The sequence below is a fragment of the Schistocerca americana genome, chromosome 2, assembly GCF_021461395.2.
Source record: "Schistocerca americana isolate TAMUIC-IGC-003095 chromosome 2, iqSchAmer2.1, whole genome shotgun sequence".
Classification (NCBI taxonomy): domain Eukaryota; kingdom Metazoa; phylum Arthropoda; class Insecta; order Orthoptera; family Acrididae; genus Schistocerca; species Schistocerca americana.
This window is the reverse complement of record NC_060120.1, coordinates 505,970,963-506,115,141: the sequence shown is the minus strand read 5'-3', so window position 1 is coordinate 506,115,141 and position 144,179 is coordinate 505,970,963. Positions and strand designations below refer to the sequence as shown.

General features: G+C 42.5%; 1 protein-coding gene across 1 annotated transcript; it reads left to right on the top strand.

Moving 5' to 3' along the window:
* The first annotated feature begins 80,022 nt into the window (after positions 1–80,022).
* On the top strand, positions 80,023–143,512 carry LOC124595087 (juvenile hormone esterase-like). The gene is made up of 10 exons (XM_047133677.1): positions 80,023–80,169; positions 91,524–91,664; positions 105,208–105,367; positions 105,478–105,663; positions 117,584–117,780; positions 117,875–118,046; positions 124,748–124,920; positions 132,970–133,123; positions 134,019–134,154; positions 143,195–143,512. Exons 1-10 carry the CDS (start codon positions 80,023–80,025, stop codon positions 143,361–143,363), a joined length of 1,635 nt encoding a protein of 544 aa, XP_046989633.1. The 3' UTR covers positions 143,364–143,512.
* Positions 143,513–144,179: the final 667 nt, after the last annotated feature.

Sequence of the window (144,179 nt, the reverse complement as noted above, 5' to 3'; positions counted from 1 at the left end):
TTGATTTTAGAAGACTGCATTATATGTGGACATTGTTGTTTTAGTGTTACAAGTGAAATACAATACTTGATTAATTCTAGATTGCATAACTTTCGTAAAATGTACAACTGCACTACGGTACAAGACAGGACATTTGTTTGCTTAATTTGTCATGTAACATACCATCTAAAGCATAACCTATAATTTATGACTTCCTTTAAATGAAATGTGGAGTTGTTAACTTCACCAAGGTTTGGTAGCAATGTGACATTTGAAACTTCCTAGGAGATTAAAATTGTGTGCCCGATCGAGACTCGAATTCGAGACCTTTGCCTTTCGCGGGCAAGAGCTCTACCATCAGAGCTACCCAAGTACGACTCACGACCCGTCCTGGCAGCTTCAATTCTGTCAGTACACCCTCTCCTACCTTCCAAACTTCACAGAAGCTCTTCTGCGAAGCTTGCAGAACTAGCACTCCTGGAAGGAAGGATATTGTGGTGACATGGCTTAGCCACAGCCTGGGGGATGTTTCCAGAATGAGATTTTCACTCTGCAGCGGAGTGTGCGCTGTTATGAAACTTCCTGGCTGATTAAAACTTTGTGCCGGACCGAGACTCGAACTCGGGACGTTTGCCTTTCGCGAGCAAGTGCTCTACCATCTGCGCTACCCAAGCACGACTCACGACCCGTCCTCACAGCTTCAGTTCTGCCATTATCTTGTCCTCTACCTTCCAAACTTCACAGAAGCTCTTCTGCAACGGGCGCTGATAACCTCGTTGTTGTGCGCCCTAAAACACTAATAATCATCATCTTCTGCAAACCCTGCATTCATTCTGAATGTAACATTTTCCCCTTTTAGTGTTAGAGAGTTAACACCCAACTTCACATTTTGAAGATAATGTCTGTGTGAGAAAGTGAGTGATAGTTATAATTTTATTACTTTTTTTAATTATCATCCGGACAGACGTCGACAGAGATAATGCAAAAACCTTCGTTGTAATTTAAGCAGCAATAAACTCTCAAGATTGGTCGGTCTACGATAATAATTGATGTCGTTTCCATATAAATTACCAAATCTAGTCAACTAAAGGGATTTGGAAATTTCAGTCTATAATAGGAAACGGCTTTTGAAAGAATAGTCGATCGATATTTACTTACCATCGACATTATCTTCTTGGATTACGTAATATATTTCGAAGAGAGAAAAGGCAGAGTAATTTCTGTGGAAAAAACTGAAGTATTTTAAGACGAACTGTTTCTATCCCCCATTGATAACAGAACGAGCTAAACACCTAACAGTTTTCAGTGAATTCACTGAGGATGTGTTACAATTTCGCAGTATTATTCAGTAATAATTTGCCTGAAAAGGCGTCCTTTCTCATACGATTCCAGCATTACGAAGAATAGCCACGGTCTATACTTGTAGGGCCTGTCGATATTAATACTTTACAGAGAGACATTATTCCGAGGAGAACACGTAACTCAGCGTTCTGGCTACTCTACGGCAAGCTTTGGACCATTATAAAACGTGAAATATCACGAAAAAGCGAAAGTAGCTTATGGAACGGTAGCAGGAGCCTAACCAGATCGTCAAACTTGTTCACTTCCTCTGAACTAATTCTTTGCCCCCTACAGCGGCAGTAGCAGCAATAGCATTCCATCTCAAGCAACTGTAGCTGCGGCAGTACCTGTACATCACATTGCGCTGTCATGCAACGGTCAGCTCTGGCAGACATATTTGAATTACTCAGGATAGACTTCGTTCGGCCGTAATCTTGATGGACATCAAGTATAAGAAAACAAACCGAGAATTATGTCTTTTGGTGTGCAGAAAATAATAAAATAATGAAATATTGATTCTCTCATTTCTAGGTGTGTCTGAAACAGAAGAACATGAGTGCTGTAGTTCACATTTTGATGCACAACACGCTGCCTATTCTTAGAATCTTGATAATTACCATCCCTTGTCTACACACATGGAAAATCATGCAGCCTATAAAGTGACGTGCAAATACTTCATGGAATTCGTACCACGCCTCTATGCAAAATATATAAGTAATGAAGTATTGCGTGAAACGTGAAAGACTATATCATAAGAATCATTTGCACGGAACCCAACACCAATATACTGACGTGGAATCACTAAAAAGATAAATGATGCTGGGTATTGCATCAGCAGTCAACAACTAACGCAAATGACTTAACGATAACATTACGAGAAGCAGGCGGGCTCACTGAAAGCCAATATTCCGAAGAAAAGATGCAACAGAACTAATTGGAAACAAACGTACAAAGGTCAGAATTAAAAATTCCTCTGTGACAGCACAAGGTCCCATGAAGAGTTAGCAACTCAAAACAGGGGAACTAACTTTGCTTCCTATCTGACAGCTTCAAAGACGTTTAAATCAAAACACCTTGACATATTCGCGCTATTTTACTTCATAGTATTAGTATTGTTATCACCTAATGCAATACATTGTGCTAAGTAAAGTAACATGGGACATGATGTCAGGTCGTACAACATGACACTTGCCGTCATGTCATCCAACATGGCATTTGACATGCCCAGCAATATAACAAAAGACTTCAGAATGATGGAGAACAGCAATCAGTCTTCCTATTCTTTAAGGCTTTAATACAGCAGATATAGATTTCTGCTACTGCCTAGCCATTATCAGTGCTAAAAATACAAGAAGCATACAGTCAGGCGATATTATAAAAAGGTACAACTCGTGGCATAACCTATATCGCTTGTACATTACATTACTTACAAGTGTTTCAGAGTTTTAATACGTGCCGCAGTACGTCAGTCTCATATTGTTCGGTATCCTATCGCGATTAATTCGAGAAGGAAGGTAGGCTTTGCGGAGAACACATCAGTTGCTGTATGGCACCCTCTTCATGAACCACATAATATGTAACATTCATAGTGAAGAGGCTACAAAATTAAGAATACACGAATAACTGGTGAAATAAAATTTGTTTCTCTGGATATCGTCAACATACATACAACCATAACTATTGCCTAGACTGCACGGGTAATTCAGCGTTGTTTAATGGAACAAAACGAACTTTCTAAGAGAGAAATAGATGACACTATTTAACTAGTTCAAATTTAATGGAGACGCTTATTCCCAAAAAGACCGTCTAAGTATGTGGAGATCAATATCTGGAATGCTGGCTGATATATCTATTAATTACGCAGAAAATAGATTTATTTCTGAAAATCCAACATGGCAGACAAAATACTACTTGAATTACGTGGACGGTGCCCTGCCGTTAACAAAGAATAACGAAGATGTCATCAACACTATAGTATCCATTTTTAATAGCTTGCATAAAATGATTAAATTTACATGTGAGATTTACACAAATAGATATATTACGTTTCGAGATCAATCAATTCAATTCGGAATGAAAATGACAGGCACATACTTGTTATGATTCGCAAAGAAACTCGTACCGATGGTATTGTGAATTTAAAGGCAAACCGCCCAATTCAACATGAGAGCGCGTTTTCCAATTTTGCCTTCAATCAGGTATTGAAAATTCCGTTGTAAAAAGACGAACATGATCAGGACTTCCTGTGAGTTAGCATGGGCAGAGATCATTGTTGGCAGCCGATATAAAATAATAACTCAATTCTTTTACCGACTTCCCAATTCAGATGATAAAGTTGCTGAAAGGTTCAAAGAAAACTTGAGTTTGATTTCAAAAACCTACCAGACTCATTCGATAATAGTTGGTGGTGACTTTAATTTACCCTCGATATGTTGGCGAAAATACATGTTCAATTCCGAAGGTAAGCATAAAATATCATCCGAAATTGTGCTCAACGCTTTCTGTGAAAATTGTTCGAGTAGTTAGTACATGAGCTCACCCGAATAGTGAACAGTTGTGAAAACACACTTGACCTCTTAGCAACAAATAATACCGAGTCAATAACGAGCATCAAAACCGATTCAGGGTTTAGTGAACGCATGGTTGTCATAGCGAGACTGGATATTGTAATCCCAAACCCTCGAAAAATAAGCGAAAAATATAATTAATCAAATAAGCAGACAAAAATTTACTTGGCGCCTTCCTGAGAGACAATCTCCACCCATTCCAAATTAATAATATAAGAGTAAACCAGATGTGGCTGAAATTCAAAGAAATAGTATCGGTAGCAACTGAGAGATTTATACCAAATAAATTAACAAACGGCGGAGCTGATCCTCCTTGGTACACAAAACTTGTTAGAACACTGTTGCAGAAACAACGAAACAAACATGCCAAATTTAAATAGACGCCAAATCCCCAAGATTGGCGACATTTTGCAGAAACTCGAAATTTAGCGCGGACTTCAATACGAGATGCTTATAATAGTTCCCACAACGAAACTTTGTCTCGTAACCTGACAGAACATCCAAAGACATTCTGGTCTTATGTGAAGTATATTAGCGGCAAGAAACAATCAATGCCTTCTCTGCGCTTTAGCAAAGGAGATACTTTCGAAGACAGTGTTGCCAAAGCAGAGTTACTAAACACAGCCTTTCGAAATGCCTTCGCAAAAGAAGACGAAGTAAATATTCCAGAATTCGAATCGAGAAAAACTGCCAACACGAGTAACGTAGAAGTAAATATCCTCGGAGTAGTGAAGCAACTTAAATCACTTAATAAAAGTAAGTCTTCTGGCCCAGGCTGTATACCAATTAAGTTCCTTTCGGAGTATGTTGATGCATTAGCTCCAGAATTAACAATCATACTCAACCGTTCGCTCGACGAAAGGTCCATACCCAAAGACTGAAAAGTTGCACAGGTCTCACTAATATTCAAGAAAGGTAGTAGGAGTAATCCACTAAATTACAGGCCTATATCGGTAACGTCGATATGCAGCAGGATTTTGGAACGTATAATGTGTTAGAACATTATAAATTACCTCCAAGAAAACGGTCTATTGACACACAGTCAACATGGATTTAGAAAACATCGTTCCTATGAAACACAACTACCTTTTCATTCACATTAAGAGTTCAGTGCCATTGACAAGGGATTTCAGATCGATTCTGTATTTCTGGATATCCGAAAGGCTTCTGACACTGTACCGTACAAGCGGCTTGTACTGATATTGCGTGCTTATGGAATATCGTTTCAGTTATGTGACTGGATTTGTGATTTCTTGTCAGAGAGGTCACAGTTCGTAGTAATTGACGAAAAGTCATCGAGTAATACAGAAGTGATTTCTGGCGTTCCCCAAGGTAGTGTTATAGGCCCTTTGCTGTTCCTTATCTATATATACTATTTGGAAGACAATCTGAGCAGCCATCTTATGTTGTTTGCAGATGATGCTGTCGTTTATCGACTAATAAAGTCATCAGAAAATCAAAACAAACTGAAAAACGATTTAGAAAAGATATCTGAATGGTGCGAAAAGTGGCAGTTGACCCTAAATAACGAAAAGTGTGGGTTTATGCACATGGGTGCTAAAAGAAGCTCGTTGAACTTCGGTTACACGATAAATCAGTCTAATCTAAGAGCCTTAAATTCAACTAAATTCCTAGGTATTACAATTACGGACAACTGAAATTTGAAGGAACACATAGAAAATGTCGTGGGGAAGGCTAACCAAAAACTGCATTTTTTTGGCACTTCGTAAACGTAAGAGACCTACTAAGAAGACTCCCTACACTATGCCTCTCCGTCCTCTTTTAGAATATTGCTGCGCGGTGTGGGATCCTTACCACATAGGACTGACGGAGTACATGGAAAAAGTTCAAAGAAAGACAGCACGTTTTGTATTATCGCGAAATATGGGTTAGAGTGTCACAGAAATGATACAGGATTTGGTATGGACATCATTAAAAGAAACGCGTTTTTCATTGCGACGGAATCTTCTCACGAAATTCCAATCACCAACTTTCTCGTCCGAATGCGATTGTATTTTGTTGACACCGACCTACATAGGGAGGAACGTGCACCACGATAAAATAAGGGAAATCAGAGCTCGTACGGAAAGACATAGGTGTTCATTCTTTCCACGCGCTATACGAGATTGGAATATTAGAGAATTGTGAAGGTGGTTCGGTGAACCCTCTGCCAGGCACTTAAATGTAATTTGCAGTGCGTCCATGTAGATGTATATGTAGGAAATGGTAATAATAAGACACACTGCCAGAACAAATAACTAGCCACATGACTTTTGTAGACAGCATATACAAGAACATAGATAATAAATATAAAAATAAGATGCCCCCTTACAACAATACGGCTTCTAAAGCAAATGATAGGTTTATTAGATTACTTTATTGTGGAAAAATGGGTACAAGGATTGCAACTGTCTTTAGAAAGTACAATGTGATTGTGTATTTTGGAACGACAAACAGTCTAGGATGTATTCTGCAACATAATTTAGATACAAGGAATCTATTTCATGCTTCTCGAGATCATAGAATTGATCGCCTGGACTGTGGGGCCTGTTACGTTGGCCAAACGGGAAGGAGGCTCAAAATTAGGTTTTGGAAACACGTCTCGCTGAATAAAAGATGCCACGGAGAAATGTAGTATGGCTGCTCATTTACTTACAACAAAACATAAGTTGCCGACTTTGACATCTAATGTGAGGTTACTGCAGAAGTGTGAGAAAGGCAGGTTTCCCGACATCTTAGAGGATCTAGAGATCTTTTTCTATCAAATAATCATTAGCTGCAACCTGATTAATGATCGTCATTATGAAAATAGGCAATTTTGAGAATTATTTTAAAATTATTGTAAGCAAGTAGTGAAGGAGCGACCCTGGGGGTACGAAGTAGATCCTGCTGTCTGGCTATTATGTAGCAGCCTCTGACACAATACTGTACGAGTAGGTGGTTATAATATTGTTCAACCAACGGAACTTTTTCGTGTTACATTGGTTTCATGCATTTACTTTGTTAATAACAGAAATTTAGATTATTGATTTTATTTTATTTACAATTAAAGATATGTTTGAAGTGAGAAAGAGACGAGTGCTCTCTACATCTGATATGGAATGGCAGATCACACCAAATATCTGTGTTATATTTGGAGCCATCTATGAACTATTCATTAAGTAAAAGGGAGTACATACCTCGTCGCGATCATTAAGTAAATAGAAAAATAGTACAAAAGATAAATTATTAAATCAATTCTAATTGTCGCAGCATACATCATATGCCTTCGAACATTTTGTAAAGATATAAAAATAAAAATTGTGAATCTGACGTTACCTATATGTTTTTAGAGAATAACAAAACAATTGTCTCACAATGCGTGAATCTGGCATTTTGTACATATTCTAATATTTATTGCAGTAAGTAAGGCAGGAAATTAAGTAATTTTACCAGTGATTCATTATGTATTATTCCTGTGCTTATCTTAAGTTTTTTAGTAGAGACCATAAATGCTTTACTATTAATGTTACGCATTACGTAGTCCATAAAGCGAGCGCCATACAGCCAACCGATGTGTTTTCTGTAAAGCCTTCTTCATTATACATTAGTCTTGAATGAACAGCCATAGGAGCCGGAACAATAGGGTACTAACGTACTGGGGCATCTATTAAAACTATGAAATACTGGAAAGTAATCTTATGTATAAGTGTTATAGGTTAAGCCACGAGTTGTAACTTTTTGCACTATCACCTGATTATATACTTCTTGCATTCTTTGCACTGATAATGGCCAGGCTCTAGCCGAAATCTAGATTTGCTTTAATAAAGCCTGAAAGAAAAGGAAGACTGATTGCTGTTCTCCATCATTCTGAAGTCATCTGTCATATTGCAGGACATTTCATATGCCATGTTGCATGACATGATTGCAAGTGTCGTGTTATACGACCAGACACCATGTATCATGTTACTTTACTTGACACGATGCATTGCATTACGTGACATGGGTACTAATACTAAAACATAACAAACAGAACCACAAACATCCTGCGGGCTTGTGGCCTTGATGTGATGGTGAGGTTACTGAGGACGCCGAAGACTATACTGGACAGGATCTATCATATCCGCCTGGTATGGACTTAGGAAAGGATCTGTCATATAAGGCAAGTATGATAGATCCTGACTAGTATAGTCTACTGCGTTCTTAGTAGCCTCAACATCAAATCAAGGTCACAAGCACACAGGATGTTTGTGGTCCTGCCTTTTTTCATGTTTCTATTTTTTATTATTTTTATTGTACTGTTTTGTCTTTAAAATTGTTTAATTTTGTATTCTTTTGTTTTAATTTTTGGTTTTATAGTTATATTTTATTCATATAAGTATGACGCTGTATGCACAAACATGTGAAAAATAGGCATAAATACTTTATCAGTGCACAAACCAACAGCAAACATAAAAACGATACGGAGCTAAATATTAACGTATATACATAATAACGTATATAAATAGTTTGCATTGTGTACATAAACTTATGATATGTCCATATTACAAAGATAAATTAACTTAAAGGCTTTTCTTCCAGCAAGCCGAACGATTCGTGCAACAACTGATAAACTGTTGATTAGATCATACGTATTGATTATCTATTGTCTTAAAATTCTAATCATTGTTTATTTTACGTATGATAGAAGAAACTGACGTGTATAATTTTGGCGCGAAATATTGCAACAACCATTCCGAATTATGAGGACGATGGGCTGAAATAAGCTGAACCGCTAAACTATCTATACACCACAAAATACCATCCACTTTCCAATCATGTGCGAAAATTAACGAACTTAAGATTGTAATGTCCTAAAATAAATTTTGTACTAGCGAGCATAGCTGTTTTGAACAAAAAACACAGTAAAACATTAGATATTGCTTAGAAATAAGGTGACATTTTTATAGCAGTTTTCGGGTTAGTTTAATTTTCATGTAGTCATCGGTAAAGTTTTAAATTCTCGATCAGACATATCATTTTTACGGGGATGGACATATATCTGGTTTGGTACATTCACTCTTTTGCCCGTCCAAAGAGTTTTACATCAGTTTAAACCAATGGTGAATAAAATCTTTAACGTATAAACAACGAAATGATAATCTAATTATATGCAAATGCAGAGCTTGAAACACAACGCATTTTTAAGAAACGCAGTTTCATTTGTAACAGAGTGATTTTTTGCACGTAAAACCCGAACGAGGTAAATATTTGCAAACGCTTCTTACAACTACCGTAATAATTTTTTTTTTCATCATGTATATCAATTTAAAACGTCACAGCACATGCGGCTCGCTTGAAACCGAATTTTACGTGCATTTTATGCGCAACTCTAGACCGCTATATCATGGCAAAGGATAAAGCTTTCACAAAACAACAGGGCGACCATTGATTTCATGTATTTGTCTACCGTTTTACAAAATTTGAACTTTTTCGCTCAAGTTTAAAACATAGAAGTGGTGTGCGAGAAAAAAAGGTCATAAAATGTGATTTTTGACGCAAAATCAGAATTCAGATTTTTTAAAACGAGTTTAGAGTTTTATCGTAAGAATTCAATTTTTTATTATGTGATTCACTTTAAATCCTTTCCACGGTTTCAGCTCACGTAAGAACGAAATTTTCCGTGCTACGTTTAGCTCTACTTTAGCTACCGTATCTTGAAAAGGGACACAGATTACTGGATAAAAAATTTCTTTTCGACTTTATCTATTAATGTACTTCCGTACCACATTTAAATCGATTCGTACAAGTTTAAAGCATAGAAGTGGCGCACTTCAAAAAGCTCCCAGAGAAACGTGTTCTTTGCACGAACGGAGCAAAATTTTTTTTCAAACAGTTAAAATGTATCTTAGACCTAGGTTCGATACACTAATGGACCAAACGTGAACCGTCAGTGTCTCTCTAATCAGGTTATTAAGTGTGACTCTTCTTTCCCGCAGAAGCAGAATTAGCGTGACTGTTTTTACGCGTAAAATACGAACGATGCACCTGCAGATGGTACCATTATTCGCGCATTAACTTCAGTCCACTTAAAACCTTTTGCAGAAGGAATTAATCGATTCGCGCAATTTCCCTGGGCGCTAGCTCCGGTTCGTCACGGCCTCCCCTTTAATACTTCCGCGCTGTAACGATAACAGAACGCTTTTCACGCCTTCTTTATTAATTGGAGATATAAATGACGAAACTTAGTTAAGATCAGTGTAGCTGACACCGATTATACAGTCACCACTGCAATAAACAGAAAGAAAACAATGTGCCAACGAAACTCAATTTGCTTTGGAATAGCTGGTGCGTACGTTCGTTCTCATTTCAAAAAATAAATAATTAAATAAATAATTAAGGAACTGATGTTGTATTTACCAACACGAGCAAGCGCTCTCTGGGATTAAGAACAAAACTTCGAAACATTCTACTTTTTATAAAGTGAAAGGGACCATCTCCTCGTGAGGCTGACATCTGTAACGATGACACCACTAATTATAGTTTGACTAAGTATTTAAGTTTTAGAAACGACGTTTTTGACTAGTGTTAACTTGTAGAAGAGACATTGTTAGTGTTCTTATGTTGTGTATACACACAGACACACACACCACAGTACTAAACCATTCGCATATACAAAATTTCTCAAGAGCGTTTACGAAAAGATACAAGGCAAATATTAATTACACTTGTATCACAGTACTGCTTTTTTGAAGAGCTATCCTCTGTCGTTAAACTACAGTATCCCATAAGAAAAATAAAAAATCTAGTTCTTTTAGTATTTCGACTGATATTAAACAGTTATATACTTACATTATTTAAACATAGCAAAACGGAAGCTCAGTCTTCTGGCACTGACGGGACACTTAGGGCCGACCAACAGCGTCACTCGATGCAGTATGCAGCGGCGTGTGATCAGAACAATGTTCTCCCACTCCTTGTCCGCTTTCTTGACCTTGAATCACTTACTTCTCTCACAACTGATCTCAGGGGGCTGGACCCAACCCGTTACAGTTCTCACAAGAAACAAAAATCCCAAAATCCCAAGCGGTATCGGGAGTCGCATGGCAGCCAGATATATTGACAGTTAAGCTGTGGAGGCAGACATTTATTATTTAGACAAATCGTTTTCCTTTTGATCATACAATGCCTCTAACACACCTTCCGTAGATGAAAGATTAGAGAAACATGTCTAACGGCGTACCCTAATCACCATTAAACCTTTCTTTTTTCTGGTCTTTATCCCTTATCTGGGGTCGGCATGTTAATTTTTGGACTTGGCACAATGTTAGTGGCAGTGGGTGGCCGGGCACCCTCCATGTCCCTCCTACCCTCCCTACAGCCTCTGGGGATGGAATTTGTGTACTTCATCTGTCTGCGTTTAATGTGAGAACATTTTCTATATGGTTGCGAATCGCGTAACTGGACTGTGGTACCAGGAGCTCGGTATTTACCTAGTCGGACGTGGTGAAATCATCTAAAAACCAGATTCAGGATAGCTGGTATAACTCAGATCGTCATTAATCCTTGGGGCGGATTCGATCAAGGGCAGGCGCAACTCCACGAATCCCATAAGCGGCTTGTTAAGGTGTGCGGCTATATAGGTGAGTAAACATCACAGAAAAAATATTATGGATACAATTTTCCTTTTGCTCACTTTTTTTCGTCGACAGTCTTCTGACTTGTTTGATGCAGCCCACCACAAATTCCTCTTCTGTGCCAATCTTTTTGTCTCGGAGTAGGAGTTGCACCCTACGTCCTCAATCATTTGGTGGAAGGACTCCTGTCTCTGTCTTCCTCTACACTTCTTACCCTGTACAGCTTCCTCCAGTACAACAGAATCCATCCCCTGATACCTTGACAGATAACCTATCATTCTGTCCCTTCTTCTTGTCTGTAGTTTCCATATATTTCCTTCCTCACAGATTCTGCGGATAGCCTGTTCACTTCTTACCTTATCAGTCCACCAAATTTTCGACATTCTACTGTAGCAACATTTCTTAAATGTTTCGATTCTCTTCTCTTACGATTTTCCCACATCCCATCTCTCACTGCCATACAATTCTGTGCTCCAAAGATGCATTCGCATAAATTTCCTCCCGAGGTTAAGACCTATGTTTGATCTAGAACACTTCTCTTGGCCAGGTTACCTATTTCGCCAGTGCCAGTCTGCTTTTTACGTGTTCCTTGCTCTGTCTGTCACAGGTTATTTTTCTGCCTAGGTAGCAGAATTCCTTAACTGATCCCCAGTTGTAATATTAATTTTCTCTCTGTTCTCATCTCTGCTACTTCTCATTACTTTCGTCTTTCTTCGTCTTCCTTATTCTCAGACCATGATCCGTACACATTAGATTGTTCATTCCATTAGTCACATCTGGTGAATCTCCTTCCCTTTCACTGAGGGTAGCAATGACATCAGCGATTCTTATCATTGATATCCTTTCCCTTTGAATTTTAAACCCACCCTGCAACTTTTCTTTTATTTCCATCTTTGCTTCTTCGATGCGTAAACTAAACGGTAGGGTTGAAAGACTATAGTTCTTACACCCTTTTTAACCCGAGCATTTCCTTCTTGTTCCTTTTTGGTTCTCGTGCATATTGCACATTACCCGCTTTTCCCTATAGCTTGCCCCCATTTTTAACAGAATATCGAATATCTCGCACTGTTTTACACTGTCGAGCCCTTTTTCAAGGTTCGATAAATCCTATGATCGTGTCCTGATTCTTCTTCAGTCTTGCTCTCATTATCAATCGCAACGTCAGAACTGCCCCTCTGGTGCCTTTACCCTCCCTAAAGAAAAAATTATAGCCATCTTACAGAACCTCAGATTTCTTTCCCAGTCCTTTTATTATTATTTTCAGAAACTTGGATCGATGAGCTATTAAGCTGATTGTGATACAATACTTGCTCTTTTAGGCTGTTGATTTCTTCGGAATTGTGTGGATGATGTTTTCTAAGTCTGATGGTATATCACAATTCCCCTACATTCGATACACAAACCTGCAGTCATCTTTTCCGCTTCCTCCAATGATTTTTAAAAATTCTAATGAAATATTACCTTTCCCTTCTGCTTTATTTGATTTTAAGAATTCTGAACTTTAAATTCTGATTCTCAAACTGGATCACACATCTCTCCCACATCGACTGATATTTATTGCAGAATTCGTTTAGTCTTTCTCCTCTCTCGTTTCTACTACCAACTGCATTTCAACCCCCCGTGATTATTAGATTTTCATCTCCCTTCACCTACTGAATTACCCGTCTATTATCATCATATAATTTCTCTATCTCTTCCTGTTCGGCTTGTGACGTCGGCAAGTGTACCTAAACTATCGTTCTAAGTGTTGGGTTGCTGTCAATTCTTACGAGAACGACGCTATCACTGAACTATTAACAGTAACTCAATTTCTGCCCAACCTTCGTATTCATAATGAATGCCGCTCCGGTTATATTTTCTGCAGCTGTTGATATTACCGTATACTCGTCTGCCCAGAAATCCTTGTCTTCTTTCCATTTCACTTCACTGACCCCTGCTATATCTAGACTGAGCCATTGCATTTGCCTTTTCAGATTTTCTAGTTTCCCTACTAAGTTCAAGCTTCTGACATTCTGCCCCCCCCCCCCCCCGACTCACAGAACATTATTCTTTCACGCTTTTTCTCATGGTCATCTTCCTTTCGGCTGTCCCCTCTCGGAGACCCAGATGGGGAACTATTCCGGAATCTTTTGCCAATGGAGAGATGATCATGATCCTATTCCTATTACAGGGAACATGTCCTGTGGATACACGTCATGTGTCTTTAACGAAGTGGTTCCCATTGCCTTCTACATCGTCATGTCGTTGATCATTGCTGATTCTTCCGGGCAGTTTCCTGTTCCAAGGCAAAGAGAGTGCCCTGATCCTCTGTAAGCTCCTCCACCCAATTTGACATGGCCGTCGGCTGAATGAGGCTGATTTCTTATGCTGGAAGTATTCAGTATACCTGTTATTTAAAAGTTTGATAGTATAAATTTTAACAGATTATGAGGATTTAGCAGCGTACAGGTATTGTAAAATGTCCTGTAAAAACAAGACTTTTTGTTTTGAGCTTTCGATTATCAAAATTCGTTTGAGTAAGACTAATGGAAATTGCATATTTATACAGCACGGGTACGTAATCCGTCCAGCATTTTCAGTTAAAAAATCTTGGCTTTGTTGATTGTTACCATCATTTCAGGCATTCGACGTCACTTGCGTCGTTTTGTACCCGTGCATTACTGGTGGTCGTTTAAGTTTATTATGGCACAATGAATTGTAGATTGTTTTCTTACATTGCATTCGTTATTGTTCTTTTTTTACTTTTCATACGTAGAACAAAGGAATAAGAAGTTTCTACATACGTTTTTTGACTGATCACTCACTAAACGGAAGACGTCAGTTATCACAATAATTCTCTCATCTTTTTATTCGTTGTCACTTCCGACGTTATCTCATAATCGAAATGTGACACATCCTGTACATCTGCTCAACTGAATAATACGTCGTTCTTTTGCGTGAGAAACTTTTTCTGCATCCTGATTGACATTATCTGCTACTACTCAACAATTTCCCCATTAACCTTAGTTTTCTTATAACGGAACCCTGCATCTTTTTTCAGTTTATAAGCAGCCGATTCTCCGGAAAACCTCCTCATTCCTTACCTTACCTGCCGATCTTTTCTCCAAAGTTCTTCTGTAGCACCACATTTGAAATGCTCCGATTTTCTTTTTTCGTACGCTGTGTTCCGCTGCCATACTGTGCTGTGCTCCAAAAGAACACAAATTTCTTCCTCAAATGAAGGGCTATGTTTGATACTACATACTACACTTCTCTTGGCCAGACATGCTCTTTTTGCCAGTGTTAGTCTGGTTTTAATGTTGTCCTTGCTCCGTTCGTCATGAGTTATTTTGCCACTTAGGTTTCTCGTTGTTCTTATTACTTTTGTCTTTCTTCGATTTACTCTCAATCCATATTTTGTACTCATCGAACTGTTCATCCCATTCTGGAGATCCTGTAACTCCTCTTCACTTTCACTGAGGATAGCAATGTCATCAACAAATATCCTTTCACCTTGAATTTTAATTCCACTACTGAACCCTTATTTCCGTCATTGCTTCTTCGATGTATGGATTTAACGGTATGGGTGAACGACTAAAACCCTGTCTTACAATTAAATTTCCAATTCGTGCATCTTGCTCTTGTTCTTCCATTCTTATTGTTCCCTCTTGGTTCTTGTACATATTATATATGAATCCATCTTTCCCTACAGTTTACCCCTATTTTTCTCGGAACATCGAACATCTTTTAGAATTTGACATTGTCGAACGCTTTTTCCAGGTCGACTGACCCAATCAACGTCTCTTGATTCTTCGTTAGTCATGCTTCCATTACCAGTTGCGACGACGGATTTTCCTCTCTGTGGCCTTTACCTTTCCTAGAGCCAACTGATCCTCACCTAAGACATCCACAATTTTCTTTCCCATTCCTCTATATTTTTCTTGTCCGTAGCTTGGATGCATCACCTGTTAAACTGACTGTGCGATAATGTTCGGCATTGTGTGGACGGTATTTTTTCCCCGAAAGACAGTTTGTATGTCGACACGTCTTTTGTTGCCATTCTGATGCAGTGTTACACTACCTCTTCTGCCTTATTTGATTTTTATACTCCCAAAGCTATTTTAAATTCTGATTCTTATACTAGATCCCCTATCTCTGTTATATCGACTCGTGTTTCTTCTTCTGTCGCGGCATCGGACCATTCTTCCGCCTCATAGAGGCCTTCAGTATACTCTTTCCACCTATCCGCGCTCTTCTCTGCATTCAACAGTCAAATTCCGGTTGCATTCTTAATGTTACCACCCTTGCTTTTAATTTCACTCAATTTGCTATAGGCTGAGTCCGTCTTTCTGGCAATCATTTATTTTTCGGTTTCTTCATATTTTTCATGCACCCATTTTGATTTTGCTTCCTGCACTTCCTATTTATTTCATTCTTTAGTGTGTTGCATATCTGTATTCCTGAACTTTCCTGAACATTTTTGTACTTCCTTCTTCCATCGATTAGCTGAAGTATTTTTTCCGTTATCCATGGTTTCTTCGCAACTACCTTCTTTGTACCCTTGATTTTCTTTCTAACCTCTGTGATTGCCCTTTTTAAAGATGTCCATTCCTTCTAAACTTAACTGCCTACGGAGATGTTCCATATCGCAGTATCAGTAGCCACAGAGATCTTCCGGTGTATCTCTTCATTCGTTTGTGCTTTCGTATCCCCGTTCTTTGAGCGTTGTTTCTTACTGGCTACTCTCTTAAAATTCAATGCAAAACTAATTTGACACCTTAGATCGAATCTTACGTGCTCAAAAATTTTGCATGTGCTTCAGTACTATCCGATGGGATTGCGAGAAACCTTCTGATGACAACGGAGACACTTTACAGTATATTTCTCCCTGCTACGTCACTAAATAAACTGCGTTTTTGCCTCACAGCCGTGCATAAAAACAGGATTTTTCCGGAGCTCGTATCTCGAGTTCTCTTGGTGATAGAAAGCTATGGTCATGTGTTTTGTATAGTCTTTGGTCGAGGTACCATTTCTATACCCAGTAGACAGATCCTCTTACCCTAAATATCCTACAGTACAGCGGCAAAGTTTGATATTAGACAGTCTCTCCCGCTTAGGCAAACGCATCAAATCGGATGATTCTTTTTACATTATATGTGGTTTATAATGTGCCTTAAGGGATCCCTGGAGGCACCATTTAGTTCATGGACGTTTCTGAGAAAACCCGAAAAGCGTGGTTTTTGTGCACCAAAACAGGGTCACGGATTACAAGACGGCGATATAAAGTAAATGGCTGAAATACTTACTATATAGTTATAAGATCGGGATCTCAAATAATCTTGAAAGTTTCTTGATATCTTTATCCGTTTCCGAGATACAGAGGTTCAAAATAACGCTCTTTGTTCACATAAAATACGCAAGCATTACCCATGTGAGGCGAAAAGGTAGTTTATAAAGTATCAAAGCACGGAAAAATATTTTCTTAAGTATCTCCGTTCTCAACAGAAGCGTTCTCGAAAACCATGTCATAGTAGTGAAACATATGAAAAAATTTTGAGCACGTAAAATCGGGTCTGAAGGGTAAAATTAGTTTTGCGTTATTTCAATTTCACATAAGTAAACTATAAAAATTTTATTAACTCCCTAAGTTCTTTTCATGTGAGTGACATGCTCGGCCATAGTAGGGCAAAGGACACCAGCGGAAAAATGCTTCTATCGGAGCGCAAAAAAGGCTAACGTGCTACTGTTTTAAAAGACACGGACTGTAAACGGGGTACCAGCTGCCTCATTCTATCTGCCTTATCACCTTTAAAAAAATATTCGCTCTTTTTTATTCTGAGAGGGGAGAGAATGGTAGTCGGAAAGAGACAAACCGTGCTAGAAAGAGTGTGAAAGAGACAGTGCGAATGGGAGAGGAATAAATAAAGGTAGTAAGTGGAATTGGGTGACACCCAATAATGATGAGAGACAGAGCCTGTAACACGACAGTGAGGAAGAGAGTGAGACAGTGACAATGGCAAGAGGCAGCAGCAGTGTGAAGGAATGAATGAGGTGATAGCAAATAACGGAGAGCAAGCGGGAGGCGGTGACAGTGAGAGGAGACGGTAGTAGTAGCACAGAGCGAAACAGAGTGGATGTGTATGAGGGACTTACAGTGATGGACTAGTGGGCGTGGGCCGTTTGCAGTGATCGGAGTTTGTGGGAGTGGTAGGTGAGTTGCACGTCAAAAAGAGAGCGAATAAGTTCGCATGCCAAAATTTTTGGGTACATTTTTAAAGGTGCTGAGGAAGGTAGAAGGAAACAGCTGGTGCATCGAATTATAGTCGGAGTGTTAACATCTGAGGTCATCAGCACCCTAGAACTTAGAACTACTTGAACCTAACTAACCTAAGGACCTCACACACATCCATGCCCGATGCAGGATTCGAACCTGCGACCGTAGTGGTCGCCCGGTTCCAGACTGAAGCGCCTAGAACCGCTTGGCCACAACGCCTGGCGATGTTGTTTTACTATACTGCAAACAGTTTTAGTGACTCAGTACACAGCTAAGCGTCAGTTAAGGTATCACTGAAACTGGTTGCAATATAATAAAAAATCAAAACAAGGGGTGCAGGCGTTTCATTCTGTTATGTCAGTCATATACGGCTTGAAGTCTGAACTCAGAAAAAAAAATCTCTCGCCTGAAATCCCCTGCGGGGGACCTATTTGTTGCTTTTGTTTAAACCACCTCTGTCCTATTTAACGTAGAACGTCTGCACTTCTACGTACTAAGTACACAACTGTTTCAAGTGTGGTACTAATGTACACTTTATGGTGTGTTTCAGTGACCAAGAAGCGTTATTTTATTTACAAATTTTAAGATATATATTTTGCAGATTTCGTGGGTCGATCACAGAAGTGTCTACTACTTTTTCTCAAGACTTTGTCACGCATCGGTGGAGGGTCAGTAGGGTAGTTAAAGGATGTGGCACGATTAATTTAAGCGGTGTCGGGATGCCCTTCCCATCACCGCTCCACGATGGGACGTGTAGTGTTACTCATGCGAACGTGAGCGAAAGATTTCTAAATGTTAGTGTGTAACTAAAGCGTGATGTGGCTACTACCCTGGTATTGATGTACTGGGAGTGGGAAATCGCCTCAAACCAAATACGTGCTGGACGACGCACAGACTCTCGTCGTAAATCCACTGAGAGGACTGGATCCGGGTCCGGCGCACCTCCCAGTTCCGCAAGTGGTGATTTAACGAGCACAGCCTGCCGGACAGGTGACGAGTGCTCACTCATATAACTTTCTCGTGAGTTTTTGTAATCACCATTTTCATCAAACAAGGAACATTTTCACGACCGAATGCCTTAACTTCTGACGAAACTTCCGGGATGTATGGGCTTGGTCGAAGGAACATTCCGGTTTCTGACGTTTCGTCCAAAGCTGCGCTGGACATCTTCGGAGCTGCTCCTGATGACGCTGAGTCTTGCCGGCGACTTCCTCCAAAACTCACCGTCACCGGGAGCAGCTCCGAAGATGTCCAGTGCAGCTCTGTACGAAACGTCAGGAACAGAAAATTTTCTTCGAGCCAGGTCATACAGCCTGGAAGACTCATCAGCTACTAACCATTATTTTGTGTGTGTTCTCATTGCACTGTGGGTAGGAAAGCACATGGTGTTTGTCTACGGGCATCAGTTAATGTTTCATGTACTTATTTTAAGTCATGGCACTCTTAAGGTATCATCGCTAGTCATACAAATTTTGCGTGAGCTTTTGTAATCAGATTCCTGTGGGAGAGCAGCGACTACCTTTCACTTGTTGTCCATGTGAAGTTCGCTTGAGCATCGGGAGTGTGAGAGTTCCCCTCCTTTGCTAGACGTACTCCCCAATGTGGACAATACAAGGTCACCGACTCACGAATAAAATAAACAGCTTAGTAAAAAGATAAAAGATGCACATAATTTTACGAATCTGACAAATATTAAAAACATTTATGAGGTAATGCAGTTGCTTTCCAATACTCAAATTCCGAAAGACGCCGTTTTAGCATCACTTAAGGTAATCAGTTTATACACCAACCTACTCATCTCGGAATGTCTTGAAATAATTAGTGAAAATCTCATTAGATCTAGAAAAATATACATTGGGGAAATAGCAGGATTCACTGTCACATAGCTACAACTACTTTCAATTTAATAATAAAAACTATAGTCAGGTGGAAGGAGTTGCTATGGGGAACAGCTTAGTAGGTGCTTTAGCAGATATCCTTCTCAACAACGTAGAGAATAATTTTTTTGATACATTTACAGAAATGGCAGAAAAAACTATATGCTACATAAGATATACTACATATGATATACTACATATGATGTTCTAATATTGTTCATTGGGCCCGAAACTGACATCCAAGCATCCGTTGCTGCCCTTGGCAACATGCATCATAAATGCAGTTTACATTAGCGTCAGAAACGCACGGATCCATAAGTTATTTAGATCTGACGATCAGTGAGCGTAAAGGAAAACCTAACCTCAGTATTTACAGAAAATCAGCAGTTTGCGACGTTATCAATAACGCTGATCCATGTCATCCAGAAAGACGTAAAATGAGTTTTCTTAATGCTATGGCTCACAGGCTTTTAAAGCTTCCCATTGATTCAGCAAAAATAAATAAAGAATGTTCCATATTGAGTAAAACACCCATTGTTAACAATTATAATGAAAATGTGGTAGATACAACTTACAATAGACTGAAAAAGGCACTCCCAAACTAAAATCAAAAGCCGGATACCAAAAAATAATAATACGAGAACCATGTAGGTAAAATTGACTCATAAAGGACAAATACCTTTACTTCGAGCATAGATTTCGAAAATCCAACGTTACATTAGCATTTGCAACATCTAACACATTGAAATCAAGAATACGTCATCAGATTTGTGAGAACAAGGAAGACATCTACACAGCTTTGTAGTATACAAAATGAGGTCTAATGACTAATAAATTTTTATAGGGCTAAGTGGGCGTTCGTTTTCCATTACATTTGGTGAACACATTAATACACAAAATGAAACTGCATTTGGCACACACATGAAATAAACTAAATATGAAATGACAGATATTCGACAGAATATCAAGATGATACATAATGTACAGAAACGAAGGAAGATGGACCTCTTAGAGAGCCTGCAGATACACTACTGGCCATTAAAACTGCTACACCTCGAAGATGACGTGCTACAGACGCGGAAAAAGATGCTTTGATATCCAAATGATTAGCTTTTCAGAGCATTCACACAAGGTTGGCGCCGGTGGCGACACCTACTACGTGCTGACATGAGGAAAGTTTCCAACCGATTTCTCATACACAAACAGCAGTTGACCGGCGTTGCCTGGTGAAACATTGTTGTGATGTCTCCTGTAAGGAGGAGAAATGCGTACCGTTTCCGACTTTGATCAAGGCCGGATGGTAGCCTACCGCGATTGCGCTTTATCGTACCGCGACATTGCTGCTCGCGTTGGTCGAGATCCAATTACTGTTAGCAGAATATGGAATCGGTGGATTCAGGAGGCTAATACGGAACACCGTGCTGGGCCGCAACGGCCTCGTATCACTAGCAGTCGAGGTGACACGCATTTTATCCGCAAGGCTGTAACGGATCTTGCAGCCACGACTCGATCCGTAAGTCAACAGATGGGGACGTATGCAAGACGACAACCATCTGCACGAACAGTTCGACGACGTTTGCAGCAGCATGGACTATCAGCTCGGAGACCATGGCTGCGGATACCCTTGACACTGCATCACAGACAGAAGCGCCTGCGATGGTGTACTCAACGACGAACCTGGGTGCACGAATGGCAAAACGTCATTTTTTCGGCTGAATCCATGTTCTGTTTACAGCATCATGATGGACGCATCCGTGTTTGTCGACATCGTGGTGAACGCACATTGGAAGCGTGTATTCGTCATCGCCATACTGGCGTATCACCCGGCGTGATGGCATGGGGTGCCATTGGTTACACGTCTCAGTCACCTCGTGATCGCATTGACGGCACTTTGAACAGTGGACGTTAAATTTCAGATGTGTTACGACTCGTGACTCTACCCTTCATTCGATCCCTGCAAAACCCTACATTTCAGCAGGATAATTCACGTCCGCATGCTGCAGGTCCTGTAGGACCTATCTGGATGCAGAAAAGGTTGGACTGCTGCCCTGGACAGCACCTTCTCCAGATTTCTCACCAATTGGAAACGTCGGGTCAATGGTGGCCGAGCAACTGCCTCGTCAGAATACGCCAGTCATTACTCTCGATGAACTGTGGTATCGTGTAGAAGCTGCATGGGCAGCTATACCTGTACACGCCATGCAAGCTCTGCTTGACTCAATGCTCGGGCGCATCAAGGCTGTTATTACGGCCAGAGGTGGTTGTTCTGGGTACTGATTTCTCAGGATTTATGCACCAAATTGCGTGAAAATGTAATCAAATATTAGTTCTAGTATAATATATACCCGTATATCATCTGCATTTATTCTTGGTGTAACAATTTAAATGACCAATAGTATATATACTGGGAATAAAAGGTAATCACATAGAAAACTGAATGACCAATTAGTATCTTATCAAAATTTTATTTAGCATTTTTATCGATTCACAATCCGACGCAACTCACTATTTCTCTACATCATAGACTTTTTTATTGTTTCTTCATGCTTTGGTCTTATGCGTTGCACTTACGTGCACTCATTCTTATTGTACCTCAAGTGTCTTCAAATGCTCACCTAGATGTCAAGCTACAATACGTAAGTGCTCTCGTTGATCCGTATTCACATAAATAATATAACTTATTATAACCATATGGTTCCTCAATTTACGGTACACAGAGCCCTTTCATATACATATACGTTTTTCGATAATTGTAAATAGTGAAACATCGTCTTAGGAAAATTTATGAATTACTGTGCTGGTGAACCTCTTTTGTCATTTGTTTTTCAAACAGCTGAGCTAAACTGAACGTACTCAGACATTTCTCTCTGCACCTATTCTGATCATCACTAAACTGAAACACAATATTTTTAGAGCGCAACGGAATCAGACTTTCAATAATCCCTACAAAAGAATGGCCCTGACTAACAATAACCTAGACCTGTCATGAATCACCTCACAAAAATCTTCGTTAATCGAACTACTGCAATACAGCGAGCACCAATACTGCCAGCTAAATAAATGCCTACAGAAGTCACTAACTACTGATAGGTATAGTTAGCAAATGAAAGATTTTGATAGAGAACAAACAATGTATTTACCTTAATAATGTTCAAAAGTTATAATATACACTCCTGGAAATTGAAATAAGAACACCGTGAATTCATTGTCCCAGGAAGGGGTCAGATACATCACATGATCACACTGACAGAACCACAGGCACATAGACACAGGCAACAGAGCATGCACAATGTCGGCACTAGTACAGTGTATATCCACCATTCGCAGCAATGCAGGCTGCTATTCTCCCATGGAGACGATTGTAGAGATGCTGGATGTAGTCCTGTGGAACGGCTTGCCATGCCATTTCCACCTGGAGCCTCAGGTGGACCAGCGTTCGTGCTGGACGTGCAGACCGCGTGAGACGACGCTTCATCCAGTCCCAAACATGCTCAATGGGGGACAGATCCGGAGATCTAGCTGGCCAGGGTAGTTGACTTACACCTTCTAGAGCACGTTGGGTGGCACGGGATACATGCGGACGTGCATTGTCCTGTTGGAACAGCAAGTTCCCTTGCCGGTCTAGGAATGGTAGAACGATGGGTTCGATGACGGTTTGGATGTACCGTGCACTATTCAGTGTCCCCTCGACGATCACCAGTGGAGTACGGCCAGTGTAGGAGATCGCTCCCCACACCATGATGCCGGGTGTTGGCCCTGTGTGCCTCGGTCGTATGCAGTCCTGATTGTGGCGCTCACCTGCACGGCGCCAAACACGCATACGACCATCATTGGCACCAAGGCAGAAGCGACTCTCATCGCTGAAGACGACACGTCTCCATTCGTCCCTCCATTCACGCCTGTCGCGACACCACTGGAGGCGGGCTACACGATGTTGGGGCGTGAGCGGAAGACGGCCTAACGGTGTGCGGGACCGTAGCCCAGCTTCATGGAGACGGTTGTGAATGGTCCTCGCCGATACCCCAGGAGCAACAGTGTCCCTAATTTGCTGGGAAGTGGCGGTGCGGTCCCCTACGGCACTGCGTAGGATCCTACGGTCTTGGCGTGCATCCGTGCGTCGCTGCGGTCCGGTCCCAGGTCGACGGGCACGTGCACCTTCCTCCGACAACTGGCGACAACATCGATGTACTGTGGAGACCTCACGCCCCACGTGTTGAGCAATTCGGCGGTACGTCCACCCGGCCTCCCGCATGCCCACTATACGCCCTCGCTCAAAGTCCGTCAACTGCACATACGGTTCACGTCCACGCTGTTGCGGCACGCTACCAGTGTTAAAGACTGCGATGGAGCTCCGTATGCCACGGCAAACTGGCTGACACTGACGGCGGCGGTGCACAAATGCTGCGCAGCTAGCGCCATTCGACGGCCAACACCGCGGTTCCTGGTGTGTCCGCTGTGCCGTGAGTGTGATCATTGCTTGTACAGCCCTCTCGCAGTGTCCGGAGCAAGTATGGTGGGTCTGACACACCGGTGTCAATGTGTTCTTTTTTCCATTTCCAGGAGTGTATATATCGGTTCTTGACATCCAGTCTTACAAATTTACTCTTTCTGAGGGACACATGTCCAGATCGTCCACTCTCAAAATTCAGCCATCTCTCTCCCCACATCCACCACTGCTGGCCGCTCACCTCCAACTGCACAACGCTACGAGCTGTTCACATCCAACTGCCCAACACTAAAATAGCGAATATTCCAACAATGCCAACCAGCCACAGAGTGCACACAGCACAGCCAGTATTTTCATACAGAGCGCTACGTGACGAGCCAACATAAAAACCTAAACAGCCTACTTACAATAGTACAATGTAGTATAATTGACATAATTCTGCAGTTTTCGTGCAGTGTACAATCATAACAATACACTTATTATAAATAAACTGAAAACCTTCCCTTCATAAGAAAATCGGTTGATGCTTACTTTTAACCACAACGACGTAGACCTCAGTCTACAAAGGCTGCTTCACCACCTTGATGTAAGCATTTCAACATTCTTCATCTCACAAGTCATGTGAACTGTACGATTCTCATTATGTATGGGAGTACATATGTCTGCCACACACAAACGTAACTGTTCTCTTCAAAGTGCCCACCCACAGAGGTTTTGTTCTATGTCTTGGACTGTTTTCTAATCGCCGTTGCTTGTACGTTTGTTGCCGTGCGGTCTTCAGCGCCTTGTCACTGTTTCCATGGCTGCCTCCCTCGGAGGTTCGAGTCCTCCCACAGGCGTGGGTATGTGTGTTGTCCTTAGCGTAAGTTACTCTAAGTTACATTAGTTAGTGTGTAATCCTAGGGACCGATGACCTCAGTACTTTGGTTCCACAGGACCTTACCACAAATCTCCAAATTTCCACAGTATAACTCTGACGTATAAATGATATCCTACGGCGTATTTAGTTTAGATAATACATAGCTGGATTTCAAGATATAACTGCTCTAATGATTATACCTTACACTGTCTTCTTTATATTTTACTCTTTCTCACTAAGACGTCAGACGCCGTACCAGATTGTTCTATACTGTAACTATAAGGGTTACCGCCATAAGTGCCTGTTCCTATATAAATTCATAAGAAAACTATACTCTTGGCTGGGCAGTGCCCTTACGTTTTACTGAAATATTAATGATATTTTTTGTGGTTCTGTTATAACGCTGGAATATAAACATATATATTACGTTACTAGTCATGTACCTGCCACTTTTCTCACTTGTAATTCCTTAAATCCCTGGGTACTTAATCTGTGTATTGCATTATGAAGTCCATAAGTGTCACAGTATCTCTCTGTAAATTATTTTAGCATCACATCTTGATAACCATACTGTCTAGTTGTTATCTAGACATCGAGTGACATCGTTGTCATCGATAAACAAAATTTATATCAGCTGGAAATTGTCTCCCATTATTTCCTTGTTCTAAATTCCACACTGTTATAGCTGCACAAGAACAATTATATATGTGCATTCACTGTTAAATATGTAAGAGTCCATCTTAAATTAGTAACGCAGACCGTGGTTTAATGCACGTTCCTTCCGAAATCCATTTCTGTAATATACCAAGGTAATATTACTTTTATGCTTCGTTTTGTGTATCGATGTTACATTACAAGTAAACAATTACGTAATACGGCACTGTAATCGGAAATTTCAACACGATATCTACTGTAATACGAAAAGTATAATGCATGACATTACAAGTTGTAAAGTAGGCATTCAGCCACAAACCTATTAAATAAAATATATTCTCATACTGTTATCAACACTGTGTTCCACTTACGTCGTTCATTTAGCCTCTATCAAATCTCTAATGTCAACAGCCTTATTAGAAATAATTTTCCGGCCTTAAAAACTGACGAAATATTTTTAGCTTGTGTATTTTCCATTTTATATAAGTGGCATTGTACTGTTTTCCATTTCAAAAGATTCAGTTTGCATTCTATTATATACTGTTGAATGCACATTTTCAAGCACCTAGAAAATATTTATTATTGTTTGTGAGACTGCTGTCATTTGGTGGTACTCCTCTGCATTACACTTTTAGGCTGACAGGTTATCCTGCAGTAGGTAACCGACAGCCAACCAAGACACATGCATCACTTCTTAATGTACCACACTTGTATGTCTCTTCTTTGATGTGAAGACACAGTTATATTTTTCTTAATTTTGCAATCTCTTTTTATTATGAGGTAGTGTTATCTTAGGCATGTACTGGAATTTGAATATTTACTGTAATAACTTATACAACAGTAATTTTGTTTTATTCGTAACTGTAATCTATTGGTACATCGAAAAGAAGTTACGTAAATTCGTTACTTTACGATTACAGCTACTGCAGTGTAAATATTTTTTTTAATTTTTGCGATCTTTCAGATCTGAAGATGGCAGCTTGGTCCTGTTGAAACTAATAATCCAGTGTACAAAAAATGGTTCAAATGGCTCTGAGCACTATGGGACTTAACATCTGAGGTCATGAGTCCCCTAGAACTTAGAACTACTTAAACCTAACCAACTTAAGGACATCACACACATCCATGCCCGAGGCAGGATTCGAACCTGCGACCGTAGCGGCCGCGCGGTTCCAGACTGAAGCGCCTAGAACCGCTCGGCCATGAGGGCCGGCAATCCAGTGTACAAACACGCGGTCAAGACAATTAAAAAAAATTTGAAGTTGGAATGAAATTTTCTCTCTTTAACGGAGTGTGCGCTGATTTGAAATTTTCTCTCTATAACGGAGTGTGCGCTGATTTGAAACTTCCTAGCACATTAAAACAGTGTGCCGAACCGAGATTCGAATTCGGAACGTTTGCCTTTCAGAGGCAAGCTTTCTACCGACTGAGCTACCCAAGCGCGACTCACGACCTGCCCTCACAACTTCAATTCTGCCAGCACCTCGTCTCCTATTGTTCCAAACTTCGCAGAAGCTCCGCTGCGAACCTTGCAGAACTAGCACTCCTAGAAGAGAGGATATAGCAAATGTTCCGAGTTCGAGTCTCGGTCCTGTACAAAGTTTTAGTCTGCCAGGAAATTTCATATCAGAAGCTTTCTTTACATTTTATTACAAGATGCATCCCTACAGCCACATTATCATTCGTAAAGTTCGGATAACTATCATCTAACCCTTAAATCTTAATTCTTCACTCCAGAGAGTACTGTTCAGCACATTGTTCTCAATAAGCTCTGCGGCATCACTGACGTATTTGATTAGTCACAGGCGCTCTGGTTAGTTCAACCTGTGCTTCCACTTTTCCACTTCTATTTCACAACCAACAGGCGCTCTTTCAGCTCCAACCCGTGCTACCTCTACTACTATATGCACTTTCTCCTTGTCACATTTTTTCCTTCCAGGTTTGTTAAGTTCTCTCATTATGACCCCTGGATCTTTCGTCCATTATCCATTACACTGGTTACGACAGTTACCTAAGTTTAGAGCGTTTGCCTCCTAGCTTAGAGGCTTGAATGAGGTTAGGGGGACAGTGAGCGGGATAGCGATAACATCATGGCTAATGACCCATCTCACATCCGCTAGCTATCTCAACGCCACGCTTTTCTATTTTGATCCGATGAAAAGACAAAAAATCTTATCATGAGACACTGATGCAACTGTGAAACACCCTTTGAGTTACCGGTTTATCCGATAAGACATATCCTACTTAACTAGAGGAAAGGGTACGGATAGGAGAGGAAGGAGATCGCCGCAGACACAGAAAGAAAGAGAAAAAGCTCCCCAACATTTCAGGCACTCGGTGGACCTCAATCCACATATCTACTAGCGTAGATCACTGGAAGATTCTTAATTTGTCTTACGTACATTACAAGACTTCTGTTAATAAATAACGCAAATCCTTGTCTCCGTACTCTCCCAGAATCATAGGTGCGTTGTGTCTTAGCTGAGCGCAATCCCTACACTGTCTGACGTAATGCTTTATTTGTGTGCACGTCTAGCATACCACGTCACTTTACTCAGCACAAGGAGCCACCTGGCCTGAAACCATGTGATAGATCTTCTAGGATCGTCCATCAGACTTTTTCCTGGAACTACAACCGCTTCTATTCCAAATATGACCGTGTATGACAAGGAAAGGAGAAAGATGGTAGCCACGCACTTTTCTGAGATTTATGCAGCACACACGCTCAATACTTACAAAACGTGTACCAGATTATTATGTGTAACAAAACCAATAGTTTCAAAGAGGTTAAGTTACAAATGCTGTATAGAGTTTATGTGAACGGTAAAGTACATCTTCGCTTGAGCGACGGAATTAATTTAAAGGTCGAAACATAAAGTAAAAGTACGTACAATAAATTCCAATATGACATTCTCATGAATGGCTAAGATCGCAAACAAATATTATATACGAACAATGAAAGATATATAGATGTGAATTATCTAATAATATTTCATGTGTATTACATTGCAAACAGATAAGGTATTTATAGAGCGAACAGAGCCATCACTGAACCAGGTATTAGATGACTAACACTGAGTAACCTGTAACAAAACATGTTTGTTTTTCTTTTTGTCGCTAAAGCGATGAAATTGAGTGTCAGCAACGAATATAAAGTTGCATTCTATCATATAAAAGGTATTATCATATTTCTTGTACTGATTAACCAGTTATAATGCAGGAGGTAAGTTCTAATGTTAGTACACTGAACAGAATCAACTTTCGACATCGGTATTGTATGGTCTACACTTCATTCTGAACAAAAGCAAAATAATATGTGCTTTTCGATACAGTCATAAAACGGAATATGAACGTGGAATCTAAAGTGGCATTCTGCGTTATGAATATTAAAGTATATTTTTTACTGATAGGACATTTATGGATTTCTAAGAAATCCGAAACCTATAGTGGTTTAATCTAGATAAACGTTTTAAGCCATACTTGTTGCTAATTGTTGTTTAAATTGTAATGACTACAGAGGGTAATAATTTTTTGAATCATTCATGCAAACCATGCGGTTATTTTGCAGAATCATTCTGATTCAATTCTGCAGATCCAAGCGGCCCGCCAGAGACGGTGTCGCCAAATGTGTTCTTCGTTCGGTTTCCTAAAACCGAATCAGAATTGGTAGTGAGGATCGAACGCGAGCGAAAGACTGGGTAGTCTAGTGCCCTATCATCTGCGATGTAAAACGACTGACAGAAGGTGTATCTGTCGGACCATTTGGATTTGCGCACGCGGCGACCTGATTGGCCACCAGAAACGGTGCCACGTACCGAAATTCTTTCTCAACAATTATTTCTCATAGCACTCTACTCTGCAACAGCCTTACCGACTTTTCAGACTATTTCTGACCTCCCTGTATATACTTCATGTCGTGGTTTCCGTGGTTCCCTATATTTTTCGTTGCAACTGTGTTTCTTTTATAGCTTTCCATCTGCAACCATAGAGATGATAATGTAGAAACTATTTAAAAAGAAAATTTATTCCAAGGGAAGTAGTGGCAAGCATTATTGTATTGAACGTGGAAGATTTTGTGTGTCTATGTGTGTGTGTGGGGCGGGGGGAGGGGGGGGGGGGGGGGCGTGCGTGTGTTGCGTGTGTGCGCGCACGCTGCTGTATATGCCTGGGAGTAAAAGTATGTAAGAGGTAGTGTGTTATGATTTTTCTTTGTGTGTGTGTGTGTGTGTGTGTGTGTGTGTGTGTGTGTATGTGCGCGTAAAATATTGAAGGTGAATGTTTCCCGCGTAGGTCATATTGTGAGATATATCTGGGAGGAAACTGATTTTTCGGAATTATAACTTAAAGCCTCTCCTTTAATGTGCTACATGAATTGGATGACTTTTGATCACGCTTTCGTCTTTATCTCACCAAGTCCGAAGCGAAATCGCATTCTCTGAAAATTAATTCGAACAGTTAGTTCATGAACCAACGCGAATAGTAAACGGTTGTGAAAAGACACTTGACATCTCAGCAACAAATAATCCTGAGTTAATAACGAGCATCAAAACCGATTCAGGGATTAGTGAACACAGGGCTGTGGTAGCGAGACTGAATATTGTAATTCCCAAACCCTCGAAAAATAAGTGGAAAATATACCTATTAAAAAAAACAGATAAAGGTTAATTTGACGCCTTCCTGAGAGACAATCTGCACTCATTCCAAATTAATAGTATAAGTGTAGACCAGATGTGGCTTACATTCAAAGAAATAGTATCGGCAGCAATTGAAAGATTTATGCCAAATAAATTGACAAACGACGAAGCTGATCCTCCTTGGCAAACAAAACGGGTTAGAACACTGTTGCAGAAACAACGAAACAAACATGCCAAATTTAAACAAACCCAAAATTCCCAACATTGTCGACCTTTTACAAATGGTCGAAATTTAGCGCGGACTTCAAAGCGAGATGCTTATAACAGTTCCCACAACGAAATTTTGTCTCGAAACCTGGCAGAAAATCCAAAGAGATTCTGGTCGTATGTGAACTATATTAATGGCAAGAAACAATTAATGCCTTCTCTGCGCGATAGCAATCGAGATACTATTGAAGACAGCACTGCCAAAGCAGAGTTACTAAACACAGCCTTCCGAAGTGCCTTCACAACAGAAGACGAAGTAAATATTCCAGAATTCGAATCGAGAACAGCTGCCAACATGAGTAACGTAGGAGTAATTGTCCTCGGAGTAGTGAAGCAATTTATTACTAAATAAAAGCAAGTATTCTGGTCCAGACTGTATACCAGTTAGCTTCCTTTCGGAGTATACTGATGCATTAGCTCCATACTTAACAATCATATACAACCGTTCGCTCGACGAAAGATCCGTACCCAAAGACTGGAAAGTTGCACAGGTCACACAAATATTCAAGAAAGGTAGTAGGAGTAATCCACTAAATCACAGGCCCATATCGTTAACGTCGATATGCAGCAGGACTTTGGAACACATATTGTGTTCGAACATTATGAATTACCTCGAAGAAAACGGTCTATTGACACACAGTCTACATGGGTTTAGAAAATATCATTCCTGTGAAAAAGAACTAGCTCTTTATTCACATTAAGTGTTGAGTGCTATTGACAAGAGATTTCAGATCGATTCCGTGTTTCTGGATTTCCGGAAGGCTTTTGACACTGTAAAACACAAGTTGCTCTTAGTGAAATTGCATGTTTATGCAATATCGTCTCAGTTCTGCGATTGTGTTTTTGATTTCCTGTCAGAGAGGTCACAGTTCGTAGTAATTGACGGAAAGTCATCGAGTAAAACAGAAGTGATTTCTGGCATTCCCCAAGGTAGTGTTATAGGCCCTTTGCTGTTTCTTATCAATATAAACGATTTTGGAGACAATCTGAGCAGCCGTCTTATATTGTTTGCAGATGACGCTGTCGTCTATCGACTAATGAAGTCATCAGAAGATCAAAACAAGGTGCAAAACAATTTAGAAGAGACATCTGAATGGTGCAAAAAGTGGCAGTTGACCCTAAATAACGAAAAGTGTGAGGTCTTCCTCATGAGTGCTAAAAGGAACTCGCTAAACTTCGGTTACACGATCAATCAGTGTAACCTAAAAGTTGTAAATTCAACTAAATACCTAGATATTACAATTACGAACAATTTAAATTGGAAGGAACACATAGAAAATGTTGTGCGGATGGCTAACCAAAGACTCTGGTTTATTGGTAGGGCACTTAGAAAATGTAACAGATCGCTCGTCCGTCCTCTTTCAGAAGACTGCTGCACGGTGTGAGACCCTTACCAGTTAGGAGTGACGGAGTACATCGAAAAAGTTGAAGGAAGGGCAGCACGTTTTTTATTATCGCGAAATATAGTGGAGAGTGTCACAGAAATGATAGAGGATTTGGGCTGGACATAATTAAAAGTAAGGCGTTTTCCGTTGCGACGGAATCTTCTCACGAAATTCCAATCACCAACTTTCTCCTCCGAATGCGAAAATATTTTGTTGGCACCGACCTACGTAGGGAGGAAAGATCACCACGATAAAATAAGGAAAATCAGAGCTCGTACGGAAAGATATAGGTGTTCACTCTTTCTGCGCTCTATACGAGATTGGAATAATAGAAAATTGTGAATGTGGTACGATGAACCCTTTGCCAGACACTTAAATGTGATTTGCAGAGTATCCATGTAGATGTAGATGTAGATGTAATTATTTAGGTGTTTTTACGTATTAATTTCATATACAAACTCGTAGCTCTTCTTTGCGTCTTTTCCATCTCCTTTATTAATCTAATCTGGTAAGAGTCCATAATTGATGAACGACATTCATGAATTAGTGGTACGAACGTTTTTCTTTCATAGATCTCTTCCAATGAATCTCAGTTTGGCATCTATTTTTTGTGCAGCTGATTTCTCATGGTCTCTAGTTTTACGATTGTCTGAGAGCAAACTCTTGGACATTTACGTACTTCACGCCTGCCAAAGGCTTAATCGCATAGCAAAGTACTTTCCCTCCTACGTACATGCAGTACAGTAATAGTTGTTTGAGATGAGAGAAAATTGACAGTCCTTGCATCAAGCAACGATGGCGTGTACTTCTTGGTGCAATACAGTATCTTTCCGATACACAAGAGCTTGGTCGACGAGCCGCTTCATGGAGATCATGAGTTTATCTATAATATCATCTATACATTCTGTGAGTAATAACTGTCTTCAAGAGCAACTCGTTGCCACGTACTTGGTACTTTCATATCTGATGATTAATCCCAATGTTGTAATACTAACAGTGATAAATTCCCTCAATTTGTGTATGCAGTAACTGTATTGGGCCTAAGGCTATTCTCTTTTGTTTTCAGGTCTTCTGGAAGGAGCGTAACGAACAGACACATCCCAAACAGCCTCCATTCGTTGCATGTTGTGGAGAACAGTATCTTAACAAGCGAACTGAAATCTTGTGTACATTACGACATACTGATGTCGTAACATATTCCATTCTTCCTGTTGATGAATACTAGGCATAATCAATGAATGTCGAGTATAGTTTCCTCCAACTTACAGCCCGGAAGTGAAAGTGTTACCTGAGTCTCTCCCAGAGTGGCCGATGGGAGATATTTCTCCGCTAACCGAGTTGGAATACACAGCCGGAAACGTTTCTTTTATCAGTAACGACGGGTGTTTGTTCTAGATTAAATCACATCCACCTGCGTGGAGCAGATGTTCTACAGCTTACTTAGGTTGCGAAAGCTCTGTGAGAAAACAGATTGACTTTTCTGTGCGCTAACCTTGTTAAAGAGATGACAGTGTGCTGTCATTATCACGTCACAGCCTGTTTGGAAGCCAGAGAGCGAGGAAGCCTAATGTCGTCGTTCACAGTTCCTGATGGAGAACACTATGTTTGTCGTAGAAATATTGTGCAGAAGAACGGGACCGCCAAAATGGACCATATTAGCTCACATCTTTTCACTAAGAAGTATTTTAGTCAATGATGTAACCGGGAAAATTTCGTTCTCCTCATTACCCACCAAGATGCAGCTTATGCGAAAAAATCTCAGCTGCCTGATGATTCAGAGTTATTAGCTGCCTTGACATCTCTAGCAAGTACTTTTGAGGGCCTTGCGCGAAGCACTGGATATTTATTTATAGTACATATGGGTACGGTGAAGGCCGAATGTGAGTATGGAGGTTAACAGATGCGAGACGATTAGAGTGCGGTCCTATGTATTTATCATTATTTTCACGTAACTTTTGCCAAGTTTTCGGTCGTACTCGACCTCTCCATATCGAAGCGTACTGGCTTGTTAGATCTATCACATCAACAGCAAAATGTTCCCATGCCCAGTTTTACATCTACCACATCCTCCAAACATAGCCGATGGGTGAAATTGATCCCAGACTTACACGAAAAGTTTTAATTAGTTTTTCTATATTTTATACTGAAGTCAGTGGCAGGGCTTAACCATATATTCGTAAATGACTCGCTCACAACTCATTTAAGGCATTTTTTCCTCTGTTATCGTATACTATCACTCATGCCAGTTTTCACTATTCATTACGGTTTGTAGATTGAAAACGAGTTCTTAGAACTCCTCCTAATACACCATCGCTAAGGTCAGCAACACAAACTCAGAACTGGAGAGCTAAGCTCTTACGTGAAAGTGCGTAGAATTATAGGTCTTCATATGGACTTCACGGTACAATTATTTATGAACTAGTTGGAGTACACGGTTTCGCTCAGGGAATTGATATGAGATTGTGTGGTAGTTGGAGAAAAAGCAAAAATCTAAAATTATAAGAGGCAAAGAAATTTTATTAAAATCACGTTCTAACTATTTACAATATTCGTTAAAGTATAAGAGGTAAAAAATTATTGGAAACATATTCTGACTGTTTACATTACTTGTTTATAAACATCACTTTCCATTTTATTACCCGGGATATATATGTAAAAAATTTTCAAATTTCCTACACGACAGAAATCTGCGTATATTTGACCGTGAGAGAAGCAGGAGTCTTTGAGGTTGATGCCCCAGTATTTTAAAGTTTGTCCTAGCGCTTTGTTAACTGTAAAACTGTAGGCTAATTTGATGGGAAATTGAAATATTTTAAATAGGGATGCTAGTGCAGTAGAGATCAGTGGTATTCTGGGGGTAAATAGTGTATTTCCTCTGTACTTTCGAGTCCTGAGTTCGGCTTTGATGATGTTATTCGATAGCTGTTTGGCGATTATCCTTGTTCCATTACATCCTTTTCGTGAGTTGAGAATTCTGAGAAGTACGGTAGGAGATCCAATTTTAAGTTTTAAGACAGTATAATGGCATACGTGGTACTTGCAAAGAGTTTAGAAATTCTGTAGGGAAGTTCGCATTTCTTCAAAGTTTATAATCGTGTCGATCGATTTGTGTATTGTCTCTACAACATTAATTTTCTTTTGAATATTGAAGTTGATATCATCGACAATGTTATCTTTAGATGCCAAAATTATGCTTTCAAACAGCCAGTCCGGATTGGTATTGTTGTGAACAGTGTTCGGATAAATTTTGTCGATGAGTTCGTTTCTAGCAGTGACTATGTAACAGAAACCACTGTTGAGTTTAATGAGACCGGTCGTCTGGTATTTAGTATACGTGTTTGTAAAAGTTGTTGAGCAAAGTGTGCTATGGTTTCGTCTTTCGAAAGTTCAGCTCTCATATTTTCTGTTAGTCGCAGTATTTTGATGTGTGGCCAGAGATGTGTCTTTCTTTAAGCATTCACTGATCTCGTCTGCTGGTGTTGACTTGGGGATAAATGGAAGTGTTTGTCAAAAACCTCCTGAGAATATGAGTACAGCTGCGACCATCACTTCAGAGTTTCCTCGCAAGTCTTGCAACGTTCTATCCATGGCTGCGAGTGGTTTTTTTATGTGCCATTGTACATTCGTTCAAGAACATAATTTACCTGGTTTTAGAAGCTCAGCACGTCCAGATGTTCTTGACATTTGCCTACTGGGAATTGTTCTTCGGCTATATTCAGGGCGTTGTAGGGCGTAATGGGCAGTTCGTCGTCCTTCCATGTGTGTGACTGCAATGTCGAATGATACCAGTGCAAAAGCGATGTGTTGTTTAGTTCGTATTTCAGCCAGCAATAGCTTTACTAAAAACGATTTCCCTGTGCCGCTTGGAGCGTCCAAGTAAGAAATTCCGTCAGTGGTGTTGTCGATCCGGTCCACGACAATGTTGTAAATTTCTTTTCGACTCTCATTATGTAGTGGTTTGTTCTGAAGAATGTACTGAAGTAGTTCATTGATGTCGTAGCTTTTTTCGTTTGTAATTTCGTAGTTTAGAACACTGATAGCATTGATTCGTGATGCTTGAATCCAAGATAAAACTAAGGTCTGGTAGTTTATTGATAAACATTTACCATCTAAGCGAATGAGTGTTTCTTTGAAAATCTCGAAGTTAAATTCAGTGGTCTCTTGAGGATGAACTTGTCCGATTTGGTACAGTATGTCATCACTCATACTCTTTTTCAAGGAGTCCCATAGCTGTTTTAGATTCGATTGGTTACATGTTATTAGAATTATGGCTTTCGACACTGTACCACACAAGCAGCTCGTAGTAAAATTGCGTGCTTATGGAATATCGTCTCAATTATGTGACTGGATTCGTGATTTTCTGTCTGAGAGGTTCGTAGTAATTGACGGAAAATCATCGAGCAAAACAGAAGTGACTTCTGGCGTTCCCTAAGGCAGTGTTATAGGCCCCTTGTTGTTCCTTATCGGTATAAACGATTTGGGAGACAATCTGAGCAGCCGTCTTCGGTTGTTTGCAGATGACGCTGTCACTTATCGACAAATAAAGTCATCAGAAGAGCAAAACAAACTGCAAAACGATTTAGAAAAGATATGGGAATGGTGCGAAAACTGGCAGTTGACCCTAAATAACGAAAAGTCTGAGGACTTCCACATTAGTGCTTAAAGGAACACGTTGTACTTCGGTTACACGATAAATCAGTCTAATCTAAAAGCCGTAAATTCAACTAAATACCTACGTATTACAATAAGAACAACTTAAATTGGAAGGAACATACAGAGAATGTCGTGAGGAAGGCTAACGAAAGACTGTTTTTTATTCGCAGGACACTTAGAAAATGTAACAGACCTTCAAGAAGACTGCGTACACTATGCTTGTCCGTCTTCTTTCAGAATACTGCTGCGCGGGTGGGATCCTTACCAGATGGGACTGACGGGACTGACGGAGTACATTGAAAAAGTTCATAGAAAGGCAGCACGTTTTGTATTATCGCGAAATATGGGAGAGAGTGTCACAGAAATGATACAGGATTTGGGCTGATTAAAAGAAAGGCGTTTTGCGTTGCGACGGAACGGTCTTACGAAATTCCAATAATCAACTTTCTCCTCCGAATGCAAAAATATTTCCTTGACACCGACCCACATAGGAGAAGCGATCACCACGATAAAATAAGGGAAATTAGAGCTCGTACGGAAAGATATAGGTGTTCATTATTTCCGCGCGCTATATGAGATTGGAATAATAGGGAATTGTGATCATGGTTGGATGAACCCTCTGCCAGGCACTTAAATGTGATTTGCAGAGTATCCATGTGGATGCAAATGTGGATGTAGAAGTCTTTTCTTCGTTCAACTGAGGCTGTGGGTAAGGCTTGTTGTAGTGTTAATTTCCAGTGGTTGTCCTTTTCAGTATTCCTAAGCGTCGACATGCTTCTCTGTACGTGTGACATAGGTGATCATCAACAGTCCTGAGAGCTGCGAAGCTTGTTGTTTCCCGTATTTCGTGTAGCAACATCAGAAGATGAAACATTCGGGCGTTGTTCCGAGGTACGGTGTAGATTCGGACTTGTGCTCCAGTTTTCATGGTCCCTGAATGATCTTCTACTGTAATTCCTATTTTCGTGCTTGAAAGATTTTTCTTGCTGTCCATTCTCCAAATGAACCGCTAGATGTTCCACAGTTAGTTAGCGCTCGTGTGTGGGAAAACCGAAAATCTGCCACGCTGCTTCGTTATTGTTGATGCATCTTCCCATTTAGCACACAACGACGTCGGTGTTTCTGTTATGTTGTTCCCTGTCTTTTGCTACTTGAAATGTCACTGCTTTTATTCACAAATTTGCAACATATTTCGTGGATTTCACTGAATAGCAGTATTCATTTTTTTATGTGTTTACGTGAAATAAATCTATTTCCACTTCGTCGCTGCCTCGTATTCGTATTTTTGCTGTGGAGCCGTCGTTTTTGGGTGATCGTTTCTGTGTTTGGGATAGCCATCGACTTCAGTTTGTGTATCGTCCAAATATGGGGTTGCGTACTTTTTTGTAGATTTTCCATCACACATACAAGGCGAACTGGGGTTTAATGCAACGAATGGTCTTTGAATCATTTTTTCATTGGTATTTCGAAGATTTTCGGATGTTCTTGCGGATCGGGAAATTCAGCTTGGATGATTTTGTCCATGGGATGGATTCTGACTTGTAGCCATATGAGATTCCATGAGTGAGACAGTCCTTGTTTTTTCCATTCGATTGTGACCATCCAGCGCATAACGGTTCCGAAATGTGGTGTTTTGTGATGATTTTAATAATTCTCGTTTGCTTTTGTCGAAAAACTGGGGCTATTATGTCATGTCGATGCATGGTGGCTTGTCGGTATCTAAGTTATTCTTTGATTTCTGGCCACAAGAGTTACATGTGAATTTTATGAAGAGGTCATGTCGTCCGTACTTTCTTGTGTCGGTCTTCGCAGCGTAAGTGTATTCGTGCATGCATCTCGGACTTCCTTTGTATGATGAGGGTAGGATTACCACTGTTCGAATGTCATCAATGTTTCCGTCATTTATGACTGCATCTCGAAGGTGGATGTATACTTCCGTGCGTACTTTCCACAGTGTTCCAGAATACCCCACAACATCGGAGAGTGTTCTGAAATGTTCCACAATGATATGGGGTGTTTCAGAATATTCCGGAATCTTTACCAATATTACAGACTATTCCCGAACATTACAGAACATTGAGGATCATTGAGGAAAATTTTGGAATGTTTTGAGGTACTATCGAATACTGTCGAATATTCTGGAATGTTCTCGAATATTCTCGAACGTTCTGGAATGTTCTAGAAATTTCTAGAGGGCGAAACTTCCCAGTCTTTATGTCTTCAAAAGCATGATCTTCAGGTAAAAACTGGACCCTTTTTCAAAGGTAGAGGATAGGAGGCTTCCACATCATATAACTGCCTTGATCGGACCGGGACTCGTTTGTGAGTTTTAGGGGCACACGCACTGCACACTTACTTTTATAACAGATATTAATTATCATATACGTTGCATTTCCAAAGGCAGTTCGACAACTACTCAATTTTGCACATAATGTGTAGTCATTAATTTCGTCTGAGCTCAAATAACGTGATACTGCATTTGAAATGAAGCAGCGTAAAAGTGACTTTTTATTTTTGCCTACACGTTCAGGGACAAAAAACGGAAACTGCAAAAACACAACACACTACCATGACTAATGCGGTGTAGAAACCAAACTGGCATATGAAACAACTTTCAGTCATTTCGGTTTCGTTTTCAAGGGAATCTTATACCATTCCTTCGGCTAACTAAGACCAAATTCAGGTAACGATGACGGAGATGGATAGCGATCACACATCTTTCTTTCCAAAGTAGATCACAAAGTTGCAACACTACTGAGATCTGGTGACTGTGCTGGTGACCAGGTAGGCGACAGTTCATCGTCGTGATAAAAAATCCGGACGATGCAATTTGTGCGAACGGGGCCCTGTCGTCTTGGAACACAGCATCACTATTGGGAAACAAACATTGTACCATGGGATGGACATTATACCATTGAAATACCTCTGAAATAAAACACCTGCCCATATGGCTTTCATTCATTCGCCTATGGCTTCGGCAGCGCGTTTTCTTGTCACGGACATCTGCATCACTGATGGTGGTTTGGGATTTTCAGTTCTCCCTGTAGTTCCCAGCTTATCTCACACCTCTCGGTCTTAGTTTTAAGAGGGTTCGCGAGTGCCACATTCAGATCTGCATTGACTTTTTCAGCTGCTGTCCTATTTTCCTTCACAGTCCTTTTCAATGACCATCTGTCGCGATCATTCAGTTCAGACTTACGTCCGCGTTGGGATTTAGCGGAAGTTTTTCTGTTTTCCCTGTATGCGCTATAAATCTTCCGATACGGTGCCTATTGAAACACCAAACACATTGGCTACTTTGGTTACGGGAAAACATACAATACGAGCACCAACAATTTGTCCACGTTCGAACTCACTGAGCTCCGACACAATGCTCTCGCAACTGTACAAAACGCTGTACTGACCACGACTGATACTTACAACTTGAGAGCGTACATTGAGCGTTTGCCGTTCGTGATCAAATACAACAGCGCAAATTGCAGGCTTGGCTACCATTCGAATTTCCATTGAAGTATACACGTCTCGCGGATTGCCATATTTTTGTTCAGTCCCTGTAAAATTCACAAAATTTACTTACTGTCTCCTTTAATTTTAATTGTACGACAGTGAGTTTACGTACATCAAAAAAAAGTTTTGCATCACCTCAGTTCTCAGAACTCCTGAAGACAGACGTTGACTATGGATATTGTATCACAGACACAGTCCCCTTCACTGTTCAGAGATGTTACTAAACCCGCCCAGAGATGTAAACAACCATACATGAGCAGCAACTATTAGACGCAGGGGGTACGACACCTGATCAGTTCCAGTCACTCCAACAGAAAATATGTGCACGGCTCCTGTTGTCTCTGGTTCAACCATGCCAGGACGGTCAATACCGAGGTTCAATCACGTCCGCATTGTTACTTTGTGCCAGGAAGGGCTCTAAAAAGGGAAATGTCCAGGCGTCCGTGAGTGAACCAATGCGATGTTGCTCGGACGTGGAGGAGATACAGACAGAGACAGGAACTGTCGATGACATGATTCGCTCAGTGCCTCGTCAGGCCGCCCAAGGGCTACTATTGCAGTGGATGATCAATACCTACGGATTATGGCGTCGTATTACGACTCAAACTGTGCGCAATAGATGCGTGATGCGCAACTTCGTTCCCGACGTCCACGGCGAATACATCTTTGCAACCACGGCGATATCCATCTTTGCAACCACGACAACATGCAGCGCGGTACAGATGGGCCCAACAACATGACGAATGGACCGCTCAGCATTGGCATGACGTTCTCTTCACAGATGAGTGTCACATATGCCTTCAACCAGACAGTCGTCGGAGACGTGTTTGGAAGCAACTCGGTCAGGCTGAACGCCTTAAATACACTCTCCAGTACGCGCAGCAAGGTGGAGGTTACTTGCTGTTGGGGTAGCACTATGTGGGGCCGACGTACACCTCTGGTGGTCATGGAAGGCGCCATAACGGCTGTACGATACGTAAATGACATGCTTCGACCGATTGTGCAATCATATCTACAGCATATTGGCGAGGCGTTCGTCTTCATGAGTGACAATTCGCGCCCTCATCGTGCACATCTTGTGAATGACTTCCTTCAGTATGACGACATCGCTCGACTAGAGAGGCCAGAATGTTCTCCAGACATGAACCCTATCCAACATTCCTGGGATGGATTGAAAAGGGCTGTTTATGGGTGACGTGACCCACCAACGACTCTGAGGGATCTTCGCAGAATCGCCGTTTCGGAGAGGAACAATCAGGACCAATATTGCCTTGATGAACTTGTGGATAGTATGCCACGACAAATACAGGCATGTATCAATGCAAGACGACGTGCTACAGGGTATTAGAGGTACCGGTGTGTACAGGAATCTGGATCACCACCTCTGAAGGTCTTGCTGTATGGTGGTATAACATGCAATGTGTGATTTTCATAAGCAAAAAAAAAAAAAAAAAAAAAAAAAAACGTTTGTTGATCTCTATTCCATTTTTCTGTGCGGGTTATGGAACTCTCGGAACCGAGGTGATGAAAAACTTTTTTTGATACGTGTAAAAAACACCTTGATAGCCTGAAGACCTCGTCTCATGCAGCTAGTGAGCACCGTCCCTCGTTGTGATCAATGGGTGGCCGTTTCTTACGTGCCTACTCTATGTTCAGAATCAATGCACAAACCCTCATTGATTCCGTACCTGTCCGACGCCCCGACGAATTACTAGCAGATATACCTGGGGTGACTTTTCTTTCAAAATAGGGTTCTTCCACATATTTTTCGGATATCATACAATGAAGCAGTAGTAAACATAGTAGCGATAAATGTATTCAGCGTATATCGTTTTTTTTTCAGCAGCAAACTTTCAAAGATATGTAAACCTGCCCACAGAACCAGTTCTGTCCCGTAAAAATTCTGTTGATTATGTAAGTGAACCAAGTAAAAAAAAAAGTGTTTGAATTCCTAAGGGACCAAACTGGTAAGGTCATCGGTCCCTAGACTTAAACTAATTTATGCTAAGAACAACACACAAGCCCATTACCGAGGGACGACTAGAATCTTCGGCGGGAGAGGTGGTGCAACAAGTAGAACCAGACAGTTACAAGTTATGGGGCAAGGGACATAACTCACCAAATTAATACAGGAGGACCTGCAAAGGATCTCGCGCAGATTCAATGTTTTGTTTTAAGTATGTCTCAATTTTGTGCGACACTCTGTGCGAAGGACATCTATACAACAGCACTTGGCTTTGATTGGCAAATTCACCACAGCTGCAAAATACTAAAAAGCTACAATCTTTTACTATGGAGAATTTTTGCATATGCACAGAAATAAAACAGTGTAAAACTTGACTGAGAAGAAAGAGTGTATCCATCAAGTGGATACGTACTGCGATAAAACCTGAAAAATAATAGATTGAAAATCAAAGTCGTCGTCTGTAAGTCAGATGTTACTATTGGAAAGCAATTGTTGCTCGCTAATTGTGTTACATAGTATGGTGTCGGAAGTTAACTATCGGGTGAAATGCTGATTACTTACAACAATCGATCACGCTCGTTTCGAAGTCAATGTCCCTGTAACTTCGAAAAGCATACTTGATACCAATAGAACAGTGGTGAATTACATGAAAAACGAATGACCCCAGTGTTCGTTCACCACAAAGAAAAGTCCAGTCTGAAATTACTTCACGCTCTGCTACTGAATAGGACACGAATAACTTCGGTGATAAAAAGAATATACGACCGAAATCGAATAAAACATTTAATGACGCAACGATTTCAACAGCAAATGCCAAACCATATTTGAAGCTCAATCAAAATGCTCTGCAAGATGTTGCTATCAAACTGGTTTGTGATTTTGGTTGTACACAGGATCACACTGGCGTACGAGAAGAATCATGAAGAATTTCTTCGTAACCAGCATTCCCGGCTTTTTTGTAGAGCTCGTGAAGTAAAGCACCAAAAAAACTGTGCCACTTCAGCAGCGAAGATGCCCGAGTGTAAATGTGAAAGCTCGTGGACCAGTCGCAGTCAACACCTTGTTGGGAATTTATACATTTACCATCGACGGTTATGGGAGGGATGTTGTTGGACACCAGAACCATCTTTACGTATGACTGATGAGAATTACCAGACTGTTACTCAACTGCTGCAAATTCTACCACTGCCACTGCTACTGCGGCCACACCTCCTCACTAGCACCCAATAAAAACCCAACTTTATGCCTAAAAGGTGACATAGTGCATACAACAACCTAAAGACAAGCTTGTAGCCCGACCAATAAATAAGGATAGTGTCGTCAACAACATGCAGGTGGGGAACACGCATCGCAGGGCTCTGGAGAAGATCAAACTTATCAGAGTCTAACCAGATGTCAAGTATGGCACAAGCCTCAGTATAATGCCACCGCAGATGAAGCGGGTAGTTGCCTCACCGGACAGGCTCCATTTCCCCTGCTTCAACTTGTATATAATTGTGCAACTAATACCCCAGATGTTGTGGTGACATGCGCCTGACTCAGAAGGCAAGTTTACCAGTGGATGCCAGTGCTGCATTATAGTTATCAGGACCTCTTCCAACTCCATCTATCTCACCTCACTTGCATGGTGAGGCCTAGCGCAGTCCAGATGAGATTAAGCCATCATCAGTTCTTGAATAAATCAGAGCCGTTGAGTTACAAATGTACATGAGGCGTTCAGTAAGTAATGCAACAATTTTCTTCTGAAATCAGGTACGTTTTATTCGGGATTCCAAAGCAACATATTATTCCTCACTCTTTTGGCTACAAAACCATATTTTCCAACAAAATACCCGTTATATATGATGGCCTTCAGCTACCTTACTGGGAGGGCTTCTACGCCCACAAGTTTCTACTGGTCGACGTCGGAGTCAACGTCTTGCTCCATCAGTAACCTGCTTATCATCGACATACTCGTACTATTCCTTGTGGAGTGCATCCTTCATGGACCCAAACAGACGGGAGGAGCGAGATAAGGAGCGAGATCCGGGCTGTAGGTTGGATGAGGAAGCTCTACCTGACCTTGCTCCGATGATGACAGACGCCTTGCCCTACGACTCACCGTGTTTTCTCTCTGCCAAGTCTCCGTAAACATTCAGGATGCATCTATGAATATCTTCGATGCTCTGTTTTTTAGCCAAAGGAACCTCAATGACAGCTCTCTCATTGGAACACACCTCCGTTGTAGACGACATTGTGAAGGCTACGTACAGTGTCGCTACCGATCGGAGCTTCTTGAGGCTATAGGAGCTGCAGCGAGAATATTCCACAACAAATACCAAACTTTTTCAAGCGAAATTGGGCAAGAAAAAATGTGTTGCATTAATTATTGAACGCTCTTAGTAATACGAACATCTCACTTGATTATTCTGAACATTGTACACGCTCAAAACAACAATGCACCTAACTTCTCGCTTACTGACAGTCCTTCAAAGTGTTATGATTTGGTAACTTATACTATCCCACAATTCTAGACTTTGATGTTCTCAGTTCAAGCGACAAAATAAAATATAATTATTTCAGTATCTCCATCTATGCTGACAGTGGAGGGGCACACAGCGCAATGTCATTTTGTTCTATAAAGCATTAAAAGCATCCTCAGGATCTACTTTCTTTATGTTGGTTATTCATCTAACATAAATGATAGATTTCGGAATACACAGCCTATGAAGAGTCATCAGCGGTATGTGAAAAACCGATAATATCTATATCGATTGAAAGAAATATGTCCGAGAATATGTAGCCGATAACCACCTGTGTTAATGTTAGTATAAAGCGCCACGTTTGTGTCTAAGGTACGGTATATGAAGGGAGATGGGAAGCCCACGAAAAACAAGAAGACCCTCACGCTTGTGTGGTGGCGTTCGCCTCAGAGGTAAGCTGATTCGAGTTCTGGTTGTGCAAAGTTTTCACTGCCAGTATTTGGCCTGCAAGAGGTGGATAGGTGGTGCTGTAAAGATCCAGATCACAGATCTTCACGCCAGTGCCCTGCATTAATTTCCTACCCTCACCGCAGGGCATCATGAAGTGAGGTCATGACACTGCTGATCCGTTCGCCAGATGGGGACATTAAGCTTGGCAGTTCCCTTCGTGTTGTTCGAGGGGAATAGGCTTTCTGCCGGTACCGGGATTCGTGCACTCCCTTCATTTCATCCACAACAGCACAAAACCAGTACCACACTATAAAGGCAGTCAGAACAGGTCGGAGGAAGGCAACGGCAAACCACCTCCACTGGGACCATGCCTAGGACGGCGATGCTAGATTCTTGTGTATGCCCCCTCACGGTCATTTCCTCAATGTGCCACTACTTACTTTTTATTCCTACTATAGTCAAAATTACGTGTTGCCAATATTTCTCTGACAACACAAACAAAGTAGAAACGTATCCTGTAATGTACAGTCGTGCTCAAAAGTATCCGAACGACCTGAATTGCATTTCGCCTGATTCGAATGCAGACCACATAACGCAGCTGTCTAGCAGGTCCTCTAATCGCTCCTTGGTACAAACGTTTGACTGATGAAAATGGTTCAAACAAGTCACCACTAGAAAACACTGCTCCGTATCGCAATAACAATGTAATGTAATACCAAAAAAATATCACTGAACACCTTATCACCGATAAGACTGTCCTTCAGGCTAGTAAACTCACATTCATTACAATAAATGACATACCTGAAATGTTACCACTCTCATTATTACGTCAGATAAGTACTTCACGTAGTAAGTTCGTCGTATTCCTGATTTCCTCTTCAAAGTAACATACCGTAATTATTATTTAACACAAAATGACATTAAAAATTTAAGTTATTCAATAGCTGCTAGTTGAGAATATGGATGAACTTCAGATGACACGACGAACCGTCTCGTTCTGCATATGGATTCAAACCCAGATCATGCAGACTAAGCAAAGACTTCTGACTGACGGAAACTAACAGTCATTCCTGACTAAGCATACAGAGAGTAATATACCTCGATTTTAGACAGTATCAGATAGCAAATATCAACTTTAAATTACGTGACGTAAACATTTTTAACGGACGCGAATTCCTACCCAGCATCTATTGCCCTTGTTGACGAACTACGAGAAATGTTAAATATTGCTTCTTCACAAGTAACTTACTTGAAATGCCGTGAGGTAAGGCTTTGTGTTGGACAGGTATTCGAACCCAGACCCTAATTGGATTTTTATCGAAGCACAATCAACTGTGACATATAGGATTTTCTCGGCAGTAGCTAGATGTTTTAACTGAAATGACGAGACGAAAAAATAATTTTTTCCTTCCGAGGACTAAAATCTGGCACCTATCGCTGTTATATTCTAGAGAAAACGAACATTTAATATGGGTTTCTTGCACCAGCAGCGACATGTGACCACGTTTGAACTAGAAATAATATGACGAAGAGTTCTGTGCTGACTGGGAATCGAACCCCTCACACATCGTTGTTGACTGCACACAAAGAGACGTCAGCTACCAAATTTTTCTCCACCAACAGCTCGGAATAAAATCCTTGATCTTACAGCGATCTTGGAAACAGGATTCGAACCTATTCACGCGCAGTATGTGGAGATGCTGAGGAATCCGCAGTTTTGAACAAACAACAAATTGTAGTCGAGCTGTATTGTCACGAAGGGATCAAATTCCGCGTTAAGGGCGGTCTGAGTTGCATTCCCAGTCCAGAACCAATTTTATCGACATACAGAAGCTCAAATAAAAGATGGAATAAGTGTCCTGTGACCCTACGTAGCGTTTGTTTCGTCACTAGAAATAAATAACTAGTATAAGAAATGTTACTGCTGATAGAGTTTCTACGTGTCGCGACTCCTCACTTTATTGTGGATCAACTTGACGTCGACCTGGTAGAGAAGGAATATCACGTTTAACGTGAATTTCAGATCACAATGCCATTATACCTTCTTCACTTGGCGTAGACAGAAGAGAACAGAATGTGTCTCTCCTTATCAAAAACCATCAGCAGAAGTTGGAATCGAACCCTGACCACAAGTATACCAAGCAATCATGAATCCAACAGACCACCAAACCCTCTTCTCTGTCATTCAATTTTCGACAGCTAGCGTCCCGCACTGTAGCTAAGACGTCGCTTGTTCCGGTACTTCACTGCCACATTTTCTAAAACGCAATTCTGCTGTCTGCTGAAGTTATCTATCTAATGCAACTTTGAACATAATTCCCTTCACTTCTCAACCCAAAATAGTCGCATGTGGAAAAAGGGCTAACTTCTGCGACGTTTTGTTCTTTTCAGGTTCAATAGATGGACAGGCAGCAGATGCATCTCGAAACTTTTGTATTATGTATGGGGAGAGCGCATCGTGCAAAAATACGCCAGGAAAGTATTTTCTACATTAGCTGTCGTGTGGCAGTGGTATTTTATTCTTCATCAAGCCTAGTTCGACAGCGTTAAGTCAGAACAAGATTTCTACATGCATGTAATCAATAAACTGCATGTGCATTGTCAGACTGTTATAGATAACATCAGTGAATTCGCATATATCGTTGATGATTAATTTATCTCTCATGTTAACTATTGTTTTAACAACACTAAAAGAAACCTTACGAAAATTGTGCACTGTATTATAAGAAATGAAATAAAACTACCCACGATAATCTTGCGACGAAAGTCTGTTTCAATAAAACTGAGTATCTGTACACAAGCGTGCCTCTATCGGCACGAATTAGTAAAATACTACTCACTTAGATTTCGATTGGGTCTGTGTTTGATTAGTATGCTGTGTCATACTCAAGTGGTATGCAAATGTGGCATAAATAAAGTTACGTATTCCCAGAAACCCAAAATTTGCTTGTCAGCAATGGAGAGAGACGTTACCTGTTGTGCAGCATTGTAAGTTTTTCACCATTGCACTACGAGCGGAATGCATTTTCTTGCGATTTCGTTATCGATGTTTGATCTGACTGCTTATAGCTCTTTCACAGAAGGGATAAAAAACGTTACAGTCAGCAAGACTGGAACAGTAAACAAGAACAGACGCTTTTTCACAGGTCGGCACGTTACCACAAAGCTAGGGAATAGACATGTGTCTGAAACTCGTCTTACTATGTCAATAGTGACTAGATCTCGTAAACCTCTGTTTAAAGGACGAGATTAGTTGCGGTTTACACGTGCAACGACTTTCCTGGGCTGAATACAGTAAATTTACAACAGAGCAGTGTTTTCTAGTGGTGACTTGTTTGAACCATTTCCAATAGTCAAACGACCGTACCGAGGAGCTATTAGAGGATCTGCTAGACAGCTGCGTTATGTGGTCTGCATTCGAATCAGGCGAAATGCAATTCAGGTCGTTCGAATAGTTTTGAGCAAGACTGTACCAACTACTTTCCCGTATCAGGTTTCGTACCGTATGTGTTGGAAGGGAAACGTTTTCAAATAGCTTTACGAAAAGTGTCAGTGTTACGTGGCAGAGTACCAGCGATCATGAAATGCATTGAATCGATGTTTATCAGACTGATTTGGATAACACATCTGGTAATGACACTTGTATTTCGAGATACGTTGTATGAATAAGTACACTTATGGTTCTAAATTATGGATAATTGCTGAATGTGGTGCCAGACAACGTGGCAGTACACAAGACTGGCGCTAATACACTCCTGGAAATTGAAATAAGAACACCGTGAATTCATTGTCCCAGGAAGGGGAAACTTTATTGACACATTCCTGGGGTCAGATACATCACATGATCACACTGACAGAACCACAGGCACATAGACACAGGCAACAGAGCATGCACAATGTCGGCACTAGTACAGTGTATATCCACCTTTCACAGCAATGCAGTCTGCTATTCTCCCATGGAGACGATCGTAGAGATGCTGGATGTAGTCCTGTGGAACGGCTTGCCATGCCATTTCCACCTGGCGCCTCAATTGGACCAGCGTTCGTGCTGGACGTGCAGACCGCGTGAGACGACGCTTCATCCAGTCCCAAACATGCTCAATGGGGGACAGATCCGGAGATTTTGCTGGCCAGGGTAGTTGGCTTACATCTTCTAGAGCACGTTGGGTGGCACGGGATACATGCGGACGTGCGTTGTCCTGGTGGAACAGCAAGTTCCCTTGCCGGTCTAGGAATGGTAGAACGATGGGTTCGATTACGGTTTGGATGTACCGTGCACTATTCAGTGTCCCCTCGACGATCACCAGTGGTGTGCGGCCAGTGTAGGAGATCGCTCTCCACACCATGATGCCGGGTGTTGGCCCTGTGTGCCTCGGTCGTATGCAGTCCTGATTGTGGCGCTCACCCGCACGGCGCCAAACACGCATACGACCATCATTGGCACCAAGGCAGGAGCGACTCTCATCGCTGAAGACGACACGTCTCCATTCGTCCCTCCATTAACGCCTGTCGCGACACCACTGGAGGCGGGCTGCACGATGTTGGGGCGTGAGCGGAAGACGGCCTAACGGTGTGCGGGACCGTAGCCCAGCTTCATGGAGACGGTTGCGAATGGTCCTCGCCGATACCCTAGGAGCAACAGTGTCCCTAATTTGCTGGGAAGTGGCTGTGCGGTCCCCTACGGCACTGCGTAGGATCCTACGATCTTGGCGTGCATCCATGCGTCGCTGCGGTCCGGTCCCAGGTCGACGGGCACGTGCACCTTCCGCCGACCACTGGCGACAACATCGATGTACTGTGGAGACCTTACGCCCCACGTGTTGAGCAATTCGGCGGTACGTCCACCCGGCCTCCCGCATGCCCACTATACGCCCTCGCTCAAAGTCCGTCAACTGCACATACGGTTCACGTCCACGCTGTCGCGGCATGCTACCAGTGTAAAAGACTGCGATGGAGCTCCGTATGCCAGGGCAAACTGGCTGACACTGACGGCGGCGGTGCACAAATGCTGCGCAGCTAGCGCCATTCGACGGCCAACACCGCGGTTCCTGGTGTGTCCGCTGTGCCGTGCGTGTGATCATTGCTTGTACAGCCCTCTCGCAGTGTCCGGAGCAAGTATGGTGGGTCTGACACACCGGTGTCAATGTGTTCTTTTTTCCATTTACAGGAGTGTAGCATAGCCACATAGGCAACACACACGACACAGATCAGTAAGTCCACGGTATTGGTGATAAGTTGAAAAAACGGTCCCGAAACACATGTGCTACGAAATGCCTATGTGTCCTGCGCATGTATTCCGACACCAGTGTGCGATATGATCAACATGCACACGTACGCAGGCCGCACAACAGGTTAGCATTCTCTGGATCAAGTGGTCGAGCAGCCGCTGGGGTATAGCCTCCCATTCTTGCTCCAGTGCCTGTCGGAGCTCCTGAAGTGTCGTTGGGGTTCGAAGACGCGCAGCGATACATCGACCAAAAGCATCCCAGACGTGCTCGATGGGGCTTTGGTCTGGGAAACAGGCAGGCCACTCCATTCGCCTGATATCTTCTGTTTCAAGGTACTTCTCCACCATGGCAGCTTGGTGGGGCCGTGGGTTATCATCCATTATTAGGAATGTGGGACACACTGCACCCCTGAAACGGCGGACATACTGATGTAAAATGACGTCCCGATACACCTGACTTGTTACTGTTCCTCTGTCAAAGGCATGCAGGGGTGTACGAGCACCAATCATAGCCCCACCCCACACCACCACACTACGACCTCCATAACGGACCCTTACAAGGACATCAAGGGATTCGTATCTGGTTCCTGGTTCGAGCCAGATGAAAACCCGGCGAGAATTACCGTTCAGACCATACCTGGACACGTCTGGGAACATAACCTGGGAACACAGTTCCAATGACCATGTACTGTGTTCTTGACACAAGGTTTTACGGGCTCTCCTGTGACCAGGGGTCAGTGGAATGCACTTTGCAGGTCTCCGGGCGACCAGCCTCCAGTCGATCTAGTATTCTACCCCTCATAACATCATCAATAAGTGTTCTTCGAGCCATTTTCAACACACAGTCACCATTAGCACGTCTGAAAACGTCTGCACACTTACTCGCTACACCGTACTCTGACATGCACCAACACACCTCTGCGTACGTTTACTGCTGCCAGCGCCACCGTGCAACCACCGCAGCTCAAATGCACCGCATGGTCATACCCCGAGGTGATCTAAACCCGCAAAACGACCACCAGAACGTTTTTTCGCCATGTATCAGTATTATCCTTAATTTATGAGCATGAGTGTAGTAATAATAACGTGCAGCCTTACGAAGTAAACGATCTTTCGTATAATAATTCTCATCATTTCTTACCATCAATTTAGCGGTGCTTCCAGCAATTTACTTGCCTATACGTGAAAGACTGCTGTGAACAGCAGTGAACCTTATCAGTGAACGCACTTGTGCAATGTTCAAAGGTTTTCAAGTTATCTACTAGGGAAACGTTCTTTTAAGTACGTGTATGAAGTGCACTAATTTCTTCAGGAAATAATGTATCAATATTGCTCATACTATCTTGCTTTCATGGCTTCTGGTTTTATTTTCTCTCGACTTGAGAACTCATTGAACTAGTATTTTACGAATATAGTTTCGTTACAAAAAAGGGCACCGAAAAGAAATAATGCATTATGTGACAACAGTATACACGGTGTTTCAGCAACTGTTGATCATTATCGATGTAGATGCAGATAAAGATGCACGACATTCGGCAAGTTCGGCTCACCTTGTTACGGCTGTTTTAGAAACATAACAAAAGCCTATCTTTACTGATGTGGGCAAACTACACGAAGATCTGTGCCCTGTTGGGATGGCTAAATTTTTCATAACCAACGAAATATCATTTTAATGTTTGGCTAAATGTGTAATAATTATTGTAATTATTCACCTATTGTTAATCCCTTTTACTTATTTGACGTTTTTGTTGGAATGGAATGTAAGATATCAATTTGTTTTATTATCTGGTATCAGAGGTTCCAGGAGAAATATCGCATTTTTTAATTTCAAATAATGACAGTATTTGGAATAAGTAAAGTCGTTAGGATAAGGGTAGTTGCGGGAATATAGAGAAAGCGCCTTTAAAAATTAAATAATAATCATGAATTTATGAGACGTCCTTGTATGTCCATGTCCATACACATAATTTGGAATAAAATTCTTGACAGAGCATTACGATTTGTTGTGTAAAAGATATTCGATGCAAAAATGTAATCTTCCTGTACTTTTTGTTATTCATTTTCTGTAAGAAATACAAAAATGTTAGTTGATTTAGTTAGCCCTGAAAAGGCTACATAAAGTTGTCCATGAATAAAGAAGGGATTTAGTAAGCAAAATCCAGCTCTTTGAAGACTTTGTCCGTGCGACTTGTGTATAGTGATCGCAAGTGCAAATGTAATAGGCGTCTGATCTCTTGTCAACTGAGAACTTGCTTGGGACAGAAGATGTTAAGTTTATCCGTGGTATTGCATCAGCGGAGAATTAATTGGAAACTGGGGCCAATGAGAGACTTTCGCGCTTTTACAATTGCAAGAAATGACAGTATTTGAAGTAAGGGTAGTCGCTGGGATAAGGGTAATTGGCAACAATGACAAATATGTTTGTCGTTTTGGGAAAAGAAGTTCGTTTGGAAAACTCAACCTGTACGACGGGCTGAGCTAATGGATTACCACAGCGGTCACAGTTATTATTTGTGACAATTCTATACCCAGATTATCCGGTTTATAGGTAATTACTGCAAAGAAAATGGTATTTATAACAATAAAATATGAAAAGGGAGTCTCTCATTCGTGATCAGTAAGTAAGCTTCATAATATATAGGTACGAAACTGGGTATCCATGGTGCCCTTTTGCCTATGATGGTTAAAAGTCTCTTTAATATTAAAATTTTCCATAAATAAGTTTTACCGCAAAATAGGTATGCAATGTGTCAGAATCCGGCTAAAAACCCTTCCTAACGATACCTGATTCATCCCTCTACGGTTAGAGAGTAACGAGTGAAAGCAGTTTGTCTGTGTTCGGAATGGGTCATGTAATGACAGAAGGGTGCGAACGTGGCGTTAATTAATCGAGAATTAATGATTTCACGGAAGTTAAATGTTAGAAGTATTTTAGAGCAGTATGGAATATGGTGGAAACTCGAGGACTTTGAGAGAAAAAGAGAAGTACTCAACTGGGACGGAGGACGCAGGTAAGCGTATGGAAGCGGGAGGACCATAGGACTTTCTGAAAGCTATTGCTCCTAAAAACCCTAAATTTTCGAGAAGGGCTGTGACTACAAATTCAGCGGAGAAGAGGAGATGCAAGAGGGAAAAATTTGGAATAAAGAAGAACAACAAGGAATAAGATTTTCGAGATAGATAATTTGTGAAGAATCAGCAGAAAAAACAACGGGAGGCCAAAACAAACAACACGTCGAGAAGTAGAGAACCTGAGGGGAGAACCTGAGATAATCTCATCAAGAAGACGCCATTATGTTGTGTTTTCACTGTGACAGGGCACTCAACAATTATCAGTTTGGTTTAGATTGAGGAGAGATTGTGAATGACGCAAATACTAAGAACTGTGTTGCGGAAAGTGAATGTTCTCAATTATTTCGTGTAGTAAAAGACAGTTGTATTAATACATTTGTCAAAATTAATTTATTTCGTGTGATGACCAAAGCATGCAGTTATGTGACAGTAAAAGTTATTAAAGAGACGAGACAATAGTGAAATGTATCATCATGCGGTCATCTGTTGTTCGTTACATGTAAAACCAATCGTATTACCCAACATAATTCAATTTTCCATCCTACTGTAAGGTAATTACAATTTTTAACAGTGAGAGTTCCACACCCATACGATACACCGGAGCGACAGAGGGAATGTATTAGGCATTATTTAAAATTATTTTTCATTCACCAAGATAGCGACTGTTCTGTTCCTGCAAATCGTTAAACATCTACAACACGGTGACACCGGAGCTCATCTGCAACAGTGGCTGCACCTTGTGAGACAATAAAGCCTTCAAGTGATGTATTTAGGTCACCTAACATTGTTTTTGCATCAGGTAAGTACAAAAGCAGTATCTCGGTGTAGGCATTGATGAAACTCAAAGAAAAGTAGAATCAAACGAGTGAACCAATGGGTACGTTTTTGTTTCCTGAAAGATAAAAATTCTCTATAAGTTAAAAGTTCTTATTGCATTACTCAAATTGAGTGTGGAAACATTACTACGTAAATGCAACATACGGCACTGAACATCTACAACGTCATGTAACCTTGTAATTACAGATTGATAGTTTCTCTATATATATTCACATGCAATACATGACGTTCACATATACTCCGTGACAACAGTACCATAGCATCTGACAGAAGTTTCGTAGTAGATCATTTACATTAATGTCTCCTCTTTGAGCTTTAAAAATTTGTACAGAAGTGGTTTTATGAATTTCAGTAAGTCGCGTTTATTTGTACATTGATGACTTTTCTAGTACAACTGTGTACATTCATACACAAACAATATTTTGTCTGACAGCGCTTATTACATAGTGTGCAGATTAATCCGCATACATAAATATTTGGCTTTTATTTACACTATAGTACCTTCATATCATAGAAGTCTTAATAAATACAGTTGCTCGTAACGACATTTCCACGAGAATCTGCAGAAACATTCTATCATTTAGTTATCAGTTGTATATACACTGAGGTGACAATGATCATGGGTTAGCGATATGCACATACATGGATGGCGGTACTATGAAGCACACAAAGTTTAAAAGGACAGTACATTTGTGGAGCTGTCATTTGTACGCATGCCATTCATATAAAAATGTTTCCGACATTATTATGGCCGGACGAGGAAACTTCAAAGACTTTGAAAGCGATCTGGTCGATGGAGCTAGACGCCTGGGATATTCCATTTCGGAAATTATTTGGGCGGTAACAATATTTCGAGATCCACAGTGTCAAGAATGCGTCGAGAATTCAGGCATTACCTCTGACAACGGAAACGCAGCTGGCGACTGCTTCCATTTAACGACCGAGTGTAGCGCCGTTTACGTACAGTAGTCAGTACTGACAGAGAAGCAACACTGCTTGAAATAACCGCAGAAATCAATGTAAGACGTACGACGACCGTATCTTTTAGGACAGTGCGTCAAAATCTGTCGTTAACGGGGCGTGGAAACAGACGACCGAAGCGATTGCCTTTGTCAACAACACGAAATCGCCTGCAGTGCCTCTCCTTGACTCGTGACCATACCGCTTGGGCCCTAGATGACTGCAATTCTGCGGTCTGGAAAACCGTGGCCTGGACAGATGTGTCCCGATTTCAGTCGGTAAGAGCTGACGGTAGGGTTCGAATGTTGCGCAGAACCCACGAAGCCGTGGACCACAGTTGCCAACAAGGCACTTGACTATCTGGTGGTGGCTCCATAACGGTATGGGCTGTCTATGCATGGAATGGACTGGGTCCTCTGGTCCAGCTGAACCTATCATTGATATGGTTACGTTCGGGTACTTGGATACCACTTGCCATTCACGGACTTCATGTTCGCAAATAACGATGGAATTCTTATGAGTGACATTCCGTCATGTCACTGGACCACAATTGCTAGCGACAAGTTGTAAGAACATTCTGGACAACTGGAGCGAATGATTTACCCACCCAGATTACCGACATGTCCCCTCGAACATTGTAAATTTGTTAATTCGTGGTAAGACCTTATGGGACCAAACTGCTTAGGTCACCGGTCCCTAAGCTTACACACTACTTAATCTAACTACAACTAACTTACGCTGTGGACAAAACACACGCCCATGCTCGAGGGAGGACTTGAACCTCCGCCGGGGGAGCCGCGCGGACTGTGACAAGACGACCCTGACCGCACGGCTACCCCGCGCGGCCCTCGAACATTATGGGGCATAATAATGAGGTCAGTTCGTGCACGAAGAACTGCATAGGCAGCACCAACGCAACGCAATTATGGACGACTGTACAAGCAGCATGGCTCTCTATTTTTGCAGGCGATATCCATCGACTTGTTGAGTCCATACCACGTTGTGGTGCTGCACGACGCCGGGCAAAAGGAGGACCGACACGATATTAGTAGGTATCCCATGACTTTTGTAGTATTAACAGAGGCATGGACCTCCTTGGCTTCCAACCATCAAGGAAGTAAATAAGCAGCCACCAGCCACAGTGCGCGAGAAATACGACCAAGAAGCCATCTCTGCGGCACGATAGTATTTTGATAAGCATTTCTCCTCTCGTGGTCTGCCTGTTTCGCTTTCTATCCAATGGCAGCCGTAACAGTTTCATCCAACAGATCCACTTCCTCAGCATAAGAGCTGGATAACTCCATTTTATAAGTGAATGCAACAATGGTCTATCAAATTTTCCTCTAACCGCGATCGCCGGCCGTGGTGGCCGTGCGGTTCTAGGCGCTCCAATCCGGAGCTGCGCTGCTGTTACGGTCGCAGGTTCGAATCCTGCCTCGGGCATGGGTGTGTGTGATGTCCTTAGGTTAGTTAGGTTTAAGTAGTTCTAAGTTTTAGGGGACTGATGACCACAGCAGTTGAGTCCCATAGTGCTCAGAGCCATTTCAACCATTTTCTAACCGCGATCACAATAAGATCTTGAAAGATATTCCTTTAGAGGGGTCGAAACGTCGACCGTGTAGAAGAAACTGGTCATACCGCGATCTAATATCTAGAATATTTTAACTTCAATGACAACAGCCACGAAAGGCTGCCGAAATAAACAATTTAGGAATTAATTGCTAGTGTCCTTCGACGCTGATGAATCTTGGTGTCACATTCTTTTTGCGATTATAATGGGAAGATAAAAGATAATTACTGTATCTAACTGACATTGAGGTTCAATGGGAAAATAGAAGATAATAAATGAAACTAATTGACAGTGAGTGACGATCGCGAGACACTATGCAGTCACCTTATCTAGAATGCGTTATCTTCTCAAGTCATTACATCATCATGTGAGTAATTACGCTGAATAGTATGACAGAATAATGTGATCATTTAGAGCTCTATGAGACACACATCACTTTGGAGTGATCTTCGATCACAGACTGCCGAGAGCTACATCTCTGGACTAATAACTCACTGCCTATCACAATTAATTCTACGACACAATTATGTTCACGTTTTCAAGGTGATAATAGAAACCATTATAGATAGTCGACGTGAGAAGACAACCTTACATCACTTTAAAGGTTCACAACGAAAACTTAAAACAACACAAAAAAGATTATAAAGAAGCAGGACCATTTTGCTCTGTCCAGCAAAAATGTGCTGAAAAAATAAGTTAACTAAAGAAACGGCGTCACAAAACCACCAGAAGCTGTCGTAGCGGGTATTAATTTATGAACAGCTAGTTCCAGTCAAGGGATCATCTTCATGTCACGGATACGGTTACATCAGATTAAAGGGACATCGCTGGTTCTGGAATGCACTGGTATCGCAAATTAAAGCAACACACCACTGTTTCCCCTTCCAGTGACTAATTCTCGATATAATCATACAAACTGTCAAGCAGATGTCCGTACAATCGTGTGCTGCACGGTAGATGGCATTCCGGTCAATGGACAACCATGCCAATGATGACGTCAGGGCACCCATGAAACGGATAGTATTTGTTGGGTAGTCCCACATCCACAATCGCTGTTTACACAGTCACAGACGGTGCAGTATGGCACAGACAAAACGCCTGCCGGACTCTGCAGTGGGGAGGCATAAGAATAATGGGAGAAGTACAGTCGCAAACTGATGAGGCTCGATGGATTAACGTGAATCGTTCTGTTGTTTCTCAAATGTGGCAACAGTTTATAGAGGCCGAAACTGTATCCAATGGCCGGCCGCGGTGGTCTAGCGGTTCTAGGCGCTCAGTCCGGAACCGCGCGACTGCCACGGTCGCAGGTTCGAATCCTGCTTCGGGCATGGATGTGTGTGATGTCCTTAGGTTAGTTAGGTTTAAGTAGTTCTAAGTTCTAGGGGACTGATGACTACAGATGTTAAGTCCCATAGTGCTCAGAGCCATTTGAACCATTTTTTGTATCCAATGACCAGGGTTGGGTCGATTACGTGTGACATCAGAGAGAGAAACCGTTATTTAGCTGTAAGGGTACAACGGTACCACCTTAGTACCGCACGGCAACTGGCATCTGCCCTCGCCGCATCCACTGGACGTGTTGTATCGAGGCAAACGCTGTACAAAATGCTTCGGCAGAGTAGCCTTTACTGTCGGACACTTGCTGTGTGTGTACCTCTGACGCATCTTCACAGAAGGGAAAGTCTAGAGCGGAATCATCATCGTGTCACCTGGATGGTCGAACTGTAATCTAACGTTCTTCTCGCAGATGAGCTCCGATTTGGTCTGGAGAGTGATTCTCGAGGGATTCGTCTTTGAAGCGATTGCGGAACCTAAACGTTGTGGAAAGAGACCAACATCGAGGAGTATCCTAAAGTTGTGCAAAAGGTTTATGCTGACCACTCGAACAGCTCACCATAAAATTGTACGCGTGATCGGTAAGGTTTAACTGCTTTCAGGTATTGTGACGAGTTTTTGAGACTTCATGTGCTGTTGTTGCAAGGTGCTATGGGCCAAGACTTTGTGTTTGTGGACAATAGTGCTCGACCTCATACAGCATGGGAGGTTGATGTTTTTAATAAACGGAAGATACTGCACCATTGCGTAGACTGCTCGCTCTCCCGATCTGAATCCCGTAGAGCATCCCTGGCATGCACTGTGGCGACGGGTTTCATCACGTCAGCGTCCACCAGCAACCACTCTCCAAAAATTAACTTTTCAAACTGGGATTCACAGTCATGTGAAATTTTTTTAAAACCATCATGTTTACGCCAGTGACTGTTAAACCTTTTATTTACACTGTTGCAATTTCGGTCTTAGGCCCTTATCAAGAGCAGATGTTTTGGCTTTAAGCCATGTCAACTTTATACAGGCTGACACATTCATGTGTCGTTGTGATTGGCTGTTGTATACATTCGTAACGCCGCTAAGTAATGCGAGCACACATGTCCATATATCGTAAAACAGCACAGTCTGTACGTACACATGTTCGTTCCACCATCACTAGTAACTTTCAAAGTTAGCACTTGCTGATGGCCTAAGGCCTAAATTGCAATAGTGGAAATAAAATGTTTGTCACTGGCGTAAACATGATGTCTTTCAAGAAAACACTCTCCAAAACTTGCGAGCATCTCTGCAGAATGGACGTTACTGCCTCAACATGAGACTGATGACATCATTCGCTGCATGTCCCATTGTTGTGAGGCCTGTGTTGCTGCCATAGATGGCGAATCCCTATGGTGAGCACATTAATGAGTTGTCGATATGTTTGTGCTAATTCGTTAAGTTGGAAGAAACGAAGAACATTTTTGTCTACCCTTACGCACTTGTATTTCTATATGTTCTGTATACTTTACATTGTTTCTACTTTACTACCTTGCAAGTATTCTGTTTATTGCTTCAGTTTTGAACACCACTGTACATATTTATTGACCTCATGGATTCGTTTGTTAACCTCATGTAACCATATCCGTGACTGGAATATAGCGTGGTTTCGTGGAACTATTCTTCAAATACACTGAACCTGCAGCACTGTCTACAGACAATTTTTACGGCAGGTTTTTCCGCGACGGACACTGAAATTCTGCCTCATTTGCTCACGTACAGAGGAAACACTTATTGAGCGGCAACTCTTTTATCAGGCATATCATCAGAACAAAAACTGCCGCTGTATGTTTGCTATCACTTGACAGAATGTGATGAAATGATTGATTACCATGACAAGAGAAAAAAGGTCTCATTGGCGGTGCCTTCGTATCTCAAGGAGCAACAGTCTCGCAATTGATATGAGGTTATAGCAACACTTAGTGTGTTCCCTGGAGTACTTAGGGAGTGAAAAACTGCACATTCTCGTGTAGTATGTGGTTCTTGAGTGGAAAGAAAGGAATGTTGCACAAAATATAAACATAGCACAGTTTCTATTTTTATACACTGCTGCACTACTGGACAGCACTTCCATCTCTTGAGCTCTAAACGAGGTCAGATTTCTTCCCAGACGTGTGCACGAGAAGAAAAGCGACCGCCAAAAATTACTGCTAAAGAGGATTCTGGTTTTGCCATCACAACATCGCAAGCCAGTCAATACTGACGCTACACTGAGTTTAATTACACTACTGGTCATTAATATTGCTACACCACGAAGATGACGTGCTACACACGCGAAATTTGACCGACAGGAATAAGATGCTGTGATATGTAAATGATTAGCTTTTCAGAGCATTCACACAGGGTTGGCGCCGGTTGTGACACCTATAATGTGCTGACACGAGGAAAGATTCCAACCGATTTCTGATACACAAACAGCAGTTGACCGGCGTTGTCTGGTGAAACGTTGTTGTGATGCCTCGTGTAAGGAGGAGAAATGCGTACCATCACGTTTCCGACTTTCATAAAGGTCGGATTGTAGCCTATCGCGATTGCGGTTTATCCTATCGCGACATTGCAGTCGAGATCCAATGACTGCTGGGAGAATATGGAATCGGTGGGTTCAGGAGGGTAATACGGAACGCCGTGACGGATCCCAACGGGCTCGTATCACTAGCAGTCGAGATGACAGGCATCGCATGGCTGTAACGGATCGTGCAGCCACGTCTCGATCCCCGAGTCAACAGATGGGGACGTATGCAAGACAACAACCATCTGCACGAACAGTTCGACGACGTTTGCAGCAGCATGGACTATAAGCTCGGAGACCTTAGCTGCGGTTATCCTTGACGCTGCATCACAGACAGGAGCGCCTGAGATGGTGTACTCAACGACGAACGTGGGTGCACGAATGGCAAAACTTCATTTTTTCGGATGAATCCAGGTTCTGTTTACAACATCATGATGGTCGCATCCGTGTTTGGTGACATCGCGGTGAACGCACCTTGGAAGCTTGTATTCGTCATCGCCACACTGGCGTATCAGCCGGCGTGATGGTATAGGGTGCCATTGGTTACACGTCTAGGTCACCTCTTGTTCGCATTGACGGCACTCTGAACAGTGGACTTAACATTTCAGATGTGTTACGACCCGTGGCTCTGCACTTCATTCGATCCCCGCGAAATCATACATTTCAGCAGGATAATGCACGACCGCATGTTGCAGGTCCTGTACGGGCCTTTCTGGATACAGAAAATGTTCGACTGCTGCCCTGGCCAGCACATTCTCCAGATCTGTCACCAGTTGAAAACGTCTGGTCAATGGCGACCGAGCAACTGGCACGTCACAATACGACAGCTACTACACTTGATGAACTGTGGTATCGTGTTGAAGCTGCATGGGCTGCTGTACCTGTACACGCCATCCAAGCTCTGTTTGACTCAATGCCCAGGCGTATCAAGGCCGTTCTTACAGCCAGAGATGGTTGTTCTGGGTACTGATTTCTCAGGATCTAGGAACCCAAACTGCATGAGAAAGTAATCACATATCAGTTCTAGTATAATAAATTTGTCCAATGAATACCCGTTTATCATCTGCATTTCTTCTTGGTGTAACAGTTTTAATGGCCGGTAGTGTACTTCGTCGTTAGCTGAATCATTAGAGATATTACTAGCTTTTTTCTTCGATCATTTGTCTGACTGGTTTGATGCCGCCCATCACGAATTCCTCTCCTGTGCCAACCTCTTCATTTCAGAGTAGCACTTGCAACCCACGTCCTCAATAATTTCTCAGTAGTTTTCAACCTCTACAGCTCCCTCTAGTAGCATGGAAGTTACTCTGTGATGTCTTAACAGATGTCATACCATCTTCTTCCTTCTTCTTGTCAGTGTTTTCCATATATGCCTTTCCTCGCCGATTCTGCGGAGAACCATCTCATGCTTTATATTATGAGCCTACCTAATATTCAACATTCTTCTGTAACAGCACGTCTCAGATGCTTCGACTCTGTTTCGGTTTGCCCATAGTCCATGTTTTGTTGTCATGCAATTCCGTGCTCCAAACATACATTCTCGGAAATTTCTTTCTCAAATTGAGGCCTATGTTTGATACTTGTAGACTTCTCTTAGCCAGGAATGCTCCATTCGTCAGTGTTATGGTTGTAATATCGCCATCTTTGTATATATACATCCATGTGATGAAACTTAAAAGTGTGCGAGTGGTGCTTTACATTATGTGCATACATACTCACAAAAAGTGCATTTTACAGTTTCCTCTGCTGCAAGATGATAAACATCCTGCACTGGAAACTAATGGCGCGGATTCGTCATTGGCACCACCACCCGAAGGAAGTTTCTTCAAGTGGGGAAACAAAACTCGAAATGTAACGTAAAACGTGAACTAGCTGTCTGAAGATCAACCTATTGGTTCGAAACCGGCAACGGCGCTATTTAAATAAATAAATAGCCTTGTAAAAAGAGGCTGGTTGCTGTAATCGTCTTTGTAAGAGTCAGCCTATATTTTGTACAGAGCCACGGGCTCAAAACGTCAATAACAAACGGGAATGTCATTTCCTTTTCAGCTGTTGGCGCAAAGTCGTTGGAGCGCGCTCCAAATTTCCGTTGCGGTGCTCCCGACACCTTTGTGGCCATTTACGAAGTTCAAGAGATGTGGCCAGCGGCGTTCACACATAAGGATGCCTTGTTGATGGCTCCGTAGAAGCACTGTTTATTCACAGCCCATAGACTAGATTCTCCGACCGTCCACATTCATACCAGATCAGCATAATATTTCAAGCGATTGTCAGAGCGCAAACAACATTTTCAGTTCTATATAAACACAATAACCGTCAATATAAGCTTGTTTCAGCTACTAACTAATTTTGCATTCCATAGCCTAGTGCCAAAGCGCAGACAACATCTTCAATTTCGTGTAAACACAGTAACCGTCAGTGTTTCACCTACTGATTAATTTTACGTTATGTAGTTCACGTGCATATCACACCAGATACAACCTTCATCCAGTGCAGTATATTTGGTGGGGCTTTAACACATGCCACTGATAGCATCAAATATTACGTTCCTCTTCTCACAACTTTGAATTCCCCTAATAAGGATGTAAATAAACTGATTTCGGAAAACTGCGGAAAACATTTCGAAATTCCTAAAAAAAGCACGAAGCGAATAACTTAAATACAGTACCGCTGCGGAAAGCTACGTTATGATTTGTTGGGCTTGCATCATTTTTCCTCGGTGAATTGCCCTTTGCAGACGAGGACACAACTCGGTTCAGCGAGAACGAAAATCGACGTCCGATACTGTAAAGTTGTCGAGGGTGCATTCTTGAAACGGATATTGGCAAATTTAAGGTTGACTGTGCTCAGTGATACACTTATTGCTTAACAGTCGTCCTTACAATGTTCACACACATTGAACAAAATTACTAACGAAAGAACAACTTTACAGAAAGTTAGGATACATGTAGTTAGTGTTATGGTGTCAATGTGATAGTGATGTGTCCAACTGAAGCGTCGTATCATAGAGAGCTGTGAGAATTTGACTACGTGGAAATGGTGATACGTGAGTTGGTCAGCCGAGTGTCTAACGCCCGACAAATGGTTAAAATGGCTCCAAGCACTATGGGACTTAATATCTGAGGTCATCAGTCCCCTAGAACTTAGAACAACTTAAACTTAACTAACCTAAGGACATCACACAAATCCATGCCCGAGGCAGGATTCGAACCTGCGACCGTTGCGGTTGCGTGGATCCAGACTGAAGCGCCTAGAACCACTCGGCCACACCGGTCGCCTAATGCCCGACAGCAAGCAACGTTTCCCATAGGTATGTCAAAGTATACATTAGACACGACCAACGGAGGACATTTCTCTTCTCAGGTGATTCCCTTATTAACTTCCAGATCTGTCACGATTTCGTGAGAAACAGGAGCATGAAATCATCTATCACATCGCCGAGAAAGAAATACGTTCGTGAAAGTGTCTTTGTCTGAGGTTGTAAATCTTCAGAAGGATGCACATATCTCTTTGTCTTTCTACCACGAACTCTGGCTGCATTGGTCTCATACCGGATGTGCAGGTGTTAATTCTAGAGGCGACAGCCTTCAAACACTTAGGGTTCACGACATGAACGAAAATCAATCTCATGCAGTACAAAACGTGATGAATAACGACCAAGTAACCCAGAGAGCGCGTTTAGGGTTGTTTTTGCATTCCTTCGTCCCAGTTTCTAGTGAAATCACAGAACAAACTGTTATCAGCGTCATAAAGTCATATATATATATATATATATATATATATATATATATATATATATATATATATATATTGTGCGTAATCACACTGTGAAGTGTCGTGGTTGTTCTCTGAGAAACTGTGTCCCATTTGACTTTTCAAATTCCTACGTACAAAGTTTGGACTTAAAATTATAGGACTAGTGTCTTCTTTTTTAGCTTATGTCACAAAAGTAACTATGTTTCATTTTATTAAGTATCGTTTTATGTGGTGTGTCCTTCATTTACTTCCAAAACTATCACACAGAAACCATTAGGTTCCACAGGACAATATTTCATCGCAAAGAAAGTCCTCAGAGCTAAAATATTTAAGTAACATAACTTTCCTACGGGAATTTAACCGGATCTAGTCAACAAACAGAAACGATACATCTGAGAACAATTCCTACATAACGGACAGATAGCGACAACTCCTTATACACTCCTGGAAATGGAAAAAAGAACACATTGACACCGGTGTGTCAGACCCACCATACTTGCTCCGGACACTGCGAGAGGGCTGTACAAGCAATGATCACACGCACGGCACAGCGGACACACCAGGAACCGCGGTGTTGGCCGTCGAATGGCGCTAGCTGCGCAGCATTTGTGCACCGCCGCCGTCAGTGTCAGCCAGTTTGCCGTGGCATACGGAGCTCCATCGCAGTCTTTAACACTGGTAGCATGCCGCGACAGCGTAGACGTGAACCGTATGTGCAGTTGACGGACTTTGAGCGAGGGCGTATAGTGGGCATGCGGGAGGCCGGGTGGACGTACCGCCGAATTGCTCAACACGTGGGGCGTGAGGTCTCCACAGTACATCGATGTTGTCGCCAGTGGTCGGCGGAAGGTGCACGTGCCCGTCGACCTGGGACCGGACCGCAGCGACGCACGGATGCACGCCAAGACCGTAGGATCCTACGCAGTGCCGTAGGGGACCGCACCGCCACTTCCCAGCTAATTAGGGACACTGTTGCTCCTGGGGTATCGGCGAGGACCATTCGCAACCGTCTCCATGAAGCTGGGCTACGGTCCCGCACACCGTTAGGCCGTCTTCCGCTCACGCCCCAACATCGTACAGCCCGCCTCCAGTGGTGTCGCGACAGGCGTGAATGGAGGGACGAATGGAGACGTGTCGTCTTCAGCGATGAGAGTCGCTTCTGCCTTGGTGCCAATGATGGTCGTATGCGTGTTTGGCGCCGTGCAGGTGAGCGCCACAATCAGGACTGCATACGACCGAGGCACACAGGGCCAACACCCGGCATCATGGTGTGGGGAGCGATCTCCTACACTGGCCGTACACCACTGGTGATCGTCGAGGGGACATTGAATAGTGCACGGTACATCCAAACCGTCATCGAACCCATCGTTCTACCATTCCTAGACCGGCAAGGGAACTTGCTGTTCCAACAGGACAATGCACGTCCGCATGTATCCCGTGCCACCCAACGTGCTCTAGAAGGTGTAAGTCAACTACCCTGGCCAGCAAGATCTCCGGATCTGTCCCCCATTGAGCATGTTTGGGACTGGATGAAGCGTCGTCTCACGCGGTCTGCACGTCCAGCACGAACGCTGGTCCAACTGAGGCGCCAGGTGGAAATGGCATGGCAAGCCGTTCCACAAGACTACATCCAGCATCTCTACGATCGTCTCCATGGGAGAATAGCAGCCTGCATTGCTGCGAAAGGTGGATATACACTGTACTAGTGCCGACATTGTGCATGCTCTGTTGCCTGTGTCTATGTGCCTGTGGTTCTGTCAGTGTGATCATGTGATGTATCTGACCCCAGGAATGTGTCAATAAAGTTTCCCCTTCCTGGGACAATGAATTCACGGTGTTCTTATTTCAATTTCCAGGAGTGTAGATACAAAGCGCCAGTGATCTTACTGGAAGAAGAATTTCCAGGGAACTGGCGGCAACGGCTGTTCCCTGCAGACACAGAGCACCAGTGTGCTTACTAGAAATACCAAGATAACAAATGAATCAATAACGTTGACTCACTGGAAGAAATACAGGCACATCTCATCCACCTTTTTTCAGAAATCTACCAAATGGCGGATTTTTCTATGAAACAAATCTCCTGGAACTGAAAATCTGGAGTAATAAAGATAATTTTCGTTATTAGCGAATGCGTCATGAGAAATGGAGCATAAGCTTGGACTGAATGGGCATGGGAAAGTAAATTTATTATGTGCTTTTTGAAGGAAACATTTAAATATTCGCCTTTAGAAACACAGGAAAAACACGTAGAAGGCTTGTGTATAGCCGGACGGTGATCCGATAGTGACTCATGCCCTTTATTGTTTTATCCAGTGTGAAATCTCACTTTGAATGCAAGACAGTTCACATATGTGATGTTAAAGCTTCGCTCGAATGACTAATAAAACAGAACAAAATATAAAGTCGTCAGTACTGTCAATACTTTGCAACTGAGACTGCTAACGCTAGTCACACCCATCTCGTCCCAGATTAACAGTGTCGAAGGCCTTGGTGTAAAATATTATATTCGTAGCTATGTAGTCTAGTGGAGAAGAGAAATGGTGATGTATAGTTTCTCGACGCCGGATTAGGGACCTATATCGTCGTTTACAGCTGAAACATCTTCAGGCTATCTAATTGAGTGAAACAGTCAGAAGTCAAATTTGTAACAGCCAGAAACATTTAAATGACTGCTAATGTAAATGCTGTAGAAAGAACAGTTTTACTGACACACATGAATGGGAAGTTCCTAATAAATGAATCTTTCCTTAATCCAATATGAAATCTATTTAATGAACCTTAATATCCCAGAATTGTTCAAAGCGAAGTGCAGAGACTGCTTATACCTGTTCTGCAGTATAGATGACGTCGTCGTCATCAACGACTCCAAGAAAAGCAAATCAAAATAACCGCGAAAGTGTCCTCACGTGTTCTAGCGTGGCCACCAAAAGCGATTCACGAAACTGCAGTACCAGAGTTCGATCCTTATGCTTGCGTAACCAAAGAAAGTCAATTCCATTTAGTGTTTTTCAATGGTCTCTCCAAAGATGCCTATAAACCTACTTGTTCTCTGCGGACTCAGACACACACACACACACACACACACACACACACACACACACACACACACACACACACACACGAGAGCGCACGTGCGCTCGCTCTCTCAAGAAGATTCCTCTGTGTCTCTTACTTTCTACAAAAACGAAAAACCGGGAGGAAGATTGAGATGGATGTGGAGTTTTTACATTGCTTTACAAAATAAGATCGAGACTTTTTCTGCGGTAGACGGCGTTCACAAATTGTGGTTCGCTCTTGTGCACCTACCTGGTGTAACTATGGAAGTTAGCAGCCACATTAATACACCGCTGTCAAGTGAGATTGTAGTACCAGTTAAGATAGTATGTGAGGAAATTTTAGCTATTGTACAATACCAGTATGTGATTAAATATGCAGGTGAGTTGGGTTATCCGTAGTGCGAAAATTAGAATACTGGTGGATATGTCTGACAGTAAAAATGGCTGTAGATAGGACCGGTACGAGAACAAAAGCGAATTACAATTTGGCGCCTCCTGGCCTCCCTCTTTTTTCCTCGCTTACTTTAATCCGTGCCGGTTTCCACCATTCGTCCTGCTTCTCACTCTACACAAATCTAGCATATGGGTGCCCGTAGCACCCCTCTGATTTTGGCGCCCCAAGCAGCCGGTATTAATTGTGAAACTTCAAATACAGAAATATCACAGCTGTGGTGCCTCTGGCGCCGCTCTCCGCTCGGCGCCGCAAAAGGCGGCTTGAGTTGCTTGGGTCTTAAACGAGCGCTGGTTCTCACTCGGCTGGGTACAAAATTCGAGTCTGGGTGAAACATACAATATGGCTCAAAAGTAATTTGTAGTTTAACTAGTAAGTTGGTAGGTACGTTTGTCTGTATGCGGAATCAAATCAAACCTGTTGTTCAGACAGAAGACTGCTTGACTTCGCCGCAGTTACGTGTACCGATTGCTGAGTGTATATAAGCATCGATTTTAGCCGCAAACAGTGTTTCTAACGCGTTAATAAGTATTTTGTAGAAAGGGAAAATTGGAAATACCCTAACTACATAAAGCAAACCTAATTTTAAAAATTTTATTTATTTACTGCAATGCCTAAAACTGAAGAATATTCAGTAGATTTCAGACAAGCTGTCTTAACAACACTGATTCAACCCCAAACTCAGTCCTCCATTGGAACCTCACAACAGCTTGTGAGTATCTGCGCTCCGCTTCAGAAAAAGAGGGGGACGACAGAGAACAATGCGCGAAGTGGTAGGCCAACCCCAAAAGAAGGTAGGATCATTCAAAGGCAATCGATGGCTGATCCCGAAAATTCCGCCCGGGCAATAAGTGATGGATCATGTTTCGACAGTTAAATGTCGCTTAGCAGCTACAGATATGTACAGCAGGCGACTTTCTCGAATACCTATGGTAAATGCGAAATATTGGAACAGGACACAACAGTTTGCTAAGGAGGATATGTCACGAACCATTAAAGAATGGGCAAAAATTCGATGGAGTAAAGAAATAAAGATTATATTCTTCTCCTCAGGCGGTTTACAGAACGTTCGAAGGCCGAAAAACAAGAGGAACGATGAAATACAAAGTAGCTATCATGAAGCACAGAGGAGGATGTACCATTGTGTGGGGCCATTTCTCAAGAACTGGTGCAGGTCCTATCACCGAAATTCATGGCACAATGGACAGTATGAAGTGTGGTGACATTTTAACGGACCATGTGATACCTAACGGAACTGGATTCAGCATGATAACCATCCGAAGCAGACTTCTGGCAATTTGGAGACAGCTCTGAAGCAGTACAAAATAATGCTATTCGAGTGGCCCAGCCAAAGTCCAGACTTAAAACCTATAAAACAACTCTGGACCGAGCCGGGCACATTCTACAAAGAATTGTGTGAACTATGGAAGAAGATTGCTCATGCGCTATTGGCCAAACTCGTGGATTCCACGCCATCCAAGTGTGCTGCAGTTAATACACTCAAAGGGCTATGCAACCAAGTGCTAACCCAAGAACATTATGGGTCAAGATTTCATAACTGTTTACCTTCAGTCTAGTTTTAACAAAATGATTTTGAACCTACGTAATTTGTTCATTTGTATTTTATTATTGGTGCAAAGTTTAAGAAAGCGTAAAAAAAAAAACGCGCTGCCACTCCTCTGCCCAGGTCTGCCGCTGGGCGTACCATTATTGACTAACAAGCTTCTGTTGCTATGTCAGGGGAAGCCGCAACAGTAACCACCGTTCTGGCAGTCCATGATGCTGCAGTGTCGTCGCAGTGTCCGCGTTGATACTTGTCTTCCTCCGAACACGTCCATTTCCCCAATCAAGGTAAACGGGTTGGATAAAAATGTGGAAACACCGCGAGAGATGCAAGTTTGAAGATAAATGCCGATGCTAATCAAACTTGCAGATTGTGGTACTATATTTGACCACGAAAAGCACCTGTACAATATGAAATGATAGTTAAACCGACACCCTAGCCGAAAACAGGCGTTGATATACATCATTGTGGACATGTTGAAAATGTGTGCCCTGTTCGGGACTCGAACCCGGGATATCCTCCTTACATTGTAGACGCTCCATCCATCTGACCCACCGAGGGCACGTTCCCCCTGAGATCCACATTCTCAACATGTCCACAGCACTACATCCGTAGTGCGCCTAACAGATGTTTGCCCATCACACTCATTACTCGTGGCAGATTAATCTACCAAGTCCCGTACGAGTTGGAGCATAGCATGTGCGTTCGCACAAGAAGGTCAATGGCCTGGTAGCCATATTTTAAATGTATATGAGCAGCCCGTTGTGGCCGAGCATTTCTAGGCGCTTCAGTCTGGAACCGCGCGACCGCTACGGGCGCAGGTTCGAATCCTGCCTCGGGCGTCGATGTGTGAGATGTCCTTATGTTAGCCGGCCGCGGTGGCCGAGCGGTTCTAGGTCTACAGTCCGGAACCGCGCTGCTGCTACGATCGCAGGTTCGAATCCTGCCTCGGGCATGGATGTGTGTGATGGGGTTAGTTAGGTTTAAGTAGTTGTAAGTTCTAGGGGACTCATGACCTCATATGTTAAGTCCCATAGTGCTCCGAGCCATTTGTCCTTAGGCTAGTTAGGTTTAAGTAGTTCTAAGTTCTAGCGGACTGATGACCTCAGATATTAAGTCCCATAGAGCTCAGAGCCATTTGAACCATTTAACTGTATATGTAGTAGCTGCTTCGGAAACAACAGATACCATTGATGACCGTCCAGCTTCTCTACAATGCAATGATAATTAAATCGACACCCTAGCTGCAAACAGGCGTTGATATACATCATTGGGGACATGTTGAGTGTGATAGGCAAGGATCGATTAGGCGCACTACGAATGTAGCGGTGTGGACATGTTGGGAATGTGGGTCACACCGGGAACGAAAAGGGATAAGTCCCTGCAGGCACACTATCCTTTGTACCCTCGGTGGCTCAGATGGATAGAGCGTCTTCCATGTATGCAGGAGATCCCGGGTTCGAGGTCTGGTCGGGGCACACATTTTCAACATGTCCCCAATGATGTATATCAACGCCTGTTGGCAGCTAGGGTGTCGATTTAATTGTCATATCATTCTACGGAAACTGCCGGTCATCAACAGACACTACGTCCATGTATACCACCTGTACAATGTCCCTATTACGGTGCAAGTGCCAGTCGTGGTCAGAGCGCTGATCTTTATAGTCGTGAGTACAGGATGTCGAATGTGGGCAAATTGTTGCTGTTTGTATGGAAGGTGCTTCCGTAAACAAGGGAGCCAAAGTGTGTCGCGCTTTAACAGGCACCGCATACAGGGAAAGCGGAGAAACATGTTCCACTGAGACCCTACCAGGACGAAAGTTTGTGTTGATTGATCGTGATAGACGTTTATAGAAGAGAATTGCGACGAAAAATAAGAGGACGGCAGCTGCAAGAGTATCTGCAGAACTAAATATCGCACTCGCAAACCCATACAGGATCAAAAATGTATGACATTGTGACCAATGCTGCGAGCTGTATGAATTGTTATATTATTCTGAAATGCCAAGATAGGTTTGTAAATTATTTTGTAGATTACCGGTGTCATCATCGGATCTTGTAACTATTAACAGGTATTAATAATCTCTACAAACTTGCAAATCACGTCGGGATGTTGCGTCATTTTACTATTGAAGGTAGCAAGGACAATCAGCAAATCAAACATAATACACCACAAATATAAAACATACATCATATTGTGCTGATATGCTAGCGGACTCGTTCACTTATGTCTTACGTTTGGGTATTTTAAGTTTGACATGGTGATGTTCCTTGCTACCTTTCATTTTTAAACGACGCAACATCATCACTATGCGACTAGCACGTTAATGTGTTACAACACCCGATGATGACAGCACAGATCTGTAGAAATCCGAAATCAATTAAAAGATTTACAAACGTCTTGGTGAACCTGATATTTCAGAATCGTATAAAAGAACCTCTAAAGCAGCTCTATAAGCAGAGAGTTGCAGGGTGCGTTGGAATTGTAAAACATTTGCCAGTGGTGAAATTGCCCGTAACAGGAAAACGTGGTGCCGAAGCCGTAAATCCTGGACCATGAAGCAATGGAGCAAAGTCATTTGCTCGGACGAGCCTTACTGCACACTGTTAGCAACATGTGGACGAATTTACGTCCGAAAAGTAAAATATGGCAGGGATTCAATGATGATGTGGGCAGCCATGTCGTGATTTTCCATGCGCCCCATGATACCCCACAAGGTCCCATTACTGCCGAGGATTATGTTATCGTTTTGACTGAAGACTTCCATCCAATGGTAGAATGGTTGTTCCCGTGTCATTACGCTGTGTTCCAAGCCGAGGCGACCCCTGTGCGCACAGCTCGCATCGCCCAGTGCTGGTTTTTTGTGCGCGAGGATGAACTGTCGCCTTTCCCCTGGCCACCAGTTCTCAGTATTATTGGGCCTTTGGAGAGAAGGCTGCGTGATCGCTATACAGCTCCATCATAGTTAACTTGCCACCTCCATCATAGTTACCTGAACTTGCTACAATTGTACAGGAAGAATGGTACAAGACAAGCATTTATACATACCGAGGCGACTGAAAGTTGTTTTGAATGCCAAAGGATTTGCTACACAGTATTAGGTAACGTCTTCCATATTGTCGCAGAAGAAGCTCAGTAGCACAGTCACCATGGTGTAGTGGTTATGATATTGGACTTTTGTACGGATAGTCATGAATTCAAAACTGTAAATTTTTACTTTCTACACTCCTGGAAATTCAAATAAGAACACCGTGAATTCATTGTCCCAGGAAGGGGAAACTTTATTGACACATTCCTGGGGTCAGATACATCATATGATCACACTGACAGAACCACAGGCACATAGACACAGGCAACAGAGCATGCACAATGTCGGCACTAGTACAGTGTATATCCACCTTTCGCAGCAATGCAGGCTGCTATTCTCCCATGGAGACGATCGTAGAGATGCTGGATGTAGTCCTGTGGAACGGCTTGCCATGCCATTTCCACCTGGCGCCTCAGTTGGACCAGCGTTCGTGCTGGACGTGCAGACCGCGTGAGACGACGCTTCATCCAGTCCCAAACATGCTCAATGGGGGACAGATCCGGAGATCTTGCTAGCCAGGGTAGTTGACGTACACCTTCTAGAGCACGTTGGGTGGCACGGGATACATGCGGACGTGCATTGTCCTGTTGGAGCAGCAAGTTCCCTTGCCGGTCTAGGAATGGTAGAACGATGGGTTCGATGACGGTTTGGATGTACCGTGCACTATTCAGTGTCCCCTCGACGATCACCAGTGGTGTACGGCCAGTGTAGGAGATCGCTCCCCACACCATGATGCCGGGTGTTGGCCCTGTGTGCCTCGGTCGTATGCAGTCCTGATTGTGGCGCTCACCTGCACGGCGCCAAACATGCATACGACCATCGTAGGCACCAAGGCAGAAGCGACTCTCATCGCTGAAGACGACACGTCTCCATTCGTCCCTCCATTCACGCCTGTCGCGACACCACTGGAGGGGGGCTGCACGATGTTGGGGTGTGAGCAGAAGACGGCCTAACGGTGTGCGGGACCGTAGCCCAGCTTCATGGAGACGGTTGCGAATGGTCCTCGCCGATACCCCAGGAGCAACAGTGTCCCTAATTTGCTGGGAAGTGGCGGTGCGGTCCCCTACGGCACTGCGTAGGATCCTACGGTCTTGGCGTGCATCCGTGCGTCGCTGCGGTCCGGTCCCAGGTCGACGGGCACGTGCACCTTCCGCCGACCACTGGCGACAACATCGATGTACTGTGGAGACCTCACGCCCCACGTGTTGAGCAATTCGGCGGTACGTCCACCCGGCCTCCCGCATGCCCACTATACGCCCTCGCTCAAAGTCCGTCAACTGCACATACGGTTCACGTCCACGCTGCCGCGGCATGCTACCAGTGTTAAAGACTGCGATGGAGCTCCGTATGCCACGGCAAACTGGCTGACACTGACGGCGGCGGTGCACAAATGCTGCGCAGCTAGCGCCATTCGACGGCCAACACCGCGGTTCCTGGCGTGTCCGCTGTGCCGTGCGTGTGATCATTGCTTGTACAGCCCTCTCGCAGTGTCCGGAGCAAGTATGGTGGGTCTGACACACCGGTGTCAATGTGTTCCTTTTTCCATTTCCAGGAGTGTATATTCGGTTCGAGTACATTCTAGAAGTGTCCATAAATGTCAAGAATCATTGTACTAGAATGTTCTGTAACTGTATATACACTGTATCTGTTCTAGCCGGAGGCACTTCGCTCCGCGCTCTTGTATGTGTAAGTGCTGAATAAACCTGCGTTAATTGAAGTTAGTGTTTGTCATGCAACTAATTACACCTTCTTATTCTTGACATTATTCTGGTGGAGACGCTGTGATGGCGCACATTATCGACAACACAGTGGCTCCCAACAGGCCACGACAGTGCCGAAGTTTACGTGGCGAGAACGCCGAGTTCGAGCCATATTTAACAGATTGCAATCTATCGGAGAGAGAAGAAGAAGAGGACGTTACGATGACAGCAACTGTGTGCCAGCACATGAGACATCCTTCTGGGTTCTCTGGTGACGATGGCCAAAATCCAAACACGTGGCTGAAGGTATATGAGTGTACAGGCAAATTTAACAAATGGGATGACACAGTGCGTTTGGCTAACGTACCTCTCTAATTGGAGGGCACTGCCAAGCAATGGTATGAGAACAACGAGGACAAGTTTACAAGCTGGGAAGTACTCCAGGCGGAACTGCGTAAGTATTTCGGCAACACACAACGACAGAAGTGCAATGCGGAAGAGAAATTAAAGTGCAGAGCACAGCGTCCAGGAGAAACTACAGCATCCTACACGCAAGACGTGTTGGAGCTATTTAAAATAGTGGATCCTAGAACGAAGGAGAAAGATAAGGTTGCACATCTCATGAAGGGTGTTGCTGAGGACATGTATCAAGCCCTACTCCTGAAGGAGGTTTCGGCAGCAGACGACTTTATAAAATGATGACATTATATCGAGACAATGCATCAAAAAAGAATTTCACGCAAGAAGTTTGAACGGCTTCTAAACGTCGTATCGATGTCTGGGATGGAGGAAGAAACTGGTTTCACAAGTGTTCATCGTCAGATACTGAGAGAGGAAGTACAGGAGTCACTTGGATCGCACGGCGAGCAAAATACCGAGATGCTTCGAGGTCATAAGGAAGGAAGCGAACTGACATTGAACCCAATCTCTCGTCTTTCATTTCTCTTTAAAACGGTGAAAAAGTAGAGACCGAGATGGAGTTACGTTCCTACAATGCCGCATGAGGAAACTGGTTGGGCACCGCGGAAGACTGACGTCTACACGACCGAGGATAACCAACCAGTATGTTCCCACTGCGGACGACCGGGACATGTGGTGCGCTATTGTCGAGAAAGGCGGCGGATATTTGATGCCGCCCGCGGCAGAAGACAGCAGACCGATCTTAGCCGACGACAACTTGGAGACGACGAGGATGAACAAGAAGATGTGGGTGCAGGAAGACGTAGGTCACAATCGCCGCAAGCTAGCCGCTCTAGAGGACGCTCCCCAACACGCCGATCAAGGTCTCCATCGCCTTTTAGAAGCTCCAGCCGATCACCTACCCTCCGCAACCTGGAAAACTAAAGGGTGCGACCTTCCTTGTAGGTGAGGCCGCCGAAGAGAAAAATCCTCCGCCATCGATCACTACAAAAATGATAGGAAACTACGTCGATATCCTCATGGATAGGCGACCAGCCCAAGCTCTTGTGGACTCTGGAGCATCATATTCTGTCATTTCGGAGAAGTACCGTCGCCAGTTGCAGAAAACCGTATTCGTCGACAGCAAAACATCCCTGCAGAAGGTAGCCAATGGCAAGTATGTAAAACCCACAGGAAGATGTATCATTCGTATGGATATAAGTGGCCACACACAGCCCTTAGAATTCATCGTCTTACAAGAGTGTAATCATGTAGTCATTCTCGGATTGGACTTTTTGAAAGCTTCTCAGGCAATTGTAGGTTGTGGTCTGTCGAAGATTATGCTAGACGAGATGAGATACTGCGGACAGGAAGACGCACATCCGAGTGTGTGGAGACTATGTGTGCTGGATGAAGTGATCATTACTGCAGTCAGCGCTAGAAAGGTATCTGTCATGTGTCATGCCATGCATCAACTCATGGAACCTGTAGTGGAATGTAAGAGAAGCATACCACTGAAGAATAACTTGGTCATCCCAGCCTCTGTCGTCTCGTTTAAGAACGGATTCGGTGAATTGTGGATAGTTAACGTCGCCGAGAACCGCAGATCCTTCCAAGATGCACGTGTGTAGCAAACGCTGAGTCGTTAACTGCAGAACATCTGAGCGTCATAGAAACCTCCCATGCCGTCTGTGGGCGAAATTAGCGGTACCACTACGAGACAATATCATCTAGCACGACTATCACCAGATTTTACTATGGAACAAAAGAAGAAGATACTTACCATTCTTAAAGAGTTCTCTGAATGTCTCAATCCACAGGTGAAGAGCAAATGAGACAAATCGATGGTGAAGTACCGGATGAGCACTGGAGACCATCAACCAATAACCCAGAGAGCATACCGTGTGTCAGCAACGGAACATCGAATAATTCAAGACGAGGTAGAAAATACGATGAAGAATGAAATTATTCAGCCTTCGCAGACTCCATGGTCGTCATCAGTGGTTCTCGTTAGGAAGAAGGATGCCAGTCGGCGCTTTTGTGTTGATTACAGGTAACTTAATAAGATAACTAAGAAGGACGTTTACCCTCTTCCACTAATTGACGATAAACTAGATTGTCTGAAGGGGGCTACGTTTTTCTCAACCATGGACATGTACTCGGTATACTGGCAAATCGACGTAGATGAGGCTGATGGTGAGAAAACTGTATTCATCACTCCTGAGGGCCTGTTTGAGTTTAAGGTAATGCCGTTTGGTTTGTGTAATGCACCCGCAACTTCTGAATGGATGATGGACAATCTTCTAAGCCACCTGAAGTTAACGATGTGTCTTTGTTATTTAGATCACATTATAGTGTTCTCAGAGACATTTGATGAACATTTAAAAATACTGAGGGAAGTGTCTCCAACAAGGTGAACTAAAACTTTATACAAGAAGGTGTCGCTTTGGAGAAACAGAAATCAAAGTACTTTGACACCGTGTGTCAAACGAAGGTGTGCGGCCAGACCCAGACAAGGTGAGAGTTATAACGGAGTTTCCTATATTTAAAAGTATTAGAGATGTGAGAAGCTTCCTCGGATTATGTTCTTATTACCGTTGTTTTATCAAAGACTTTTGTATCAAAGCCAGACCACTCAAACAGTCGTTAAAAGCTGATGCTAAATTTATCTGGGTTGGTGCTCAACGAGATTCTTTCGATGTGCTGCGAAAAGCTCTGACGACTGATCCTGTACTTGGTATGTATGATGAGAGAGCTCCTACAGAACTACGCACGGATGCCAGTGGGTATGGGATCGGTGCTGTTCTGGTGTAAATGTCGGATGGAAAAAAGAAGGTTATTGCCTATGCTTCTAGGAAACTCACAAAAGCCGAGAGAAACTACTCATCTACAGAAAAAGAATGTCTTGCTGTGATCTGGGCCATGTGCAAATTTCGACAGTATCTCTATGGAAGGCCAGTCACAGTTGTTACAGACCATCATTCACTTTGCTGGTTGAGAGGTCTTAAGGATCCAACACGACGACTCGCCAGGCGGGCACTACGTCTTCAAGAGCATTACATTACCATACTGTATAGAAGTGGGAGAAAACACCAAGATGCCGACTGTCTCTCAAGAAACCCTGTTCAAGACCATCAAGACTTTGATGAAGGTAGTGACTGTCTAGCTGCACTCCAAGATTTCTCTGCTGATCAGAAGGAGGACGCCAAGATATCTTAAATTATGCTTGCCTTAAATCGGTCAGAGGATGTGAAAGGACAAATTAAGGTAGTTAATGGATTACTTTGCAAGAGAAACTTTGATCCGCTTGGAAAGAGGTGGCTAACAGTGATTCCATAACACATGCGCTTAGATGTTCTAAATAAATTCCATGACAGACCTGAGGCTGGACACATAGGATTTATTGACATACGATAGGCTCCGCAAGAGATTTTTCTTGCCAGGTATACTTAGGAGTGTCCGTCACTATGTGTCGCACTGTAGAGAGTGCCAGAGAAGAAAGGCGGTTCCTCAGAAACCACCTGGCCGACTCATAGCAATTTCATCAGCCGAAACGCCTTTCCAGCGTGTTCGAATTGACCTCGTCGGACAATTTCCAACGTCCGCTAGTGGAAATACATGGATTATTATTTGCACTGATTATCTGACACGCTATGCCATTACAGAAGCTTTGAAAACAGCCGAAGCAGCCGAGGCAGCCAAATTCATCGTGTAAGACATTGTATTAAAAGGCGGTGCCCGAAGGTCGTTTATTAGGAATCGAAGGAAAGTTTTTCAATCGAATCTTGTGACAGAGATAAACCGTCGGTGCAACATTACTCATCACATTACGACTGCCCACCATCCACAAACAACCGGGCTTACTGAACGCCTTAGCAAAACCTTGACCGACAAGCTATTAAAGTTCGTCAATGTTGAGCAGAGCAACTGGGTTGAGGTGCTACCTTTCGTGACGTTTGCCTGCAACACCGCCAAACAAAACAACGCAAGATTTACGCCATTTTTCCTGGTGCATGAGCATGAGGCGACTGCGACGATGGACACTGTGTTTTCGATAAATCCTGACGACGAGGACGACGACTACATCGGCCAGGTTTTAACCAGAGCTGAGGAAGTTCGGCTGTTAGCTCGGCTCCGCACCCTGCAGGTTGAAGAAAACGATCGCTGAAGGTAAGACGCGAGCCACCACCCTGATGTGTACCAGCCTGGTGGACCTGTCTGGATCTTCACTGCTGTTCGGAAGGTTGGTCTCTCTGAGAAGCTCCTCAGGCGCCACTGTGGACCGTATAAGGTTGTAAGACAGTTTTCTGACGTTACTTATGAAACTGAAGGTTTCGACCCCGACATAAAACGACGAAAGATCAGAGATACGGTCCACGTCCTTCGAGTGAAGCCCTATAAGGATCCTGCATCCATGTGTAAATTCGAAGCTCTAGCGACAGGCAACAACCGGAAAGGTGACGATGAGCGTAGCGGATAAGGAAGTTCTCAGAAGTTCTCAGAAGACCACTGCCAGGGCGGACTGGAAGGACGCAACAATGAGACGCTGTTCTCTTAAGGAGGGAGCAAAGTCGCAGAAGGATCTTCGCAGAGTAGTCACCATGGTGTAGTGGTTATGATACTTGACTGTGGCGTGGATGGTCGTGAGTTCTCAACCCATCTGCAATGTAAAATTTTACTTTCTACATTTGCTTCGAGTATATTCTAGAAGTATCCACAAATGTCAAGAATCATTGTATTGGAATCTTCTGTAACTGTATATATACTGTATGTGTTCTAGCCGGAGGGAGTTCGCTCGGCGCTCTTGTATATGCAAGTGCTGAATAGACCTGCGTTAACTAAAGTTCGTCATTCATCTAATTACACCTTCTTCTAAGTGACAACCCCTGTATGCGCCCTGGCTCTACGATACTGTCCTTTCTGGCACTAGTCACATAGGGCGACTGAGATATTGCGTAGCGTTGAATGTAGCCCTCCTACATCCCTCGATTCTGGATGGATTCTCGAAAGGCCATGATCCGGCAGCTGTCTAATTCCGAAAAGTGGAATTCTTCAGTTTACATAACACGATCTTCCCACAAGCAAAAGATGTTCAGTAGCGATTGCTGAGTGAGACGCTCATTATCTAATTCTTTCCTTATCTTCTGTGTGTAGACAGAAGCACTTTTATCTAGTTTGTAGTGTTTTACTGAAGTGCTTATCATTGGGCTGTCCCATTTAGCACAATTTATGCCATACTAATGTTTGTGTGTTTTACAAGTTTAAGGGCCAGTAGTTCTACCATAGTACTGACAACGTTAATGAGCGTAGACTTTTATTTAGTAAAATCCACTGTCTTAATTCATCAGATACGGAAAGTGGATTACTGTCACAAGAAGATCAACAGCGGCGGATACACTAAAGCTGAAACGGATGACTAAACTGAGAGTCAGCTAGTGACGTGCATGCCATGCACTTTCCGCGCCAGCGGTAACCTTCGAGGAATTGACACCTCACTGATAACGGAGCGGTGTCCCGCTATCTCACCCACACTGGGCGCGGCAGGCTGACCACCGGGTCAGACCGCCGAGAGACATGGCACGAGTAGGAGGCGCGGTGACGGTGACCATCCCGCAGGGCACGCTCAGGGGCCGCAAGGCCAAGACGCCCTCTGGCCGGCCCTACAGCGCATTCCAGGCCATCCCGTACGCGCTGCCGCCTGTCGGCCCTCTCAGGTTCAAGGTGAGCTCTCTTAAGAAATAGATTTACTACTATCGAGTAGTTTGGTAAAGCTATAGTAATCTGTTAATGCACTGATCTTTTGAGTCATCTCTCCCCTGGTTTCAAGTGACTCGCCACTATTTGTTTTCCCGTTCCAAACACTTCATCTCAGTTATTACTGAAATACATTCAAATTTTTGTTTTATAAAATATTTGGCCTCTACAGCTCACTCTAGTATGCAGCAAGTACTCCATCTACAACATTCTCCTCCGTTATCAAACTGACGATTCATTGATGCTACAGCATGTGTCCTATCACCTTACTCGAGTTGTGACATAAATCTATTTCCTTATCAGCTCGATTCAGTTCCTATTCATTAGTTGTCCGCTCTTCCAACTTGCGCCACCACCGTAGCTGAGAGAGCAGGGCGTTTTCATACCCTGCAAAGGAACCCGTTTTCGATTCTCGGTATTGGCAGTGAATTTTCCTTGCTAGAAAGATTGTCACTTTGTACCCTCAACTTCGTTAGGTCAGTCTAGGAACTAATTGACCGATTAGTAGCGGTGTCAACGTCAAGAAACCCGACAGCGACAGGAGAGCGGTGAGCTGTCTACAGGCCCCTTCCAATGGCGTCGGGACGATGCGTCGGGGCCGCCACCCCGTCTACGGCGAGGACGGGAACTTTACCTTACCTTCCCATTTAACATGCAACACACTTCTGTAGCACCACGTATTAAAAGCTGTAATTTATTTACTGTGTGGCAGTTTATCAACAGCGTTTCACTTCTGTAAAAGCTAACCACCAAATTATTGCTTAGAAATTTTCCAACATTTATGTTTGCTGTTATCAAATTTGCCTTTTTCTGGATCATTTTCTCACTTTTGACAATGTTTATTTTATATCCTTTCTACTTCCGCTGTCTTCAGTTATTTTTCTGTTCATACATCAGAACTCATATACTACTTACAGTGTCGAATTTCCTAATCTAAATCCCTCAACATCTGAATTTGATTCACGTACGTTCTATTAGCCTTGTTTTACTTTTATTGATGTTCATCTCGCTACATCTTTTCAAGACACTACCCATTCCGATCAACTGATATTCCAGGTTCTATCATTCTCTGACAGAGTTACATAGCCGTCAGCAAACTTCAGACTTTTCATTTCTTACCCTTCACCTTTAACTCCCTCTTCAAATTTGTCGTTGCTTTCCTAGGCTACTTGTTCACTACACGGACTCAATAACATCGGGGATAGGCTGCAGCCCCATATCACTCCTCTACGAACGAATGCTTGCCATTCATTTCTTTCCACTCTCTTAACTGCAGTCTGGATTCTCTACAAGCTATAGATAACCTTTCGCTTCTCGTATTTTATCCTTCCTGCCTTCAGAATTCTCAACAGTATGTTTTAGTCAACGTTGCCTAAAACAATCTCTAAATCTTCATACACTGTAAACAAGGGTTTCCTTCCATCACTCAGTGTTCCCTGATCAGTCATATTGTATAAAATTTGACTTCGCCAATGTTAAGCTCAGCACTAAGAACGATGTCTAACGCAAAGACGACTAGGTGTATTGGCAACAGAGGGCTTATTTCCCACGAATTGCGTACAAGATAAATCTCTATTCCTTCTCACTGTTTTTCTCGCCTCTCGTTTACATTTACCGACATGATAGCAAATCGATAACCTTCCGCTCTTTGTCCAGAACGACAATGAGAACACACTTTATGATGCTTGGAAAGCGAACAGCCGAAGTCTTTCCTCCTCCCAATACTTCATCATCTTCTTAATCCTACTGCTAATCCTATTTCTTCAGATAATTTTGATAACTGGCTCGAAAGAAGATGTAGATATTCGATATATAGTGAACCAGAAAGAGACAAGGTAAACGAAAAAAAAATGAAAGTTGTTAGACGGCTATGAAACAAAGCATTTGCGGCAGTAATTCGCCGATAACAGTATAGGACACGTCCTGTTCCAGAAGACAGTTTAGAGGTTCAAAATCGTGATACAGGCTATTGACGCAGGTGGACTAAGAAGAAAGGAGAGTACAGGAAAATCTAAGCCGCAGTGATCAACTAAAGTTTGGTGCTAAAGTGTTGGATTCAAGGCATTTGAGATGTGGTACCACAGACAAATGTTGAAAATTAGGTGGACTGATAAACCGAGGAATGAGGAGGTTCTGCGCAGAAAGGAATATGTAAAATATGTGGAAAACACTGACAAGGAGAATGGACACGATGACAGGATACATGTTAAGACGTCATGGAACAACTTCCATGGTATTAGAGGAAACTGTAAAGGATAAAATCTGTAGAGGAAGACAGAGATTCGAATACATGCAGCAAATAATTGGGGACGTAGGTTGCAAGTGCTACTGTGAGATGAAGAGGTTGGCGCAGGTGAGGAATACATGGGGCGGGGGCGGTTCAAACCAGTAAGAAAAGTGACGGCTCAGAAAAAAAAACCGTTGGGAAAGAATTCAATAAATAAATTTATTACGCTAAATATATGATATAAATTTTTCAAATAACAATGCCTTTCTCAGCAACAGAATGTACTAGTAATATTTTAGTCTCAGATTAGTTCTGTATTGGAATTTACATTGAAGTTCATCATCCAGAGACCTCTTATGTTTCCAGAATCAAGGTTAGGACTCACATCCTTGGATTTTTCGTTCACACTCTCCGAGATAAGACATATAAACATGCTTCACACCCTCAACTTTCCATTAACGAGTGCATGTATTACTTTATTAAAGATTCACAGAGACCTTCCTACAAACGCGGGAAAACTGAGGTTCCAAATCCAATCCAACAATTATCCGTAAGGTTTCGATAGATTTTTTTTCTCCTTCAAGCTCTCGAGAGTTCTACGCAGAAAGTCCTTCAGATGAATCTTCGTGTTGTATGAAATTGAAAATGGAAAACAGTTACAGTCCGATATGCGATTGGCAAACAGGAGATGTGGACTGTTCCGGGTGGATAACGATTGGGGAGGATAACGACCATTTTACGGAAGGAAGGAAAGTACTGATCCAGGGTCCCATAGACGAGGGCATCGACGGCGTCAGCAGACACGGATTTTCATTACAAACAATAACCTCTATATGGCCCACAAAGTTAATGATCGCAATTTAAGGAACTCATTTGCTTCATTAAAAAATACTCAGAAAACGCAAACCCACAGTGAACAAGTATGGGACATGCCATCAGCTGTATCCTTTGAAAAGGAACTAGCCGGGCTATGAACTGAAACATTTCAGAAAAACTATCGAAAAAAATCTGAGTGGACAGATAGGAATTGGAATTTCTCTTCACCTGAAAGCGAGCCTGTCGTTTCCTTCGAATTGGTAGACTGACAGTTTGTAGCGGGCCATAGAGTACGATAGTACGGCCCAGGTTGTAGATCGCAGTTTGTATCTGAATTAGGTCGAGCGTCGAGTAGAGTTTCTATCTGTTTTCAATGTTCGTAAAAAATGTTTGAAACCTATGTTTGTTCCAGTATTCCCAGGTAAAGATTGTGGGAAACAACACTATATTTAATTTTAGATACGTGGACCATATACATTCAAAAACACTGTTTTAAAGCACTACCACTTCTATTAAAAATTGGTTTATTATTATGTAAACACGAGCAACCGGAGCTACACATATTCACTAGAAGAAGATAAGTTCGATATTTGTGTTAGGTGTACAGGATGGTGTCTTTGTTGTAAGCCCAAAGGGTGGAAAGTAAACTTATACCCTGTGTTACGCTCTTTATTCTCCAGTTCTTTCTTTATCTCAATCTTTGTACCTTATTTCTTAATCGGTAACACAACATATCATTTTTTTAAATTTTTTCTTTTCTGATTTTGCTGTGAAATGCATTTTTCTTCTTTAAATTTCCTTAACCCACCATGAAAACGAGTCTCACATCCTCTCAATTCGTTTAACACTCATCTCGCGAAATCGCCTCACGTATGGCCAGGGGACTCAGACAGTTTTTCTTTCCGTGTGAGGTGTATGGAGGGGAAAAATTGCTTCTTTCCGTCTACCCACCAAGGTCAACTTTTAAATATCTTTCCAACCAAGTACAAAAGTTCATTACATTTGAAGTCAATATCAGAGAAAGACAAGAGGAAGTAAATGAAAAACAAGTCGGGAGAAATGATACTGTTCTGATAGATGCAAGTCGAAACAAGTAAATGGTACCCTTAGAATCATTGAGCTGCTTTGAGAAAGCCAGCCACGACAAATCTGTTGAATCCAGTATGCGAAGTAAGGGATGAAATAACCTCAGATATCAAGCAGAATCTGATAGTTCAAAGTCAAAACAAGGTTGGAGCAAACAGGTGTGAAAGTTACCGAACCGCTAATTTAATATCATCGTTCATAAAAATGACAAATTATTCACAGAATAATCGAGAAATTGGTAGAAGCCGACGTTTGGGAAGATCCGGTCTGGGTTCTGATGAAATGCAGGAACACTTGAAGTAAATACGTTGAAGGAAGACAAATCTACGATTGTAGCAATTGTAGGTTTAGGACACGCTTTTGACGATGTTAGCTGTGATAATTTCTGAAACTCTGCAGGTAGCAAGGGGAAACTACAGTGAGTGAAAACTTATCTACAACATTGTACAGAGACCAGACACTGACTACAAGTACAGAAGGTCGTGAAAGAGAATCAGGGAACCTACAGGGTTGTACCCTCTCCCTCATGTTATTAATTTATATATTCAGCAAGTAGAAACTTAGGAAGGTGGTTAGACTTAGGGGAGAAGAAAGAAATGCTTTGCACTTTGATGATGGCACTGCAATTCAGTCAGATACGGCAAGGTACTGAGAAAACTGTTCAGTGGAATGGATAATGATTTGAAATGAGATTGTAAAACGAGCATCAACGCAAGTAAAACAAGGTAATGGAATTTAGTCTAATTAAACCGGATGATGCCGAAGGAATTAGGTAGGAAATGAGACAGTAAAAGAAGTCGATAGATTTGGCCGTAAGGACAGCAAAATAACGGAAGACCGTCGAAGTTGAGAGGATATCAAATGCAGACTGACTGTAGCAAGAAATGTGTTTCTGAAAAAGGAGAATGTGTTAACATTGAACACAAATGTAAGAATCTGGTAGTCTTTTCTGAAGGTATTTGTATGAAGTGCGGCTTTGTACGGAACTCATGAAAAGAATCCAAATTTTTGAAATGTGGTGCAACAGCATAATCTCGAAAAATAGATGGACATCTGCTTGGGGCTATCAATAAGTAACAAAATACTTTTTTTTCTCCAACAGTGTCAGTTGAAAAAATGTGAAATTTTTTTGTGACATCGTAAAATGTGGTGCAACAGCATAATGTTGAAAAATAGATGGACATCTACTAAGGGCTTTCAATAAGTAAAACAATACTTTTTTTTCTCCACCAGTGTTAGTTGAAAAAACGTGAAATTTTTTATGTGACGTCGCAGAATATTATTGCTTCACTCATTGTATTTTGATGGAGGTCCGACAGGTGGTGATGCTACACGCTGCCTTCTTCTGGTGTTACGTTAAATCAGTAAGTGTCTCGAAACAGCATATCCAGACACTCTGGGATGATGATGGCATTGAAACAGAGGATGACACACGTAAAGCTGAAATGCTAAACACCTTTTTCCAAAGCTCTTCCACAGAGGAAGACCGCACTGCAGTTCCTTCTCTAAATCCTCGCACAAACGAAAAATGGCTGACATCGAAATAAGTGTCCAAGGAATAGAAAAGCAACTGGAATCACTCAGCAGAGGAAAGTCCACTGGAACTGACGGGATACCAATTCGATTCTACACAGAGTACGCGAAAGAACTTGCCCCCCTTCTAACAGCCGTGTACCGCAAGTCTCTAGAGGAACGGAAGGTTCCAAATGATTGGAAAAGAGCACAGGTAGTCCCAGTCATCCAGAAGGGTCGTCGAGAAGATGTGCAAAACTACAGACCTATATCTCTGACGTCGATCTGTTGTAGAATTTTAGAACATGTTTTTTGCTGACGTATCATGTCGTTTCTGGAAACCCAGAATCTACTCTGTAGGAATCAGCATGGATTCCGGAAACAGCGATCGTGTGAGACCCAACTAACTTTATTTGTTCATGAGACCCAGAAAATTTTAGATACAGGCTCCCAGGTAGATGCTACTTTCCTTGACTTCCGGAAGGCGTTCCGCACTGTCGCCTGATAAAGAGCCTATCGAATATCAGACGAGCTGTGTGGCTGGATTGAAGAGTTTTTAGCAAACAGAATACAGCATGTTCTCAATGGAGAGACGCCTACAGACGTTAAAGTGCCACAGGGGAGTGTTTTGGGACAATTGCTTTTCACAATATATATAAATGACATAGTAGATAGTGCCGGAAGTTTCGTGCGGCTTTTCGCGGATGATGCTGCAGTATACAGTGAAGTTGCAGCATTAGAAAATTGTAGCGAAATGCAGGAAGACCTGCAGCGGATAGGCACTTGGTGCAGGGAGTGGCAACTGACCCTTAACATAGACAAATGTAATGTATTGCAAATACATAGAAAGAAGGATCCTTTATTGTACGATTATATGATAGCGGAACAAACAGTGGTAGCAGTTACTTCTGTAAAATATCTGGGAGTGTGCGTGCGGAACGATTTGAAGTGGAATGATCATATAAAATTAATTGTTGGTAAGTCGGGTACCAGGTTGAGATTCATTGGGAGAGTCCTTAGAAAATGTAGTCCATCAACAAAGGAGGTGGCTTACAAAACACTCGTTCGACCTATACTTGAGTATTGCTCATCAGTGTGGGATCCGTACCAGATCGGGTTGACGGAGGAGATAGAGAAGATCCAAAGAAAAGCGGCGCGTTTCGTCACAGGGTTATTTGGTAACCGTGATAGCGTTACGGAGATGCTTAACAAACTTAGGTGGCAGACTCTGCAAGAGAGGCGCTCTGCATCGCGGTGTAGCTTGCTGTCCAGGTTTCGAGAGGGTGCGTTTCTGGATGAGGTATCGAATATATTGCTTCCCCCTACTTATACCTCCCGAGGAGACCACGAATGTAAAATTAGAGAGATTCGAGCACGCACGGAGTCTTTCCGACAGTCTTTCTTCCCGCGAACCATACGTGACTGGAAAGGGAAGTAATGAGAGTGGCACGTAAAGTGCCCTCCGCCACACACCGTTGGGTGGCTTGCGGAGTATAAATGTAGATGTAGGTGTAGATGCCTTCAAAATGGCGTAACGGAGGTGCGATCCAAGCAATCACTGAGTTTCTTTTTGCGGAAAACCAGATCATCACAGATATTGATAGGCGCTAGGAGAATGCCTGCGGAGACCTGCCAGCGAACAACAGCACGGTGTCTTGTTCGTCGAGGTGTCTGTCATCATCAAACTAAGATCGCGCAAGCCTGTCTGTAGCGTGCCATTCGGCCGCACACAACTGGAACTTGCGCACTCTCTCGTTCTAGGCGATGGACGGAACACCTTGCTACACAGCTGGACGTCCCTATTGGCAGCGTTGACGCCGTAGTCCACCAGTTACGGTACTCAGTAGTTGCGTTCCGGCTGGGCTCCTCGCCGCCATAAAGTGCAACAAAGAACCATCTGAGCAGAATTTCTTCCACGTCTCGAGGCTTAAGGTGACATACTTTTATCGAACTTAGTCGAAGGCGATGAAACATGGGTTCATCACTTCGAGTCGGAAACAAAACGGCAATACTTGGAGTGGCGACACATCAGCTCTCCTCCGAAGAAAAGTTCAACGCCGCAGGCCATGGCGACAGCCGTCTGGAACTCTGAAGGGGTTATTCTGTTTGATGTCGGCCCTCATGATGCAACGAAAAAAAATCGGAAATGTACCGTGATACCCTTAGGAAACTGGAGAATATATTTCAGCGTGTCGTCATAAAAATGCAAACGAAGTTCTCCTTCTTCATGACAATGGAAGGCCTCACACAAGTCAACGCACCCGAGAGATGCTCACGGATCTTCATTGGACTGTTCTTTCTAATCCTACCTACAACCTGTATATGTCAGATGTCAGCTGCCGACTTCCTTCTCTGTGGTACATCCAAGGAAAGCAATTCCTGGATGTCTGGGAGGTTATTGATGCAGCAAGACGCTGGCTCCGACGTCGTCCAGTAGAGTGATACCATGCAATGACACCATGGCTCTCCGACTAGAACTGCATAAGGCCATCGCGTTGAACGGAGGCTATGATGGAAAATAGGGTTTTGTAAAAAACGTTCAAGTTTGTGTGAATTCCTAAGGGACAAAACTGCTGAGGTCATCGCTCACAAGACTTTCACAACACTTTAACTTATGCTACGAACAACACACACATCCACGCCCAAGGGAGGATTTGAACCTCCGACGGGAGGGGTCGCGCAAACCGTACATGGCTCCTCAAACCACGCGGCTTCACCACTCGGCATGGTTTTGTTACTAGAAGATTGGGGAATAATATGGCGCACTGGAATCCAGATCAGAATCAACTAGATTTCCGGAAAAGTTGTATTACGTTACTTATCGAACGCTCCTCGTAGAACAAGTAATGAGGAGGTACTACACCAGTTTGGGGAAAAATTATATTTACGGCACAGGAGGCATCCTGAACCATAAGGAATTTTCAGTTAGATAATGGCGGGATGTGTTTGATGGGGTGAGCGGGGAGGGTAGGGGGGGAATTGCGGAGGGAGTCAAACTCTTGAACACAGTAAGCAGGTTCAGTTCGATATTGGTTACAGTTAATATGCACATGATAAACCAGTCTTCAAAAAGAAGGCAACGAAACATTCGCAAATGTCATTACAATCTCTTCGTGGAGTTAACTTCAGTTTCCTGACTGAGCCTGGATGTTACTGAGGTTCTTCGGAGGCATACCTTGTAGGTTTCACTGTTTTTCGATTTAGTTCGCAGATCTGTTATTATCTTAAAAAGTATTTTTCGTACACCACCAGTAGTGAATAGTTGTTCTCTCAGCAAATAATCAGAAAGACAAAAGTGATGTTGTTATGCCATAACATGGTTGGAGAACATCACTGTTATTACTTCAACCGGTTCTTAGAAGGATATTGTTCGTTTTGCTAACGCTGAGAAAGGAAAAAAATTACCGAATTCAAATACTAGCTTGTTAAAGCAATTATTCTAGTTTTCTGTCATGAACGCTTCTTTAACTTCAGGATATCCGCTCCATTAGCTGAATGGTCAGCGCGTTGAAATTCCAAGCACGGGGACCCGGGTTCAATTCCCGGCTGGGGTGGGAGATTTTCTCCCCTCAGGGACTGGCTGTTGTGCTGTCCTCATCACCATATCATCCCCATTGTCGACGCGCCAAGTCGCCCAATGTGCCGTCGCACTCAGTAACACCAGCACTTGGCGGCCGAACTTCCCGTCTGGGAACTCCCGGCCACTGGCGCCATACGATCATTTCCATTTCCTACCTGCTAGATATTCTACGTGTAATTCCGTTTCAGCATTCGTTATCTAGGAACAAGCAATATTTCTCATCTCTTGATTGAATTTTTCTAATTTAACTAAAAATTACGTGTAGCAAGTCGTTCGGCATTGTTCAGGGAAGTGAACAGTCTCTCAGCGTAATGATAGAAGTGCACTTTGGAGCACAACACAGGCACAAGTGACCACAAAGGACGTCTCTTCAGGCAGGTTTCAGCAGAATATAATTACTTGCCTACCAAATGTAATTAAATTCTCCTCGCTACTTACTTTATAGAGATAATGCCGTCTCGTGCTATGAACCTGTCATGTATTCTCGCTTTATCTTATCGGTTCACATGTCGGATAACACAGAAGTGTACGATGTGTTTTTATCGTTTCCTCGTGACTGTAAATAGACGTCCTTCTACCTGACGCTTGCAATTTTGGTAATCGTTTCATTTTTTAAAAGTCTATATTTTAGGTAACAGGAAATTTGTGGTCAGATCCTATGGGATCAAGCTGCTGAGGTCATCGGTTCCTAAGCTTACACACTGCTTAAGCTAACTTAAACTGACTTACGTTAAGGACAACACACACACCCATGCCCGAGGGAGTACTCGAACCTCCGACGGGGGCAGCCACGCGAAACGTGGCAAGGCGCCTTTAGACCGCGCGGCTACCCCGCGCCTTTGTATTTTACTGTGGTTGCCTAGCGCCAAGTAAAGGCAGCCAATAAGTGATAAAACTCTTTCTCCGCGATTTTGTGACGGTTAAATAATAAGAAAGTGCTCATAGTACTTAAGTTATCAAACGCTCAAAGAGTTCAGACATCGAAAAATACTACTAAGAAGGTACAATGTAAAATTTCGGATACAACACGCAGACGACAAGGTTGCCGCTACACTCATTGGGTCGGTCTTCCGCCACTGAGATTCTTTCCATAATGCCCAAGCTCTCTATGACTGGTTCTGCCAGACACACGCCAAGTCCAGTATGTTGATGCACTAATAAATAACAAATAAACAAGTTAAATAAGATAAGAAAATGATTGCAACCTTAATACGAAATTGTGTTGTCAACACAGTGCCTAAACTAAGTTGAATACTAGCTGTAGTATTTCCTGACTGACATGATGGATTTGAATAAAATTATTAAACACGTGTACAATGTAGTGACAAAAGTCATGAGGTACTTCCTAATATCGTGTCGGACCTCCTTTTGCCTGGTTTGGAGCTGCAACCACATGGCGTGGACTCAGGAAGCCGTTGGAAGTCCCCCAGCGATATGTTGAGCTATACTGCCTCGAAAGCCGTCCATATTTGCAAAAGTGTTTCCGGTACAGATTCTGTTCACAAACTGACCTCTCGATGGGATCTGCCCAAAATGTTCAGCAATACGAGCAAAACAACTGCACGGGTTACCACAGTCCAACTTCAATTCACGACTTCAGCCTGTTTCCCCCTTCTCAAATCGTCAGTATTGCCGAGGCTCTGTAGTATTGGGATGGCACCCCAGATTTGCACATAAATGGGCAATTGGCCGACACCTGGCAAGCGAATTTCGGTATTAAAACATCTTCCCTGTACGAGAATATATGTAAAGCATGTCCAAACTAACATTGCATCGTAATTCGGAATTACAAAGGCACTGCAGTGTGGTATTTATCCACTGACACAGGGAAAGCGACTTTCAAGTAAAATGTCTCCCCTGTACGGGATTATAAGAGTACATATCGTAGACGCTCGGGTAATGACGTATGAAGGTTTTGATCTGACCGTGAGTCATCCACGGGTAGCCAAATGGTAGGGCGACGGCTCGCGATAAGCAGCAAATCTGGGATTCGAGTCCCGGTCCGGCACAAATTTTCATAGACGTCAATCCATTATACAGCAGGTGATCGTCCATTTCGAAACCGACAATAGATTTCATGTACTTGTTTTCATTTTTCAGTCTCCCGAACCACCAGAGAAATGGAGTGGGATACGAAATGCAACAGTTGATCCAAACGTGGCGCCTCAGATTAACGTATTTTTGGATAACCAGTACCAAGGAGACGAGGACTGCCTGTACCTCAATGTGTACACACCTAAGGTAAGTTCCAATGATTTTTGTTATTCACTGAAGTTTCTCATACTTTTCACTGCAATCTTAAATTCGAAATTCTGTGTTTGCGAGTCATCACTAGCTACAACAGTTCCCATATGACATGTCAGTCGTGATGTAAATATTGGCTTTCAGTTGATTTCGACAAAATTAATGTAGTGTAATATACTGAGATGTATCAGATGGTCAGTAACTCGTTTCTTTATTAGCATAAAGGTAGACATTAATTTTCCACCCGTGAAATAAGTCTGAAAAGGTTACGCAACAAAATCTCCTGTCCAATAAAACACTGTTTGGTCATCTTGACACGTCATACTACTTTGTAAAAATGTTGTAGTGTTCTGTAATAGGATGACCGGAGCAGGTGACATAGCTGGGTTGTAGGGCGTGGCTGGGTAGAAGAAGGTGGCTGTTTTTAGGAATCTTCCTCTTTATTGTTGGTTCTTCCAATATGTTTTCCGGTAGCTCAGCCCCACCACTCGTGTCGTGGTGGAGACGCGCTGATGCACGCAGCCCAAGGAACGCGACGCTGGGCTCAGTCAGTGGCTATACAGGCGGTAGGAGGTTAGCAACATGAGGCCTGGCCCATCTCGCCCCCTGCAGACATAGTGGCTCATGACGGCGCTGGGAGTCGCCGGTGCAGCAGCGGACAACGCCTTCCACCGGCCGGTCCTCAGGGACAGCGTCACTGATGACGACGACTTAACAGAGACCGAACGCACAATCGGTCGAACCGATGCCGACACCCACCTCTGATGCCCTTAAATAGTGCAGACGGCTGCTGAATCCGCGGTTACGTGACGCCGTGTTTATTAGAATGTTCTCAATGAGTTGGTTGACGCAACCGCGCCACATGCGGCCCGCGCTTGCGTAATTCTGCTAATGCTCCATTCTGGCTGTTGATGGCTGCCACACATGTACACACATACCGACGCTCGTTGCAAAAGTATGTCACCTGCGCCGGCTAGCCTTCGTCCGCTGTCTGCCGTGAGGCTGGCGCATCACGCACTGAGACACACTAAATCACAATTTCGCACCATACTTCCTAAAAATAATCCCTTGTGCTCTACAGTTCTTATAGGCCACAGTCCACGTCTCCAGAACCGCATTCTTCTGCTTTTGAACACGTCAGGAGTTACTAATTTCCTCGCAATAGTTTGTGCAGTGAGTTAAAGGTATGTTCGAAAGGGATCACATCTGTACGACGCACTAGCCACGGTATTGGAGAAATACCCACCTCTTTCAGCATGACATGCGGCAACTGAGTTCTGTGAGGCTGTCCATATGGATGAAAAATTTAGACAACGGTGGTCGCAATACAGTCCAAAAGGAAGCGGTCACGCTAAATGACTTTGCAGGTTCACGATATCCTCGGTCAGTGCTAGAATCATCTGGGTTGGGGGGAAGGGGAGGAAAGCGTCAGCCGTGTAAAAAATAATGGCACAGTGAAGTGTCGTTTCCGACTGCACATTGTGTGGGAATCACCGTCCCATGAAAAGTGGTCGTTCCATTGACGTCCTTTATGTCACCTCCTGAGGCCTCTTCGTGTCTTTTGGGAGCGACAGTGCGTCTGAAACATTTTTCTCGCCCACCGATAAGAAACAGCGTGTCTTCTACACTGGAATCGCTACTCTCATCTCTATCGCGTAAACGTCAGCAGGAGGGGTGAAATATGGATAAGAGGGAGTACGACGAAATTCCCGTCGTGTGACACATCACCAGTGCCGTTGGTCAGAATCGTGCCGACATTTGGTGCAATGTGACATTATTAGTCCATCTGTAGTTCACATGAATCTCCGAGCTCTGTCCTTATTTTCGCATGTGTCGACACGCCGCTGTTTGAAGCGTCATTGTGCCAGAGGGTGACGCATTTCGTTTTTGCACCATTACAGAGGAAGCACATTGGAGCCAAATTTCAGGCATCTGCGTCGGAATGCAAGACAATTCGAAAAGACATCCATTTAATTGTGTGGTGCAGCATATGCAGGTTGTTCGGAAGTTCCTGTTACAAACTTCTAGGAGCTATATAATGAAGGGAGTACATAATATTTTGACTACGAACCCATGTCCTGCAACGTAGAAGTTATAGGCGCCGAAGACTAAATGTAAACGGTTTCTATGAAGACTTTACAAACTTTCCAGAATGGTGGAGACGAATAAATATATCAATTTGAGGTGAGGTTCCGTGGTTCGGAACTGAATGAGTAGAAAGCTACAAGTGCAGTAGATGCACCGGTACCGTTGTTGCTAAGAATGTACGATAAGCAACTGTCAGACGTGGTAGTATGGTCGAAAACAAAAAAAAAGTCTATTAAACGTGGGCTCTAGACTGCATATCTGAGGGGCTATGAGAATTTCTCATCTTCGCTGGTGTGGAACACATCTCCTCCGCTGAAGAAGATATGCGTTATAGAGCTCACGTCTACTACACACTTTTTTTCTTCATCTGAAAGCTGTGTACCCTGCATTTTTAACAACAACAGTACCGGTACATCTATTCGACTGTCAGAGATATCACACCGGTTTTTGCTTATAACTTTCGACTCTTTCGTTCCCGAAAAGTGGAACTTTATCTCACATTGATACATTTATCTTCCTCCATCATCCTTGAAAGCTAAATCACCCTGTATATACATATATTTACGGGCGCAGGCGCCTGTAACTAATGCTCTGTAGAGTCGTTTGTTGACGCGTCCGGTCATATAATATCACGTAATTACTTCCCTCTATTAGTCCTAGAAGTTTAGAACGGGAATTTTCCAACACCCTGTATTGCACAAGTGTTGTTGATACTGTGGCGACGATTCTGCACTGAAAATAATACCTCCAGATCCATTTCAGACGACGACTTCTGCAATGTCGGAGCCGTCATCGGTAGGTTGGTCTCGTGGTGTTGCAGTTCCTGAGTGTGCACGACCAGAAACCCCTCGACATTGACGTGTTAACGGTGTAGTATCTTTTGGTTAATACGACGCACTACACAGTGGCACTCGTGAATCAGTTTCTGTTCACTGAGCGACGTGACACAGTTATTCACACCAAAACACAGTCCTTATGGTGTTCGAATCTGATATCGTGCAAACGCGTTGATGCTGAATGGCCGGTACAGCACCTAAGTAGGAGTGCGTCCTTAGCCGAGGGGTGGAAGCTCAGGCTTGCAGGCGGCAGAGGACGAGTAGTGCATCCTCTTCTCTGGAGTGCGGGATGTACTTTCCGATGAGCGCTGAGTGAAATAGTTCGTGATGGGGCCACCGAAGGGACCAGTATGTTGGCAATAACGTGCTGAACCCGGCAGCTCAGGAGTTCCCTTGGCCTAGGGGCGAGCTGCACTTCTTACCCCCCCCCCCCCCCCCCAATGCCAACGGAGCCAGTCCGGGGCAAGAGACGGGTTCCCAATCTTTTTCGCTTGTCTAATTTCAACATGGCTGACGAAGAGACAAGCGATTCGTGTGCGGCTAGAAGGCCATCTAAGCTTTCTGCTCCCTCCCCACAAGGGGGCCTGGGGCAGACTGAGGAGAGTGTCACTGAGAGACATGCCAGGATAACATAGTACCTGGACTCCAATTTAAGAAATTTTAAGGTAAGCCAGCCTGCGAAATGAACTCACCCCTTGGGCTATTGGTCGCGCAAAGCTCGAGGGACGAGTTGAGGAGACTGAGAAAGAAAACGAAAGGCTGCGCAAGCAGCCAATCAAACCATGGGCAGGTGTGGCCACTCAAGCGGCACCCAATCCTCAGACGACCAAAGAAATGATAGTTAAGGTATCGCAAAGACCGGGCACGGCTTTCTTGAGACCCTTGCCCTGTCAAGATACGAAAACGGTTCAGGAAATATTTACGTCAACGATACACCCTGCTAAGGAGAAAATAAGGTTCAACAAAGTCAAAGAAACAAAAAATGTGATATAGTAGTCGTTGAAACACAATAAAATAAAAACGAAATACTAAATAACCAAAAACTTTGTAGAGCTGTTAAATGCAAAGCACTGAAAAAGAAGAATCCCCTCGTTATAATGTATGACATTCCACTCACATTGGATCAAAATGAGTTATGTGAAACTATAAGGTCGCAGAATTTTGACGATATGAGCACTGAAGATCTTAAGAATGCATTCCAGTTGAGCTTCAAAACCGGACCTAGAGAGCAAGACGTTGTACACCACGCTACTGAAGTTTCAGGGAAAATGTGGAGAAAGCTTACGGCTATGTGCAAAATATACATTGATTTCCATGCCATAAATTACGGGACTATTTGGTGATGCCTCATTGCCACATTTGTGGAGACCTGGATTACATACATAAGTACTGTGATCGGAATCCGGTTTGGTCCAGGCGTGCAGCGGAAGACGATATGAAGAAGAACTGCACCAAACCTGGAATCTGTATTCCCTGTACGAAGAGAGGCAAAAAGACATGTAACGCCACTGAGAGGAACTGCCGCACGTACAGGATGTCGGAGCAGAGGTTAATATCTAGAACTGATTATGGCTGAGGCCACAGCAGCACACAGGATGCCAAACAGAAAACCCCAGTGCGAAAGGAGAAGGGATGCGGAAAGGGCCCAAGGTTCAGGCAGTTCTTGAGAATGGTCGCAGAAGTCCGAGCACGAAGGGTGTAAATGGTGGACACTTGCATTCAGACCCTTGTGACCGAGAGGACGCTCCCTCTCCCGACCGCCAGGGCTGCAGATTGTCAGAAGATCGGGCAAGGCAAGACGGGAGTCCTGTTGTGGCGGGCCGACTGGTGTTTGTGCTGGAGAATACAGCAGAAGAACAACCGGTACAGATTAGTGCTGTTAATAACACGAATGTCGACGCAACACCAAGTCAACTTAGGAGATTGGAAGCAGATCAGTAGATAGTCAGAATCACCCTAATATTGAATACTCTATGCAGTTATCCCGCCTGTAGTAGCCGGCTGTGCTGATCACAGAACTAAGACACGTGGTGCGTATAGGACACAAGTACGGCGGTTATATGGATGTGACTAGGTGGTTGTTTAGGTTAGAGCGTCTCAGAAAACTACAGAAAGGGAGTGAGTACGGAAGGGCGTAGAACAAACAGAGGAAAGTAAAGAAATGGTTCTAATGGCTCTGAGCACTATGGGACTTAACATCTGTGGTCATCAGTCCTCTAGAACTTAGAACCACTTAAACCTAACTAACTTAAGGACATCACACACATCCATGCCCGAGGCAGGATTCGAACCTGCGACCGTAGCAATCCCGCGGTTCCGGACTGAGCTCCTAGAACCGCTAGACCACCGCGTCCGGCAGGAGAGTTCTACGGCCATTTCTTATAAAATATTTAAATTATCTAGTAGGTATAGTCGGAAGCTTCTTCAGGCTGCAGAAGGCCTATAACATTGTTTCTAGAAAACCTGCAACACCAGAAGACCGTAATGCGGCAACTCCTGCAGAGGATGGATGACTGACTCACGCACTAATAGTTGACACTGGAATTAATGTAACATGTTACTCACAAATAGCAAAGAGGTCCATTACTGAGCGAATAGACTGTTAGCTACAATTCATTGGAAATAGTAACAACCGAAAAGTACCTAGTAATAACAGTTCGTGTCGATTTAACGTGGACTGTTCACATATAAATAGTTGTAGGAAAAGAAGACAGTCTGTGATTCATTGAAAATTTCTTAACAACATTTAATGTCGATTTTGTACTCCACTGGTCCTAAGAACTGGTTAGAGGATGTCACCAGCATTGTTGATATTCTCTCATCTTCATACAATATAGGCTTTCACAGCTGGCGTCTTCTTCAGTTAAAGCTCCCGGGCTGAGAGGTTGTAGTCAATGTATAAAACTGGTTTCTGACGGTGGATGTCGACTTTGCGCCAACAGAATGGGAATCGATTATTTTAAATAGAGAATAGTGACGCCATCCAGAGATAGTCGCAGAGTCGGCATCACGTGACATTTGGTGGTGCCCTCTACGCGATTTATAAATGCGAGAGCCCCTCAAGCCTCGAAAGACGATTCCCCCAGATGGAGATGAAAAGTCCGGAAGCAGTTTTATACATCGATCACGGCCTCTCAGGACGGAAGTTTTAACTGCAGAGGATTGTCTCGCCATTTTCTACTCGTGCTGGGTGTGCGAGAGTTATGGTGACCGTGCTTGCCAACCGAGTAGTGAGAAATTTGTGCTCAGATTTTTGGCCTTCTTGAATAGAATATCATCCCGAGTTACGGGATGGGCAACAAAAGGACCGCAGACGTTAGTCGAGAAGGCTGTAGTCGATCCTTTCTTCAGTTGCTTTGTACAGTGACGATGCCTTTCTACCGGTGGATATCACGCCGTAAAGCGGCCATCACTGGCGCCAAGGCTTTATCAATAAACAGCGTTACTTTTCAATGTTTAATCTTGAGTACTGAACTTGCATGTGCTGACTGCTATTCGCTGTACTCGTCTTTGTCTGTGTTGTATTGCTGAACAATGCTAGTGGCATCATAACGAGAACGATACCTGATGAAATGGGTCACAAAATCTGGAAAGGTGTAAGTATGTGACAGTATTTTAACTGACTTGAACAAATTAATTAGAAAGGCAACTTTATAAACTAAATAACCGACACTATTGAACTCTTTCTTGTGTAATGTAGTGCTAAAATGCGTGACACCATAGCACGTGACTTGCACTTCTGACATACAATATAACAGTAAAAAATTGTACATAAATTAACCTAACGAATTCTGAAACAATAGATTACTCCCCTTTTAATTAACGAACGCAGTCTGACTGAATAAATTTCCAACAAATGAGTACTACACCCGTGAATGTCAGTTTGCACTGTGAGAAACGTCACTTTGCACTGTGAAAAATAAAACTGTCTGAATTTGAAATGAAATCCGAACTGAAATTCAATCAGCCTGATATGGTAATTAATTCTGAAAAGCAACAGCTAACAATAAACGATCTTACTACTTCGACTGCGCTATAGCTGGCCCGAACAAATTTTAATGGCTTACCTGTGTCAGCGGTAACTTAATGCACCTCGTAGTGAGGAACATAAAATGTGAAACGCCGCAGCGGGTGAGCTAAACGGGAAAGAAGAAGCCTTGCGAAGCGAAATGCAGGGACGTGTAATTACTCTAAACAGATAATGCTTCAGTTTTAAGGGACTGTGTTCTACTTTTTGTGATGCAGCGATAAATATAATCAAAATATGTGAAAATTCTGAGTTAGCTACATAAATGAAAGTTATTTAAGGTTTAATAAGGTGTATCAATACAGTGATTTATACAAAAATTATCCTTTATAAAAAAGTTTCTTTGCCATGAAATTTACTGCAAATGATAAAGGAGTGGTAAAACTAACTTTAGAAGCCATGTGAACTGTTAACTCTACTTAATCTCTTCTGAACAATAAACTAACTAACCTGAACCAATAAATAAAAATTCCATGGAAAAACTTCACATTTACATCTACATGATTACACTGCGATTCAGACTAAGAGCAGCCGACCAGTTGCAAAGGATAAAGTAATCTTTACCTAGGTTTCAATAGATATAAATCTATCTTCTTCAGAAGATGGCCTGGGGACAATGAACATCGTAATATATATTAAGGTATGAAACATCAGTCAAGAATGAAGTTTAACATATATTTACAGTATATTTACAAGCTAACCTGTAATAACTGCCCCTCTTATTATATTGGTCAAACCGGCAGAGCTGTGAAAACACGATATAAAGAACATCTTTTAGGTAAAAAAGGAACGAATATTCGCAACTCTACCTTTGCTGAACACCTCTTGATAACCGGCCATACGCCTAAACAGTTAGAAGACACGGTTATCCTACATAGACAGGTCAAAGGACGGAGACTAGATCTGTGGGAAGAGCTATTTATTTTTAAACATCTAGAGCTCAAAGACGGCAATATACTGAATGATCAGTTAAACCTTGCCTGTAAACAATTTTTCGAAGGCTTTAAACCCGTACTGTTTAATATATAACATTAATGCTAGTAACCTCAGTAGTCTATTTCCTCAGGAAGCTATAATGCACTTTCAATCTTTCAGTTTACTACCGTTTATATAATGTGTTCTTCTCACGATGTATGGCTGCCACTACAGCGGCCCTCATGTAATTTTCTCTTATTCTATATTACGTAGTAACTGGATTGTAGACCAGGTCTCGTAATTTTCTTAAAAGCCATTACTGATTGTTCTGGATGTTTTGACTTATATACGTTATATGGGCTTCACTAATATGGTAATATAACTTTTATATTTTGGCTATATAGACCACTGCATGTAACTCACGGCGGAAGCGCCACCTGTCTTTTTGATGTATGTATCTACGTTATTGTTCCTATACCTCCCACAATGTCATAACGGGAGTTAAATGCTTGCCATTTTATTTATTATCACTCTATTTAAGAACGCATTTAATATTGATGTTTCAAATGTTACTTCAGTACTCCTATCGGCACATAGTTCGCGACATGAGCGCCACCTGCCCTGGCCGCTGTGCTACTACGCTGGCCGATTTTACTCAGTCGCTTAGGCGCTCTGCAACTTCTATGTACCTACTTTATTTTTCTGACAAACCCTGTTTTCAGGGCTATATTTTACATGATTAATGTAACTATGCAGGTGTTTGCCTAAACGATAAGGACATTTCACTTCATGTTGTTATAATACTGCCGTCTTCTGAAGAAGATAGATTTATATCTATTGAAACCTAGGTAAAGATTACTTTATCCTTTGCAACTGGTCGGCTGCTCTTAGTCTGATTTACGTGGAACCGTTGCTGTAGCGCAGCTATGTTTAAAGTACACTGCGATTCACAATTATTTACCTATCAGAGGGTTCACTGAATGAACTTCAAGCTATTTCTTTACCGTTCAACTCTCTAACAGAGAGCTATGATTTCTCTTATGTTACTATGCCTGATCGTTCCTCCATATTTAGGTGGGCGCCAACGAAATATTATCACAATCTGAGGAGAAAGTGGGTGATTGATATTTCATAAGAAGCTGCTGCCCAAACGGAAGACGCCTTTGGTGTAATGATAGTCACCCAACATCTGTGGCACTCTGTCCCCTATTTCGGTAAAGTACAAAATGAGCTACCATTATTTGAACTTTTTCCTGTCTTATGAGGATCCCAAAACTTACAGCAATACTGCAGAAGAGGACGTACAAGACTAGCGTAGGCAATCTCTTTAGCAGACCTGTTGTATTTTCTTAGTGTTCTGGCAATAAATCGCGGCCTCTGCTTTGCTTTACCCACAACTTTACGTATGTGATCGTTCCAGCTTAAGTTACTTGTAGTTGTAATCCCTAAGAATTTTGTTGAATTTATGGCCTTTAGATTCATGCGATTTATGGTGTAACAGAAAATTAGCGGATTCGTTTTGGTACTCATGTGGATGACTTCACACTTTTCATTATTTAGAGCGAATTGCCACTTTTCGCACCACACCGATATCTTGTCTAAATCGTTTTGAAATCCGTTTTGATCATCTGATACTTTATAAGACGTTAAATGACAGCATCATCTGCAAACACTCTAAGAATGCTACTCGGATTATCCCCTAAACTGTTTATGTAGATTACGAACAGCAGAGGTCCTATAACACTTAGTTGTGGAAGGCCAGGTATTATTTCTCTCTTACTCAATGACTCAATTACTACGAATTGTGGCCTTTTTGACAGCAAATCACGAATCTAGTCGCATAACTGATAGTCCAAAGGCACACAATTTGATTAAAAGTCACTTGCGAGGTACGGTGTCAAAAACCTTCTACAATTTTAAAGATACGGAATCACTTTGATATACCCTATTGATAGCACTCATTACCGCGTGAAAATAAACAGGTAGTTGAGTTTCACAAGATCAGTATTTTCTGAATACGTTTGTGCTGCTCGTCAATAAATCGTTTTCTTCGAGGTAACTCAATATTCGAACACAGTGTAAGTTCCAAAAGTCTACTGCATGCCGGCGTTAGCGATATGTTTACGGATCTCTGAACGAGCGATCGGTTGTATTTGACTGCTACATATGGTGTTGTAGCATCAGCACACTCTGCAAGGGACCTGGTTGGTGTACAGTCAGAACCGGTGGCCTTCCCTTTATTAAGTGATTTAAGCTACATTACTACGCTGAGGATATCTATTTCTGAGTTACTCATGTTTGCAGTTGTTTTTGATTCGGATTCTGGAAAATTTACTTCGTCTTCTTTGGTGAAGTAATTTCGGAAAATCGTATTTAGCAACTGCACATTAGCGGGCACTGTCATCAGTAATATCTTCAGTATTGTCGTGCGGTGAAGGTATTGATTGTGTCTTTACGTTGGGGTACTTTACAAACTACCGGAGTCTCTTTGAGTTTTCTGCTAGATTTCGGGACAGAGTTTTATTGTGGAAAGTATTAAACGCATCTCGCACTGAATTTCGCGCTACATATCGAGCTTTTGTATAATTGCACCAAACTTGAGGGATTTACATCCTTCTAAATTTGGCGTCCTTTTTTCGTTGCCTCTGTAACAGTGTTCTCACCTGTTTTGCGTACGATGTGGGATCAATACCATCTCTTATTGATTTATTTGGTATTTGTCTCTTAATAGCAGTCGATACTAATTCTTTGAATTTAAACCGCATCTGGTCTACGCTTACATATTCATATTGGAAGGAGTGGCGACTATCTCTTAGGAAGACCTCAATCGAATTTTTATCTGACTTCTTTAATAACTGTGTTTTGCGTTTACCATTGGTAGGTTTGGATGTTAATGTGTTCAGTCTCGCTACAACAACCTTGTAGTCGGTATTCCGTCATAATTATCCCTATTTGCTCACAATTATTTGTTGCTAAGAGACCAACTGTGTTTTCGCAACCATTTACACTTCAAGTGGACTCCTGAACTAAATGTTCTAAATAATTTTCTGAGAAAGCAATCAGAACAATTTCTAACGACGTTTTATTCCTACCTCCGGTTTTAAAGACGTATTTTCGCCAGCATTTTGAGGGTAGATTGAAGTCACCATCAACTGTACCTATATGAGTGGAGTACTTATTCTAAATGATCCAAGTTTTCTTTAAATGTTCAGTAACTATATCATCTGAGTCGGTAGAAGGAACAAATTAGTAATTGATTTCGCTTATCAAGTATAACCTTTACCCTTACTAACTCACAGGAAGTATCTACTTCGATTTCACTACAAGACAGATTACTTTCGAAAGCAACAAACACTCCATCACCAACACTATTATGTCCATCCTTTCTGAACACGGCTAGATGTTTTGCCAAAATTTCGGCTGGACAAATTTTCGGCTTTAGCCTGATGTCAGTGCCTATAAAAATTTGAACTTCAGTTTTTTTGTTTTGTTTTTGACCGTTGGCTCTTTTTGAACGTAGCTGCTATTGTTTATAACTACAGCTCCGATTTTGGTGGTGTTGAGCCACAGCCATGCAGTATGTTTTGATCGAATAAACCGCCATTTTACTGTGTATTACTGTATTTACCTTCTGTACTGTCTAGATTTCGGCTTTTATACCATTATAAAGAACAATGCTAAAAGTTCTTAGACCGCTAACATATGACATCTGTTACGGCAGTCCAGAGGATGTAAACGAGACTAACACATGCCTTTAAGATGTATCTGACAGTTACATCATAAAGGCATGTGTTAGTCTTGTTTACCTCCTTTGGACTTCTTTGGACTTCATCTAAGAACTTTTGGTATTGTACTTGACAGTTGTATAAGAGCCAAAACCTAAATATTACAGAAGATAAATTCAGTAATACAAAGTCAAATGGCGGTTCATTCATTAAAAATTATTTCTTTGTCTACTTTCCTCTGTCTGTTCTGCACCCTTCTGTTTTCACGCCCTTTCTGTAGTTTCCTGAGATGCTCTAACCTAAACAACCGCCTAGTCAGATCCATACAACCGCCGTTACCCGAGTAGCTGCTTCCTGCTTATAGTGGACTCCTGGCCTGTTTATTGGAACCCGGAAACGCACGAGCTTTTGGCGCAAATCGAGGAATTTGCTGTCTACACGGTCTGAGCCTCTGATTGAGACTCTCCAGTCGACTGTGTACCAAAGGACCACGGTTGGTTCTAGCTACGACGACACTGCACATGGCGAGCTCCACCTTCATCTCGCAGGCAAGAGTGGCAGTCTAGACGCAAGAAAACAATGTGAATCTTTTCCAATCTAAAGCGACGCATGTCGTTTGTTCCGACATGAGGCACCACCTGCAGTTGGCTGCAGCGACACACATCGTTTCTTCCCACATGAACAGCCACCTGCACTTGGCTGCACCCTATGCTCTTTACGGATTTCGTAAGCACTCTTACCACATCTGGAATGACTCCCCATGGTATATACACAGAGTGATCACTGGATTCATTCCCCAACTTGGCAACCACGTCGTTAATACCTCATTACATTGGATCTCCCTATTACCAGTAGATCCACCCTCTATGAATGCCCAGACCTTTCAGGCCGAGAGGCCTCCTCTGGAACAGGGCAAGCGATCTGATCTGGCTAACGGTCAGCCATACATAGTACACAAAACCTGTTTCGCAGACGAGTCGGAGTGGCCTTCCCTCTTTTTACTACCTGCCTCTCCCTAGAGCGACCACCCACTCGCCCACTGGAATGGGGTCAACCTCAGTGCTGGCAGTAAGCAGGGAAGTCGCATCTGTGGACTGATCAGGGGGATACGTGAGAATTGCTGGACATTTCCCAGATCTCCACGCCCCCCCCCCCCCTCTGCCTCCCCAGTGGAGCCCACTGGCAGTAAGCTCAAGCTGTGTGACGAAGTCAGCTGCCTGGAGCTGTGCGCAGGGGGTCACCACCTCAGTTTTCATCTGAACACAGCGGTCACTGTACACTACACAGTTATTAGAATGGTGGACTGTGCCTTGTAAGCACACAAACAAGTAAGAAATCGAGGAAGTAAACTAGTATACACACAGACAATTGAAAATAATTCACTCATGTTTGAAGATCGTAAATGCAATTCGCAAACAAACGGTGTACTCACTATATCTGCAACAGCAATGGCAGGCGGGCTCTCTCATCGACGGTGTAACCTTCTATTATTCAAACACATCATACCTATGCGCAACCAAGCAGTGCAACAACAACATTACCTCAGATCTTTGCTTGTCAAATTAATCTTTACCGAAACATATTCTATAATTCGTTATCCTATGTATCTTTATCTCTTTTCTCTGCAGCTAACTCAGACCGCTCAGTAGCACAGACAACAACATGACTTACAAAAGTAATTAGCTCTAACAATCAATCCAAAAATATGTTCAAATGTGTGCGAAATCTTATGGGACTTAACTGCTAAGGTCATCAGTCCCTAAGCTTACACACTACTTAACCTTAATTACCCTAAGGACAAACTCATACAGCCACGCGTGAGGGAGGACTCGAACCTCCGCCGGGACCAGCCGCTCAATCCCTGACTGCAGCGCCCTAAACTGCTCGGCTAATCCCGCTCGGCGCCACACTTTCTTCAATTGCGATATTTCGTGTTTTTTGTCTTTCAGCTTCCGACAACAGTCAATGCCAAACTGTATCCAGTCATGGTGTGGATTCATGGAGGTGCGTTTACGATGGGCTCTGGAAACTCGGAATTTTATGGACCTGAACACCTGCTGGAACACGATGTTGTGCTGGTGACAATCAATTACCGCTTGGGTGTGCTAGGTGAGGCAACTGCATTCTTCTATGTAGACGCTATGTGGTTTAGTACAACTGTTCTACTAGCCACTGACACTGTGCTCATAACACTATGTTATCACCTGTTTGTCTTGCAGGTTTCTTATCAACTGGAGATGAGGTAATCCCTGGGAACGCTGGTCTCAAAGATCAAGTGATGGCCCTCAAATGGGTCAAGAATAACATCGCCAACTTTGGAGGAGACCCACAGAATGTCACAATATTTGGGGAGAGCGCTGGCGCGATTTCCTGCCATTTGCTACAAATCTCTCCTGTAGCTAAGGGTTCGTCGTTATAACTTTCTACTTTCCTAGCTGAAATGGTCATTTCTTCATGGGTCAGCCCTTGAAAATTTCCTTAATATGCATTTCGTCATGATACGACGTGGGGCGAAGTCTTAGGCGCTTATCACTGTTCCTGGTTGTGCGTTGGTAAGATACTGGACTGCTTCTACGTCGTATGGTGGTTCGAATCCCTGTACGGCCAACCAGGTTAAGCTTTTCTACGATTTTCATTAATGGCTTAGGACAAACGTTGGGATGGTTCGTTTGATAAGATACTGCGATTTACCATCCCTTCCTTTCTTATAACCATCTCAAGCCTCGTCTGCATTGTTGACGGACGGTCCTTTTTTCAGACGCGTAGGTATCAGACTCATCGTGCTACAAACTATGTGTTGCTCGCGAGCTAAATTTTACTACTTATTGCATCACTGATTAGTCAACAAATGATCTACCGACAAATGAACATAAATTCTTGCCCAAGCTACTCTTGTAAAACGGTCTTATAAGGACTGACAATCTCTTGGCTCAAATGGTTCAAGTGGCTCTAAGCACTATGGGACTATCAGTCCCCTAGACTTAGAATTACTTAGACCTAACTAACCTAAGGACATCACACACATCCATGCCCGAGGCAGGATTCGAACCTGCGACGGTAGCAGCTGCGCGGTTCCGGACTGAAGCGCCTAGAACCGCTCGGCGACAGCGGCCGGCTGACAATCTCTCTTTGAGCCGAAAGACAAGGTCAAAAGAGTGACCACTTCAACCAGTTCCCAGCGGGACTCATCAGCAGAAGCAGAGTTCTCAAGATGTGGAACAGTTGCCGCCGAAATATTGAATGGAGTTGATTTTACGATCCGGCAGCAAACCCGAAGAGGTTTTCAAGACCTATTACGCCGGGAATGCCTGTGATGTCAACTAGTGATACAATCGCAGCAACACTAAATGAGCTAAGTGTATGTTGGTCTGACCAAAGGACATGAAAAAGTACGTTCTTGAAAGTCAAGGTACCACATCTAATTGGCACATATCTTCCAGAGGATTCTCCATCTAGACAAAATACGATAACAAAACCACACGTCACACGAAAACCAGAATGCGTCAGGTTTCCACAGTAAACCGTTCATTCGTTTTAACTAGTCCGTCTCTTCCGACAAAACCATCTCCAGTTGGTAGCTCCAAGGTCTAATGTGAGACTCTGCCGACCAATCACTTGCGCATTATACATGCTGCAACACCGATCGATGTGGCGTAGTGGTTAACACACTGGACTCGCATTCTGGAGGCCAGTGATTCAGATCAACATTCGACCATCAAGATTTAGATTTTCCATAGTTTCCCTAAATACGAAGGCTGCCTCGTGATGGCTGGATGTTGTGTGCTGTCCTTAGGTTAGTTAGGTTTAAGTAGTTTTGAGCTCTAGGGGACTGATGACCATAGATGTTAAGTCCCATAGTGCTCAGAGCCATTTTGAACCCTAAATACGAGTCCAGGCAAAGTCTGTAATGGTTCCATGTAAGGGACGCGGCTTATTTCCATCTCCTTTCGTTACTAGCCTGAGCTGGTGCTCAGTCTCTAATGACCTCGTTATTGACGGAACGTTAGGTCTAAGCTGCCTTTATTTGTTTCTAAGCCGCACACACCACTACAAAAATTTAAAAAGAAGCACTAAGCTCCATGTAAACTTTCCATACCAACATAGCATCTTTCGTATTTAGTCTGTATCAGTAACATCCGACTTCAGAACATGTAAAAGTTTCAGTTACCGCCTAGATCCAAGAGGGTCTACAGCTATCCTCTTACATCTGGGATCACAGACCGATCGACACTCGTATCTCATGACCACCAAGTATCTCGCAAATTGTTTTTCACTCCATACCTAAAAAGTGATTGACTTTAAAGTCAAACGCTGTGTTCTTGATTTGTTACCCCTTTTTCCAGCAAAGAACAAATGCTGTCTACTTGCAGGATTTTTGGAACTCTTATGTCCCACTTACGCATAATCGGTAGAAAGCTTCTGACCAGTATGTGAGCTTACGTCGACACCAGTAGCTTTCCCAATAGTCTGTCACAGGGTAAAGGTCTCTTTTGTGATGACAACATTATAGTCATTGAATGAAATAAAACTCCCTGCTGATGGTGATGAATCCCTCAAGGAGGTTCACTGTTGTTACCGCGACCAGAACGGTCACGGGGTGGCCGTGAACGAAACCGCGGCGGGACCGAACAGGAGCGCCCCGCGAACAAACAAGATGGACGAACTGGAAAGGATGGACGCGCACAACGACAGACAACTGAGCAAGACACCAAGAACAACAACACGCAAGAAGCAACGGGGTCACAAGCGAAAACCTCATGAAATCAACAATGACCACTAGTACACAGAAATAAGCAAAGTAGACACGGTGTCTGTTAGCGAGATGTCGAGAGACTCACGCGAATATCAGACTTCCTCGCTGAGTTTTTTTTTAAATTTTGTTTTCTTTATTGAATTTCGATTCCCCCCGAAGGGGGCGGGCTGGCAGCAGCTTAGTATGCCGCTCTTCTGCCTACAGTCTTTGTTTTAAAAAGGAGAAGATAACATATAATAAAAAAAATCAGGCGATAAAATCGAAGACTTAATGGGTAACATGGCGAAAAAAATCGTGGAACTTAAAAAATAGAACAAAGGGATGATGATGCTCATAAAAATACATACGAATCAGACAGGTAAAATAATAAGTAGACAATTAAAAATACACAGTGACAGTCTGGTTTCTGTTTGCAAAGGACATAAAATTCACACCCAGCATGGTTTCTGTTCGCAACACGGGAAAAGATGAAACAACCCTGAACAGTCACTGGAACACTGCGCTAAAATTAGTGATGTACATCAAAAATAGCTGATGGAACAAGATCTAAATTGAAGTTACATTTACCAAGTGAGAATAAATTCCAAAACAGCGCTTTCTAGCAAGGAATAAAATTGAACCGTAAATATTTGCTGGTGAGATTAGAGTGATTACCATACAACTTCACTGAGAAGAAAGTAAGTTTGGATGTGACTGTAGAATATTTTATTACGTACAATGAACGGTTATTTAGGCAAAGCAGAATAAGAATGCGGTAAAAATTGTAGCGCAAAGAAATAGCAAACAGCTCTGTTAACCCATATCGCGCCACACTTCGGCAGTATAACTTCATTTTTCTCTCCTGTAATCTTTACGCCGAAGCACTGAAGTGAGTAATACTAACATCTCATCTCTTTCTGAGATCAAAATACTACTCGTTAAATAAAGACGGTGACACAGTTTTTTAGTCAGACAAGTGGGGAGGTGAGGTACTCGAAATGAAAACCAAACATGATCGTTACAGTCCTATTGTCAGCGGACAGTTTTTATATAGTGTGCCCAGTGAATGGTTCTGAGAAACGGTTGAACAGTATATTATTAGCTTTTTACATTCTGAACTATCTTCATGGTATGAATATATAAACAAAACAGTATTGCACAGCAGTGATACCGAGCGAGATGGCACAGTGGTTAGCACGCTGGACTCGCATTCGGGAGGACGACGGTTCAATCCCGCGTCCGGCCATTCCGATTTAGGTTTTCCGTGATTTCCCTAAATCGCTCCAGGCAAATGCCGGGATGGTTCCTTTGAAAGGGCATGGCCGACTTCCTTCCCCATCCTTCCCTCACCCCATGAGACCGATGACCTCGCAGTTTGGTTTCTTCCCCCAAACATCCCAACCCAACAGCAGTGATAAATCGAACGAGTTCGTACAATTTTTTTTTAATTGGCAGCCCTTTTGTTCAGGGAGCGTAGAAGCAATGATCCCCCAAGGTGGTCATCCTTATCTATGTTAAACTGCTCCAAACCAATTCCGGGATGTATCCTACAACATTGCCAAACTAGGCCTGTAAGTGTGTTAAACCTTGCATGTATGAATTATGTTTTTGAGATGAAGTGATGACACTTAGCGGAAAATACAGGAACTGAGTAGGTGCTTAATAAAGTTGCAAAAGCTATAAATTCTAACTTGATTTTCAGGAAAAGGTGTCAGATACGTAACGGTAGCTTTAGTTTCTGACTATGTAACAAACAAAACAACGAAAGCAAGAGATATTCTCGTTCAACGCACTATACGAGTTTATACGTCTTGTGGAGCGTCAGATGGTCCGAGAGCTACGAGGGTTCTCCAGAAAGTAAGTTCTTATCGGTCGAAAAATGTAAACCACAGTGCAAACCAGAAACGTTTTATTTACAACAGTTAGGTACACCTTCCACCTACTTCTCTTCATAGCCGCCGCTGCAACTTCGAGTGTTCTCATAGTGTTGTATCAACTATCCAATATCCTCATCGTAGAAAGAAGCCGCCTGTGCTTTTGGCCAGTTATCTGCACTGGTCTGCAGCTCGTTGTCTGTGGAAAAGTTTTGTCTCCATAGCCAGCGGTTCTTGTGAGCAGAGATGAGACTTAGGGGGAGCCAATTACGGACTGTATTGTGGGTGATCAAACACTTCTCATCGGAAACGCTGCAGGAGCATCTTCATTGCCCCTGCAGTGTGCGGCCGAGAATTGGCATGAAGAAGGAACTGCTCGACAGTTGTGTCATGTCGATTTGCATGAAACAGGCGAAACCTGTAACCAGGCCCTCATACTTGGCGGCAGACGCTATTCCCTACCCATCTTTACGTGGTCACTGTCCACTCAGAACTGAAAAGAGTGAAGCGACATGATCGACGAGCACACTAGAGACACTGCCCAACACATCTGTGCAAAGAGTTATCGGATTTTCCCAGTGGTTTCCATTTCGCGACTGATAGGAACTTTCTTTCTGGACGACCCTGGTATTATGGTAGTATCATTCGCTTTCCCGAAACTTAGCCATGTTTGTAGACCGAACCTGTGTTTCTCGTCGAATGGGCGACTGCTCACATGCTGAAAACGTTGGACTGCGTTGTCATTGGCAAAACTAACTGCTTACACAATTTTTGTGGTCGCTGTACATACCAACTCCAGTTAAATTACATTTTACTAAGTCTGAATAAGAACCATGTAGGATACGGATACTCTTCATTGGCACCATCACGAACACGTATTTGCTTATGTTACGTATAACATATTCACCAATCTCTGAGTACTCGATGTTACCCACGTACACATTCATTTCAGTTCTATTAATCAATATTCTCCTTCCCCTCCCTTCTCTGTCCATCTCCTACTCGCCCTTCCCTCTGCCCAAGTCCCCCATCCCCCCAAATCCCTGTCCATCCCTTCACGCCCCTCTGTCCATCTGCTACTCCCCCCCTCCATCTCCTTCTTATCCCTAACTATGTCCATATCCTCTTCTCCCGTCTCCCTGTACATCTTCTTCTCTTCCGTTTATCTTTCCTTCTCGCCCTGTGCCGTACTATGATATAATTTCGTAAGTATATTCAGCGGCGTATGTGGGTACTGCCTGCTAAATATCTTCCGAATAGATTTAGTATCAAAGAAATAATAAACTCAAACGTCATGCACGATGCGATAGTTTTTTCTCGCATATCGCAAGGAAACCCTTGAGTGTGAAGTCGTAAAAGGCCAATGATGTTCATGGCATTAACGCCCCACGTAATACCGGCTGCAGACATAATACCGGTTGCTAACGGCACGGGGAGAGAGACTGGAAGTATCCAATGGTGAGCGCAAAATGAGGCTACCGACAGTACTACAGTGCTAGTGGTGTTGATAAAAACCAGACTAATGGCAACGATAAACAAAGCAAACATTGCATTATATCTACAACAACAGTTACCGAAGTTGCCATTTCGTCAGAAAGGAACGCAAGGAATTTCGCAGAGTGAGAAAGAATTGGCAAGTGAAATATTAGCTTTTTTGCATGAAGAGTTATTGTAATTGTGGTGTCGTATAAGCTCGACTGTGCAGACAATTTACGTTGCGAGGGCAAAGATGACAACGAGCGAAAGTGATACTGACACTGGTGGCTAGCCATGTAGTTCATTACTCTTGCCGGGCATGGGGCCTTAAATCCCGTCTGCAGTGAATTCGGTTTCGAATAAATCCGCAGCAAGATAACCGTGTAGTGCATCAGAAAACTAGGGATACTGAAGAGAGAACAAGGCCCACATGTTACAAAAACTTGTGTTTGTGCGTTTCAAAGATGAGCGACAGTTTACAGAATGTACATGAAAATGGCCTACAAGTTACGCATATCAAATTGCGCGGCATAAATTACAGTGGTTTCGAGAGAAGCAGTGGATGACTGCATAACTTCAAGCAGTGCTCTGGAATTCGAAGACGTAAGCTAACGAAATTTCAACAAATCGTCAAGTTGACGATGCACAGCAAACTGCGGAATCAGCACGAAAATGTGTGGGGGAGATAAACGAACCGTTCAGTAAGGAATTATTTTCGACTCCGATCGGTGGGTATATGAAAACGAAATGTATGTGAAACTAAACATGGAATCCTGGAAATTAGAGGTACCAAGAGAGTTGTATCAAGAAGCCAATCGTATGCAATTATGCTGACCTTTAATCTCAGAATGGTAAGTCGGCTAGAAAGTTATTTCTTGCGCAATGAGAAGCTAGCGATGCTCTATTCCCTACGATTCATTCTTGCATGTGTGATCTTGCGAGGGCTATAGCGAATATTCACGCCACAGAAAGCGTGCGGTCCGCAGCTCGTGGTCGTGCGGTAGCGTTCTCGCTTCCCGCGCACGGGTTCCCGGGTTCGATTACCGGCGGGGTCAGGGATTTTCTCTGCCTCGTGATGACTGGGTGTTGTGTGATGTCCTTAGGTTAGTAAGGTTTAAGTAGTTCTAAGTCCTAGGGGACTGATGACCATAGATGTTGAGTCCCATAGTGCTCAGAGCCATTTGAACCACTTGAAAGCGTGCGAAAATGGGCGTAAGAGAATTACAACTGTGGTGTGAGCACTGCTTTTGCGCAGTAGCTGGTCAAAATAGCTTGACTTTGCTTGATATCTGGTCTGCGTGTAAAATACATACCTCTTCAGATTATCCCTTCTGAAAAGACCATGACATTGCAGTCCATACCATCTGGAACCACTGGTCAAACTCTGATGTTGGTTTTTCTGTGCTTATAAAACTTATTATGGCACTATTTGCAGCTAGTCAGTTTCACGATAAGCCAATGGCCGAGTTTGTGGAGTGCAATACATACGCCAAATAGACGGTTGATTTCTGCAACTCTCGGACGCTCCTGATGCACATAGTGAGTTATTAGCAGTCAATATCTGTCCTGTCATAATTGCTAACACAGCACTTTCAAATGAGCCTTTATACAATCTGAACATGCGACCTCGCTCTGAAGGAGGTTCCTTGTTTATGTAACGTTATATCTCCTACACTACGTCCCATTCGGTGGTATAATTTTGCACACAAATTCAGTGCTATATGCGAATACAGTCTCCATTGACGATAAATGTGTGTGTGCACGTGCAAGGGGGGGGGGGGGGGTCTGTCAGCCAGAAGAAGTTTTGTAGAAGTCTGAGATTGTTAGTAAAATTTGTTCAAGTCAGTTAAGTGCTCTAGTTCTCAAGCACGGGATGAATAAACTCTGGGTATGCGCGCGGCATGGCATGCATTTCTTTTCACGCCGATACTAACCTCCTTGACAGTTATTGTGTTGTCACTCGCACAGCGATGCTTCCCATACAGTAAGTGACGTGTGTACCAACTTCAGTTGAAACTGGTCTAGTGGTTTCTTAGGTAATGTGGAACATACGTACTCATAATTTTTATAATATGTTTAAATAACTTTATTCGTTATTCAATATTAATTAAATATAGCCTATACAGTGTCCATATCTAAGCTGAAATTACCGGTGAAAACCCCATAAAATCCATCCTGTGATTCTGGAGATTAGCGTGTTCATACAGACGCACAGACTGAAAAAGTTTTAGTAAAACATCAAATCACGGTATCTTTTCTCTGATCCAGTTTTGACGAACTGAAGCCTATATGGTACACAAAGATACTCTCGGTTACTAGCTAAGACCTCATGAACATTCGTCTTGTAGCTTTGGAGATTAGTGTGATCATAGATAGACAGGTACGACTGTTTTACAGATTTGTTGTTAGTATTGATATAGATCTGGCAGACAGTATGAAGATACAACGTGAAAAGCTTGTAGAGGTATTGCAGGATACGTTGTACTGAGAAATATCTGTTAAGAAAAAACATTTGATACAGTGTTCCCTTTCCAATTTAATTAGCACTGAAGTAAGCCAATCACTTCATTGCGCGTACAAATCCAAGCGTCCTGTGAGAGAAAGGGACACCACAGGTGTTATTCATTTGGTTTCTTAATTTAAAGTTATCACTTCTGAAAAAGGCACATGTTAACTGGTAATGAACATTGAACAAGTTGTAACTCGCGAGATCGCAGATGTCTGTGCGTTACCCCGTTTTACTGGGTGCAACTGCTTAAATTGGCGCGCACGATGACCCGATTGGGTAATTCCAACGCTAAGCAGCTCTGAAATGTCGGAACGTATCGAATTCTTTCCTTAAAAATTATTTCTGAGGACAACCTCCCTGAAACACCCTTACAAGCTCTTCAGACTCTTTCTGTCTAAAGTGTATATTACTGAGGTCGGTCTCGAAAAGGTGGAAGGTAAGGAGATAACTTCCCTTCATGGACGAAGTCATAAAAGACGGTACACAAGGACCTGGAGCGAAATTAGTCACATACGTTTCAACGAACCACTCTGGTATTTGTGTTCAGTGATTTACAGGATCATAGAAGACCTAACTCTGGATTGCTCAGCGGGGACTAAACTTCCGTCCTCCCGGAATGCGAATCTGGAGTCTTACCATGGTTCTGCGTCTCTTGATGTCAGTCCAGCTATGTACCTAGGAAAGAATGTTGACACCAGCATGTGTTTCACTCTCTAGTTCCACTTTTAAACATGTAGAGAAATATTCTTCGGAGCCCCCACGACAATACGTCACGTATGTATGGTAGTGCAGGTTTGATACGACGTTTATAAGTTTTAAATTTTTCTACTTACGGAAAGAGTCTGACGTCAACTGGCGCGTTTCACATGTGTTACGATAATCATAGGACTCCAAAAGCCCATTTCCCAGACATTGGATCACCATATCTGTTCTCGACAGTGAAGAAAGCAATCTCATGTGACTACCAATTCCAACGAAAGGAGGTCTGTATCAATATCCTAATGCAATTAGTTGCAATTTCCCGTTGTATTAATTAAATATCGTAGAAATTTTAAATAAAACATTTAACTTCTAAAATTATCTATACCAATTCATACAATTCCCCCAAACACTTGCTTCAATTGTAAACAAAGTCAAAGCTAACAGCCACGCATCAATAGTTGGATTCATACATGCTGCGTTTTGTACATACAGGAAGGACCTTCAATCTAATTAATACCCCTTATATATCACAGAAACGATAAATTAAATGCCGTCTTCTTTTAATTCTCCGTACACGAATTTGATTTCAAAACAAGAACTTTCATGGAACTTAATAGAGTTTCACGTTATTTCCAAGCAGCTAAAATCTAAAAACATTTCACCTAATAAAGACCTAAGTATTCATTTTTATCTGAAATGACATTGGAATCATTCAAGAAATTTTATGAACTGTCTGACCGTTGTCTATACTTCCTGTACCACTGCGGCAAGTAGTAATGAGTAATTGTCGTAAAGTTAGTCTATGGTGTCCACACTCCATAAACAAGTTGTTGTCAATCTGACTGTCTTCTAAACGACTAAAAACCGTAACGAAGTGAACTCGAAGCAATATTATTCCAATAATTTTGAGTCTTGTATGAAACGAAGACACTGCCAGATGAAACAGGGCCATCTTGTAGCAAGCTTGATGATACGCGTCGAGTCATTCTTAATGTGCGCATAGTCGGAAAACGGCACTTCCGCACATGTTCCGCGACTCAGAAGTAGAGGTCGATTGTGTCCCGCTTGGAGCTGCAGGGTTGGAGGTTCAGGCGACCTCGTATAAAGCTCGTAGAGTTTTTTACGTCTAAGAACTCTCCCGTGATTACAGTAGTACTTTCTCTCAAGACCCGCCATGCCAGGTATCCAAACTTTCAATCTGCTAGATTGTTTTCTTTTGTGTTCAAAGTGGCTGACAGAACATATCTTGGAGAATGAATGTTCATTCTGTAACGAGATGTGTCCGAAACGACCTGACAGACTAAAACTACACTCCTGGAAATTGAAATAAGAACACCGTGAATTCATTGTCCCAGGAAGGGGAAACTTTATTGACACATTCCTGGGGTCAGATACATCACATGATCACACTGACAGAACCACAGGCACATAGACACAGGCAACAGAGCATGCACAATGTCGGCACTAGTACAGTGTATATCCGCCTTTCACAGCAATGCAGGCTGCTATTCTCCCATGGAGACGATCGTAGAGATGCTGGATGTAGTCCTGTGGAACGGCTTGCCATGCCATTTCCACCTGGCGCCTCAGTTGGACCAGCGTTCGTGCTGGACGTGTAGACCGCGTGAGACGACGCTTCATCCAGTCCCAAACATGCTCAATGGGGGACAGATCCGGAGATCTTGCTGGCCAGGGTAGTTGACTTACACCTTCTAGAGCACGTTGGGTGGCACGGGATACATGCGGACGTGCATTGTCCTGTTGGAACAGCAAGTTCCCTTGCCGGTCTAGGAATGGTAGAACGATGGGTTCGATGACGGTTTGGATGTACCGTGCACTATTCAGTGTCCCCTCGACGATCACCAGTGGTGTACGGCCAGTGTAGGAGATCGCTCCCCACACCATGATGCCGGGTGTTGGCCCTGTGTGCCTCGGTCGTATGCAGTCCTGATTGTAGCGCTCACCTGCACGGCGCCAAACACGCATACGACCATCATTGGCACCAAGGCAGAAGCGACTCTCATCGCTGAAGACGACACGTCTCCATTCGTCCCTCCATTCACGCCTGTCGCGACACCACTGGAGGCGGGCTGCACGATGTTGGGGCGTGAGTGGAAGACGGCCTAACGGTGTGCGGGACCGTAGCCCAGCTTCATGGAGACGGTTGCGAATGGTCCTCGCCGATACCCCAGGAGCAACAGTGTCCCTAATTTGCTGGGAAGTGGCGGTGCGGTCCCCTACGGCACTGCGTAGGATCCTACGGTCTTGGCGTGCATCCGTGCGTCGCTGCGGTCCGGTCCCAGGTCGACGGGCACGTGCACCTTCCGCCGACCACTGGCGACAACATCGACGTACTGTGGAGACCTCACGCCCCACGTGTTGAGCAATTCGGCGGTACGTCCACACGGCCTCCCGCATGCCCACTATACGCCCTCGCTCAAAGTCCGTCAACTGCACATACGGTTCACGTCCACGCTGTCGCGGCATGCTACCAGTGTTAAAGACTGCGATGGAGCTACGTATGCCACGGCAAACTGGCTGACACTGACGGCGGCGGTGCACAAATGCTGCGCAGCAAGCGCCATTCGACGGCCAACACCGCGGTTCCTGGTGTGTCCGCTGTGCCGTGCGTGTGATCATTGCTTGTACAGCCCTCTCGCAGTGTCCGGAGCAAGTATGGTGGGTCTGACACACCGGTGTCAATGTGTTCTTTTTTCCATTTCCAGGAGTGTATGTGCCTGACTAGAACTCGAACCAGAAACGCTTGTCTTTCGCCGGCAAACACCCTACTAACTTAGCCGTGTGCGGTACTATATGTCAAGTAAACTATATGTTTGCAAGCGATGCGAAATGAACAACCTCAATAATCTCTAGCAGATGATCAACTGATCCTAATATTACTTTCACGAGAATGTCTCGCGGACTTTAAACATACTTCAATGAATAGTTGTTCAGTAGCGTAATCTTTTGTTTATTTTTTTTGTTTTTATTTTTTATTTTTTATTTTATTTTATTTTATTTTATTTTTGCAGGTCTATTCCACAAGGTTATCTGCCAAAGCGGCGTGGCGTCTTTGGAGCTGGTGTCGGCTCCTATTAAGGACAGGACGTTTCGCCTGGCGCAGTCCCTCGGCTTCACGGGAGACAGTTCAGAGGAACTACTGGCCTTCATGAGAGACCAGCCAGCGCAGAAGCTCGTCGAGAACGTACTAAACGGCCTGACCAAAGAGGTGGGGTAAATGTGTCCAAAATTCCTGAGGTGTTTCTACGAATGAAACAATACTTTTGTACTCCGCACTACTGTGGACTGTCTCTGTCGATTAGGAAAAGCAGAGAATGCAGTCGCTGATACCTTTTCCGCCAACCATAGAACCGGACAGCGTGAAGGACGCTATCATCACACAAGATCCCATGGAAATCCTGAAGAGCGGCAAGTTCAACAAAGTGCCTACCATCATAGGTGTCTGCTCTCGCGAAGGAATAGTGTTCATTCGAGGTAGGTACACACGAAACAGCCGAGAGAACTACTGAATATATAGACTATAACTTAGTATCTGAAAAATGACCTGTTCTAACGATAAATGACTGAAGATTTATCTTTATAATATTCGAAAATGTAGCATTGCATTTGTTTATAAATAGTCATTGGTATTCGTCTCTTCTTATTGATACTGTTGACAGACGCAGTTTTCTCTCTCACGTCTACTATTCATTACATGTCTTAAAAAAGAAGGGAAAATCTACTTTCACTGTATGATTGTTGAAATATTTTTCTCCCTCGCCATAACACTCTAATGCAGTCTACGTTTCTCAAGTATTTGGGAAAACGAAGAAACTCATAATCAAACCTGTTCATAACACTGTGCAAGAATAAAGAATAGCATTGCACTGCAATTATAGTATTTTCCGAAAATTATTTTCAGTACCATATGGATCCAAACATGATCTCTTACACGTCTGTCTAGTACAACAAACCTGTCGCTGCTAGATTAATTATAGCTATTACACGAAAAGTGAGACGATATTTTTAGTTTATAAGTGCAAAAAGAAGATGACTGAATTTATCTTCATTATCACACGGATCTAAACATGATCCCTTAGACGTCAATCTAGTAAAACAAATCTGTCACCCGCTTGATTAACTATTGTTATTACACGAAAAGTGGGAAGATATTTTTAGTTGATGAGAGCGAAAAGATGACTGAAAACGAATTGAACAGCCACTAGCAGAGCTGCAGCTGTGGGAGGAATTAATCGAAAATTTTTATCAGGCAAGTTTACATAGTTTGTCGAAAGCCTGCAACAGTGAAGGCCAGCAAGCGAATGGAAAAAGGTGCAGGGCACTACAATCACTAACATGGATCTGAGAACAGGTGCTGTTTGCCGTCAATATGTTGTACACCACTGTTCATTATATTTAACAGCACGAGGAACAACAAATACAGAAATTTTACTTATTTCGCAGACACAGTATGCCAGGAGGAATATGTTTAAATCCATAGCTGATCTGATGATATACAGGACGCAAAACTTATTACACATTGGTGCTATCTCTGGCAGCAGTAAAGGCTCTAACACTATTGGACGTCGAGTCGAACTGCACTGGGATGACACAATTACGTTGTTCCATTCTTGTTCATCTCTATGCTAGTCGATCAATCGTAGTGACTGTCGATATTGGCGTACCAATCTCTCAGCAACACACAACCAGATGTCTTCAGTGGGTGAGAGATCACAAGAAAGTGCTGGCAAGGCAACAATCGAACAACTTAACGTCAAGCTAGATCAGGACAACTGCATTTATATGTCATGTAGCCTTGCGACGACACGGAGATCTTGAAGATGGAGCACAACCACTGGCTTTAACGTGCCAGAAATGTAATAGCTATTATCTACTTATCGGCTTTGGGACCAGAGGTCATGGGGCTGTGCCGGTCTCGTATGACGATGGCGAATGAAATCTGGAACGTATTTTATTCTCGGAGCCTCACCATGAGGTTACGTCCTTCGCGATGCTGTACGCAAAATAACGACTCGCCTTATAAACTTTCCTCATATAGAGAGTATAGTCTGTTGTCATAATGAACACCGAAACTACGAAACTGCTAGCGCTAGCCTAATTTGCGTGATTCCATTTATGTAACCGTTGCATTTTCATAGAATAGTCCCACTAAATGGAGCTCTTCCAATCACCTCCCTCATAGTGAAAGAAATTGAATTATCATGTGGTTAGGGCCCGCTATCGAGTAGACTGGTCGCCTGGTGCAAGTTTTTTTTTAGGTGACGCTACTTTGGTGACTTGCGCGTCGATGGGAATGATATGATGATGATGAGGACCACACAACATCCAGTCCGTAAGTGGGGAAATCTCCCACCGAGCCGGGAATCGAACCCGCGCCCCTGCGCAAGGCACTCCGTCGCGCTGACCAATCAGTTATGGAGGCGGACCCTGATAGTGTTTTTACGTGATTATTTTGAACAACAAATCTTTTCCTGGAAAAACATAACACTTTTCATTAACATTTTTTTCTGAAATTAATACAAAACTTATTACTTCAAATGACTTTGCTTCTTAGCATTGCTCCTCAGTACTTACACTAAGTGATATGCTCTAGCAGTTCACCACTAACTAATCGAGTACTATTGATTTTTTTTCTCTTTGTTATGGCATTGTCACCAATCGTCAAACGTAAATTTAGCCCAGGTCTTCATACATTTTCTTCCCTCACTACAGACGAAAGCAGTGTCTGCAAAGTATCTTGATGTATTGCAGACCATATACGATAAATCGTTTGTACTACGTTAGACGCTTATTTCAGCGTACTAGTATAATCTTGTTGCTAGTAAATTTAAAAAATTACATTTCACGTAGTATTAGTGAAAGAACTAGTGAACATTGACGATAATTTTGATGCTACAGGTATTACCTTCAGTGACCACTGCCGTTTCCACTGTACGATTCGTTGTGTTCACAATGAATGTTACCATGTAGTGTCCTTAGATGATATGTTACTGTACCATTCACTGGCATTACACCTAATGGATATGCTTTCTCCTGAACTAAACATGAAAAGTATTTTTTGCGAAATTAGTATTTGCTTTATGTCAAATTCACCAATTCCGATATGTTTTCTGGATTTAACAACACCACTTTCTCTATCTGAAAATTCTAACTGATGCAGTCTAAATATAAAAATTCCAGTATTTCAAGATAGGAAAACCCTATTATCTCTTTGAAAACAACTCATTTGTTCTGTATTTTAGACCACAAACTGAGACATTCTGTAATCCGGTCAGTCACAACCAATGTTACTGCAGCTGGAGATTTTCTTGAAGTATTGCTTATAATTTCAAGCAAATAAATACGAAAAATTGGAATTATAAGTCTGTTACTGTTTCTTAAGAGGCTCTTGATTAAACAAAAACTTTACGGACTACAAAAGCGTAGGTTTTCGCAGCCGGCGTCCTTATCAGTAAAGTCTTACTTGGTGTGTAACCCTGCCAACATCTGATATAAATACCGACCTTCTGAGTCAGGTAACTTGAAGGGTTACCCTGATGAAAACTGAAAGCAATGGCTGCCATAACGTCGGCAGTTTTATCACAACATGACGGTATCGTATATTTACAATAATTTCATTTAATAAAATATATTCATTACGACCTGATCTGTTAGCTGTTTGTTTAAATGCTCTGTGAACAATGTTTTACACTTCAGTGGTGCTTCATTAACTGAGCTGTCCCCACATTCCTGGCATTTTCATTCACACGGAGGCTTTTAACTTTCACTTTTTCTCATCACTTTTGATATCACGTTGATGTCCACCAATTTTTTTTAGTTGACATATTCAGTGAAATATTTCATAGAACCCTCTTATTTTGCAATTGTTTAAGGAAACTTTTATAGAGACTGGCAGTACATTTTTGCAACAGAAAGTTCAGCTGTTAGAAATATGTATTCCGTAGCATCATGGTGATAATTACTCTTTCGTAACTTCTGTTTAATCTTAGTTAAGGGGACATATATTCCATGCTTATCCCTTGGATATAAATCAACAGAAGCAATTTGTTAAACGAAATACAATATACAAACACAACACTATTCTGTCATCTGGTTTTCGAGAAAACATGAGTCATTGATTCAGATACTTTTACCTTCTCAGCTGTTACGTCTGAGAAAATACCTTACCTCGTCGGCACTTGGACTGAAGATTCTTGAGTACTGAAGTTTCTACTAGCATTAAATTATTCTTCTACGCATGTAGATCGTGAATATCAGCATAACTCAGATCAAAATATTTTTAAGTTACATGCCTTTCCTAAGTCACTTATTTTTATATTTTGTAGTTAATCTTGTAGCTTAAAGCTTCTTGTGTTGGTCATTAGAGAATGAAAGCAGTAGCGGAATAATATACATCCGAGACACGTATTCCTGCTTGTTCATGCAGGTAGCTGAAGTTGGTTTACATCTGCAGAACCTTCAGCTTAATGTTTCAATATTACTATCCCTTGTGTAACTTTTCTGCACTGTAATGTCCTCTTTTGAAATGGAACCAAAGGCTACGGATGTGCAATATACGTGCAAGTGCGATACAGACTAAGTGAACTGCACCAATAAATCAGAAACAGATTCACCCAACAAAAAGAAGATCGGACAAAAGTGCTTCGAGACCAAAAGAAGCAAAACGTGTCTCGATAAATATAAAACCATTGAATTTGTTCCTAGCGATGATACTTTTACGTTGGAAGATTACAGTTAATTTCAGCAATAATCGAAGCGGATGCAGAAATAACTATGTTGGTAGAGGGTATGTATTTTAATTCCTTGAGTGTTTCGTCTTCTGACAGATCAGACACGGACCGCCACAAATTCCTCTCCTGCGCCAACCTCTTCATCAGTCAGTAGAACTTGCAATTCCTGGACTATTTGTTGGTCGTAACCCGATCTTTGTCCTCCTCTGCAGATTATACTCACTACAGTTTCCTCTATTAACAAGGAAGTTATTCACAGGTGTCTTAATCATGTCCTATCATCTAGTCCCTTCACCCATCATTGCCCACTCATTCCACAACAATCCACCTAACTTTCAACACCCTTGTGTATCACCACATCTCAGTTCATCGATATCAGCTATTCCGGTGTTGCCACAGCAATTGTTCACTACAATGCAATGTTGTAATCCAAACGGTCTGCATATTCTCAGAAACGTCTTCCTCAAATTAGGACTTTTGTTTGGTACTGATAAACGTCGTCTGGCCAGGAATATCTTATTTGTCTGTTCCCTGTGCTAGTCTGTTTTTACACTTTCCTTGCTTCGCTACGGTCGCAGGTTCGAATCCTGCCTCGGGAATGGATGTGTGTGTTGTCCTTAGGTTAGTTAGGTTTAATTACTTCTAAGTTCTAGGCGACTGATGACCTCAGAAGTTAAGTCGGATAGTGCTCAGAGCCATTTGAACATTTTTGTTTTGTTTTGTTTGTTATTTTGCTTCCAAGGTAGCCGAGTTCAGTGGCTTCGTCTACTTACTAGTCACCAATTTTAATGAGAAGTTTCCCACTACCTCATTTCCACTGACTCTTCTTACTTCCGTATTTCTTAGGTTTACTCTCACTCCATCGTCTGTTGTCATTAGACTGTCCATACCAGTCAACAGATCTTGTAATTGTTCTTCATGTTCCCTGAAGACAGCAAAGTAATTAGCGAATCTGATATCCTTTGACCCAGATTTTTAATCCCACTCTTAAACTTTTCTTTTATTACCGTCATTGTTTTTTCTATAGATAGAATGAACGGTAGAGGCGAAAGTCTGCTCCCCTGTCTTACATCCTTTTTAATCCAAGTGCGCAGTCCGTGGTCTTCAAATATTGTTGTTTCCTCTTGGTTCATGTGCATGTCTATATAGTTCGTCTTCTTCATTAGAGTACTCCTAGATTTCACGTAATTTCTAATTCTTGCACGATTTTCTATTATTTTCTTAGATCGATAAATACTACGGATGGCTCTGGTGTTTCCTTAAGTCTTCGCTCAGTTTTCAAGAACAACGTCCGAAAAGCCTCTTCCGAAGCCGAGCTGATCGTCATCTACCAGCTCTCAGAGTTTCTTTTCCGTTCTTCTGTGTATTATTCATATCAACTGCTTGGATGCGTGAGACATTAAGCTGATGGACGGTAAACCTCAAATTGTTCTGTCCTTCCTGTATCTGGAATTGTGTGGATGATATTTTCCGCAATTCTGATGGCATGTCAACACAATCGTAGACGGTTCACATCAAGATGAACAAGCGTTTGGCTGCCCTTTGCCCCGTTATATTAGAAATTCCCGAGAAAACACATCTATCCTTTTATCTTATTTGATCGCTGATCACCTAAAGCTCTGATGAAATATTACATGTAGATTGACGTTTCTTCTCAAATCACGTTACATTACAAGTTTACCTCTGGCAGAGACCTTCATTGTATTCATTCTACGTATTCGCTCTCTCCTCCGCGTTTAAAAGAGGTATTTCCTCTTAGTGATGCCACCTTTTCTTTTAATTTCTCTGAAGGTTGAGTTAACTTACAATATTCATAGTCAGCCCTTCCTACTATCGTTTCTTCTCCGATTCATTCACATTTCCTTTCAGCCATTTCGCATTGGAATACCAGCGCGTCTTATTTATTTCATTCCTAAGTGGCTTACTTTGATGTGTTTCTGCTTTTCTTTAAATATTTTTGTGCTCTCTTCTTTTTTTAATAGGTTGAAGTATTTATTGGCGTTACCTTCCTTGTACATATGTTTGTAGTCCAACTTCCGTGACTGTGCCCTTAGGGATGTCCAATCACGTTCAGATTAACTGGCTACTGTGGTATTCATTATCGCAGTATCTGCAGCCTTAGAGAACTTCAAACGAACCTCATCATTGCCCAGTACTACGTATATCACATGTTTCTACAGTAATTCTTCCAGACCATTCTCTTTATCTTCTGTCTGCTCATCAGTTTACTACGTTGTGGTCCATTCTACGTCTGCTCCCGGGTACGCTTTACAGTTAAATACAAGATTTCGGAATCTCTATCTGGCGATGATGTAATTTAGCTGGAAACGTCCCGTCTTTCTGGGTCTTTCCCAAGTACATCTCCTCTCTTCCTCTGCGAAAGATTACTCCATTTCTTTCATTTGCGACGTCCAGAGCATGAGAATTTTTAATTGCTTTCACCAGAACTGACGGAGAACAAGGGAGCTATGCGGGAACTCAACGCAAACTTCCAGAGGCTGTTGCCAGCTAGCATCCCCATTAAGAGGGAGGAACGCATCACCATTGCTCGAGACATCAAGAGGTTCTACTTTGAAAATCAACCCCTCGAAGACTCAACCGTCGAAATGTATGCTGATGTAAGTCTCAATCTTTTTCTGTTCTTTGTCTTAGCGAGCTGTATATATAAATGTATGTAGTGTTTTACTACAAACACACTCAATATTTTGTAGTGAAGTTTTTAGACAATTGGTAACAACTTTTTCTACTCAAATATTTTTGAGTTAAATAACTCGCTTTAGTTTTTCCTCGGAGATTAATATAACTGAATAATGGAAATGAAAAACGCATTAAGTGCCAAATCTCAGATCCCTCAGGAGAATCAAAAGCGGTAGTTTTCACATGATTAATTTGTACCCAGAAGATTGAGAAGGTATTATTACACCACAGTATTATGCTACTCACCGCATCTCCGAAAAAAATGAAACAATGAGACAAATTAAACAAAAAGTACTTCATGAAGAAAGTTCCAAGAGCCATACCAGGACACTGACTGGGTCTAAGTGCCAATAAGAAAGTTTTTGCAAGTTGATTCTTGCAAAAAAGAAAACAGCAAGCATGCTTTTTATTTACACAAATAGCACTCCGACCGGGTTCGAACAGAAAGGTTTATTTTCATTATATTTGGTGTCGTTTACATTAACTGTCTACTACTGTTTAATGTAAGCAACAACAAATGTAAGACCGCCCGGGGTGGCCGAGCGGCTCTAGGCGCTACAGTCTGGAACCGCGTGACAGCTACGGACGCAGGTACGAATCCTGCTTCAGGCATGGATGTGTGTGATGTCCTTAGGTTAGTTAGGTTTAAATAGTTCTAAGTTCTCGGGGACTGATGACCTTAGAAGTGAAGTCCCATAGTGCTCAGAGCCATTTGAACCAGCCAACAAATGTAATACTAGCATGAACAGCCGCCTGAACATGAATTGTCAATTCGAGAATTGTAAAGGCGCTATTTGTGTAAATAAGTGGCATTGTTACCATGGATGGTTGCTGTTTTCTTCTTTGTAAGAACAGATTTGTACTTTTTACACAGCCACATTTTTAAAAATGTTAGTTTTTGACAAAAAAGTGGGAAGAAAGTTCTTATTCCAAGTGCCATTACTACGAAGGCACTACGTTTTATTTGTGATAATGCAAGTACGGAAATACAGGAGTAGGTTTTTAACTAATTGAACTTTGGTTAACAGAAATTACTTCTTACATTTATTTTAAATTTTGGAACTACAGAGGGAACCACAACTTGTCACAAAGACCATAATCCGTCTAGTAACCCATGTTTAAAAAACTTTCTCCATGGTTTGGCACTTTCAGATCTACTGCAAAATCACTATTAATTATGCTCCTTTTATTGTTTATTCTTCATTTTCGATCATCGCTTTCGTAACGAAAACCTTTCTTAACATCTAAATATGCAGCTAGTTCTCTAAATAAATATGGTTATAATTTTTAAATGCGTTACTTTTGTCTTTAGGAGGAGACTTCAGACAGTAAGTTGGATACGTCTTCCCACACTTAGAGCTTTTGCGACAAGAATTTCACGTGTTAGGTGAGTAAATGCTCTGGGTCTGCTGTAAACACAGCCATTGCGCTACGGATAACAGGTGCATCGCAGTGTGGAAGTGAAATAGCCCAGCAACTGGAAATCTTAAGTATGCGGGCTTGGCCGCCTCGGTAGCTGCACGGTCAGAGGGGCAGGATGCTAAGCAAAGGGCTGGGTTCGAATCCCGATTGTGTCGAAGACTTTATCCGTTCAGAGATTGGGTGTTTTGTTGTCAATGGTAATTACTATTGAACTGTAAGCCAACACGGTGAAGAAAAAAAGTACACTAGCAAAAGGTCTAAATTGAACATAGATTCCCTTAGAAATTCCGACGATGTATGGACCAAATGCGATGTAAGGTCCAGCCGTACTGAAATAGTGTCATCAATTTGGTCAATCCCACACGTAGGTGGATGACTCCTATCGGGAAGGAAGGCCATCGACATCTACTAGATTCGATAGTGACCAGGCAATCGAGGAGTCGATTCACAGCAGTGACAGGTTTTTTAACGGTGAGGACATTAATGTGCCGGTTCTCTAATGGCTCCGTGACCATGGAGAGCATTTCTATCGTCGATGGTTTAGACAATTGGTAGAACCTTCCTAACGTCGGTTACAGATATGGAGCATTAAATAAATATTACTTGGCCTTCTTTAAAAGAATTTTTATGTTATTTACAAATTTCAACACCTCCTAAGCTTTTCACTCTAAATAAGATCATACAATAGGGTTAGTGCATGTACTTCTGTCCGAAAACTGGTTCAGGAAGCAGTAGTCCATGGTTCCTCTTAATCATGTCTTTCACTTTCTTGTGGTAATGTTTCCATAGCAACTTCATCCCATAACACGTATTTCTTTATAACTAATCGAGAAATAAAATAATAACTTTCATAGACTTAGCTTTAAAATTTTGTGACACAACGAAACATTTTATTAAAATTTTTCGTCCCCTATTTTACTCCCTTACTAGTTGAATTTCCAAAAATGCTGCAACACTTTTTTCTTTTCACTTCTTACTGAGAAACCAAACGCCAATTTTCATAGTTCTAGCGTCATAATTGCCTTAATAGTGACATATTTTAAAAAAGTCTTTCATCTCCTATTTCAGCTGCTTGGAACCATAATTTCGAAGATAACTTCTTAAAAAATACCTACAGTATAAGACCCATAGCCTCTCCAAATTTCAAACCTTAGCGGTTTTGGCTGGGCGATTTAGAGTCAGTCCGGCCCTATTCCATCCCATTAAGGGTCGAATTTCCAAAAACAGTGAAGCATGCATTTTATCGTTTCTAACTGAAAAGGCTAATGGCCATTGTCATACATATAACTACAAAAAACGATTTCACAACTAAATATCTTCATAAACCATTTCACCCCTCTATTTCAGCCCCTTAGGGGTTGAGTGTTCAAAAAGAGTGAAATGTGTAATTTTTTACTTCTAAAAGAGAAACCAAAGACTAATTTTTCATAGACTTTTCTGCAAAAATGCTTGCAAACTGAAATATTTCTACAAAAAATTTCGTCTTCTATTTCACCTATATGGGTTGAGTTACAAAAAGCAGTGAAAAATTTACTTTTTGTGTCTGACCAAGAAGCCAACTTAAAATTTTTATAAATGTGGCTTTAAAAACGGTTTCATACTGAGATATTTCATAAGACACACCTTTAGTGGTGGAATTTCCAATAGCACTGAAGCATGTATTTTTTTCATTTTCAACCGAGAACTCAAATGACAGCTTTCATAGATCTGACTTATAAATGAATTTAGTAGTTCTATAATAATTATTTATTTTAAAGAAACTTTGACCCATTATTTTACTCCCATAAGAGTTAAATTTAAAAAATTGCTGAAGCACTCTTCAAGCAACCGACAGCTGAGCCTCCAGGCCATCACAATCTCCCTTTGGTCAAACTGATAAATCGTGCTCCTTCCCCAAAATGACAGCACGCCCACTGACACTACAAGCACCGTGTTCACTAGCTGGCGCTGCAATCGCCTGGACGCGTTTACATCGACAGTAGGTCGGTGGTTATAGTATTCTGGCAGATCAGTGTATACCTTTAGAAAAGGGTGAATAAGATAATTATAGTAACTGGACTAACCCCATAAAATTATGTACAAAAGCCCTAAATGTAAGACTGAAAAATGTTATGGAAAACATCATATCTGAAGAACAAACAAATTTTGGATAGGGACGGTCAATATTTGACAATCTTTTCACAGTACATCAAGCTATAGAAAAGAGACGAGAATTAAATAGCCGGAATCCATTTTGCTGTTATAGATTTCCAAAAGGCACTTGGTACAGTGAAGAGGGAAATGCTATGAAATAAAATGGCTGAACGAGACGCTCTATCTCATTTCATCAATGCTATAAAGAGCTTATACACAAACCCCAAACTGTTATAGATATTGGAAATAAAGTCAAAAGCCGATAAAGACAAAAGAAGGGTTAGGATAAAGATACCATATTTTTCCGGCGCTCTTTAGTGTTCACATAGATGAAGTGATCAGTAAATGGAAAAAATTGACTACATGTCATTTTATGCGCAGATGGCCTCACTGCGATTGCAGAGAATGAAGATGACTTTTGGATGGTGGTCTATTAGACGTAGCAGATAACCCCATGTTACAATCTGACACTGTCTGCAGATAAAACAAAAGTGATGCCATCTCAGGGCATACAGCCAGTAAGATCTAAATAGCCTTGAATAACAAAGTCTTGGCTTCCGTGGCCGTTGTCACCGTCAAAAAAATTCTTCTGTAATTTTGACTGCATTGTCAATATATAAAATTGTCCGACGTTTCGGCCACTATTGTTAACGGCCTTCTTCAGGGCTTTGTGCTGAGCTGACTGCTGGATATCCGGCCGCAGTGGCAGAGCGGTTCTAGGCGCTTCAGTCTGGAACCGCGCGACCGCTACGGTCATAGGCTCGAATCCTGCCTCGGGCATGGATTTGTGTAATGTCTTTAGGTTAGTTAGGTTTAAGTAGTTCTAAGTTCTAGGGGACTGATGACCTCAGATGTTAAGTCCCATAGAGCTCAGAGCCATTTGAACCATTTGACTGCTGAATGAGAGAGACTTTAAATCTTATATTTGTAGCGGAAGCAGCTGTTTACGTGATTTGATAGGGTACTTGAGGACATGGGTGTTAGTGGTTCTTTATTGGTCTTTATATTATTTATTTCCTTTAAGCACTAAAGCTCCAAAGAAACTGGTATAGGCAAGCGTTCCCAAACACGGTGATATGTAAACAGGCAGAATACGGCTCTGCGACCGGCAACGTCGGTATAAGATAATAAGTGCCTGGGGCAGTTGTCAGATCGGTTAATGCCACTACAATGGCAGGTTAGCGAGATTTAAGTGAGTTTAAACTTGGTATTATAGTCGGAGGACGAGTGATGAGACGCAGTATTTCCGAGGTAGCCATGAAGTGGGAATTTTTCCATACGACCATTTCATGTGTGTACCGCGAATATCAGGAATCCGGTAAAACATCAAATCTCTGAGATCGCTTCAGCTGGAGTAAGATCCTGCAAGACTGGGACCAACAACGACTGAAGAGAATCGTTCAGCTTAACAGAAATGCAACCCTTGCGCAGACTGCTGCAGATTTAAAGACTGGGTCATCAACAAGTGTCAGCGTGCGAACCATTCAACGAAACATCAGTACGGGCATTGGGAGCCGAAGGACCACTCGTGTACCCTTGATGACTGAACGACACAAAGCTTTACGCGTCGCCTGGGCCGGTCAACATCGCGTTTGACTTTTGATGAATAGATAAATGTTGCCTGGTGGGACGAGTCCTATTTCAAATTGTATTGAGCGGATGGACGTGTGGGGGTATGGAGACAAGTAGATGAATCCATGGACCCTGCATGTCAGCAGGGTAGTGTATAAGTTGGTGGAGGCTCCGTAATGGTTCAATTGATTCTAAGCGCTGTGGTCATCACTCTCGTAGACCTAGAACTACCTAAACATAACTAACCGAAGGACATCACACACATCCATGGAAGAGTCTGAATTCGAACCTGCGACGGTAGCTGCAGCGCGGTTCCGGGCTGAAGCGCCTTGAACCGCTCGTCCACACTGGTCGGCGCTCTGCAATGGTGTGAGGCGTGTGCAGTTGGAGTGATATGGAACCCGTGATACATCTAGATACGCTTCTGATAGGTGACACATACGTAAGCATCCTGTCTGATCACCTGCATCGATTCATGATCATTGTGCATTCTCACAGACTTGAGCAATTCCAGCAGGACAATGTGACGCCGCGCACGTCGAGAACTGCTACAGAATGGCTCCAGGAACACTCTCCTTAATTTAAACAGTTCTCGCACTCTCCCCGTGCCATCTTAGGAATGGCGTGGATGACGTTTTTCTGAATACCTCATGGTATGTCTGCAGAATCATATATCCTACAAAACAGTTTGAAAAGTCATTAGTTGCCACTTAAGGCAGTGACTTGAGAAATTCAAACAGACTATCTTTTCCACCTTAATTGTAGGCAAGTCTTGTAAAACTCTGTTAATTTGTAGTAATGTATCGTTTATGTCTTCCTTATCAAATGGCTCTGAGCACTATGGGACTTAACATCTGAGGTCATCAGTCCCCTAGTACTTAGAACTACTTAAACCTAACTAACCTAAGGACATCACACACATCCATGCCCAAGGCAGGATTCAAACCTGCGACCGTAGCAGTCGCGCGGTTCCGAACTGCGCGCCTAGAACCGCGAGACCACCGCGACCGGCTGTCTTCCTTATCGACCAACCTTCTTTCATCAGAATCGTTGAGGTCTTCAGTGTTCTCTTTATAACTGTTCTGTGTCTCCTCTACATTGTACAGTGGGATTCCTGATATCGCTTAATGTTAACGCCTTTGTCTTTCTTTCACTGAAGACTGTTTTGACTTTATATGCTGACTCTGTCCTTCCGACGATCATATCCCTTTCTATTTCTTCATGATTTTGCTGCAGCCAACGGTTTTAGCTACGTTTAGGTGTGTATTGATTTTATTGCTAAATGATTTATGCTGCAGTTTTCCTTCATTTTCCTGAATATTTGAGTACATCGTCTTTGGTATATCAGTTGAAGTATTTCCTCCGTTAACCAAGATTTCTTTGCAATTACCTACATTTTCCTGTCCTACTTTTGTGATTTCTTCTTCAACTTATCTGCCCGCTGTGGGCAGAGATAGCTTCAAGAGCAACTCACCATTCATCAGTACTTCAGTAGGCCAATTCTTTACACATCGGTCCTTCGTGGCGATTCACTACAATTTCGGTTGTACTGTTCACTATTGGTATAACAGTGCTTTTTTGAGACTAAGTAGGGAAAATGATATAGATAGGTAGTAAGTAGACGATAGCTAATTTCTTTACGTAAATGACATTCTTTAGATTTAAGAACCACAACAACCACTACTTAATGGTTTTTTTCTACCAAACTATTGCTGAATAGGCCTCCGATCATAGAGAACTCTGTTCAAAGTCTCTTGAAAGAAATTTCAATAAATTCATTTATGTGCATATTTCTTACGAGACGAAATTATGCTTCTCCCTTAGCGTACAAAATAGTGCCCCAGCTTGTTACAAAACTTCGACATCCGTTTCATTGCGTGCGACAAGGTATATAGGAAATCGACACGTTCACTGTCAGCATTGTGCAGTAACGTCTCACAACGATCTCCGCCGAAATTGTTTCCTTTGGTGTAGCCTTGTTGTTGTTGTTGTGGTCTTCAGTCCTGAGACTTGGTTGATACAGCTCCCCATGCTACTCTATCCTGTGCGAGCTTCTTCATCTCCCAGTACTTACTGCAACCTAGATCCTTCTGCATCTGCTTAGTGTATTCATCTCTTGGTCTCCCTCTACAATTTTTACCTTCCACGCTGCCCTCCAATGCTAAATTTGTGATCCCTTGATGCCTCAGAACATGTCCTACCAACCGGTTCCTTCTTCTTGTCAGGTTGTGACACAAACTCCTCTTCTCCCCAATTCTATTCAATACCTCCTCATTAGTCATGTGGTCTACCCATCTAATCTTCAGCATTCTTCTGTAGCACCATATTTCTAAAGCTTCTCTTCTTGTTCAAACTATTTATCGTCCATGTTTCACTTTCATACATGGCTACACTCCATATAAATACTTTCAGAAACGACTTCCTGAAACTTAAATCTAACTCGATGTTAACAAAATTCTCTTCTTCAGAAACGCTTTCCTTGCCATTTCCAGTCTACATTTTATATCCTCTCTACTTCGACCATCATCAGTTATTTTGGTCCCCAAATAGCAAAACTCCTTTTTTACTTTAAGTGTCTCATTTTCTAATCTAATTCCTTCAGCATCACCCAACTTAATTCACTGCATTCCATTATCCTCGTTTTGCTTTTGTTGATGTTCATCTTATATCCTCCTTTCAAGGGTGTAGCCTTACTTTCAAATACATTGGTAGTGAATGTAGTATCGGTAAACTGCATTTTTAGCCTGGACTAGAGAATGAATCTGTCAAGCTGAAAACTTGACAACTGCAGTAGTGCTTATGAATGCCGTTAATGAATCGAAGATTTTTTTCTCTTGTTACAGCTGCGCGGCGACCTCTTCTTCGTGTACCCATCCCTTGTGGCGGCGCGAGTACAGTCTGCAGTCGCCGGGGCACAACCGGTGTATTTCTATCACTTCGACGCCGTCACGAACCTTAACATGTTCAAGAAGATCTTTGCCAAAGAAGATATTGCCGGTAAATACATAATTCTGGTCATAAAGTGTCCTAGCTTGTTTTCTAGCAGAAATTACGAAATAATGAAGTAATATTCTTAATCGAAATATAAGAGGCGATCAAAAAGTTTCCGTTCTACGGCCGCACATCCGGAATCGGTATGCCGATCAGGAACGTCGACGTGAGCACTGAGGCAATCATCCCATCGGTGCAACAGGTTGAAGGTATCCGTCTGGTACAAGAAGCTCTCATGAGTTAAAAAGTCAATATTTACCTGCTGCACCGTCTTTTCCGACAGAATCACAGACACTTCGAGGCTTGTTTTATGGGACCGAAGTCGTGATAATCCCCTGGCCAGAGGTCAGGACTATTGGGGGGGGGGGGGGGGGATGTTCGTCTCGAGTGCCGAGTGCCATGGACAGGGCCAGCTTCCCAGATTGACCGACGTCTTGTGTCGAATCGCGACCACCACAGAACTTGGCGCACCATTCCACACGTTGATTTTCGACGTACATGCTTACCCACACACTTTCTTCATTCTCCAACAGATATCTGCAGGTGTTTGTCACTCAGCAGCCAAGAAAACAATAACAGCAAAATGGTTCCGTTTGATCACGTTTGATAACAACGTCACTGTAGTTCACGATGTCACATTTACCACACGCCGTGGCAAAGACACGAAATCCAAACAATCCAAACAACTCCCCTGCATGCATGTCAATGCTTATAGACCGGCATTGGAGCCCCACTACGTTGCTTATACGCTGGAGAGACGCTATCAAACTGAAACGTTTTGATCGCATCTTAAAAAAATTAGCGAGGTATAAAAGTATAATAGCATTTCAGGTTGAACCACTTCCAACTTTATAATGAACGAGGTAACAGACCCTGCAGTAATAATCGATTATATTTATAGGGGCCTCTCATGCCGATGACGTCGTCTATTTATTCTCTGGAGAAATGTACAAAGACATCCCCAAAGGTCCAGAAACTGTGGAAGGAAAAGCAATAGCGCGTATGACCCGACTGTGGACGAACTTCGCCACTAAGGGGTAAGTACTGTAGCTGAACAATAATATACCTCATGACAATAAATTTCTGTTATTTGATAGTGTAGCTCTGTAGATTGGCTCTTCTTCGTCAGCTCACCTTGCCCCATTACGACGTATTTAGTTTTGAAGAAAAAAGAAAAGTCAACATAAGAACAGAAATCTGTTATAACCAAGGTATGTAACTCGTGTTACAATATCTTTTTTATCCCGTTAAAAAGCACACTGGTCGTTTTCGAGTGCTGTGGGTGGTGCTGAATTGTTTCTATTGGCCATGTGACTCTCCCCTACAGACGTAAGTCATGGGAGTGAAGTGGTGTGTACGTGCCAGTTACTTGTGTGGGGTCAGAGCAGTGTGATCGGTCGACGTGAAGACATGTCAGAATGGCAGAAAGGAACTATCATGTTTGGATGATTCATGACCAAACCGTCAATAAACATCACCTTGGACTGTCTAAGGTACAGTAAATTTCCATGAAGCTATGGAACACTTTTGTTGCGCCTTCATTGCTCATAAGCTTGATTATTCCACTGACAGTATAAATCTTCAGTGTTCTGTTGATTGCTGTCAGCCGTCTGAAATGGCCAGTGTGTCGACTGCGATTGAAAATGAAGAAAACAGAGTTTCGTGCTGTCGTTGAACATTTTTAATTGAAGGATTGGGCTGCCGTACAAATAAAAACATAATGGGATGAAGTTCAAGCTGACACTGCACCATCGTTGAAGACCTTTAACGTTTGGATTAATGAATTTGAACGTCGCTGGACAAGCACCGAAGACGATGCAGGCTCCGGATCTCTATAAGTGGTCACTACAAGAGAAACCATTGAAAAACTTATGATGCGGTGATGTAATACCGCCAAATAAAAATACATTACATTGCTCACACTGTAGGCATCGTAGCTGAGCGAATGCATAATATGCTGCATGGCTATGAGGCAACTGTGTTCGAGATAGGTGCCATGATTGGTTACAGTCGAGCAACACTCATCTGACAAAACATTTCAACACAACGTCTGGCGATGTTTAATCACAATCAGAAAGACTTCTTGCACCAATCTGTGACTGTTGATGAAAAGTAGACCCAGAACTACCCACCAGAATCAGGATATGGGACATAGGCTGATGAAAATTCACCGAAGAGGGCAAAGACCACTTTGTCAGTTTGTAAAGTGGAGGCCACTGTTTCTTTTTGGATTCCCATGGAATAATTCAATAAATTACTTGGAAAAGGCAGAACCATAACTGGACCGTTTGAAACTTGTATTGGCTGCAAAGAGAGCAAGGTAGGCAGGCAAAATTGTGCTCTTTCGCCAGGATAATGCACCATACCACATATCAGTGAAACCGATGGTGAAGGTACATCGATTGGGCTTCGATTTGTTTCCTCATCCGCACTATTTACTAGAGAGCCAAGTCACTTCTTCTCGTTTTCTGTCTTATAACTTCGGTTTGTAGGGAAGAAAGTTTCATGAAATCAGGAAGTGATTGTTGCAGTCAACGAATATATTTTGCAGTCAACGAGTACTAAGAGCAACAGAACCTATTTTTCCTATGGGATGAAAAATCTGGAGGATCGCTAGACCTAGTTCATATCCCTCAAAGGACATTATGTCGAAAAATAAGGTGAGTTGTTCACGAAACAAACTCCTTTACCAGACTTATCAAATCACCGTCGAACTACTGGTAGCCATATACACGCTGTTAAGAGCACTAGTTGTAGAAGTATCCTAACCGATTGAGACCTCAAACACGTGTTATGCCTTACTACAGTCTGTCTGTCTGAAACAGGAATTGCTGCTGTAAGGAAATGCAAGCCGATTCATACCAGTTTTCGAACGAACATTGCGATCGAGACTGCATGGAATGGAAATACGAGTCTGGTGTATCGCAGATAACCAGTGCTCTCAGCGACACTGCATAACTGCCAGAGAGAGGGGTGCAGTGTGGTCCGGAGAGTAGTTATTTGGCCACATTATAAATGATTGAAAGCAACGCGTGGACAGACGGCCTGAAGAAGTGTTTACTCCGCAGTGTGTGGCGGGCTGCGTTTAGGTTAGCGGGTTGGGAGGTGATTTCTTGTACATGAGCCCGGATGTTTATTTCAACATTCTCGGTGACCAGATGTTGCCCATTCATCTACATCATCATGATGAATGAGATGTAAATACTCCCGTTTTGCAGGTTCTCAATAGCCACGTTCGAACGATGGCCATTAAGGGTTCCGATCACTCCTCGACTTGGCTGCTAAGAAAAACGATATTAAATTCTTTGGATGACATCGAGAACTGTTGATAAAATTTTTCGTGTTGAATAAATCGCTCCAGTTGTAATTGACAAGTCCTCTCTTTGGATAAAAACGTACACACGACCTGGGTTTCAGGATGTGAATCCCATCTTGTTTCAGGATGTAAATTTCATCTTCAGGCGCTTAATTGAGTACTCAGAATGACACCGGGCAACCGGAGCCATGTAAGCGCCCAGCCGGAGGCTCAGCAAAACCGGTTAGCAGCCGGCCGTGCGAACCGCAGTGAGAAATCTGAGTACAAATATATGAGTATACACATAAATCAGGGAGTGAAAGCCACCGGAACTAATTCCGAGGGCGAGAGGACAAACGAAGTGGTGGAAGTACATCTGTCCTCACACTGCCATTAACATTGATGAACCTTGTTTAACATGCCATCCCCTTGACGACACGGGATAAGGCCAGTAAAAAGAAAACGGTGAACTAAAGATAAATATTGGGAAAAGTTGGAAATGAAGGAGGTGAGACCTGGATAAGTGTAAGTACCCAGAGATTGTTCAGTTTCAAATTAAGCAGTAGGCAACGATTGACAAACGAGATAAAGTAATGCAGTAGAAGATAATTGGGTAGCTTTGAGAAATTAAACAGTGAATGCAGCAGAGGATCAAATAAGTAAAAAGGACAAATTCTGGTAGGGGTCGCTGGACGTAACAATAGGTATTGAACTGATGAAAGAAAAGAATAAAAAAAATCGGCAAATGGGGCAGACAAGGAGAATACGTACATCTCAAAAGAGAGAATTGACAAAAGAGCAGAATGAGTAGAGGAAAAGTGTCAGTCCACAGGGCGTTCGAAAATTCCCATTAAGAAATTCAAGGGCTTGTAGAGGGGAGAGAGTACATAACATTTTGAGTGGGAACCCATGTTCGGAAACGTACCGTCCCCGTTCTACGATGGCTTCGATTCAGATGTTTAACTCTTCCACTTCTTGAGGAAGTGACTTAGGCGTAACATAGTACAATTATTAGGTAACTGTTCAAAGGAAACAAACGAAACATCCGTTGATCACTTAAGTGTATTTGCTTGTATTAACAGTGAAACATTATGTGTTTACATTATTCCGAAACAAGAAAGAACCCAGAATACTGCACGTACAGAACAATATTGATGTATTACAACAGCGGGTCGAAGTAGCGACCACCAATATTGTTACAGACTTGAAACTTCCTGGCAGATTAAAATTGTGTGCCCGACCGAGACTCGAACTCGGGACCGTAGCGTACACGCGGCTGTAGACTGAAGCGCCTAGAACCGCACGGCCACAACGGCCGGCCGTAAATAACTGCCCACTGATTTCTGTTTGCAGGGGAACCGCCAGATGCTCATCAGGAAACTTTGGTGGCAGAGACATTAACATGATTTACCTGTGAGTTCCTCTAACTACTGTGGCACGATTGTGCCTTCCAGAAATGGACAACAGTAATAGTGAAAGACGACATTTGTTGTCAGGGAAGACATTAAGCATGAAGGGATGCAGCCGATCCGCGGCTGACATGGTGCCTTCCATTACTACCACTCATCCCATTCTATCACTGCGTCACGTATCCTCCACTTGGAGGCATCCAAGTTTGCAGTGGGCAGTGGTCAAAATGTTTTGGCTGATCAGCATAAATCCGGCGATCGCGGCCGCCAAGCCGTTGGATCACCTCGGCCTATCCATCTTTCACTTGTCATCTGTTGAGAATTCACTGAACAGCACGTTAGAAGTGACGTGGAGCCCCATCACGCTGAACGGTACACACTAAATGACATCAGGTGACCGTCTGACATAGTGCACGTTTGCCCTATTACATACCAGGAGAAGCAACTCTGAGACTTTTCTCTTTCCTTCAGCAGACGAGGATGCCTTACACATTTGAAATGAAATCGTCGTCGAACTGAAAGGTGCTGTCGTATGGGTTTCTACTCAAAGTATTGTGTACACATTCCCCTCTTTAAGTCCGAGAAATTTGCAACGGGGCTTTGTCATTCACCCTGTATAGTCGCACGTATAATTTGTAGACACACAAATGCCTCTATAGGAAAATTGAAGAGGCTTTTGGAGAAAAGAGAAGTACCTTTATGTATGTCAAGAGCCCAAATGAAAAACTACTACGATACTACATAAAGAATGGGCACCTCCGGAAATCATGTTCTCTCCTTCCACCATCGCGTGACAGAGGTCGTCCACGGACTCGCTGTACTCCAGCTACTGAAAAAACTATTGTGGATGTAATACACCAAGAACCTCAGCGATGTACACATAGCTTAGCAAGGCAGCTGCATGTCTCGCAACCCACGGTCGTTAACGTGCTGCACTGGGCTGCACCATCATTATGCTTCCATTCAACACCTGCATCCTGCAGATCGCCATCAGTGGATCAATGGTTCCAACAAGAACAGGAAGCCAACGATGGCTTCGTGAACATTGTAATATGGTCGGATAAAGCAGCATACACTCATGAGGGTATCTTCAATATTCAAAGTGCCCACCATTGGAGTGAGGTTAACCCGCATGTCACTCGCGACCGTGGATATCAAGTTCGCTTTGGTATCAATCTCTGGCCTGGAATATTGGGTGACATGTGTTTGGACCCCTACTTGTTGCCTGAAAGATTGGCTGCATGACTCTCAAAGTATCTGCCTGATGCGCTGGAAGCTGTTCCACTACAGTATTACTTTCAGTATTACTGTTGTCCATTTCTGGAAGGCAGAATCGTGCATAGGATATGGTTCCAACATGATGGAGCACCTCCTCACTCTGGTATTAATGTGCAACAGTACTTGGACAGAACATTTCCAGGGAAATGGCTCGGACGTGGAGGTCCAGTTGTATGGCCACCACGTTTACCTGACCTAGATCCCTTGGCTTTCTTCCTGTGGGGACACCTGGAGGAGCATTTTTACTCTACTCTGCCGACGGATGTGGAAGAATTGGTAGCTCGTATTCATGTTGCTCTTATTACTGTGGACGCAGCTTCGCTGCCAAGGATCCAGATCTATATGATCCGGCGGGTTGCACAATGTTTGGACGTGCATGGAGGTCGCTTTTAGCATGTGTTGTATATGGGCGCTCAGATGTCACACATTAGCAACCATTGACAATAATATCGTCCATATTAATGACCGCATGACCTTCACAACAGAGTACGAAAAGTTATTTAAAACTTGTACCGAAAGCAGACCGCAGTTACAAGAGTTGAAGAATATGAAAGTGAAGCAGTAGTTGAGAAGCTACTGAAACATGGTTGCAGCCCATTCTCGATGTTATTCAATCTGAACAGCAAACAGTACCGGAGACCAAGGAGAGGTTTGTGGAAGGAATTACTCAGAGAGAAGAAATTAGCACATTGTAATTCTCTCAGTGACAGCAAATGGCTTGGAAGAGCAGTTGGACGCAATGGTTAGAGTCTTTAAAAGAGACTGCGCGATAAACATCAAGAAAAGTAAAATAGTGTAAATAGAATGTAGTTCAATTGGATGGGGTGATACTGAATGAATTAGATTAGGAAATTAGACACAGAGACCGGGGCTTCACTTTAACTGCAGCGTGTGTCGCAGCCTCGGCCAAATGGAATCCCAAGTTTGGCCAGGAGCGACATTCGTTCCAGACTGGGGCGGCTGAAGCACTAATGGCACAGAGTTCGAGCCCAGCGTACTTCGACCGCGTCCCCCACTAATCCACCCGACTCAGCTTGCGACTGGCTAGTGACGGAAGGCATTGGGAGCGATAGGATTATAAAAAGAGAATGAAAACTTTTAGTGAAGACATCCTACAGCCATCACCTAAGGGTGACGGCGAGGTGCGCAGTCGAAATATCGTGTTACAAAAATGGTGGCCTTCGGATAAACACTCGACAGCAATATAAACGTGCTTGGATCGCTAATGGCGTGCTGTTCACTGTATAGTCATGACGTCGCTGCTCAAGTCTGAACCAGTCATTGATAGAACGTATTTCGTGAACACCTCCCCTGTGAGACGAGTTTCTGCGAGGAAGGACCGCACATTTCACCTGGTTCTAAGCATTCTGAACTGGGTGTACGGCAGCCGATGATTCCAGCCATTCCACTCTAATGATTCCTACCTCTTGCAGATGGATTCGGCCTTCTCGTGGTTTATGTTCTTCAAAGACGAACCATTTGTCACTTTGCAGGACTACATAAGAGGTTAAAGTATCCTTGCCCGATACTGCTCGGCTGTCGTATTACTCTCGACAGCGATGAGAAGCGTCCAACATCTAACATACTACAGATTCTAAGTTTGATTGAGCCATCTCCCAGCTGATCAGTGGTACTGCATGCCTGCGACGTGTATTGGTTCCTGCCCACTGCAAACGATCTTCGATGAAGGAGACGTGACGTCATCGGAGGAGGTTCCATTTCAAGTGCTCCCAAAAAACTTATTTGATCATGTTTAGATGGCTGCATATTGTGTTGTGTAGGTGAACACAGATCTCCCAGATTCTCCCAAAACTAAGTTACACAGTTCTATTCCATTATCCTCCGAGTACCTACGAGCCATGACATTCGCGTAGCGATCATCAGCTGGTGGTATTGATCGCGTGCAATCGCTGCCAAGCACATATTATCTTCTGTGGCCTACGACGGCGGCGTAATGTTCGAATAGGGCGGGCAATTTCTCCTGCTGGCAACCATCCTTATCATAAAGTGACAATGCGCATACGGTCTCAGCTTGAAATCTCCTCTTCAGGCATTTCGAGAGAATGGAATATTCCTACAAAGACGAATAGTTCCGTTCACGATTGAAGGCATAGTCGGCTCTACCAAACATCACTGACACTGTAGGTTTACTTCTACGCCCATAACTACGATAGAGTTTATGTAGTCAAAAGCTAATCATGTCTTTACTTCACAATACCTCCAGTGAACACATCGAAAATTAATTTATATTTTTACGGTTCTTGTTTTGGTAGCAGACATGTATGAACACAAACTTACTTATTAATATAGGACTGCTCACGCACGGAACACACACACACACACACACACACACACACACACACACACAATGTTTCGTCTGCTCTTCGATTATCAAACAAGAAGTGAATGGCGTCCTGCAGTGGAAACACCGGTGCTCGTCGAATCACAGCATTTGCATAGCTTCGGCGTGGCCAGTACTTGCATGGTTGCCTGTCCTGTCACACCACGTGCTATTGTTAATTTTGCCTTTGCCTTTATGGCAGAGGGAACAGGAGGTGTGGTGGGGCGGAGTCCTTGATCAGCAGTCTGATGTCCAGGACTAAATGCCACACACACACACACACACACACACACACACACACGCACATCACTACTCTTATCAACTCGCAACAGACCTACTGACATACATAGCGCTCACATTTCACCAACGAGGTATTCCTGCAGGCGCGGAGAATAGGAAAAACTTTTCCAATTAGGTGGCTTGTCATACGACTTTTATGTAATCAAACAAGAAATGACTGTTATCGTAAACCGATGCATCATTTGTTTTTTTCCGTTACGAGCACATACTCATGATACAAAACAGTTAAGTGTGAAACATCTTTTGTAACTTCTCTTATGATTAAACGATGGTTTACACGAAGCGAATACTTTATGTGAATGTAATTACCTGAACGCCTTTCTTGTTGAGAAGCTACTTTAATTAATCCATAATCGCTTTTGAATCAGAAAATAATTCATTAAACCTTTTTTTATAATTTCCGAGAACTTGTTACAAATATTCCAATGCTACCGTAAATCTTTCCCCATTTTCATTAAAAATATCACATTTCACTGTAGCACCCGTAAAACAGTAATTACTAAGATTATCACTAACTTGTACCACATTTCAGTCACAATACAGTATCTCGGAGAATGAACGAGATTTCCCTAGTGTGAAAGAGTGGAGTTAGACTGGAGATTGTGACGGATACAGTACTGCAAATTGCACGTTACTATGACGCTTCCTTGCCTCTCCTTTTAAAGTTTGTGGGCAAAAGTCTCGGGAAGGCCAGCCAAGTTCAAAGATGTCCCATATATAATTACCAGTTCTTGGAATTACGTGAAGTGTATGGCGCAAGTTTAGAAACGGTATTTCAGCTGTCTGCTACAGACAAATGTATAGTGAACACGAAAGCACGTCGCGGGCTAACTCACATGGGATGATATCGGCCCAAGACCCATGTGTCATAGCATTTCGGAGGTAATACAATAATTTGGATTTTATGGGTCAACATTGTCTAGGATGGACTTCCAATACCGCAAAAAATGTGTCCACAAATTAATTACCATACAAATGTTTGATGAATGGACTTCATGTCTCTTCCCCAGAGCTATAGATAGTCTACTGATAGATCGCCGGTGGTTCGAATGTTGGTGTCAGGTATACATTCCTGTACGGGGGTCATATGCACTGCATAGGCATTAGAACATGACGACCTTGTTTCTTCGCCAGCCCATGTGATTTGGCCACCGAAGTGCATTTCTTGAATAGTCCTGTAGCCTGAATTCTGACAGCAGCGTTAGAGAGGGTACCACAACAGATAAACACCACTCTTAATCGGCTCTCATTGCAAGGGACACAATGGAGACATTTGGGACTTACCGTAGACTACTGATACACAATTTTCGGATCAGATAATGAACGTCACTACCTTTCCTGCCAAAATTCCTACACTTGTAATTCATAAATTTATCAGTATCGCGTCACCTTGCTTTATTTATATGTATATTTGTTTATCTGTACGTTGTAACATAATGATTATCATTTTACAGGAATCCGACACCAGATCCTGAAGATCCCATTCTGTCTGTGATATGGACCCCATTCAAGAAAGACAATCACTACTACTTGAACATCACAAAGGATGGACTGAGCGTCGAAAAGGACCTAATAAAGGAAAGAATGGATTTCTGGGACAAGCTCTACAGACTGAGAGCGTGATTCCACTCATGACAAGCACCATGAACTGTGCTGCTGTGTACTGCAATAATATTCGCTAGACTCAAAAGTAACTTAACTGATTTATGTAGTGCTGCATCAGGTCCGTTTCTTTATGTTGTAATCAATAAAGTAAGTTCCTACTTAGGAAATCCGGAGACCGTAAATAAAAATCCACCATTTGAAAAAACCAAACAATTATTTCTGATCATTTAATGGCAGTATGTCCATGCTGAACAAAGCTCTTCGGCAACTAGCAAACGTCTGGACTGTGGTATCCTTGCAAGCCAAGCCGTCACTTTTATAATAAATATGCGTCTAAGTAAAGCTAAATGTTATTATCTTTACATAAAGAAAAGTATTATTTTATCAGTAACCTTCAAATCATGTGCTACTTACATGAGACTTCTATACAAAAGGAATCATTTTCAGAAGTCAAATTGATAACCAAATTACTTAATTCAACAAAACTGAATTTTAAATTGCTGGTGCACTCACGTACCATCACAATAAAATAAAAATTGTGATTAGTAGGAGGAGTGTGAATGAGAACAGTGGCATATTTAAGTTTACAAAATAATAAAAAGTTTCATTAAACCTTCAGAAACGACAATTTTTCGGAGAACCAGCTGATAAATCTTACACAAAAGTTGCAAACACGCATCAGTTAAGGAATGGTGATTGTTGACAAAGCATGTTTTGCGGTGGAAGCTATACAAATACTCCCCTGAGTTAGCTCCTTTTACAACGCAAGATGATTTTATTTACATGCCTCCACGGTATTCCAACGGAATCAACTACAACCAACTACACCACAAC

Excerpts from the sequence above, each read along its gene's own strand:
- LOC124595087 (XM_047133677.1), top strand. The coding sequence starts at position 80,023 with ATGGCACGAGTAGGAGGCGCGGTGACGGTGACCATCCCGCAGGGCACG. Across the intron at positions 80,170-91,523 it reads TCGGCCCTCTCAGGTTCAAG|TCTCCCGAACCACCAGAGAA; the intron begins GTGAGCTCTCTT and ends TTCATTTTTCAG. Across the intron at positions 117,781-117,874 it reads TAAACGGCCTGACCAAAGAG|GAAAAGCAGAGAATGCAGTC; the intron begins GTGGGGTAAATG and ends TCTGTCGATTAG.